This window comes from Trachypithecus francoisi, unplaced genomic scaffold, assembly GCF_009764315.1.
Source record: "Trachypithecus francoisi isolate TF-2019V2 unplaced genomic scaffold, Tfra_2.0 Lachesis_group5, whole genome shotgun sequence".
Classification (NCBI taxonomy): domain Eukaryota; kingdom Metazoa; phylum Chordata; class Mammalia; order Primates; family Cercopithecidae; genus Trachypithecus; species Trachypithecus francoisi.
Window position 1 is genome coordinate 131,371,921 of NW_022681470.1, and position 124,699 is coordinate 131,496,619.

General features: G+C 55.8%; 2 protein-coding genes across 7 annotated transcripts; one reads left to right on the forward strand and one right to left on the reverse strand.

Moving 5' to 3' along the window:
• Nucleotides 1–2,593: 2,593 nt before the first annotated feature.
• On the forward strand, nt 2,594–11,145 carry COMP (cartilage oligomeric matrix protein). Its single transcript, XM_033196844.1, has 19 exons — nt 2,594–2,765; nt 3,018–3,103; nt 3,340–3,391; nt 3,827–3,999; nt 4,667–4,804; nt 5,069–5,143; nt 5,228–5,386; nt 5,464–5,568; nt 5,659–5,766; nt 6,277–6,436; nt 7,271–7,389; nt 7,633–7,685; nt 7,781–7,962; nt 8,077–8,255; nt 8,382–8,430; nt 8,834–9,030; nt 9,564–9,736; nt 10,718–10,857; nt 10,950–11,145. The coding sequence occupies exons 1-19, from the start codon at nt 2,687–2,689 to the stop codon at nt 10,994–10,996; spliced, it is 2,274 nt and encodes a 757-aa protein (XP_033052735.1). The 5' UTR covers nt 2,594–2,686; the 3' UTR covers nt 10,997–11,145.
• A 427-nt stretch (nt 11,146–11,572) lies between these two features.
• On the reverse strand, nt 11,573–113,879 carry CRTC1 (CREB regulated transcription coactivator 1). Of its 6 annotated transcripts, none has more exons than XM_033200053.1 (15): nt 113,674–113,864; nt 52,645–52,761; nt 51,513–51,560; nt 49,694–49,831; nt 48,527–48,588; nt 44,834–44,928; nt 41,295–41,380; nt 34,108–34,148; nt 33,474–33,694; nt 28,212–28,336; nt 24,871–25,179; nt 22,312–22,416; nt 18,866–18,952; nt 18,031–18,211; nt 11,573–16,697 (listed from the first exon to the last, which is right to left on the reverse strand). In XM_033200053.1, the coding sequence occupies exons 1-15, from the start codon at nt 113,797–113,799 to the stop codon at nt 16,486–16,488; spliced, it is 1,953 nt and encodes a 650-aa protein (XP_033055944.1). In that variant the 5' UTR covers nt 113,800–113,864; the 3' UTR covers nt 11,573–16,485. The 6 variants fall into 6 exon arrangements, with proteins under 6 accessions (XP_033055944.1, XP_033055949.1, XP_033055945.1 ...); XM_033200058.1 differs by lacking the exon at nt 113,674–113,864 and adding an exon at nt 85,785–85,950; XM_033200054.1 differs by lacking the exon at nt 51,513–51,560 and having other exon boundaries at nt 113,674–113,879.
• Nucleotides 113,880–124,699: the final 10,820 nt, after the last annotated feature.

The window sequence follows — 124,699 nt, forward strand, 5'->3', positions numbered from 1 at the left end:
GTGTGTCCAAGCCCCAGCACTGTGACCGGCCTGTGGCAGGGGCCTGGCTTCCATGTGCTCCTGTCCTAGCTGCGTGCAGCATATGCCAGCCCACAGGCCCCGCTGGAGCTGCGGTTTTCCTGAGAATTCTAGCACTGCCGGGAGCGGCCCCCAGGTGAGCTGAAGGCCAAGGAAAACAGGAGGTGAGCTCATGGCCCCAATGCAGGCAGCAGGCAGGGCAGGCGCTATTGAGGGACAGGCTTCACTGGAAATGTTCTGTCTGGGACCGGCTGCTCCCAAGCCACCCTCCACTTCTAGGCCTGTCTCTCCTCACTCACCCTCTGTGGCTCCCATTACCCTCAGGAGACTGCTGGAGCCCCACACCACCAGCACTGCCCTTTCACAGCCTCATTTCCTGCTTCTCACTGAGCCCCAAGAGCTTGTCACCTTGAGGTCAGTCCGTCCAACGGGCCAGGTTTGTTCCTGCCTCAGGGCCTTTGCCTGTGCTGTTTCCTCTACCTGGAATGCCTTTCTGCTACCTCTGCCTGGCTGTGTCCTCCTCATCTTGCAGTCCTCAGCTTGGTGGTTCCTCCTCCTCCAGAAGCCCTCCCTGACCCATCCCCTTCCAAATAGATCAATCTCCTGGGGGCTTCTACCATTGTCTGTGTGTCCCCATCACAGCCATGGGCCCACTGGGCTCCCCATTTGAAGGAGAGACTGGGTATTGCTTCTTCACCCTGTGTGCCCATTGCCCAGCACAGGACATGCCACACAATAGTGCTTGATGTTTGTGGAATAATTAATATGTCTGGAAATTTCCCCACCTCCAAGCTTCACATGCTTCTCTCCACCAAAACTGCCCTCACCTTTTCCCTCTGCTGATCCCAGTCCTCCTTTTCTTTTATGTCTGTTTCCTTGCAACCACCTCCAGGAAGCCCTCAGTGACTTCTCTGGAGGCTCCCCAGAGATCAGATCTGGCTCTGAGTCTAGCTTCACCCCTGCCCTCGGGCAGTGGCCTTGGGCCAGTCGCTTCTCTCTGGGCTTCAGTTTCCCTGTCTATAGAATAGAGGCTGTGAGTACTGGAAGGTGGGAGTGGAGAGGGTTAACTGACACCAGGAGGCCAAGGGGTTTTGTAGCTGGCCAGTTAGCGGTCACTTTTATTTTTATTACAGGCTGTTCCCACAGCAGCTGGAGTACAGTTTGGAAGGTATGGCACAGCCTGGACAAACATAAGCCCCGGCCTCCACCCTTGGACCTCCCCTTGCTAGAGCCCTTTAACTTACTCCCCTCCAGATGGGAGCCTCACACCCCATTGCACAAATTGGAAAACCAAGTGGGCCTGTCCCCTTGGACAGGAGGTGGGGCAAGATCCTGAACGCTGTCCCCTCCTCCACCAGCCGAGGAACCACCAGGAGGGGAGGGAACACCGGCAATGAGTTGGGTTGGGGGGAGCCATTTGCAGCCCTCCAGTGTTGGGGCCAGAAGCCGGCCTCCTTGGACAGAAGCAGGAAAGTTGAGAGTCCCCGGCCTCACCTGCCCTCTCCTATTTTCCATTCATCATCATGACCATCATTGTTATTAATCATTAATTAATCATTATTAACTTATTACCTCCATTGTGCAAGGAGGAAACTGAGGCACAGGCATAATTAACCGAGTTTTTTTTTTTTTTTTTTGAGACAGAGTCTGGCTTTGTCACGCAGGCTGGAGTGCAGTGGCACAATCTCTGTTCACTGCAACCTCCACCTCTCAGGTTCAAGCGATTCTCTGTCTCAGCCTCCCGAGTAGCTGGGATTATAGGCACCTGCCACCACGCCCGGGTAATTTTTGTATTTTTAGTAGAGAGGGGGTTTCACCATGTTAGCCAGGCTGGTCTCAAACTCCTGACCTCAGGTGATCTCCCTGCCTTGGCCTCCCAAAGTGCTGGGATTACAGGCGTGAGCCACCGCCCCCAGCAATTTACCGTTGGGAAGCACATCAGGAGGAATGGAGGGCCAGTCAGTCTGATCCATAGTGGGTGGGCCTGTTTTTTTCAGACACTGGTGACTCTGTTTCCCCAAGTGTGAGCCTTGTTTGGCACTGGAACCTGGGTTTGGCATACAGCAAGCACTCAATCAATCAATAAATGAATGAGCTGAATGCTATGGCTAGAGCCTGTAATCCCAGTTATATGAGGAGTATCGCTTGAGGCGGGGAGTTTGAGACTATTAGCCCGCTCTAATAGCCAGACCTGGTCTCTAAAAATTAAAAAATAATAAAAACAAATTAGCTGGGCTTGGTGGTGCAGGCCTGTAGTCCCAGCTACTTGGGAGACTGAAGCAAGAGGATGCGATATGGCCACACCCCATCACACACATGCATACACACATACACACACACACACACACACACACACACACACACACACACAGAGTGAATGAAAGTGGAGGCAGTACCCCCTGACTCCCTGCCTCACCAGCTCTCTCCAAAGACCCTGGGACTCAGTTTCCCCACCATGTCGGATTCAGCTGCAGGAGACTTAGTGGGGCATTCCGGGCGGGGACTTGAAAGCAGGGGCCAGCGCCATCTGTTTACCTTGAGGCTGGACGCTGGGCAGGGCTGTGGTGGTGGGCCGTCCCTGGGGCCGGCCGTGCCTTGGGGATAAATAGGCCCCGCGGGTCTCGTGGGCGGTAGAAAGCGAGCAGACATCCAGCTCCCCGCCACCGCCATGGCCCCCGACACCGCCTGCGTTCTTTTGCTCACCCTGGCTGTCCTCGGCGTGTCCGGACAGAGCCAGATCCCGTTGGGTAAGCCGCGTTAGCACCCGTGCCATGCCCGCGGCCCCAAAACGGACTGTAGGACCCGTGAGAGGCCCGGGGTCCGGGCTGTTTGGGGCTCACGGACTGTTAGTAGGGTTCGTGCCAGGCGCAGAAAGCAGGTGGTGGGACCGAGACTAGAGGAGCGCAGTGGGGCGTCGGAGGTCCGGGTTCGCTGCGACGGTGGGAGTTGGTGGTGGGGTTCCCCGCCCCATGACCCTCACCAGGTCCCCTTCGCCGCAGGCTCAGACTTGGGCCCGCAGATGCTTCGGGAACTGCAGGAAACCAATGCGGCGCTGCAGGATGTGCGGGAGCTGCTGCGGCAGCAGGTGCGGGGCCCGGGTGCGGGGCAGTGAGCGCCAGGGAGCGGAAGGGGGTCTCCGTTCCCAGCAAGGAGAGAGGAGGTGCCCGAGAAGGTGGAGAGAAGCTGGGAAGGAAAGGGGGTCGGCGGGTAGGGAGTCTCCGGCGAAAAGAGGCTGTGGAAAGGGAGGCCGGGGTAGAGAGAGAGGAGACTGGAGGGACGAGGAGAGGTTGGGATCCCGCTGATTCCACCCCACCCCTGCAGGTCAGGGAGATCACGTTCCTGAAAAACACGGTGATGGAGTGTGACGCGTGCGGTGAGCGCGGCCGGGGCGGGAGAGAGAAGAGACGGGAGACAGAGACACAGAGATAAAGACAGAGAGCGAGGGAAACCTGGGGAGGAAAAGAGACGGAAGGAGATGGAGGCTATCGGAGAGGTGGAGAGACGAACGGGGAATGGGGGGGTAGAAACAGAGACAAAAAGAGACAGAGGCGGTGCGAGAGTTTTGGGGAAGTGAGAGACGCCACGGGGCAGAAAAGAGGGACAGAGACTCAGGGAGAGACCGGGGAGACCCTGCGGGCAGAGCGCGCAGCCTCTGGGGCGGGATCGCGCAGAGCGCAGGATTTCGGGCCGCCCTGGGCGGGGGGTCGGGGGGGAAGGGAAACCTCCAGCCCCGGGGCGTGGCCATGATAGGCTCCGCCCCCAGGCGAGCCCCCGGTCAGCCCCGCCCCGTCCCCCCCTCCACCGGCAGGGATGCAGCAGTCAGTGCGCACCGGCCTACCCAGCGTGCGGCCCCTGCTCCACTGCGCGCCCGGCTTCTGCTTCCCTGGCGTGGCCTGCATCCAGACGGAGAGCGGCGCGCGCTGCGGCCCCTGCCCCGCGGGCTTCACGGGCAACGGCTCGCACTGCACCGACGTCAACGAGGTGCGCCGGCCCCGACACTCCACCGCCCTGACGACCCCCTCTACCGACCCCCAATCTCTCGCCGCCCCAGAGACCCCTTCCTCCACTGGGGGTGCTCGCCCCGGCGAGCCTCTCACCTCCGGGGGCGCACGGCCAGACTACCTCCCTACCGCGGGGGGACGCCCACCCCGAGGACCATCCCCGTCACCACCTGGGACGCCCGCTCCCACAACCCCCTCCATAGCTAGTGACGCCCGCCCCGACGACTCCCTCACCGCCGGGGGTGGTCCGCCCCAGTTACCCTCCTCGCCGCAGGGGATCGCCAGTCCCAACGACCCTTCCACAGCCAGGGAACGCACGCCCGGACGACCCCGCCACCGCCGGGCACGCACGCCCCGACGACCCCTGCCCCCCTCTGCTGGGGATGCCCGCCCTCATCCTTCCTCCCCTCGCCCATGAGGGAACAGCCCCCTGGAGGCGCTCTCCTGTCCTCTCCCGGTTGCTCCCTTACCGTCATCAAGGCAAAGTCGTGTCTGACCCCTGCGACAATTGCTTCCATCTCACGTGGCGAACAGCTCCAAGCACTGGCTTATGGCCCTTGAACTTTCCACATCCGACACACTCCGAGGTGCGGCCCCCAGGGCCCAGCTCGAAGCCCTCTGACCCTCTGTGGCCCCTCCTCCCCCAGTGCAACGCCCACCCCTGCTTCCCTCGAGTCCGCTGTATCAACACCAGCCCGGGGTTCCGCTGTGAGGCTTGCCCGCCGGGATACAGCGGCCCCACCCACGAGGGCATGGGGCTGGCTTTCGCCAAGGCCAACAAGCAGGTGAGGAGTGTGGGGGTCCCATTCTTGCAGCAGAAGGGAAAGGGGCGTCCATTTTGTTTACCAGTAAACTCCTCTTCCAGCCTTTTGCTCTTTTTCCAGCCTCCTTCCAGCGGGAGGGGTGGGGAGAGGAGGCGTACTCTGCGCCAGGGCTGATCGGTTTGGGGCAGGATGGAGGCGAGAGGCAGGATGCGGAGGAAGCGTGGACGAGGTGGGAGGTCCGGGGGTGTCTGCGTGGGGTGGTGACCTCTGAGTTCCCCTCCCCAGGTTTGCACAGACATCAACGAGTGTGAGACCGGGCAACATAACTGCGTCCCCAACTCCGTATGCATCAACACCCGGGTAAGGCCCACCGGGAAGAAAGGATCGCGAGAGGTGGGGCGAGCGGCCAGCGGCCTGCGCTGACCTCCGGCGGCTCGGGCGCAGGGTTCCTTCCAGTGCGGCCCGTGTCAGCCGGGCTTCGTGGGCGACCAGGAGTCCGGCTGCCAGCGGCGCGCACAGCGCTTCTGCCCCGACGGCTCGCCCAGCGAGTGCCACGAGCATGCAGACTGCGTTCTGGAGCGCGATGGCTCGCGGTCGTGCGTGGTGAGTGCGGGCAGGCTGGGCGTGAGGCGGGGTTGGGAGGCGGCCACGCCGGGACACCCACTTACTCTCTCCCGCAGTGTGCCGTCGGCTGGGCCGGCAACGGGATCCTCTGTGGCCGTGACACTGACCTGGACGGCTTCCCGGACGAGAAGTTGCGTTGCCCTGAGCGCCAGTGCCGTAAGGTGGGTGGGGGCGGAGCGGGACTGGGCCGGGCAGGAGGGAGGGCGGGACTTCATGACCACGCCCCTCACACCTGCTGTGCCCGCCCCCAGGACAACTGCGTGACTGTGCCCAACTCAGGGCAGGAGGATGTGGACCGCGATGGCATCGGAGACGCCTGCGACCCGGATGCCGACGGGGACGGGGTCCCCAATGAAAAGGTAGATCAACAGTTCGGCGCGGTGGCTCACGCCTGTAATCCCAGCACTTTGGGAGGCCGAGACGGGCGGATCACGAGGTCGAGAGATCGAGACCAGCCTGGCCAACATGGTGAAACCCCGTCTCTACTAAAAATATAAAAATTAGCTGGGCGTGGTGGCGCGCGCCTATAATCCTAGCTACTCGGGAGGCTGAGGCGGGAGAATCGCTTGAACCCGGGAGGCAGAGGTTACACTGAGCCGAGATCGCACTACTGCACTCCAGCCTAGTGACGGAGCGAATCTGTCTTAAAAAAAAAAAGAAAGAAAGAAAAGAAAAGAAAAAAAAGGAAAGGCAGAGCTGTGAGCGGGGCCTAGGGAAGTGGGATGGGGAGTGGCTTGCATGAGGGGCGTGGTCTCCGTGGTCTAGGAGGGGCGAAAGGTTCCCTGCAGAGGAGACGGGACTTCGGAGATTTGGAAATCCGAGGAGTGTGACCTTTGCCCTTCCCGACCTGATTCCACCCTGTCGCACAGGACAACTGCCCGCTGGTGCGGAACCCAGACCAGCGCAACACGGACGAGGACAAGTGGGGCGATGCGTGCGACAACTGCCGGACCCAGAAGAACGACGACCAAAAGGACACAGACCAGGACGGCCGGGGCGATGCGTGCGACGACGACATCGACGGCGACCGTGAGCTCGATGGGGGCTGGGGGGCGAGGAGAGGCGGCGGGCACCGAAGGGCGGGATTCGGCTCCGGGACGGGACTTGGTCGGTTTTGGAAGCCAGATGGGGTGAGCTGGACTAGGGCGCCCTGGACCAAAGACCATGGTGGCGCGATAGAAAAATGCAAGTTGGGCTGGGAGACCGGGAAAAAGGCAGGCGTATTTGGAAGGGAAGGTGGTCCCTGCGTCAAATACCGCAGGCAGAAATTAAGAGTACAGAGATTCAAGCCTGGGGTTTAGAACCTGGGAGGTGACAACTTTACAGATGGGGACATAGGGGCTCAGGGTGACACACACAGGCACCCAACTGAGTCACCCTGGGAGTGAGAGCCAGTCCCCCTCTCTGGCCTTCCCTTGGATGGGACCATCCATTCTTAAAGTTCTCTTGGGCAGACGCAGTGGCTCAAGCCTGTAATACCAGCACTTTGGGAGGCTGAGGCGGGTGGATCACGAGGTCAGGAGTTCGAGACCAGCCTGACCAACATGGTGAAACTCCGTCTCTACTAAAAATACAAAAATTAGCTGGGCGTGGTGGTACACAACTGTAATCCCAGCTACTAGGGAGGCTGAGGCAGGAGAATCACTTGAACCCGCGAGGTGGAGGTTGCACTGATCCGAGATCGCGCCTCTGCACACTCCAACCTGGGTGACACAGTGAGACTGTCTCAAAAAAAAAAAAAAAGAAGAAGATCCCACGAAGCTGGGGCTCTGTTCCAGGCCAGCCTCAGGCCTGGCCTCATCCTAATGAAGTCATCCTGGCCTAGTCCCAATCTTGGGACTCTGGTCCCGTGGATTCCCGCAGGGATCCGCAACCAGGCCGACAACTGCCCCAGGGTACCCAACTCAGACCAGAAGGACAGTGATGACGATGGTATAGGGGATGCCTGTGACAACTGTCCCCAGAAGAGCAACCCGGATCAGGTGAGGGCAGGCCAGACTCCAGCTGGGTAAGCCCTCTGGGTGAGCTGCAAGTTGGATTACCCAGCCCACAGCCCAGCTTAGAGCATTTCACACTGTCAGAGAAATGACCTCCCGGTCGGAGCAGCCTGGGGCGGGGATTTCCTTGGGGTCAGGAGGACTTTGGCTATGTGGCTGAGTTGGGTGGGAGGCTTTCTGATTTCCTCTGTCTGATTGTGGACCCCCGTATGCTGCCCCCCCCCGCAGGGGGATGTGGACCACGACTTTGTGGGAGATGCTTGTGACAGCGATCAAGACCAGTAAGGAGGCCACCACCGGGGGTGGGTGTCCGGGTAGCCCTTAACAAAACTCTCTGGAGAGCTCATTGTCTCTGGATCCCACCTATCCACTCTAGGGACGGAGATGGACATCAGGACTCTAGGGACAACTGTCCCACCGTGCCTAACAGTGCCCAACAGGACTCAGACCACGACGGCCAGGGTGATGCCTGCGACAACGACGACGACAATGACGGAGTCCCTGACAGTCGGGACAACTGCCGCCTGGTGCCCAACCCTGGCCAGGAGGACGTGGACAGTACGACGGGGGCGGGGCCTGTGGTAGGGGCGGGGCCAGTGGGGGCTCCTGGGGCGGAATCTAGGGTGGGAGGGGCTTGACCTGAGCCCACCGAGGGAGTCTCCCACCTCTCAGGGGACGGCGTGGGCGACGTGTGCCAGGGCGACTTTGATGCAGACAAGGTGGTAGACAAGATCGATGTGTGTCCGGAGAACGCTGAAGTCACCCTCACCGACTTCCGGGCCTTCCAGACAGTCGTGCTGGACCCGGAGGGTGACGCGCAGATTGACCCCAACTGGGTGGTGCTCAACCAGGTGGGAGAGGGGGCCAAATGGGAGGTGATGGGACCCTAGAACCCCCATAGTGAGGCCTATGCTGAGGACGGGGTGCCTAGGGCTGTCACGGCCAGCCTGAGGCCCTCCTTTCTTTGACCCCATCAGGGAAGGGAGATCGTGCAGACAATGAACAGCGACCCAGGCCTGGCTGTGGGTGAGAAGCGGGGAGCAGCGCAACCCTGCACGGAGTGGGCTCAGGGAGAGGGACCAGAGAAGGGGCGGGCCCGGGCTGGGGCTGGGCGGGGTCAGAGGGGGGCGGGCCCGGACTGAGGAAGGGCGGGGCCAGGTGGGGCGGGGTCATGGGGCGGGTCTGGGCAGAGGAGGGGCGGGGCCAGAGGAGGGGCGGGCTCGGGAAGGGCGGGGCCGAGTGGAGCTGGACTCTGGTGGGGCGTGGCCAATGGTAGATGAGGGCGTGGCTGAGTCTGGGCTCCGCGAGTGGGGATGGGGCGGGTCTGCAGGGAGATAGGGACCCAGGGGGCAGGTTTGAACTCTGGGTGCCAGGTTCTGAGGGCTGGGGCTGGCTTTCGGAAAGGCCACTGCTCTCTCCCCATCCCTAGGTTACACGGCCTTCAATGGCGTAGACTTCGAGGGCACGTTCCATGTGAACACGGTCACGGATGACGACTATGCGGGTTTCATCTTTGGCTACCAAGACAGCTCCAGCTTCTACGTGGTCATGTGGAAGCAGATGGAGCAAACGTACTGGCAGGCGAACCCCTTCCGTGCTGTGGCCGAACCCGGCATCCAACTCAAGGTGCCAGGGTCGTCTGTGCCTGACCTCTGTGGTTCTCATGCCCTCCCATGCCCCTCCCTACAACCCTTTACAGCCCTTATAGCCCTCCAGCCCCCCAGCCTCATACTATGGACCTCAGAGTTGTCCCAGCCCTCCTCTGGGCTCCCACAGTCCCCAAATCCTCCCAGTTCCTTGCACAAGCCCTCCAACATTCTCAAGGTCCCCCAGTCTTCCTATGGACCCGAAACCCTCTTGCAGAGCCCTAAACTTTTCCTTAGTTTCCAAGTCCTTCTGCAGAGCCCCCCAGCCCTCCCAGACCCTGAATCTGTCCACAGACTCCCAAATCCTCTCATGAACCTGCAGGCCACTGCTGCCCCTGTGACCTAGCCACAAGCTGCCATTGGGCCCCTGAAGAAGGCTTCCTTGTGGGTCTCTTATCCAGAACCCTCCTGGCCGCCCACCACCTGCTGCTCCCCACTGTCTCTCCAGGAAGGTGTCTAGGGGGACTCCGGTGGCCCGTGAGGTCGCTAACCATCTTTCCTGGGTTCTGGCAGGCTGTGAAATCTTCCACGGGCCCTGGGGAACAGCTGCGGAATGCACTGTGGCATACAGGAGACACAGAGTCCCAGGTGCGGCTGCTGTGGAAGGACCCGCGAAACGTGGGTTGGAAGGACAAGAAGTCCTATCGTTGGTTCCTGCAGCACCGGCCCCAAGTGGGCTACATCAGGTGGGGACTCCACCCCCTGCGGTGGGCTGGGCCGGGGACACGTAGGCCCAGGTGGGAGTCCCCTGATCAGGCAGGGGCTGTGCGACCCTGGTCCCCTTATCTGTACAATAGGAAAGATACAGTGCAGTTAGAATGAAACTATGCTGGTCCAGGCGTGGTGGCTCACACCTGTAACCCCATCACTTTGGAAAGCCAAGGTGGGAGGATTGCTTGAGCCCAGGAGTTCGAGGCCAGCCTGGGTAACATAGTAAGACCCTGTCCCTACAAAAAAGAAAAAAATTAGGGCAGGTGCAGTGGCTCATGCCTGTAATCTCAGCACTTTGGGAGGCTGAGGCGGGTGGATCACCTGAGGTCAGGAGTTTGAGACCAGCCTGGCCAACATGTTGAAACCCCGTCTCTACTAAAAATACAAAAATTAGCTAGGCGTGGTGGTGGGGGCCTGTCATCCCAGCTACTCAGGAGGCTGAGGCAGGAGAATTGCTTGAACCTGGGAGGCGGAAATTGCAGTGAGCCAAGATAGTGCCATTGCATTCCAGCATGGGTGACAAGAGTGAGACTCTGTCTCAAAAAAAAAAAAAAAAAGCAGCCAGGCGTGGTTGCACGTGCCCATGGTCCCAGCTACTAGGGAGGCTGAGGTCACTTGAGTCTGGGAGTTAAGGTGGCAGTAATTGCACCACTGCACTCCAGCCTGAGTGACAGAGCAAAATCCTGGCAAGGACACAGCACACAGTGTGTATCCAGCTAGAAATGGGGCCTCACTCAGTCTCTATTCCATGCTGCTAGCAAGCCCAGGCGCTCTGTTTAGCACCAACTATGTCCATGGCCCTTGATGGTGTTTAGCACCAACTATGTCCAGGAAACTGAGGCCCAGGGCAGAGGCCTCACCTGCTCCCAGTGTAGCCCAGTCAGGGGTACCCGTCTTCCAGGGCTGGTCACTGAAGCTCTGAGAGGGAAGCTCCCCTCACCATGTCTGACCCTCAGGGTGCGATTCTATGAGGGTCCTGAGCTGGTGGCCGACAGCAACGTGGTCTTGGACACAACCATGCGGGGTGGCCGCCTGGGGGTCTTCTGCTTCTCCCAGGAGAACATCATCTGGGCTAACCTGCGTTACCGCTGCAATGGTGAGCCGAGGGCCGGCGGGGCGCAGGCAGGGAGTCTGCACACAGGCCCTGCCGGCCTTCTCAGCCCTCACCCGCTTGCTCTTTCCCTGCAGACACCATTCCAGAGGACTATGAGACCCATCAGCTGCGGCGAGCCTAGGGACCAGGGTGGGGACCCACCGTTGGATGACAGCAACCCTCACCGTGGCTGGATGGGGGCTCTGCACCCATCCATCCCCAAGGGGTGGCCGTCCTGAGGGGGAAGCGAGAAGGGCTCCGAGAGGACAAAATAAAGTGTGCGTGTGGGGAGTGGCGGCTGTGGTTTTTGCTGCGGCAAGACAGTAGGGACGGGCCTGTGAGGGAGGGTTGGGCCAGGGGACCCCAAACCAAGGCCTCAGTGCTGCAGCTGCTGCTGAGTGCCAGTGGCCTGCCAGGGACTGTCTAACTGTGATTTGGGGTTTGGGGAGGCCCCTGGGTCTGCCTCCATGATCCACCACCTCATGGTCACAGGCCTGGATGCCAGCCATGGAAGAGCTGAGACCCCTGATACGGTGTCCGCCCCAGGATTCTGGGGGGCAGGTTTGCAGTCACCCCAGCTTTGGGGACCCTTTCCCTTGCTTGGTCTGGGGTGTGTGTGTGTTCGGAAGGGCTGAGGCACCTGCCAGGTGCACCTGCCACGCCCAAGTATCATCCCTGAGGGAGGAGGGAGGGGCTCAGATAAAAGAGGAAGAGCCAGTGACGAAAACGTTGGATTTTTATTACGTTTCATTACAAAGGATGCAAAGGTACAAAGACAAAAGTGGCCATGCCGGAGGATGGGGCAGGGACGGCTGAGTGTGCCCTGAGCCACCTGCCCCCGCCCGCTGTGGCCACCCACAATCATGGCCCACGGGATGTCCGTGGCAGAGTATACATGCTGGGGTTGGGGGAGAGCCAGCCTGGGCACAGAGGGGCACAGGCGGGAACAGGGCTCGGACCGGCGGGTTTGCATATATCAGTGGGGCTGCCCAGCCCCTCGGGGGCAGTTTCCTACTCAGGGGCATGGCAGGGCCAGTGGACTTTGGCTGCCAAAGCCCTCCCTCCCCAGGCCTGCTGGCCAAGGCCATGGCTAAGTCCCCTTGTCCCTGATGGGCAGGAGGTCAGAAGTGCTTGATGGCTGGGCTGGGCAAGGGTTGTCCCCAAATTCCAGAACACTTCAAGATGGGGGCCACCCCCGGACCCCAACACATGCCACCTGTCCCTGGCTTCTGGGGATAGGGTACTGGCCAGGAGCCCAGAAGGTGGACAGAGACTCTGGAATCGTCAAAGCCAGCACCCCAAGGCCCAGCCCCTGCCCCCCATCCTGCCCAGGAGGAGCCAGGGCCCTGGGACCTGCAGGTCTGAGAAAGTGACAGGAGAGAAACTGAGGCTCGGGTCACGAGGCACTCGTTCCTGCCCCACCCATGCCCTTTGGAGCTCCCCAGCACCCAGGCCTGGGGGTACAACTTGCTCCACCTCCTGCTCCCAGGGGGAGAACGGTGTCTGTGGCCAGTGGGGGTGGGTGAACACCTGTGCCACACGGAAGGGTATGGGGTGCCTGACCCCTGCCTGGTCAGGACCCTGGAAGGCCAAGGGCCACAGGGAACAGGCCACTCAGGTGGAGCTGGCTGGGGAACGTCCCAGGGACCCCCAAATCACACGTCGCAAGACCCCCCAGGAAATGGAGGCCCCTGGTCCATGGCGAATGGGGATAGAAAGAGACCCAGGTATCCATGTAGCCCAGGCAGGCCTCCCAGGGTGAGGGGCCAAGTCTTGCCCCTGCTCTTAGGCTGTGTAGGGAAGGCTCTGGCGCCCGCACGCCCTGACCCAGAGCACCACACACAGGTGACGGGCCAGGCCCAGGGGCACATCTGTGCCATCGGCTTTGTGGCCCTTGTTCTGAGAGCCCTTGCGTCCCACCCCCACAGGGAGGGCCCCTCGGCCTCTGAGACGGCTCCATCAGGACCCAGTGAAGGCGATGGGAGCTGCTGTTTTCAGGGCGAGGCGATAGAGGACCCCTGAATACTGCTGGACCTCACTCTGCCAGTCTATCCCTGGTTGGAGGGCTCCTTGGAAATACAGAAAACTCAGGAAGCAGGTTGCAGCCTGAGTTTGGAAGGATGTTTGGTTAAAAAACAGCTCAAGGCCCACCTAACGGGGGCACCAGGGCCCCCTCTAGGGACAGGTCCTGCTGAGCCTGATCAGGCCTGGGATGCTGGGCAGAAGAGGCTCACACCTGTAGCCCCAGAACTTTGGGAGGCTGAGGAGAGAGGATCGCTTGAGCCCAGGAGTCCGAGACCAGCCTGGGCAACACAGCAAGACCCCATCTCTAAAAAAATAAAAGAGAAGCCACCCTGCCTGGCCCCCCATGGACCTCTGGCAGGCTCCTGTCCCACCTGACCAGGCTCAGGCAAGGTCCCAGCTCACAGCCCCCAAGCTTGACATCCAAGCCCCAGCAGGAGGGATGGGTGGACATGGGAAGGCCTCCTGGCTAAGGGTCCTCCTGTGAGCTCGCCCCCCCTGAAGAAATCAGGCCAAATACACCGATGCCAACACTCTCCTACCCAGAGCCAAAAACCCACAAGCAGGGCCCTGACGGGGGCAAAGAACCCTCTTCTCTGGAGGACACAGAGAGAGGCTGAGCTCAGGCTACACCCTCTGCCTGCCAGACTCACCACCCTGGGGAGTGACGTCAGCAAAACAGGCAGGTGGGGATGCCATGCTCTCAGGAGGAACAGCCCTGGCTGAACTTCACCGTAGGGGACTGGTGCGCCCAGTGGAGGGTCTGCGGAAGCCATGAGCACACGGGTGGGTGGGGAGAGCAGCCTCTAACTTAGCGTAGACCAAGCACACAGGCGGCAGGTCTATGTACATGCCGCAGCCCCCCATACGGGCCTGCCCCTCAGGAAGTGGCTCATCAAATCACAGTATTTTCACATCACAAAGCAAAAGGTTGATTTCCTTAAGCTGTCTTTTTTCAGAAAATCTTGGCAATTCAAGAATATGTAGTAGTGATATTTAAAAAAAAACACACGTACACACACACAAAAGGCCATGGGAGGCCCACCCAGGTCCAGGAGGGGCATGAACCCTTTTGGAACACGGGGATGCCTGGCTGCTGGCTCCTGGCTGGGCCCTGGGGACCTGCATGGGCCCCACTTTCCCTGGCAAGCTTGGATCTCGGTCCACCAGGTTCTCATTGGAAAAAGAACTCCGTAACAGACCGAAGTAGTCACGTTAACACAATGTCACTGTCAATCTGGCTTCAGGATGCTGGAAATGGGCCACGGGCCTGGGATGCTCCAAGATGGGCATCCCTCCTCTCCTATCTGTCTACACCGAAGACCAGGGGACAAGTAGTGGTGCCCACCGGAGGCTGGACAGACGGGGAATGAGGGCTGACGAGGTTTCCTAGCGTGGTCCTCAAGGCCTTGTTTTGAAAACCGCGTCCAGGCGGGTTGCTTGTAATTTTATTAAGGCCATTTTTTAAAAAGTCCTACATACAAGTTTAATGGTAATCAAACTCTCCTATGTACATGTAGTTTTTCTTAAAAAAAAAAAAAAGTCCCCGCTGTCTGCCCCCAGCCTCCGTCATGGTAAGAGAAAGTGACCTTGATCTGGACAGACCGACACTCTGCTCCCCCCATACCTTGGAACAAGACGGCAGCAGGAGCAACATGACCAGGGAGCCTTCTCCTATGAGTGGCCACTTGGCTGCTCAGACACATGCCAAAGGCATTGCCGGGGAAAGAGAGGGAGGGATAGTCGCTAGGATCAAACCCAGCTCTCGAGGACAGAAGCCAGGGTGCCCAGGACCCCAGTGAAAGCAGCGGCCATACCACCACAAATAAACGGACTCAGCAGAAGGCGCTGGCCTGGCAAGCAGGGGCGAGCGAGAGCTGCAATGCAGTTTTGGGGGGATCAGAACAGCGGTTCCTATTCCAAGGAGAACAGCAGAAAACAAAGCCAACCCCGATGCCTCCCTCACAGGGCCCGTGGTATGGAGGGTTCAGGACGGCTCCCAAGGACCCTGTCACCCTGGTCTTGGAGGTGCCCCTAAAACTAAAACGCACACTGCTATGTGTCTCCAAGTCCACCTGACATGACCCTGAGCTGCCAAGAAGGGGTGGCCGGCAGACCCCACTGCCCAAAAGAGGGGGCGTGGGCTGGGAGCCAGAGGGTCGGGAGGGGACGGGATGAAATGCCAGCTCCACCCAGGTTCTCAGGGAGGACCGTGCTCCTCATCTCAGGGACCCTCGCTCCCTGCCAGTCCCCCACACTCCTGGAGCAGAGAGGTCTCAGCTGCCACTGGTCATGGCGTCTTCACACACACACTCTAAGGACTAGCAGGCACCTCTGGGAGAGGCCAGCAGGGCTGGGTCTTCAAGAGACCCTCAACAAAAAGCGAGGCCCCTTCTCGGAAGTCTGTTATGTGGCCCTGGCAGAGGCACCTCTGCCTACCGTGAGCTCCTGACAAGTCCCTGCCCGCCGACCAGCCCTTTCGTTTTGAGATAACTTGGGGTGAAACCCAAAAGCTGGACACACTGCTTAGACTCAGGTGGGTGACGGGCTGCTTTGGGGCGCGTGGCCTCCATTTCCAGTTAGCTTAAAAAATAGGTAAAGTTGGATTTCTGAAATAAAAACATGCTCTCAGGCAAGTGTTGGCTTAAAAAGTTAAGCCACTCATCTACAACCAAAATGTAAATAGAAACTAAAAGGAAAACAAAACACGCAATGAAACTCCCCTGGCCACCTCTCCCTGTACCTTAAATTAACAGCATCTATGACAGGACCGGTGACCACAGTGCGGGACAGAAGGGGCCACGGGTTGTAAAGCCCCAAGAGGTAACCCATCTCCACGTGCGACCCCTCACGGGGCCTTCCGGTCACTTCCCGGCAAAGGTGGCCACCAGTGGGCCTGCCTGGGGTAAGGCAGGGCTTGGAGGGGATGGAGACAGGGCAAGGAGGGTCGTGCGGGGTCCGCTGCCCTGCATGCTCTGTCCGCTTTGCGCCTGCCCCGGCGGACACCAGGGCTCTGTGTGCTCAGAAATATAAAAGACAGCCGTCAAAATAGTGTTTATTTCACTTTGCCTCTGCCCCGCGCTCTGGCGCCTCCTCCCTGGGGCGGCGTGGGGCTCACTCTCTACCTGACCACGGGCTGGGGATGGCGGATGGGTCGGGGGACCAGGAACTGAGGAAGGCAGTGAGAGCTGGACAAACAGTCGGAAAATGCGCCACGGCCCACAGCCCTGGCGGACCATGCGCGCCCCTCCCCTGAGCCTGCCTGCCACGCTGGTTGCTGACACTTCCCGCATCTTACATGGGACGGCTCAGGCCCCGGGGCTGGGGGCGAGGGAGCCAGTGCAGGGAGGGTCTGCAGGGGTGGGGGGCTCACGGCCTCCGATCCCAGCCCAGCCCCGGGCAGGCGGGTGGGTGGATGGCCCAGCTCGCGGCCTCGCGATTGGGCTTCGCGGGAGGTGGACAACCGGGGGCGGGCTGGCAGGGGGCGCTTGGCGGCATTGCAAGCTCAGAATCACAAGCTCGGCCGTTGGCGAGGGACGGAGCGTGGCCGTCCCCGGGCTGGGGAGGCGCCGTCGGGACGGCTGAGCGGCAGGGTGCCGGCGTGCCCGCTCACAGGCGGTCCATCCGGAAGGTGTCCTCGGTGGCTGGGTCGGCCAGAACCATGTCGGGGTCGTTGAGCATGTGCAGTCCGTCGAGGGTCAGGGGGTCGATCTTGAGTTCGTCCAGGGGAAACTGGCTGTCGGAGTCAAAGCTGACGTCGCCGACCCCAGCCAGAGAGCTGGTCAGTTCTTTAGAGAGGCTGGGGGGGGACTCTCCTGTCACTGGGGGATGGGGTGGGGACAAAAGGCACTGCTTAGCCCTGGCTCCACCCCTCGCATCCATGGGTTGGACCAGGCATGCCTGCTGGGCGACTCTGTCCCCGGGGTATGCTGGCAACATCTGGGGACGTTCTGGCTGTCGTGACTGGGGAAGGGGGCGCTACTGGCACATGAGATGCTGCTCAGCACCCTACAGTGCCTGGACTCCAGACACCAGTCTGGCCCCAGATGTCAGGAGCACCAAGGAGAAGCCTCGGGCCAAGGGCTGTGTCACTGACACCCGTCAGTGTGACCTGGTGGGGACGGGGACCTCCCTGGCTCTGCCATGAGGTCTCCTCAGCACAAGTCACTGAGAAGTAGGCTGGGGTGACTGAGTGGACCCAGCTGCTGCTAGGGCTGAAGGGAATTCTCGGTTCCCCCACAAAGACCCGGGTTCAAACCTAGGCTTCCACCTGTACTCAGTTTCCAGGTCTGAGAAATGGGTCTGAAAGGCCCTGTCTTTCTGGGCTGTTGAGGCCATTGCAGGGGTGAGATTCTCAGATTCGTCTCCTGAGTCCGAGGCTGGCACGTCCACCCTTGAATTTCTTGCCAACTGCTGCCTACACCCACCGGGTGGGAAGGAGGTGCTGGATTCTGTACTCAGAGCCCAGGCCACAGTGGGTGGCACTAAATACGGACACTTCCAGCTTGGAGGAGGCCAGTGAGGACTGCTCGGGGGGTCAGGAGGTGTCACCCTCAATCCAGCAGCTCTGGCTCATAAGGGAATCACCTTCTTTAGCAGGGAGACCAGGTCTGGGTGGCCATAGGAAGGTCTGGGTTCTGTGCTAGATGGAGTCGGGTCTTCCTGACATGTGCCACGCAGGATGGGGCCGGCTCGTCCCCAGGAGCCCAGGCGCCGGCTCAGACTGCTTGGGTGCGGTTGTCACGGTGCATCACAGCCCTGACCCTGGTGCATCAGGCATGGCCCACCCCACGGCCGTCCCTGACCCTGGTGCACATTCAGGTCCGGGGCCTGGGTAGTGGACATTGTGTACCCGACTGCTTGACCTTTACCCGGGCTGCTCGGCCAGACAGGAGGCTGCCGAGAGGGGAGAGTGACCGTCTCTGCCCTATGCACGGGACGTCTGGTCCAGGGGTGTCTCCCTGGCCTGGCCCGAAGCCCAGGAGTGAGTCAAATCTGGGGGAGAGGGGGTGTGGCCTCCTCGGGCCCCCACCAAGCTTGGGTCATAGCCCTGGCCCTGTCAACCCTCATGCTGCGGGGTAGCAGTCTCTGGCTGTCTCCGCATGGGCTGAGGCCCCTTGGGACGCCGCACACCTGCCCCCGGCCTGGCCTCACCTGTGAGGATGATGTTGGGGATGCCACTGTGGCTGGCGTATCCCAGCTGCTGCGAGTCCGGCAGGCTCCCGTGGCTGCCTGTGAGGCCCATCATGGCCGCCTGCGAGTAGTTGAGTGTGGAGCCAGGGCTGTACAGGCTACTGGAGCTGATGGCGTTCTCCATCATGTTGAACTGCTCCAGCTGGGAAAGGAGGCACACCAGGCTGTGAGGGCCACCATGGGCCTGCTCGGTTGGCCACCCTAGGCCCTTGGCTGCTGTGGCTGGCCTGCCCACAGCTGGGGACGATGTCCCTGCAGGATGCCTGGCACCCAGGCTGCCAAGCACGAGCCCCGCTCCGCCCGCCACCTGGGGCCTCCCCACCACCCTGGAGGCTGGCTGGATGAATGGATGAATGGATGAGCAAGTGAGTGAGCAGCTCCAGGCTGCCACCAAGCCCCCTGGATGCCCCCGATCCTAGCCTCCACGAAAAGCCAGCACAACCTCCCGGCAAACCCGCGTGCACGGTCCATGCCTAGGCGCCGCGTCCACAGCCACGGTCCCATCCCTGTCTGGCCCGGCGTTCGCTGCCTGCCCCTCCTCACCCTCTGCCCTTGGCCTCCGCTCTGTGGGAGGGCACAGATGCCAGGGGAGGCAGCGCTAGGCCACCCCTGCCGGGGACTCAGCCTCTGTAGCCCACAGATGGGACAGGGTGGGGGCCAAGGGGCAAAGCTGTGGGGCAGGCAGGGGCCCCCCGAGCATGCGCAGCTCTGACTCGCAAGGCCCAGGTCCCAGCAAGGGTCCCAGCGAGCATCTGTCCTGGGCACCAGCCGACTGGCGGCCTGGGCGCCCGCTCACCTGGTGGGACAGAGCATTGGCCTGCCTGGCCGCCATCTGCTGCTCATAGTACGCGTCCCCAAACACGCTGCCCAGTGTGGAAGTGTGCTGCAGACAGAAGAGAGGCCTGCTGTGGTCACGGCCCGAGGCCAGGCAGGAAGTCGGCACCTCCCAAGCCCAGCTGGAAGACAAGAGGCCCTTGGAACCTCCCAGACGGCGCCTGGGATGGCAGAAGGCTGATGATGATGCTTATTTTAGGGTTCCAGAAGTGCCCCTCAATCCTGGATGACTTTTTTCCACCACCTGATCCTGGGAGGCCTCTGCACCCCAAAACCCCCTTCCCAAGGCCCCATCCCCATCTCCTCTCCTCAAGCCAGGGTAAGGGAGCCTCCATTTCCATCATAGGGAAGTTGGGGGCCACAGGGATGAGGAACTCCCACCCAACAGGGCCCAGAGGAGAACCTGTCACCAGGGCCAAGGCGGGAAGTGCCCAGACGTTACATTCAGGACCGAAAGTGCACTTGGTGACTCCTGACGGGAGACAAAGGACAGTATGCAAGCCACGTACATGGACAGGATGGGCGTGCAGAGCCAGCCACCAGCTGAGAGAGCACAGGACAGGCACAGGGAGAGCCCCCGCCCAGGGCTGCCGGCCTGCAGGACCTGGAGCCCTACTCCTGCTATCCGAGGCCAGCAGGGCTCTCAGAGGCAGGGGGACAAGGGCTGTCCCTGTGACAGGAGCAGGGGGCTAGGGGAACTTACACGTGGTGGAGATGCTAGAAAGGAGGCACCCGGAGCCCCTGCCCAAGAGATGGTGGGATGAGGCCTGGGTGGGGTGTGGAAGCGAGGAGATGGTGGCTGTGGACGAGGCCTCGGGAGCTGCAGCTGCAGTGTGACCTTGAGGCTGCAGGAGGCCTGGTAGCATCCCAGGGGCTGGGAGCTCTGGCTGGTGTCCCCAGGAAGCCACTGTCCCCCAGCCATTCTCAGAACTACAGCATAAGGCATGTGCCCTGCAAGGCATCCAGGTGAATGTCTCCACAGACCCAAGGCCCTGGCCCTCTCCCCTGGAGCTCCCCATCTGAGCTTTGCTCTAGAGAGATCCCCTTTGTTCCAGGAAGATCCCAGCGCCTTAGTTTCTGGCCTCAATCCCAGAGAGGGGCCGGCCACAAACCCACTGGCTGCTACTGGTGGTCAGTGGGCAGACAGCAGAGACAAACATGTTCACCCTGGGGCAAGAGGGCTTGTGAGGTTGGACATCCCACTCAAACGCCAGGGAAGAGGTAAAAAGGTAAGCCAAGGAAGGGAACGCCAGCCCGCGTGGCAAAAATGCTATCTTGGCCCTAAAAATCAACGGTTTCGGGTTTTGGAAACAAGGACTGCAAGCTTGTAGCTTGGTTTGCCCGAGGCGAGGGAGGCAGGCAATAGGTAATGTCCTGGCTGCTGTAGAGCTGGTCCAAAGCTGAGTCTGTTCTGGGGCTCGGGGTGTGGGGTGGGACCAGGCTTCCAGGACAGCGCCTGATCCTGTCCCTGTGGGCTTGGGCTCAAAAAGACCTGGCATATGCGGGGGAACACAGGCTGAGGCTTCCCTGTGAGGCTGCCATGAGGGCTTGCCAGAAAGGTGAGCTTGAAGTCGGGAGAAAGCCACAAACCGGACCAAATGGTAGCTGCCTGCGGCCCAGGGCTTTGCTGGGGTGCACACAGTGCCTACTCGAGGCAGGGCACAGCAGGTGTGGGGTGGTCTGGGCCTGTGGGACCGAAGGGTGAGTCCTTGGAGACACAGTGCAGAGGGAAGGCAGGTCTGGCCTCCACCTAGAACCACCTGCCCCTGAGAGCCCCATCCTGATGTCCCCACACCTCCAAGAGCTGCCTGCCTCCCGCATCAGTGCACGACGGACACCAGACACACAGACATGGGCTTGACAACACCGCCACCTGCTCGCTGCCCGACAAACTAACCCGCTTTGGCTTGGGGCCCAAAAATTCACCAAACGTTCTGGTGACTCTCTCCTGAGAGAAACTGGCTTGACCCCTAATTCCTGTCCTGTCTCACACGCAAGAGGGACCTCACTCAGGAATCAGCCCCCTCTGGGCTGCCCACCTGCGACAGGCCCCACCTGCTGCTTCTCCAGCACCCCCAGCCCCATCCCCAACAGCACCACACGACGAGACCAGACACGCTGCCAGAGCCCGAGAGCTCCGAGAGCCAGTGTGGACAGACTGAGCATGCGCAGACACCAGGCTGACCCCCATGCCTCCCCGAGATCATTGCTGCCCCCGACTTCGCTTCCAGAACACGGGGCTACAGGCAGTGATCCCAGACATCCCTTGCCTGATGGGGCAGATGTCCCTACACACGTGTGAGAGCTGGAGATGGGGGCAGAGGGGCTTCACTGTCCTTGTCTGTGGCACTCACAGTTTGCCCTGGGACAAGGGAGCCCAACCTCAGCCCTGGAGGGGCGACTCTTCTATCTAGCTGGGAAGTAGGACGAGAGCATCCCCTCTACCAGGGACAGGGATGGCTTCAGCACCTGGGGCACAGCAGTGGCTGCTAGGGGCTTCTCAGCTTGGTGAAAATGTGGGGATGAGATGGTCCCAAGATAGTGGAGTTCTGGGGAGGCTCTGCTGCCAGGGTAAAAAAAGTTGGGGGCTGGATGTTGGCTTTGTGGGTACCCCTTTTCCCAGACATATGTTCTAGATGGAATGTGGGGTCTACTGGTCACACCTGATGTCGAAGTACAACACGAGGAGGCTGAGTGGGGAACCAGGCTGGCTGCTTCCACCGGCCAGGCAGAACGGAGGAGTATTCCGAGGAACCTGAACCTGGGAGGGGCTGGGGCATCAGCGAGCCAGGGTCCTACGGTGCTGGGTGCAGCAGGAAAACCCAGGGCTGATGGGTGAGGTCTGAGGCCGGCCTCAGTCTCCTGTCTGTGGAATGGGGACAAGGGCCCTGAGACACTGCAGAGGGGCTCAGAGAAGCCTCCTGGGCCAGTGGTTCTGAAGAAACACAGCTGCCTATGGGGTGAAGGGGAAAGCAGGGCCGAAGAGTCAGCGCCTTCTCTGCGGGCCGGCCAGCCATTTCAGTTGCACCCCCAAATCGGGGGAGCCCCCAAAGCTCCAGCTCACTCTCCGGGTGGCACACTAGGTGTGGAAGGCATCGCCCCTGGGCCACTCAATGCGGACATCCAGGCAGGGCCACAGCCATCGCTAACGTCACTAATGTACATGAGGCACCCTTGTCACCCCCACCTAGTATTCAGCAGAGGCAGGCCCTGGTGGCTCCTGGGAAGGGGCCTGTGGGGTTGCTGCCCTGGTGCAGCCTGGTGGGTGCACAGCTCAGGTCCGATGGCGTGGACGGGATGAGATGCATGAGGACATGCATGAGGACAGACAGCGGGCAGGGAACACACGGGGCATGAACAAGACGAGCGTTGGCGCCCGCAGGCCAAGGGGGAGGCGACGCCCCTTACTTGCGGGGAGCTCCCCGGGGAGAAGCCTTGATTGGAGACTGGCGAGGTGGGAGACTGGTTGGCCGGGGAGCCGGCGCTAGTGCGGTACTGCTGTAGAGCCGGCGCCTGCGATGACAGACAGGTCAGCATGCCGCAGCCCAGCTGTCCCAAGCCCGGGCTCCAGTCCCTACTTCCCGGGAGCAGCCTGATCAGCCCTCCACCCCTCACACCTTGGTGATGGCCGCCACCCCACTGGTAGGCAGAGGAGCCTGGGCACCTGCAGGAAAGGTGGGTCCCTGAGACCTAGGGGGAGCTGCCCCCAAACCCAGCTTCCCAGGAAGGAACGGTGTGGAGGGTGGAGAACTGCCCTCCTTCCTAAAGCTACAGGAGGGTGATCAGAGGGTTGGCCCTGACTCAGCAGGCTCAGACCCAGATAGCAACATGTGCACTCTCATGCATGCACACCGACACAGAGACACACCCACGTGCACACATATCCACACTAGAATATATATACCCACGCATGCACACCCAGACACATGCACACACATCCACGCACATATGGACACCCCCACATGTGTACACATATCCACACACGAATGTACATACCCACGCATGCACACCCACACATGCACACATACCTACCCACACCCACAAATGCACACACATGCCTACATCCACACACAAATGTACACACCCACAAATGCACACATGCACACATCCACACAAATGTACACACCCACACATGCACACATACCCACACACAAATGTCCATACACCCACAAATGTACATACCCAGGCATGCACACGTGCACACACATCCACATGCATGCACACCCATGCAGGGGCATACCACATACACCTGCACCCACCCACTTGTGCACACCCACAACCCACACACACACAGCCCCACGGGCAGGGAAAACCCAAGGCTGGGCAGGCGGGTGCTGCCTCCTATTCCCGGCTCTCCCTCACTGTGTGCCCTGGGCAGGTCCCCTGCCTCTCTAAGCCCCCAAGTCCGCAGCCCAGCAGGTCTGGCCCGTCTCTGGGGGTGGGGACTGAGTGAAGGCCATCTTGCTAGCAGCCCAGGCTCCCAGCACGGGGCAGTCAAGTCACTATCCCTGCCCTACTGCAGGACAAACCTGCCTGGGTTATGCCGTCTGAGACCTGCAAGGGGCAGCCACTTCCTCCACCTGCTTGAGGGACCAAAGGCCCAGGCATCTCACTGCTATGACCCAGACCTTTCAGAGAGGCAGGCTGGGCCAGGCTAGGCCCTGGATTCAGACCACGCTCTAGTCCTGGCACGGCCCAGCCATGCTGTGTGCCTGCAGACAATTTGCCTGACCTGTCTGAGCTGGTCACTGAATGAGGCCCAGCCTGACCAGTCCAGGGTCTATAACTGCTGTCTCCCTCATGTCCTTGGTGGCACTTTCTGGGCAGTTTGGGGTAGGGCTTGAGTCCAGTGGGGTGGGGCGGGCAGGGCGGGGGTGGCAGTGAGCTCGCCTGTGTGGGTGACAGAAGTGCCAGCACTGTTACTTAGGGATGACTGACTTGAAGTGGGGGCAGGAAGCCATCTTTCTTGTGGGGGGTGCTGGACATGGACAACCTGACCTAAGAGCCCTAGAGGGTCGTCCCTGCACCTGGTCTGGACACCCTGTGCCTCCAACAACACCCAGCTCCAAGGCGAGGCCCCACCTTGGGAGCCTCCCCCAGGACCTGCTGTGTTTCCACCAAAGGAAAGACTTGGGCACTTTCCCACCCGGGGGCCCTGGGTGGTACCCTCCGAGAGGTCAGAGCAGCTTGGGAATGTGGGTCTCTACCTGTAGGCTCACCCGCCTGCCCCGCCCAGCTCAGGGGGCTGTTCTTTGCAGAGCACACAAATTTTTGGAGGACATTTAGCCTGGGGCTGGTAGCCGGGTCAAGTGGGAGGACTCGTGCACCAAACACAGGTCCCTGTTTCTCTGGATGTGGCCCAATGCAGCTGTTTCCCACCCAGCCCGCACCACTGGAGCAAGCAGGTGGTCTGCAGAGTCAGGAAGATTTGTGGGTATGGGGTCAAAGCCCAGCCCTTGTCTGCTTGAGCTGGCCCTGAGCAGAAAGTCCAATGGTCTGAGCTGCAGCCCCCAGCCCTGGGCCCCAGGCGCTGTGCCCAGTGGGCTGCCGCCTCTCGGACTGGCTTCGTCTTTCCTTCCCTGATGAGCTTACATCACCTCTGGCCCCCAGCCTGCGCCCCGGCCCTGAGAATGCTGTACTCTTCTTGCCTCCAAGGAAGCCTGGCTTTGGATGGGACAGGTCAGACAGGCCAAGAGGGGGTGCTCGGCAGTTAAACATGGGGTGGCCCACGTTGGGTGGAGTCTGGGGCCAGCCACCTGCTCATGACTCAGTTTCTCCATCTCTACAGGGAGTGACAGTCTCAGTTTCATTCCAAGGGGTAGACCCGTGGAGGGCTGGGCCCGGGCAGTGTTCACTGGGGTCCTGACCCCTGGCCCATGCAGCAGGTAACCCGACTGTTCTGCAGCCCCCCGGGCTGTCTTCACAAGACCCCCAGCCAGGCCCCGAGGGACCCCACCCTGGGCTTACCGAGGCGATGTCGATCCCCATCGACGGCTGGCCAGGGTTCTCTGGGGGGGACTGGGGGAGAGAGGACGGTACGGTGACCGCAAGTGGGGGCGGCTGTGGCCCACGAGTCAGGCTGGCGCTGGGCAACAGGGGGCCACCGGGGGGCAGGCGGACGGGCGCCTGTGGGGGTGGCGGGGGTGGTGGCTGCTGGGACGCGGGTGGAGGAGGCGGCGGGGGTTGGGGCTGCGGCGGTGGCTGCTGGGAGCCTGCTTGGGTGAAGAAGGCGTAGGGCAGCTGCTGCTCCAGAGACAGGGCGTCCATGGCTACGGCCTGCAGGAGAGGAGAGCGTCAGGCAGGGCAGGCCCTGGTTGTCAGTGCCTGGTCCCCTCAGGCGCCCACAGCCTGGCATGCTCAGCAGGTGGGGTGGAAGTGCCTGTGATCATGGACAGCCCCTGGGCTTGGTGCTCCTTCATGATGAGGAAGCCCAGGCTAGAGAGGGTGGGCCTCACCCGGGGCGCCAGGGGTCAGCTGGAGCTGTGCAGGACCTGACCTCCTCCAGCTTGTTGTGCCTGCACCCACACTACAGGCCGTGCAGCTCAGGCCAGTCCTGCAGGGCAAGCCCAGGATGGCCATCTCTGGTGGCTCAGTGAGCAGCCAGCTCCCAGCAGCCCCTGTGGGTGACGCAGGGAAACCTCAAGTGATCTACCTGCCTCGGCCTCCCAAAGCCTTGCCCACCCTGAGGATGCTGGAGAGGATGGGGTTGCTGGAGATACCAGCATGGCCGCTCACCAAGGGCTGGCTCAGGCCTTCACAGAGCTGGAAAGAGGAAAATCAATGAGAGGGAAGTGTGTGACGGTGGCTGTCTGGGTGGAAACTCACAGCCAGGTGCTACCAAGCTGACAGTCCTTTGGGAAGGTGGGGTCCCTGCCCTCTAAGAAAGGCTGAGTGTGCTCAGGAGCTATGGGACAAAAACCACTTAGCAGGATGCCCGGCCTCTAAGGACCAGTGGGTCATTTGTGAAGGGAAAGGAGTTTCCAGATAGAGGGAAGGGGCAGGTGTCAGATTAAGACAGCCTAGCTCATAAAGTGGCTGAAGACACAGCTGCCAGGAGCCAGCGCCCACAGCTCTGTCTGGACCTTGATCTGAATAAGACAACTTCGTAAGCAGACAGGAGACATGAGGGCCGAGGGGCGGGGAGAAATGGAGTTCGGGCCGGGCATTGCCAGGTACCAAGGAACTACCATTAACTTGGTTGTAGGTGAACAATGCCACTGTGGTTACGTTAAAAACAAACAAGCGGCAGGCATGGTGGCTCACACCTGCAATCCCAGCACTTCGGGAAGCTGAGGTGGGGTGATCACTTGAAGTCGGGAGTTTGAGACCAGCCTGGTCAACATGGTGAAACTCTGTCTCTACTGAAAATACAAAAATTAGCTGGATGTGGTAGGCACATGCCTGTAATCCCAGCTACTTGGGAGGCTGGCCCAAGAATTGCTTGAACCTGGGAGGCAGAGGCTGTAGGAGCACCAAGAGCATGCTACTGCACTCCAGTCTGGGCGACAGAGTGAGACTCTGTCTCAAAAAAATAAAATTAAATTAAAATAAAAAAATAAAAAAAAAATTTTTTAAGTCAAGGTTCTGTTAGGGTTTTTTTGTTCTGTTTTTAAAAAGACAAAATGGATAAATTTCTAGAAATGCACAAATGACCAAAACTGACTCAAGAAAAAACAGAAAACCTGAATAGCCTTGTAACAAGGAGATGAGATTGGAAACTTCCCAACAGATTTGAGCTAAGACACAGGGGGCTGCACTGGTGAATTTTACTAAACTCTTTTTTTTTTTTTCTTTTTTAAGACATGGGATCTCACTATGTTCCCCAGGCTGGACTCAAACTCCTGGGCTCAAGCAATCCCTACTTCAGCCTCCCAAGTACCTGGGACTACAGGAATTTACCATTACACCCACCCAATTTTACCAAACATTTAAAGAGGAATTAAAAATGCTTCCAAAAAATAGAAGAGAAGTGAACATTCCTAACTCATTCTATGAAGCTGCACTGATTAGGTAAAAAAGAGGGAAGACTCAGATTACTAAAATCAAAAAATGAAAGTGGGAACTTCGCTACCAATTTTACGTAAATAAAAAGGATTACAAGGCCAGGTGTGGTGGCTCACGCCTACAGTCCCAGCACTTTGGGAGGTCGAGGTGGGCAGACTACATGAGGCCAAGAGTTTGAGACCAGCCTGGCCAACATGGCAAACCCCATCTCTATTATTTATTTTTTTAAATTAGCTGGGCGTGGTGGTGGGCGCCTGTAATCCCAGCTACACAGGTGGCTGAGGCACAAGAATTGCTTGAACTTGGGAGGCGGAGGTTGCAACGAGCCAAGGTCACGCCACTGCACTCCACCCTGGGTGACAGAGCAAGACTCTGTCTCAAAACTTTTTTAAAAAAGGGATTACAGCCAGGCGCAGTGGCTTACATCTGCAATCCCAGCACTTTTGGAGGGCAAGGCAGACGGATCACTTGAGGTCAGGAGTTCGAGACCAGCCGGGCCAGCATGGTGAAACCCCATCTCTACTAAAAATTAAAAAAAAAAAAAATTAGCCAGGCGTGATGGCACATGCCTGTAGTCCCAGCTACCCGGGAGAGTGAAGCAGGTGCCCAGGAGGCAAGGTTGCAGTGAGTTGAGATCGTGCCACAGAACTCCAGCCTGGGCTACAGAGCAAGACTTTGTCTCAAAAAACAAAAACAAACAAACAAAAAAAAGGGATTGTAAAAGAGTATTATGAACAATTTTCTGCCATCAAGTTGGATAGCAAAGACGAAATGGACAAATTCCGAGACAAACTACCCAGAAAAGTACATAAGCAAATACAGCAAACTGAAAAATCAAAAGCTAAGCTCTTGAGTTTTTTTTTTTTTTTTTTTTTGAAATAGGGTCTCACTCTGTCTCCCAGGGTAGAATGCAGTGGTGTGATTATGGCTCACTGCACCCTCCACCTTCTGGGCTCAAGTGATCCTCTCATCTTAGCCTCCCTAGTAGCTGGGAACACAGGTGCACACCACCATGCCCGGCTAATTTTTTGTATTTTTGTAGAGACAGGGTTTCACCATGTTGGCCAGGCTGGTCTTGAACTCCTGACCTCAAGTGATCCACCCACCTCAGCCTCCCAAAGTGCTGGGATTACAGGCATGAGCCATGGTGCCCGGCCTGAAAATATGGTAACAATTAGAAGTGTTGGGAGCATTCTCAAGGTTTCAGGGCCTCCTGGAAGGAGCACGAGGCCTGCCGAGAGGTAGAGCCAGGGGTCCACCTTTCCCTTTCCCCCTCCCACTTGCCCCCCACCTTGCCCTTGCACCTGAGTGATGGGTGACAACGGGGACAGGGTGGGCGATGCCTGCTGACGCCTCGCCTCTGTGCTCAGGGACAGGGGGCTGACACCAGCTGGGCGGTGCTGTGGAGAGGAGCCAGGTGTGCTCATCCCTGGAAAGGAAGTGGGAGGGAGGGAGAGTGGGTGTGAGACTGATGACTGAGAAAGGGCTGCTTACACACCCACAGTCACACTGCATGGGAATAGCTTAACTGCTCAGACAGAAGCCCGTGGGCATGTCCCAACTGCCAAACCTGGGCACCCCCTGAAGGCCCTGATCCCTAACCCAGGGATCCCACAGTCCTGCACAGTCTGTTCTCCTTCCTTCCACGAATGGGATATCTCACAGCCAGTCAACCAGCACGTCCTCATCTTTGGAGCATACAATTGGCCCCCAGATGGACATGTGACCAGGCTGGCCCAATGAGAGCCTTCCCAGGAACTTTGGATGGAATTCCAGGAAGGGCTGTCTGAAGCCGTGCGTGGGGCATCTTGTGGTGAGGGGAGGAGCTAGCTGAAGGGCTGTGGGGGAGAGGCAGCATCTGAGCCTGCTTCCCACTTTTAGGAGACAATAAATGTCTTTTTTTTCTTTTGGCTGAAAATGGCTTGGGCTGTGGTTAGCTTCAAGCCAGCAGGTCCTGCCCAATGCTGTGGTTTTGTCCACCGCCTCATGGATCTTGCCCTCCTTCGGTGACTGTGTCCATTCCTGTAGCTGCTTCTCTTGGCCCCCAGACCTGAGCACCTGCTGTCCCCCATGTCCCACGTCCCTTCCTCCTCCCCCGACCTGGTGCATTCCCCGAGCTGCAGTGCCACCTGTCAGGCTGCCTGAACTAAAGAATGTCACTCCTCAACATCCTTCCCCCTCTCTGCCCTAGGGTCTAACACATTCATTCCTGCTGGAGGTCCTGCCAGGGGCTGCCTCATCACCCCTTCCCTCACCCCGGCCCCAGAGGCCCTTGCCCTGAGCAACCCAATCCTTGGATTCTGCTGCAGTGATGGAGCTGGGTGAGGACAAGTTCAACGTGGCAGTAGCTGGGGCTGGTTATCGTGGGCACCATGCCAGACAGGTAACAAGTCCCTCAGTGACAGGAGGAGCACTGGGGGCCTGGCCTGACCCCCATCCACCCTGGAGACTCGGTTTCCTGGCTGGTGAGATGGCGATGATAACAGCCGCCCTCTCTGGTTCAAAGTGAGGCCCTGGTGAGGTCAGGAGCAGGCTCTGAAGAGCGTCTGGCCTGCAGTCAAGGCGGGGGTGAAGCCGCCTGACTCACCCCAGCAGATCTGGGCACCAGATTAACCTTGTTCCGGCAGATGAGACGGCGGGTGAGTGGGCCCACGGAACACACCCGACAAGCGCCGAGGGGAGATGACAGACGGCCTTGTCCGTGCCTAGGGCAGCTGCTCACCGGGGCGAGCTTGGTCACGCCTGCACTTCCCCTCGGACGCCCTGGCAGCTCTGCTTGGCTGCGCGTGTGGGAGGAAGCCTGGTGCTGTCGACTGCTCCCCAGGCAGCAAGCGCCCTTTGCAGACCCTGGCGTCCAGGGAGGCATCAACAGACGCCTGGGCGGGAGGATCTGGGGGAAGCCTGCTCAGAGTACACTCAGAGTCATGACCTGGGGCCACTCCCTCATCTTCTCCTGAGTATCCACCATTTCGTGCATCCAGCAGGCCAAGAGATGCTCGGTGCCCAGGTCAGAAGCAGAGGTCAGGCTCGGTACAAAAGTAGGGGCAAATGTCAGGAGTGTGTGAGGGTATGGATGTGGGATGACAGGGGCGGGTGGGGCCTGAGGCAAACTGGAGCACTGTAGCCCATCTTGAGGTGCAGGACATTGTCCATGGCCACTGGGCTGTCTGATTCTTCAAGAGCAGCCAGAAATTTGGTATTCTACTGGCACTCCCCTGGTTTTTTAATGTTGATTCTAAGTACAGTCACGCATCATTTAACAATGGGGGTGACTTCTGAGAAATACGTTGTCCGGCGATTTCATGGCTGTGCATGAGGATCACAGAGCAACTTACACAAACCTGGATGGCAGAGCCTCTGCATACCTCAGCCAGATGGTAGGGCCCTTGTTCCCAGGCTACAAATCTGTACAGGGTGAGTGTCCTGAATACCGTTGGCCAGGCGCAGTGGCTCACGCCTATAATCCCAGCACTTTGGGAGGCCGGGGCAGGCTGAGGGCAGGAGTTTGAGATCGGCCTGGCCAATGTGGTGAAACCCCATCTCTACTAAAAATACAAAAATTAGCCAGGCGTTGTGGCAGGCACCTGTACTCCCAGCTACTCGGGAGGCTGAGGCAGAACTGCTTGGACCCGGGAAGCGAAGGCTGAAGTGAGCTGAGATCACATCGCTGCAATCCAGCCTGGTGACAGAGTGAGATTTTGTTTAAAAAAAAAAAAAAAAAAAACAGTAGGTAACTGTAGCACAATGGTAAGGACTTGTGTGTCTAAGCCTACAAAAGGAGCAGTAAGACACGGCATTATACTCTGATGGGGCCACTGCCGAATATGTGGTTTGTTGTTGTCTGAAACGTCAAAATGTGGCCTGTGGCTATATCACAGATGCACAACTGTGGGCCTACACGAAACATATCATGGGATGGATTTGGCCCTTGGGTTGCCAGTCTCTAACGTCTGCCCTGAATACAAGGGGGTTTTTAATACTCCACTGGCTACAAAGTGAGCTCTCGGCCACCCCTAGAGAGGCCAGTTGGCCCAGGAGGGCGGACGGGCGCCTTGCTGTTGAATTCCTGTTGGCAACCTGGCTCACCTTCGGGAACAGGCGCAGAGCCAGCTGGAGGGGAAGTCTGGGGCGGGCAGGGAGAGCTGCCAGGGGAGGGCGGGCCAGGTGGCAGGGCCCGCCCGGACTCAAAGCTGGGCCAGGAAGGAGAAGCCAGGGCCTGCCCTCCTCCTGCACTCTGGGAAGCAGCCAGGGATACGGGAAATGTAGATGGAGCCAAGGAGGGTACTGTCTCCCCAGCCACGAAGGCCTCTTTCTTCCTCTCCGAAGAGCTCATGTTCTGACTGGTGGGTGGGCTTTGGGGAAGGGAGGGGGCCACCTTCGTGTGTGCCAGGGGCCGGCAGCTCGGCTTGATTTAAAAGGCGCCCAGAAAGCAAAGCCCCTGCCAGGCGAGCTGCTTGGGCGGCAGGTTCACAAACAACCCAACACATGTCAGGCATTACCGGGCCGCTCCGGCCAGCACCGGCTCCGGCTTCCACATGTGTTGTGTGTTTCCTTGCGCTTGTCTAGACTGGGCGCCGGCTGGAGATGCGCAGCTCCTGGGCGGGCGCTGGGGACTTGCCAAGGACCCTCCAGCGGGAAGGGAGCTATGTGCTCTAGTGGCCGTGAGGAGATGTGAGGAGAAAAGCAGGGGTTGGGAGATGGCGCCTTCTATGCGGGGCAGAGGAACCTGCAGCCCCAGCGCTGGCCTTTGGCTTTCTGGTTCTGCGCAAGTGCGTTTGGATGCTGCCTGCCTGGCCCTGTCTATCTGGAGACAATGAAAAAGGCTCCTCCGAATCGGCTGTGTTTTCTGGGCCTTCTCTGGTGCCCTCTGTCCAGTGGCAGAGCCCCTCGGGCCCAGGGCCCAGGTGTGGGAGTCAGAACACAGCCTTGATGCGCTCGGGCTGGGGCCCTGTCCCCTCTTCACTGTTCTGGTCCCCATGCCCTCCTCCAAAATACCCATGAACATTCACGGCACCCTCCACACCCCTTGCCTGCCCCGGCCCTGCTGGCACCAAAGCCAAGAGTGCCTCCAGGCTCCTCACTCTCCTTCACTCCCTGCATCAACCCGGCCCCCAGGTTGGCCAATTTCACCCTGGAGTCTCCCAGCAGAGCCCCTGATTGGGGTGCTGTCCTGCTCCAGCGGCCACCCCTCCCAACAGCTCCTTCTTCCAGGGCAGCCAGGGGGACTCTGCCAGTTACAAATGTAAGCATGTGACTGTCTCATGGAAAGCCCTGCCTGGTACTGCCTTCCCAGCCTGGGGCAGAGGCAGGATGGGCTGTGGACTGGGCCGGGGCCGGTTCATTCTGCAGCTCTGGGGCAGGACAGAGCACAGAGAGGTGGCATGTGTTACCCCCACCCCCAGTGCATCCCCCAGCCTGTCCCACCCCCTGGGGCTAGTTTGGACCATGCCATTTCTCTTCCTTAGAGGCCAGGTGCCTGCCACCTCCGGGATGCAGGTCACACACTGCACAGCCAATGGGGGACACAGGCAACAGCTAAGGAGGGAGCAGCAATGTGGGCCACGGCAGGGGTGCAGGAAAGCCATGTGGCAGGAGAGGCCAGGGCTGGAATGGCCTTGCCAAAGGGACTAGCTCTGAGCGGGGCAGGGCAGGGGAGGGAGGGAGGCCTGCGGCTGCCTGGAGGGGAAGAACTACATGTGCAGAGAGGCCCTGAGGTGGGGCTGGGGCTAAGGTCAGAGGGTGGAGGGTGGGCCAGGGTGGACATCCCAGGCCCTGGAGGCCTCAGGCTTTCACTGAAAGGGAGCTAGGGGCCGTGCAAGGTCCCAAGCAGAGGAAGCCATGGTGGTGGCTGTTCTGGATGGAGAGGCGGTTGGGGGCCTGGGGAGAGGGGTCCAGGTTAGGCCAGGTCCTGAGGGCGGAACCGACAGGGTACGCTGACAATGGGCCAGGTCCAGGTCTGGGAAAGGACAGAGGAGTTGGGGGGACACCTCTACAATCAGTGCAGCCACAGAAGGGGGATCCCGGGGGAAGCAGGGCAGCAGCAGTGCCAGGAGCTACTGGGACAGGCGAGGGGCCTGTGCGACGCCCCTGTGGATGTGGCTGAGGAAGAAAGGAGTGTGGAGCTGGAGACAGGGGTGGGAGCGGGGAGACTGCGGTGTGACAAGCAGGTCGCTGTCAGATGTCAGGTGGAGGAAGCAGGTCGGGCCTGATCCCGCCCCCCAGTGAGGGGCTGGGGGCAAGGAGGGGCGGAGGGAAGGCCTAGCCCACCCCACCTGGGTTAAAACCCCCAGGACTCCCCTCCTGGACTCCCCAAAGCACCACCACACACCCTCAAACCCACTGTCTGGTGTCTGGGGGCACCACACGCTCCTTTCTACCAGGCCTGAACTCAGGCCCCACCCCTACCTGGGATGCCTGTGCCCACTGGGTCAGCCTGTTGGCCACCCCCCAGCCCTCTCCCCTATGCCCTGGTGTTTGGGACAGGACCCTGCCAAGTCATCCTGCAGATGCCCGTGTTGTCTCCACGAGCTGGTGCTCTGTCCGATGGCGGAGTGTCCCTGCCTTACCCTGGCCGGTGCCGCCGATGCCCAGGTGCGTCAGGTTGGCTGCGAGGTTGCCGGTGCTGCTGGAGCTGCTCAGTGCGGGGAAGGTGGGCTCCTCGGGGTCCAGCGGGGTCGGGAGCGGGGAAGGGAAGTGGATGTTGGTCAGGTCGGGCAGGGAGCCCCCTGTGTTGTGGGTGGCGGGGATCAGGGCTGTAGTGTTTTCCTGGTCGGCGGATGGGAAGATGCTGGGGAAAGGCCAGAGGGAGGCAGGAGTGAGCTTATGCAGCGGGGCTGGTCGGGGGGCAGGGGGCTGGCGGGAGAAAACCAGCGGTGCAAAAGGGCACCCCCCATCAGGTGCTGTGTGCTTGGGAAACCACTGTCGGCTGGCACCTGGCTGGGACCTTGGAAAGCAGCCTTTCACCCGGTGGGGACAGTGGGAGCCCGGGGGCAACGACTTCCCTGAACCCAGGAAAGGGTATCATCCCTGGAAATGAGGTGCCTGAGGGGTGGGCATGCGGGGGCTCTGTCACTGGCCTCCGGTCACATGGTGTCCCTCTTGCAGGGACTTGCAACCTCAAGAGAGTGGACAGAATGCCCCAGGGTGGATGGAGCAGCACAGCAGCTGCGGTGTGCAGTGGGGGGCCCTGTGGAGACTTACTTGATTCCAGGGACCTCACAGGACTTGGGCCTGGACCCCGTCTGAAAGAGAAGACAGCAGAGCCTGAGCCCTGGGGCACGCCCTGTGGGGCCCTCCTCCTGGGCACTGGGCCTCCTTGAAACGGCTGATATTCCCACAAAGCCCAGAGATGCACCATGGGAACCAAGCTTGTTGGGGCCACAGAGCCGCGCAGATGGAGGACAGGGGCACCCCCCAGGGTGGAGGGGCGGGCCCCAGACATGCCCAGGGTGAAGCCAAGCATTGCACAGAGAGGGTTTCCCTATGGGTTCCCTCCCCCTGCCCCTGCCCTCAGTGGGCAGTCTCTTTTCAGAGAAGGAGCCTGGAGAGAATATGGTATGTGGATCTTTTTTAATTTGTATTTTATTTCATAGAGACAGGATCTCACTCTCACTTTGTTTTTTTGTTTTTTTTTTTTTGAGACGGAGTCTCGCTCTGCCGCCCAGGCTGGAGTGCAGTGGCCGGGTCTCAGCTCACTGCAAGCTCCGCCTCCTGGGTTTACGCCATTCTCCTGCCTCAGCCTCCCAAGCAGCTGGGACTACAGGCGCCCGCCATGTCGCCCGGCTAGTTTTTTGTATTTTTTAGTAGAGACGGGGTTTCACCATGTTAGCCAGGATGGTCTCGATCTCCTGACCTCGTGATCCGCCCGTCTCGGCCTCCCAAAGTGCTGGGATTACAGGCTTGAGCCACCGCGCCCGGCCAAGATCTCACTTTGTCACCCAGGCTAGAGTGCAGTGGTGTGATCACAGCTCACCGCAGCCTCAACCTCCTGAGCTCAAGTGATCCCGAGTGGCTGGGACCATAGGCACACATCACTGCACTGTGCCGGCTGCTTTTTAAATTTTGTGTAAAGTGCCTCTTGACACTCCCAAGGCTGTACCACAGCAGTCAGCGGCCAGCTCAGCAGAGGGGCCTCTGCTGAGCTGGCCGCCATAAGCCCTGGTACCCGAGGCTAAGTGTCCCTAGAGCCGTCCCAAATCATCCATGCCATTCCCAGATCATGGTGGCAGGGATGTTGGGGGCAGGAGTTCCCTCTGTCCAGTGCCCACCGGGCAAGTTTATGAGCAGCCACCAGTCTCCAGGGAGTGAATCAAGCCCAAGGGCCAAAGGAGGGAAGAACTGAGTCAGGGAGCCCCAAGAGGCTTGGACCTGATGCCCTAAACTCAGTGCAGAGGTCACTGCCCCTGTCTTGGGGCTGACCAGCTTTGCAGCAAGACCTAGACATATGATTTCCCCGGGGACCCTCAGGGTCTGCTACTTCCTGAGTGTCCCGAGATGTCCCTCTGCTCTGCGGGCAGCCACACTCATCCCCAGTGACTAGGGCTTGGGTAGTCCTCAGCACGACACTGGTTTTTCTGCTTGGCTGCGGAGCACTGTCAGGACACTTTCGGGATGTGGTATACGGAAAGGACCCACAATGGGCTCTTCTTGGACTGTGGCCCACAGAGCCTTTGAAGTTCAGAGTCTTGGGAAGGGCTCCTCCCCATTTTTTTTTTTTTTTTTTCAGAGATGGAGTCTGACTCTGTCGCCCAGGCTGGAGTGCAGTGGTGGGATCTCGGCTCACTGCAAGCTCTGCCTCCCGGGTTCACGCCATTCTCCTGCCTCAGCCTCCCGTGTAGCTGGGACTACAGGTGCCCGCCACCAAGCCCGGCTAAGTTTTGTATTTTTAGTAGAGATGGGGTTTCACCATGTTAGCCAGGATGGTCTTGATCTCCTGACCTCGTGATCTGCCCGCCTCGGCCTCCCAGAATGCTGGGATTACCGGCATAAGCCACCGTGCCCAGCCTCCTCTGCCTTTTTAAAAAACATTTAATTTTAATTTTAATTTTTAATTTTTTTTTGAGACGGGGTCTTGCTCTGTCGTCCAGGCTGGAGTGCAGTGGCACAATCTCAGCTCACTGCAAGCTCCACCTCCCAGGTTCACACCATTCTCCTGCTTCAGCCTCCCGAGTAGCTGGGATTACAGATGCACACCACCACACCTGGCTAATTTTTTTGCATTTTTAGTAGAGACGGGTTTCACTGTTAGCCAGGATGGTCTCGATTTCCTGACCTCATGATCTGCCTGCCTTGGCCTCCCAAAGTGCTGGAATTACAGGTGTGAGCCACCGTGCCCAGACTAATTTTTATTTTTAAATTTTTTTTAGAGATGAGGCCTCACCGTGTTGCCCAGGCTGGCCTCAAACTCCTGGGCTCCAGCGATCCTCCTGCCTCGGCCTCCCAAAGTGCTGGGATTACAGGCTTGAGCCACAGCACCCGGCCTGAGGTGTGGACTTCCACAGCAATGGGAAAGAAAATCATAATCCCAGCAGAAAGATCTGCCAGGTACCTCCGAGGGCTTCAGAGGCAGGGTAGGGTCCGGATCTGGCTGTGAGGACACAGTAGGGTAGCAGGGCAGCCTCCGAACCCCCACCGCTCACCCACAGAGTCCGGTGAGTGGGTCCTGTGGAGGGGATGCCCAGGAAAACCTTTCCGGAGAACCAGTGCTTCCTTCCCTGTGAGTTGGGGGTACTAACACCAGCCAAGACAATGGGATCACTGCAGGCCCTGGGGAACTACAGGCTCCAGGTAGGGGCCCCCGAGACTCCTGTTCAAGGACAAAGGCAGGACCGTCTTCTGCTCTCGGCAGGCATGACTAGACAGAACCCTGGCCATGGATGAGGCCTCCCAGTGTGACACGTTTCCGCCCCTGGGGCCCTGGGGCAAACACTTCTGGCTGAGTTCTTTCAGGATTATCAGATGAAAAAGGCAAACGCGCTGGCAGAGGGTGGAGCTGGCCTCAAAGTGCACACACCGTGAGGGGGCAATGCCCAACCCGCAGCCACTGGGGCGCCCGAGGGGTGGCGTGCGACCGGCGGGCGTTAAGCCTCTGCGGGGAACGCCGGCTGAACGGGTTTCTACTTGGCCAGAGCCTCCTTCATTCTGAGAGTAAACATTCGCCTCATTACCGGATTTCTGCAAAGCACACTGGCGATCACGTTCTCAAGAATACTTTGAAAAGCATTCCACCCACATTATGGAGACATTAATGGATTTCTGAGCAGTATCAAAAATTCACCCACCACCCCACTCTACCATCAGGGGTGTGTCTCCCCTCTGCAAGGTGACTGTCGCCATCTTCCTTTTCCTGAGTAACGGCAGAACATCCAGCTGTGTGGATGGACTGTGGCCTACTTACCCACCTCTCTGCTGCTGGACATTTGTTTTCTAGTTTTGTTTGCTGTTAGAATTTTTTTTTTTTTTTTTTTTTTTTTTTAGAAATAGGGTCTTGCTCTGTTGCCCAGGCTGGACTCGAACTCTGGGCTCCTGGGCTCAAGTGATCCTCCTGCCTTCCAAGTAGCAGGCACACACACATATCACACTAGCTAACTGTTTTAAAATGTTTTGTAGTCTCAGTATGTTGCCCCGGCTGGTCTCAAACCCTTGGGCTCAAGCAATTCTCCCACCTCAGCCTCCCGAAGTGCTGGGATTACAGGCATGAGCCACTGTGTCTAGCCCAAAGTTTTTTTTGAGATGGAGTTTTTGCTCTTGGTACCCAGGCTGGAGTGCAGTGGCGCAGTCTTGGCTCACTGCAACCTCTACCTCCCGGGTGCAAGTGATTCTCCTGCCCTAACCTCCCAAGTAGCTGGGATTACAGGCATGTAGCCACCACGCCCGGGTAATTTTTTGTATTTAACAGAGACGGGACTTCACCATATTGTCCAGGCTGGTGTCAAACTCCTGACCTCAGGTGATCCACCAGCCTCGGCCTCCCAAAGTGCTGGGATTACAGGTGTAAGCCACTGCACCTGGCCTAGAGTTCTTTTTTTTTTTGAGACCAAGTCTTGTTCTGTGGCCTAGGCTGGAGTGTAGTGGCGCGATCTCGGCTCAATGCAAGCTCCGCCTCCGGGGTTCATGCCATTCTCCTGCCTTAGCCTCCCAAGTAGCTGGGACTACAGGCACCCGCCACCACGCCCAGCTAATTTTTTTTGTATTTTTAGTAGAGACGGAGTTTCACCGTGTTAGCCAGGATGGTCTCAATCTCCTGACCTTGTGATCCACCCGTCTTGGCCTCCCAAAGTGCTGGGATTACAGGCGTGACCACCACACCCGGCCAAGAGTTCTTTAAAGTTTTTTTCCCACAAGTGTGGAAATCCCAGTGACTCCTTGTGCCAAACTGAAACACAGAGACAGACCCCAGGAGTTTGAGACTAGCCTGGGCAACACAGTGAGACCCCACTCTTTAACAAAAATTAAAAATAGGCCAGGCGAGGTGGCTCATGCCTGTAACCCCAGCACTTTGAGAGGCTGAGGCGGAGGACTGCTTGAGCCCAGGAGTTCGAGACCAGCCTGTGCAATGAAGTGAGCCCCTGTCTCTATAAACGATTTAAAAATTGGCCGGGCGTGGTAGCTCACGCCTGTAACCCCAGCTACTCGGGAGGCTGAGGCAGAAGAATCACTTGAGCCTGGGGGGCGGAGGTTGCAGTGAGCCCAGATCGTGCCATTGCACTCCAGCCTGGGTGAAAGAGTGAAACTCCCTCTTAAAAAAAAAAAAAAAAAAAAAGCTAGGTTTGGTGGCACACTCCAGTAGTCCCAGCATCACAGGAGGCTGAGGCAGGAGGACCGTTGGAGCCCAGGAGGTTGAGGCTGCAGTGAGCTGTGTTCCTGCCACTGCACTCCAGCCTGGGCAACAGAGTAAGATCCTGCCTCAAAAAAACAAAAAATACAAAAATTTGTCAGGCATGGTAGCATGCGCCTGCAGTCCCAGCTACTCTGGAAGCTGAGGCAGAGGACTGTTTGAACCCAGGACTCCAAGGCTGCAGTGAGCTAGGGTGGCACCACTGCACTCTTGCCTAGGTATAAGAGAGACCCTATTTCTAAAAAAAGAAAAAGAGTCTGTCATCCCAGCACTTTGGGAGGCTGAGGCAGGCGGATCACTTGAGGAGTTTGAGACCAGTCTGGCCAACATGGTGAAACCCTGTCTCTACCAAAAATACAAAAATTAGCCAGGTGTGGTGGCGCACGCCTGTGAGCCCAGCTACTTAGGAGGGTGAGGCAGGAGAATCGCTTGAACCCGGGAGGCGGAGGTTGCAGTGAGCTGAGATCACACCATTGCACTCCAGCCTGGGTGACAGAGCAAGACTCTTTCTCAAGAAATAAATTTAAAAAACAATTAATTAAAATAAATATAACAAAATTTAAAAAGAAAAAGAAAAGAAAAAGAAATACACAGATGGATATAAAGGGCTGACAGCACCACCCACACTCACCAGGACAGAGGATGCACAACCTTTGTGAGACGCCCCTCAGTCAGGTCTGCCTGCTGGTATCTGCGCACCTACATCTCTGCGTGTTTTATGCCTTTTCCAATATTCTTATTCTATTCTGTCCACATGACAATAGTATCAGGAGTGTCTCTCATGATTTTAAAATTTCTTCAAAATCCCATCTCCTCGAGGGACTGAAGACAATTTCCTCAATAAATCCCTCACTCCTGAAATGTGCAGGCTGTTTCTAGTTTATTGCAAAAGCTCTGGAAAATACCTTTAAACACATCGCTCCCTACTTGTTCCTCAGCTCTCAATTATCGAATTCCTGAAGAAGAAATTGTTGGAGCAAATACTTTTTTTTTTCCCCGGACAGAAGGGGTCTTGCTCTATTGTTCAGGGTGGAGTACAATGGCACAGTCATAGCTTACTGCAGCCTTGATCTCCTGAGCTCAATCGATACTCCCGCCTCAGCCTCCCAAATAGCTCAGAGTACAGGTGCACATCACCACACCTGGCTCATTTTTTGTAGAGGCAGGGTCTCACTTTGTTGACCAGGTTGCTCCCAAACTCCCGAGCTCAAGTAATCCTCCCACCTCGGCCTCCCAAAGTGCTGGGATGATAGGTGTGAGCCATGTCCAGCCTGGAGCAAACCCTTTTGAAAGGATTTTGGCATAGGCTGGTCCATCACTTTCCCATAGCGGAGGAGTAATTGCATTGCTGTCCCTTTCGCTGCAACTTGACCAGCAATGGGTTTTCTTTTTTTTTTTTTTTTTTTTGAGACGGAGTCTCGCTCTGTTGCCCAGGCTGGAGTGCAATGGCACAGTCTCAGCTCAGTGCAACCTCTGCCTCCTGGGTTCAAGCGATTCTCCTACCTCAGTCTTCCAAGTAGCTGGAATTACAAGTGTGCACTACCACACCCGGCTAAGTTTTCCTTTTTTTTTTTTTTTTTTTTTTTTTGAGACGGAGTCTCGCTCTGCCGCCCAGGCTGGAGTGCAGTGGCCGGGTCTCAGCTCACTGCAAGCTCCGCCTCCTGGGTTTACGCCATTCTCCTGCCTGGGTTTACGCCAGTCTCCTCCCAAGCAGCTGGGACTACAGGCGCCCGCCATGTCGCCCGGCTAGTTTTTTTTTTTTGTATTTTTTAGTAGAGACGGGGTTTCACCATGTTAGCCAGGATGGTCTCGATCTCCTGACCTCGTGATCCGCCCGTCTCGGCCTCCCAAAGTGCTGGGATTACAGGCTTGAGCCACCGCGCCCGGCCCCTTTTTTTTTTTTTGAGACGGAATCTCGCTCTGTTGCCCAGGCTGGAGTCCAGTGGCACCATCTTGGCTCACTGCAAGCTCCACCTCCTGGGTTCAAGCCATTCTCTTGCCTCAGCCTCCCGAGTAGCTGGGACTACAGGCGCCTGCCACCACGCCTGGCTAATTTTTTTTTTTTATTTTTAGTAGAGATGGGGTTTCACGATGTTAGCTAGGATGGTCTCGATCTCCTGACCTCATGATCCGCCCGCCTCAGCCTCCTAAAGTGCTGGGATTACAGGCGTGAACCACCACGTCTGGCCATAATTTTTTGTATTTTTAGTAGAGACAGGGTTTCACCATGTTGGCCAGGCTGGTCTCAAACTCCTGACCTCAGGCAATCCGCCTGTCTTGGCCTCCCAAAGTACTGGGATTACAGGTGTGAGCCACCACGCCCGGCCTGGGCTGTAATTCTTCATGCAGTTCCGGCCTGTAGGATAAGGCCTGCTGTTAGTGATCAACAGATCTAACAGATTCTCTGAATTTGAAGATGGAAAAATCAGAGTGAGGTTCCCTATCTCGGGAAGGTGAAGCCACCCCAACCTGCCATTTTGTCACCTTTGCCCGGGTGATGCTTGAGAAGAGAAAGAAGAAAAAAAGTTTTTGAAAGCTCACAGGCTCTTACCTTCTTGCTGTCCCATGCTTGCTTGGAAAGGTTTTTGTCTGCCTCTGATGTGGTCTCTTCCATTCCTGGGACTGTTAACAGTAAGACTGGGGAGGTGGGAGGGGGAGAAGAAGAATCAGAGAAGAAATTTCTTTGCAGCCGCATGGTGGCACCAGGAGGACACGTCCCTGACACACAGAGTCACCGCCACGGTAAGACTGCAACTGTCCTAACAGGAACTTCTGTGGACTGTACTAAAACCACAAAAAAGGGCTTCATGACAAACATCAACAACTTTATTTATTTATTTATTTATTTATTTTATTTATTTATTTTTTGAGACGGAGTCTCGCTCTGTCGCCCAGGCTGGAGTGCAGTGGCGCAATCTCAGCTCACTGGACGCTCCATCTCCCGGGTTCACGCCATTCTCCTGCCTCAGCCTCCCAAGTAGCTGGGACTACAGGCGCCTGCCACCATGCCCGGCTATTTTTTTTTTTTTTTTGTATTTTTTGTAGAGATGGGGTTTCACCGTGTTAGCCAGGATGGTCTCGATCTCCTGACCTCGTGATGCGCCCGCCTTGGCCTCCCAAAGTGCTGCAATTATAGGCGTGAGCCACCGTGCCCGGCCAATCAATTTTAAATAAGTCAGAGAATCTGTGACTTAAGAAAAAATAGATCAGGCGCAGCGGCTCACACTTGTAATCCCAGCACTTTGGGAGGCTGAGGTGGGCAGATCGCCTGGTGTCAGGAGTTCAAGACCAGCCCGGCAAACCTGGCGAAATCCCATCTCTACTAAAAATACAAAAATTAGCTGAGCATGGTGGTGGGGACTCGTAATCCCAGCTACTCAGGAGGCTGAGGCAGGAGAATCGTTTGAACCAGGGAGACAGAGGTTGCAGTGAGCTGAGATCATGACACTGTACTCTAGCCTGGGTGACAGAGTGAAACTCTATTTCAAAATAAAAAAAAAAAGAGCCGGGCGCGGTGGCTCAAGCCTGTAATCCCAGCACTTTGGGAGGCCGAGACGGGCGGATCACGAAGTCAGGAGATCGAGACCATCCTGGCTAACACGGTGAAACCCCGTCTCTACTAAAAATACAAAAAAACTAGCCGGGCGAGGTGGCGGGCGCCTGTAGTCCCAGCTACTCCGGAGGCTGAGGCAGGAGAATGGCGTAAACCCGGGAGGCGGAGCTTGCAGTGAGCTGAGATCCGGCCACTGCACTCCAGCCCGGGCGAAAGAGCAAGACTCCGTCTCAAAAAAAAAAAAAAAAAAAAGAAAGACAAAGAGAAACAAGGCTGGGCACACAGGGGCTCACACCTGTAATTACAGTACTTCGGGAAGCCAAGGCAGGCAGATTACTTGAACTCAGGAGTTTGAGGCCACCCTGGGCAACATGGTAAGACCCCATCTCAACAAAAAATAAGAAAGTTGGCTGGGTGTGGTGGTGCGCGCCTGTAGTCCCAGCTACAAAAGAGGCTGAGGTGGAGAGAGATTGCTTGAGCCCGACAGGTGGAGGCTGCAGTGAGTTGTGATCATGCCACGGCGCTCCAGCCTGTGTGACAGAGCAAGACCCTGTCTCTAAAATAAAATAATATAAAACAGCAGCTCTGGAGCCTGAGGATGTGTGGATTCTGCTTCCCACAGAGGACGCTGAACCAGCATGGGCCTCAGAGGCCTCAGGCTGCAGAGAACAGCCAAGAATCTCTCCCAAGAGCAGCTGCCTAGCTTGTGTGTATATTTTTCTTTCTTTTTTTTTGTTTTTTTCAGACAGTCTTGCTCTCCCACCCAGGCTGGAGTGCAGTGGCACCTTGGCTCACTGCAACCTGCCCCTACTGGGTTCAAGAGATTCTCTTGCCCCAGCCTCAGATTAAAGGCGTGTGCCACCACGCCTAGCTAATTTTGTTTGTTTTGTTTTGAGATGGAGTCTCGCTCTGTTGCCCAGGTTAGAGTGCGGTGGCGCAATCTCAGCTCACTGCAAGCTCCACCTTCCGGGTTCACATCATTTTTCTGCCTCAACCTCCAGAGTAGCTGGGACTATAGGCACCCGCCACCACGCCTGGTTAATTTTTTGCATTTTTAGTAGAGACGGGTTTCACCGTGTTAGCCAGGATGGTCTCGATCTCCTGACCTCGTGATCCGCCCACCTCAGCCTCCCAAAGTGCTGGAATTACAGGCGCAAGCCACCACACCCAGCCCATTTCCCCATTTTCTTTATGCCTGTTGCACATTTCTTTTTTTTTACTTGTAACTGGGAGACCAATGATGAGCACAGCCAGATAGGCCAACCCTTCCTTGTTCAAAGCCAGGCTGCGAGGAGGCAGCCAGGCCAACCCCAGCCCTGTTACCACCTCAGGCCCTCCTGGGAGAGTGGGGATAGACGATGTGTCCCCACCAAGCCCCCACTCTAAGGCCACCAGGGGTCCCACGTCACAGCTCCTTTCCCGGGTTACAGTGTCCCAGGGGATGGTGACATCCTGGTGCCCACCCCTCGGATGTCCTGTGTTTGTGGGGACCTAGTAGGATAAGGAAGCAGCAGCCTCAGAACAGCCCACTCATTAGGAACAGCAGGGAAGCCCCAGGCACTATGCTGTCCTCAGTACCCCTGGGTGTTCCAGAAGCCTCATTTTCATTATGGAGACATTCTCTTCTCCCTCCCGTCTCTGCTGCACGCTGAGCCGGAACCCCAGAGTGAGGTTTTGGCCAACAGTCCTCCTCCTCCTCCTCCTATCAGCAGAATCTCCCTTGCGTGTTAACCACCCACTCAGTGAATCACAGCGATACAAGCATAGGTATGTGAGCCCTAAGCATGTGCAACTCTCTGGCTTCAGCGCCTTGGGCCAAAGCAGGTTCCCTGGGGCTGGCCTCACAGCCTCCACGCTCCCCCGTCTGATGGCACCGCCCCAGTTTTTAAGACAGCATATGCCCTCCTTGAACGTTCCCAGGGTGCCGCCTCCACGCCCAGCTTCAAATCGGAGCCAAGGACCTGGGTACAGATCCGCCCCCGCCACAGGGGTGTGCATGGCTCAGCTGGAGGCGACACTCTGGCCAAGAGTTGGGAAGAGATGGCCTCTTTCTCACTCGCTATAGCTAGGACGGGCCCAGGGGCTGCAGGTGAGGAGAGTTCTCAGCAGCAGAGCCAGGGAACAGTCCAGCTGGAAGCCATGGAAGGAGCTGAACCTGCGGCTGAAGGTCGACCCCTGGCCTGCTCTATCGTGAGCAGACAAATGCTCCTTTTGCATGCGCTTGCTGCCGCTACATTTGAAAGAAGCACTTGTGCAGCACCCAGACTTCATGGCCATACCCTCAATCCAGGAATGGGAGCCAACGTTCGCCTGCAGGGTTGTTTTCTCTGCCTAGAAAACTCCTATGCACTCTTCAAAACCCAACTTAGATAGCACCACCTCTTAAAGTTTCCGATCCCCTCCCCCGATCCCTCAGCATGGTCTGAGTCTTCCTTTGAAGGGCCATCTGCCCACAAGCTTGTGACCTCCTGGAGAAAAGGGGTTACCTGCTGGACTTGCCTCACCCCAGCAGAGACACCCAAGTCCCCTGTTCATACCTCTTTTCTGGTGCACGTCCTGGGACCCACTGGTAAAGGATTCTGGCTGCGTGGGCGTCATTGTGCTCTGGTGCAGGGCGGAGTCAGAATTGGTCCTGGTAGGGAGGGAGGAAGAGACAATGAGCCTGAGCTCAAGGCAGACAATGCGACAGTCCTGATCCCAGCCGGGACATGCTGGATGAACAGGGTGGCAGCTGTGGGCCATTTTTGTGAGCTGCTGCACCTGAGCAAAGCTCTCAGGACCTCATTCTAAAAAGAGGCACCAGAGTGACTGTGGTGTTTATATGCAAAGCCCATGAAAAACAAAAAGGAGTCGGACGAGGTGGCGCACGCCTGTGGTCCCAGGGACTCAGGAGGCGGAGGTGAGAGGATCACTTGAGCCCAGGAGTTCAAGACCAGCCTGGACGATAAAGCAAGGCTTCTTGGCTTTGGGGAAAGAATGGTGCCCTCCTGCCGAAACCTCCCAAAGAAGGAGCCCCACAGGTGCCCAGCCTTGGGGTATGAGGCTGGGCTGGAGACCTGTTACCAGGTCCCCTCTTGGTGACAAACACAATCGGGTGACTGCCCTCTGGGATGCTCAGTGTCACACACAGTGTGACAGGTGTAAGAGGCTTGGAGAAGGCCCCAGAAGGAATGAAGTCACTTAGAGGCCCCCATGATTGGGAAGCCAACCTGAGGCAGGAGGTCTTGCTTCAACCAGCCCAGGAGATGCTTTTCCCTCTGCTTCCAGGGACCCCATTTCCCTCTGGGAACTGATGGGGAGAAGGCACAAGGCAACCCAACCTGCTCCTGGCTGCAGGTGTCTCAAGAGTGGGTCCCCAGAAAGCCTCTCTGGCTGCCCAGCAAAATATGGGTACAGCCACTACCAGCTGTGTGTCTCTGAGCAACTGTTCTGACCTCTCTGTGTTCAATTTCCTCATGTCTAAAATGGAGATGAACACAGTGCCCATTCCATAAAGCTCCATTCTTTTTTTTTTTTTTTTTTTTTTGAGACGGAGTCTTGCTCTGTCACCCAGGCTGGAGTGCAGTGGCTGGATCTCAGCTCACTGCAAGCTCCACCTCCTGGGTTCACGCCATTCTCCTGCTTCAGCCTCCTGAGTAGCTGGGACTACAGGCACCCGCCACCTCACCTGGCTAGTTTTTTGTATTTTTTAGTAGAGACGGGGTTTCACCATGTTAGCCAGGATAGTCTCGATCTCCTGACCTTGTGATCCGCCCGTCTCGGCCTCCCAAAGTGCTGGGATTACAGGCTTGAGCCACCGCGCCCGGCCAGCTCCATTCATTTTATAGAAGTTAATGAATGTCATGGTGGGAACAGGGCCTGACTTACGATACGGGCTTGGTGAGAATTTAATATTGTAGGCCGGGCGCGGTGGCTCACGCCTGTAATCCCAGCACTTTGGGAGGCCGAGACGGGTGGATCACGAGGTCAGGAGATCGAGACCATCCTGGCTAACACGGTGAAACCCCGTCTCTACTAAAAATACAAAAAAAAAATTAGCCGGGCGTGGTGGCGGGCGCCTGTGGTCCCAGCTACACGGGAGGCTGAGGCAGGAGAATGGTGTGAACCCGGGAGGCAGAGCTTGCAGTGAGCTGAGATCCGGCCACTGCACTCCAGCCTGGGCGACACAGCGAGACTCTGTCTCAAAAAAAATATATATATATATATAGTATATTATATATTGTATATATATACATATATATTTTGAACAGCTTACTTTTCTTCTGTTACTTAACCTGCATATGTGTGTGTGTATGTGTGGCATGTGCGCGTGTGTATGTATGTATGTATATGGTTTTTTTTTTTTTTTTTTTTGAGACAGGGTCTCACTCTGCCCCCCAGGCTGGAGTACAGTGGCACCATCATGGCTCACTGCAGCCTCAACCTCCCAAGCTCTAGTGATCCATCCGCCTCGGCCTCCCAAAGTGCTGGGATTACTGGCATGAGCCACTGTGCCTGGCTATATATTTTTTCTATTGTAGTAAAATATATATAACAGCCAGGCACAGTGGTTCATGTCCTGTAATCCCAGCACTTTGGGAGGCCGAGGCGGGTGGATCACTTGGGCCCACGAGTTTGAGACCAACCTGGGTAGCGTGGCGCGACCTTGTCTCTGCAAAAAAAAAAAAAAAAAAAAAAAAAATTAGCTAGAAGCAGCGGTGGGACGATTGAGTCTGGGGAAGTCAAAGCTGCACTCAGCTGTGATCATGTCATTTGCACTCCAGCCTCAGTAATAAGAGTGTGACCATGTCTCAAAAAAAAATTATATATATACACACATACACACGTTTGTGTATATATGTATATATGTGTATATATATGTATAGTTTTAACTGTTTTTGAGTGTACAGTTCTGTGACATTAAGTAAATTCATGTTGTGCAACCATAATCTATATTATTGTATGTTTTTATATTAACTATATTATTGTTATTTTAGGCCTTTGAGACAGGGTCTCACTCTGTGGCCCAGGCTGGACTGTAGTGGCATGATCACAGCTCACTGCAGCCTTGACCTCCTGAGCTCAAGCGATTCTCCCACCTCAGCCTCCCAAGTAGCTGGGAATACAGGCACACATACATCTGGCTAATTCTCTCATTTTTCATAGAGATGGGATCAGGCTGGTCTTGAACTTGTGGGCACAAGTGATTGCCTGCGTTGGTCTCCAAAAGTGCTGGGATTACAGGCACACGTGAGCCACTGTGCCTGGCCTGTATTTTCCTCATCTTCCATCCTAAATGTATTAATATAATTTTATCGGCCCAGTGCAGTGGCTTACGCCTGTAATCCCAGCACTTTGGGAGGCCGAGGCGGGCGGATAACAAGGTCAGGAGATCAAGACCATCCTGGCTAACACGGTGAAACCTTGTCTCTACTGAAAATACAAAAACAAAATTAGCCGGGCGTGGTGGTGGGCGCCTGTAGTCTCAGCTACTCAGGAGGCTGAGGTGGGAGAATGGCATGAATCTGGAAGGCGGAGCTTGCAGTGAGCCGAGATCCCGCCACTGCACTCCAGCCTGGGCGACAGAGCGAGACTATCTCAAAAAAAAAAAAAAATTTATCATCACATTTTCAGTGGCTGTTGAGTAACATGGCTACCTTCTCCGAATACAGCATTAAGTAGGAAAGAGCAAGCTACAGTGCTGAATATGTGGTATCGTCCCACTTTTTTTTTTCTTGCAATGGAGTCTCACTCTGTCGCCCAGGCTGGAGTGCAGTGGCTCAGTCTTGGCTCAGTACAACCTCCACCTCCCGGGTTCAAGCGATTATCCTGCCTCAGCCTCCTGAGTGGCTGAGATTATAGGCACGTGCCACCACGCTGGCGAATTTTTGTATTTTTATTAGAGATGGGGTTTCACCATGTTGGCCAGGCTGGGCTTGAACTCCTGACCTCAAGTGATCCGCCTGCCTCGGCCTCCCAAACTGCTGGGATTACAGGCCTGAGCCACTACGCCCGGTCCTACTTTTGTTATTTTTTAAAGTCTAAATGGGGGGAAGGGAAATGTTAGAAGACCCCCCGCAAAGCTGAAACTTCTGTCTTTCAGGGTGAGGGCTAATTTCTAGAAACTTCCGGATGCATCTTAGTTTGGTCATTTTTTTAAGCGACTGTCCTGCTTTTCCACGTGTAACCATGATGACAGTTTGGTTTTGTTTCCAATGAGAAGGGGGCGGGGGGGGGCTCCAGCCACTGACCTTCTCCAGCTGGTGTCCGCGGGTGGCGAGAGGTACACAGTGCCATAGGGGCAGCTGTCGGCGTGAGCGTGAGTTAAGGGGGCAGTGCCGCTGGCTGAGACCCCGCCTCCATCAACACACTCTCAGCCAGGGCTTCCTGCCCCTGGCTGGCTGGTTGGGCTCAGCCTGGGGCCTGCAAACAGCTGGGACCAGTAGGGTGGGGAGGGGGGCGGGGGGCGTTTCCTGCAGCCTTTCCTGCCTGGCTACAAGCAGCCCCCGTTCCAGGGGCTCCCCAGGGGTATGGCCCTGTCCACCTAGCACTCAGCACTCTGCTCCGTGAGCACATGTGCGGGCTGCACTCCTTCCAAGGGAGGGGGTTCTGGGCCGTGAAAGTGGGGCCCGTGGGGGCGCTGGGGAGACTGAGTTCAGCTGACCCCGGTCTGGACTCTCCATCCTGGGCTGACGGGGTGGCTCCCGAGGCCCAAGGGCTCGGTCTGAGGCCCAGCTGGTCGAGCTCCCCCAGCCCACGGAAATGAGAACCGGAGAAAAAGTTTCTCTGTTCTGGAGAGCCGGGGGATCCCGGGAGCAACCTGAGGCCGCTCAGACTCTGGTGTTGCGGGGCCCGGCTGGCTGAGCACCAAGGGGCGGCTGAGTTGTAGGGGGGAGGGGGACTCTGGCTGATCTCTGCTTGACCGAGTTGCAGAGGCAAATTTTACTCCTGTCTTATAGAGATGGAGCCTCCCTTGGATGCGTCCAGATCTCACATAGACCCCCTCAGCCCCACTGCCTTGGCTGGGCTGCCCTCCATGCAGCGCGCGGGAGAGGCCTCATCAGCTCACAGCTCTGACTGTGGGCTCCCTGCTCACGGCCTTCCTGGCCCCACTGCGCCGCCAGGTGTCTAAGCCCTCTGTGGTCAGGTATCACCTTCCTCAACTCCCGCCTTGGGAGCTGTTCTCTGTGGCCCCTGAGCCCCCAAGTCTGGCCAAAGGCTCTAGGGCTTGCAGCACAGCCTCCTCCAGGAAGTCCCCCGGGCTGCCCTGAGATCAAGCCTCCCAGTTGGTGCTGCTCTGATTCTGTCCCCAGAGCTGGAAGCAGGCAGCCCTGTCAGAACCTGCTGGGTAAACTTGGGGTCCTGTGGGAACCGACAGAGCCTGGCCCCCCACCCTCATCCTCTGGGGAAAAGGATATCTGCCGTCCATGTTTGTCCACTGACAGGGGCCGGCGGTGCGGGGAGCCGAGCCGGCCGCGCTCCCGGTATACCCTGTCCACCAGCCCGTGGTGCCGGGTGGTCCGGCTGGTGTCCAGGCCCGAGGATTGGAAGGGGGTCTGGGGGAGGAGATGGAAACAGAGAGAGAGAAACCCAAACAATGGTTACCAGCTGTGGCCCCAGCGCTGGCCCCAGAGTCTGATTGCAGGGCCCCCCACTCCGGAGCACCCTCGGCCAGTGCTCCACAGCCTGGGGTGGGCTTCTTCCTTCAGCCCCAGCTCCTCGGCTCTCCAAGCACTGGGGGGCAGGGAGGGGGTGTGAGCCAGGGTCCCGGGAGCCAGGGTGGCAGGGGCGTGCAGTGCAGCTGGCATGCACAGGCCAGGCAGAGCGGCACAAGCTCGGGGCCAGCGCCCGCCGGGTGCCAGGGGTGTAGCCGGCCTGGGCAGCCCTCCTCCCCAGCCTCACCAGGTGCAGACAGGCCTCCACCCTCTCTCTCCGGGCCTGACCGGCCTCCTACCCCCACCTACGTCATCCCTGGAGGGGCCTGCCAAGAGACGGCCCAGGGGCTTCCAGCCCAGGACTGTTTCGGGGCCCACCTGGCCAAGCACGAGTTCCCGGGAGGCTTCCTTGTGGAACCCAGGGCTGCTCTTGATTGAGACGCGGCCCCCACACGCCCTCCCCTGCAGCCTTCTCCAGGCACTCCAGGCACCACCGGAGCCAAGTACAGGCACTTTCCGGAGCCATGGCCCACTGCTTGACTGGACGGGGCTTTCTCCCAGCACCTGGGGCTGGCACCAGGCCGGCCCTCCCCAGGCCCTGCTACATGCCCGGCCTCATGCCCCCAGGGCTGCCAGGAGCCCGCCCTGACCCTGTGTTCCCCACTTGCCATCTGACTGGGGTGAGATCAGCAGGCCCTGCCAGCTCTGGATGCAGCCAATCCCCCGGTCCGGCCATCTGGCCCCTGAGCCCTTATGCCTTCTCTGGGCAGCCAGGCAAAATGAGACTCTGATACTAAAGTGAGTCTCCCCTCCAGAAGCCTGTCCATGGCTGGGATCACTGCTTTGTCCTAGCCTCGGCCAGAGTTCAGGGCTGACTGCTGTCCCCAGCCCTGGGGACCCCCAAGTTTGTCTTTGATCCAGCATGAACTTTGCTGGTTTGGGTCTTTCTGTGGCTCTTGCCCCCAAAAGGCTATGGGCATGGGAGACGTGGGCCTGTGACGATGAGGGTGGGAACTATGCTGTCCAGCACACAGGCTCCCGAGGACAGGGGCCATTCATCTCCTTCCAGAGATGCCTTGAAGCCCAGAGGGGAAACTGAGGCAGCCGAAGCAGAGTCAGAGGCATAATGAAGCGGGGGCTGGCCACGCCCTGGCTCACCACGTCCCGCCTGCTGGCCTGGTTTGGGAAATGCGTGCACATGTGTGTGTGTGTGTGTGTGTGTGTGTGTGTGTGTGTGTGTGTGTTTGTGTTTGTGTATGTATACAGGGACAGACCATGCAGCTTTGGGGCACATGCTTGGATTCTGCTCTGCTGGACCCCAGATGGGGATGCACGGCTGTGGCATCTGCCCCAGATGGACCCCAAGAGTCCCCAGGGCCTCTCGACGCGACCATACGCACTTCCCGAGATGGGGGTGCGGAGTGGATCCATTTCCATTTGGCGGACGGGACACCTCCACCTCCCTGGGAGCCGCAGGGGCGGCCGCTTGGGGAGCTCAGGGATCCCCAGCGCCCGCACACGGGTCGGGGTCTTGCAGGCTGGCGCCGGGGACGCCGCGGCCTCAGCCTGGGGGCTCATTTACCAGAGAGACAGGAGCCGCTGCCAGGGCCTCCCCCAGAAATCCGCTGGGCTGAAAATGCAAAGAACCGAGACTTTGAGACGCTGCTGCCTTGCCTGGCCCCGAAGGCGGGATGCGTGGGACCCCCCCAGGCTGTGGGCCTCGGGCGACAGACACCCAACAGGGTCCTGTGCCCCTCAGCCCTGCTCAGGCTGAGCTTGGGAGGTGCCCAGAGAGAGACTGTCTTCCAGGGAAGAGGGGACAGGAGAAACAGGAAGGGGAGAGACAGGCAACAGGGGAGAAAACCCAGCCAGGAAGGGCTGTGACAACGAACAGGCCCAGCATCAGTGATGGCCCGCACTCAGTGTGCCAGGGGAAGTGCACCGTGGGGCCAGCCCAAGGATCCCTGCCCTGTCCAGCAGCGGTGCAGGTGGGGGTGGAGCTGGTGGGTGACTCGGGAGGGGCTCCGGCTCCATCTGGCCTGTCAGTGGCCATGGCTGTCTCCAAGGTGGTTTTCTCAGCCACAGAGTAGGTGTGACCCCCAGGGGGGCCTGTCCATGCAGAGCCCATACACCATCCTGGGGGTGGCCCTGATTCACAGGCCAGCTCCCTCGGCCCCACCCCGTCCCCATTTCCACCCGCAGACCAGGGACAGGGAAGAGGGCCGCTGTGGGCCTTATCTCCTGTTTACGATAAGGCTGTGCACGGTGGCTGTGCGGCCTGCGGGAGCCGCACTGTGTGGGCCTCTGCCAAGAAACGTTTGCAGACAAGTGGGGTCAGGCCGCCGGGCCTCCTTCTGAGAATTGCTGGGCTTGTGGATTAGTGAGGCAGGACAGAGCCAAGCCCCAGCGGCCCCGAGCGGTTCCCGCTGCCGCACAGCCGGCCAACAGGTGTAGCGGCTGCTGAAATGCTGGAAGCCAGATGGAGGGCTCGCCTCGGGGTCTGCTGATGGGGAATGGGTTGGGGGGGATCCTGGTGCACCCTGGCGGGGCCACTCTGCTTCCTCCGGTTCCCAGGGCAGACAAGGAGAAGGCAAGGGTTGGGTGGGCTCCGGCAACTGCCTGGTGACCCCAGCTGTCTTCAATGTCTGGCCCCTGGTGGGAGGCTGGGGGAAGCTCCCCACCATGGGGGCAGGGCCAGCGGGTGGGGCACTCACCTGGAAGGGCAGGTCCATGGTACCACTCCCAATCTGGTTCACGTTGGGCAGGGACCCGCCATAGTACTGGCCGCGGCTGGGGCCCAGTTGCAGGTACTGGGATTTCTGGAGCTGGAGCTGCGAGAGAGAGGCCAGCAGCTGCAGGAGGCATCACCTCCCAGACTCACCCCGGAGTGCCAGCCCCAAAGGCACAAAAAGACCCAAGTGGTGGGATTGACAGCATAAGTGCAGAAGTTTGCAGGACCTCATGACCCAGATGCTTAAGGAAACCAGGTGTCCCTCCACCAAAAATGGCAGAAATCAGAAACCCGAGGTGCCGGGACGGCTCCCCAGGCAGGGCAATGCACCGTGCGGAAACCCATGGCTGCAAACCTGGGGAGCTGGCTGCCTTGCTGCTGACTCGGCCAGTCAATGAATGAGCAAGAGAGGCACTGGCGGGCCTGCAGCCTGCCAAGAAGGCCCCTCACCAGCCCAGGGGACCCATTTCTTATCACGGCCAGAGGCTGTGACTTGGCAGGCCAGGCGGCTTTCCACTGGCCTCAATCAGAGGGAGCTGTCTCAGAAGTGTGGTGATGGCCTTCAAAGGGTGGGACTTGTGATCCTGATGGCAGCCCGCACAGGGCCAGGACAGCCAAGTCAGTCCCCCAGACCCAGCTTGAGTTCTAGGGGGTCCTGAGCTCCATGTTCCTTCCTCATGGTACCTCCCAGCCTCTTGGGGACTGAGCCCAGCTGAGTGCCTTCATCTCGGCTACATCCCTGCTTCCCATTCCCTGATGGCATCGGGGCACAGAACCAGGGGCCAGGAACTCCCTGACTGGTCACGCTGACTCTGAGCAGGGCTGGAATCTGGCCTCCTCCCCTTCATGTGGCTGACGCTGATTTGCCAGTAACAGAGGCCCCTGACCCAGGTGGCACGACCCGAGGCCCTTGGGGATGCTGGTCCATGATGCCTGCCATACAACCAGGGGAGGCAGCTACGGTGAGGAGAGGCGGGGGCTGGGTAGGCAGGAGGGAGGGGCGGTTGCTAGGGTGGATACTGTGTACACAACAAGGCCAACTCGTTCCTTACAAACAGCTCCTGGTAGTGTGTGGAGAGCTGGCCGCCCCACCGCCCCAACTTCCTGGGGGGGCCCTGGACACCGGAGGTGGAAGTAAAGCCCGGGAACTGGCCGCCTGCCCGGCTGAGCACCTCGCCCAGGTAAACAGCTGTTTCCCGTGAGCGGCAGTGGAGCCAATGGTAAGATTAACCTTGTGTGTTACTGGGTGGCTCTCGAGGGTCTGCGGGTCCGGCCCAGGGTCTGTGCTGGGAACCCTTGGTGGCCGCTGGCCGGACACATACATGACGAACACCCAAAGTGTCCTTCCCAGCAGTCACACCAGATGAAACAGGCCAGCTCTGCGCTGCAGCAAGGGGACGGGGTGCAGAGTAGGGGTCCCTCAGCTCCCACCCCACGCCTACCTAGGCATAGGTCACCTGTGGCCTCCCGTGACCTTCTCCACCCTCTTCTGTGTCCAAGTAGCATGACAGAAACCTGTGCTACGTTCACCTCTCACTGACTGCATGGCCCCAGAGGCGTGACCCCTCCTGTACCTGTGTCCCCCACCTAGAGTGAGTGCTACAGGCGGGTGTGAGAGGGACACACGATGTGTGACACAGCAGGTACTCATGCCACATGCGTTTTCCACACGGGCTGAGCCGCTAGCTCCCAGGAGGCCAGACATCAGGGGCAAGAACTCCCTGAAGCAGCTTTGTTTGCACTATGCCCCTGGGCCACAGGAAACATGGGATGCAGGGACAATCTACAGGACTGGGGACGCACAGAACTCTCATGGTTCCCAAGCCCCATCTCTGTCCAAACCTTGCCCACAATACCCAGCTCCCGCCCACTTTGCTGTAGGGACTCAGGCTTCGGAGCATAGCCCCGGGCCAGGAGTGGACACTGAGCAGGGATTCTGCTCTTCTTTTTTTGTTGATGTTGTTTTTGTTTTTTGAGATGTAGTTTTCACTCTGTTGCCCAGGCTGGAGTGCAGTGGTGCCATCTTGGCTCACTACAATCTCCACCTCCCAGGCTCAAGTGATTCTCCTGCCTCAGCCTCCCAAGTAGCTGGGATTACAGGCACAAGTCACCATGCCTGGTTATTTTTTTTTTTTTTTTTCTAATAGAGACGGGGTTTTTCACGATGTTGCTCAGGCTGGTCTTGAACTCCTGACCTCAAGTGATCCACCCGCCTCGGCCTCCCAAAGTATTGGGATTACAGGAGTGAGCCATCACGCCTGGCCGCTGCTCTTCTTTTGGGGAAGCTCATGCTCATTCTTGGTTTTGCATGAGTTGTACAGTAAAGGGTTAACCTGGCCCAAAGAGAGGTCTGGCCTTTGTCCCCAGCTCCTGGTAGGTGACCTGCAGGAGAATATCATGCCTGATAAGAGTGTCATTGTGTGCCTGAGGCCTTGGGCTATGGCAGAGTCTGTTCACACTGTGGTTTTAGGGTGGGGGTTTGGGCACATCAGCTTGACATCTGGAGGGACTAGAGACAGGTTGGCCATGAGGGTGCCCAGCTACGTCTGTAGGACCAGCCCCCAGTACAAGACCCTGGACATGCAGGCCAGGGGAGCTTCTGCAGCTGGCAGTGCTCCATGCTGGGAGAATTGTGCACTATTCACATCTGCCTCTTCCCTTGGATGATTTTTTTTTTTTTTAGATGGAGTCTAGCTCTGTCATCCAGGCTGGAGTACAGTGGCCCTATCTCGGCTCACTGCAACCTCCGCTTCCAGGGTTCAAGCGATTCTCTCACCTCAGCTTCCTGAGTAGCTGGGATTACAGATGTGCAACACCACACCCAGCTAATTTTTGTATTTTTAGTAGAGAGGGAGTTTCACCACATTGGCCAGGCTGGTCTCGAACCCCTGACCCCAAGAGATTCGCCCACCTCAGCCTCCCAAAATGCTGGGATTACAGGTGTTAGCCACCACACCCAGCCTCCCTTGGGTAATTTTAATGTGTCCTTTCGCTGCAATAAACCATAAGCATGAACAAAACCGCTTCTGGGGAGTCCTTCCAGTGAATTTTCTAGCCAGAGGGTGGGCATGGGGACTCCTGAGACTGCAGGAGCTGACTGTCCTCCCCGGCCTAGCTGGAACCCCTGGGAGCAGGGTCCTCCTTTCTCTGGGGTCCCAGGGTGGTGGGACGCCAGCCTGGGCTCTGCCCCCACGGACCTCTGGCCTCAGATGGAAGAACTGCTAGATGTCACGGCACTGCAGGCAACATCACAGCTTTTCTCACTGCCACGTCACAGTCTCCTGCCCCCGCCCCACGCTGTGTTCCCCAAACCACTGAGACCCTGAGGATGAGCTCCATGAACCCAGCAGCCAGCCCAGGGCCCGCTGCTCAGCAGCGCTTGCCAGCGGAATCCACAAGTGAACAAAGATGTGATGGGGTGAATGAACGAATGAACGCTGCTGCGCCCCCTCCACAGCTGACTTCACAAGCCAGGTGACAGGACCGTCTGGAGGCTGTACGAGCACTTAAGATTAGAACCCAGGAGGCCTCAGGCGGCAGCTTGGCCACCCCTTTCCACAGCTGGCCCAGGCAACACAAGCCACCTCAAGGTGTAACCCTCACTTGGAGCCAGCAGCTAGGATGCCAAGCAGCTCCAGCCTGCCCTACAGAGAGGCTCGGGGCTGACCTGGGACTCAGGTGTCCCGTCTCCACACCATCCCCATGGCTGTCAACAAGCGAGGCCGCCCACAGGTGAAACAGCTGAGGCCTGGAGAAGGCATCTCATAGGAGTCGGGAAAGCTGCAGCTCCCAGGGCACCCCCATTCATGGCCTGTGGGCCAGATAGATGGGTACCTGGTGCCAGCTCCCCAGCTGTGGTAGTAGACCCCACTGGCGATTTGGAGGGCCCTGCTGAGGGCGGGTGGGTGGGTGCCCCGCTAACCACGCTTTGCCTCCGGCCTCCCCAGCCTCACTCCCTCCAGCCGCCCAAGCCCCAAAGTGCCTCTAGCTTGTCCCTTCCCCGCTGACCCCCATGCAGGGCGATTCTCCTGCCTCAGGCTCCTGAGTAGCTGGAATTGCAGGCACACCACCACACCCAGCCAATTTTTGTAATTTTAGTAGAGATGGGGTTTTGCCATGTGAGCCAGGCTAGTCTCAAACCCCTGACCTCAGGTGATCCGCCTGCCTTAGCCTCCCAAAGTGCTGGGATTACAGGAGTGAGCCACTGGGCCTGGCTCAGCTCTCCTTTCTCTTACAATTAAAGAGAAAGGCCCACCCTAATCCAGGACGGTCTCATCTGGAGACCCTAATTTCCAACTACAGTTGACCCTGAGACAACACGGGGATTGGGGAGCCCACCCTCATGCAGTCAAAAATCCAAGTATAATTTTTTTTCTTTTTATATTTTTTACTTCTATTTATTTCTTCATTTATTTCTTTTGAGACAGGCTCTCACTCTGTCGCCCAGGCTGGAGGGTAGTGGCACAATCACACCTCACTGCGGCCTTGGCCTCCCAGGATCAGGTGATCCTCCCGCTTTGGCCTCCTGAGTATCTGGAGCCACAAGCACGAATCACTATGCCAGGCTAATTTTTAACTTTTTGTAGAGATGGAGTCTCACTATGTTGACCAGCTGGTCTCCAACTCCTGGCTTCAAGCAGTCCTCCCATCTCAGCTTCCCAAAGTGCTGAGATTAGAGGCATGAGCCACCGTGCCCCACCCCAGTATAACTTCTGACTCCTCCAACACTTAACTAATAGCTTACTGTTGACTGGAAGCCTCACTGATAATATGGTCAATTAACACACATTTGGTATGTTCTATGTATTACTTACTGTATTCTTACAATAAAGCTAAAGAAAATGATACTAAGAAAATCATTAAGGAAGAGAAAATGTTTGCTATTTGTGAAGTGGAAGGGGATTATTCCAAAGGTCTTTGTCCTCACTCCTCACTGTCCTTCATGAAGAGCTGGTTGAGGAGGAGGAGGAAGAGGAGGAAAAGGAGGAGGAGGAACAGCAGCAGCAGGAGGAGGGCGGCAGCTTGGTCTTGCTGTCTCACGCATGGCAGAGGCAGGAGAGAAACCATGTATGAGTAGATATGTGTGGCTCAAAACCACTGATCCAAGAGTCAACTGTAAGGTCACCTTCCTAGGTTCCAGGAGTGAGGGTGTGGACTACCTTTTTGTGGGACATGATTCACCCCTCTACAGGGCTTTTGAGGGGGTACCAGTACATGCCACTCTCCAGATGGGAAAACTGAGGCCCCACACACCTGGAACTTAACCCCTGCATGACCAGCATGACTGAAGTCACATGGCCCCTCCTGGGACAAGTGTTACTGAAGCCACCCGATCTCAGATGAGAACTCGTCAGCATCAATGGAGGCACGTGGGGGGCAAATGTGGACCCAGCTCTGATGCTACAAGCTGACCGCAGGGACCCCTGCTCCTGCTACAGCCTGCACCGGGACTCCCTCACACAAAGTCCTACCTCCCCACCTGACCCCTCTACAGAGCCCTGTGTAAAGGTGGCTTCTCAGGCCTCCGCTGACCCTCACCCCTTGCTGACAGGACCCTCGCCCTGGAGAACGCCCACCTCTGCCTCTGGCTGTGCCCACGTCCACGTCCTGCTGAGTCTACGTCCCCTGCCCCGTCCAGGTGGCATCCACAGGGCTGGATGGAGCAGGGGCCGTGAGGCGGGGGAATGGGGGGCGGGTGGCCCTGGGGTGGCTCCGGTGCAATACGGCTGTGGCTACTTCTCCAGGACGTGGAGAGATGTTCGGGCAGCACCCAGTCTCCCGGGAACCCTGCACAGGGCACAGAGACACCCCAACCTGCTGGCCCTCCCTGGGGCTCGCTCTGCAGACGGGGCCAGCCTTGGTCAGGCCCAGAAGCAATTGCCATGGCAACTGGCCAACCTTCTAATGAGATTGAGGGAAGCAGACGGTGCTGATGGCTGAGCTCGGACCTGCAAAGCCGTGGCAGGCCCAGGGCCTCCCTGTGGGGGACCAGGGAGGGAGGCGCTGTCTGTGCCAAGCAGTCCTCAGTTTCCCCCCCTCCCCACCTCTAGGCTTCAAGGTCTAGTCTCTACTCTCCCTGACCACTAGGCTCCAGCTCACACGCTTCCTCCCAGAGCCACCAGTCACTACCTCCGGGCCTTTGTACCGGCGTTGCCTGTACCAGAAGGCTCTTCCCCTTGGGCCCACTGCTCCCCAGCACTGAGCTTCCCCCAAGGGGCCACCCTCTGCATGGCCCCTCCCCTGACAGTCCAGATGGGGAAACTGAGGCTCAAGAAAGCACAGGGACTGCCTGAGTGCTGAGGCAGCATGCACCTCAGCCTGGGGCGTGGCCCTACAAGAGGAAGGGGAGGAGCGAACACTTTCTTCAGCCCAGTGAATGCACAGGACACACCTGGATCCTGGATCCTGGATCCTGGGAGCTGACCGGGACCCCGGGGATTCGCACCCCTTGACCCTGCAGCCCCATAACTCAGGGCTTCCCAAAATGGAGTTCTGGCAAGGCTGATGAGGGCAGAGGGACCCTGGAATGGGGAAGGAGGCCTGGGCCTTGGAGGGCTCTCCAAGCGTGCCAGCAGCCACAGGCAGGAATGTGTGGTGACTTGAAGGACACCCCCACAGGGCAGGAGCCTTCATCCTCCCATGTCCACGCTGGCTGGAACCTCTAATGCTGGCGCGAAGCCCAGCTGGGCCAATAGCTGAGAACCAGCTGAGGCTCGGGCACCCACCCGCTCAGCCAGTCCGGCTCCCGCCCCACCATAGCAGCATCCCCACCTCCCCTCCCAGACTCAAGGCGAGAGTCTGCCCAGCACTGGGCATGGTTCTAGGTTCAGTGGACGTGGCTGCCAGCCAGCCAGACGGGCACTGCTCACACAAGCCCGTAGCCCAGAGCGAGCAGCAAGCATTAGATCTCCAGGCAAGTGGTGAATGCTGGAGCTTCAGCCTGAGCCACCGTGCAGCGGTGGACTGGCAGAGACATAGCATGGGGGAGTCTTGCAGGGGAGGAGGAACAGCAGATGCAGAGGCCCAGGACTGCGAGCTCAAAGGGTCTGAGACGGGCCACCAGGGGTGAAATATGGTCACCGACGGAACAGAAGCTTCTGGAGCCACTCAGCATCAACAGCCAGAGCAGGACTCTTCTCTTAAACGCTCCAGGCCTCCACCGTGAGGCCTCACCTGCCCACGCTGCCCAGGCCCATGGTGAAGGAGCCGGCCCCACAGCCCTGTCACCGCCCCCGCCCCAGCACTCCCGGGGGACATGCCATCTGCTCCCTGCAGTTGAGACCTCGGCTTCAAAATGAGGCCTGCAGGAGCTGGCGTGCGCCTTGATCCAGCACCACGCTCAGGATCCCCCACTCCCCAGGGGTTCCCCTTGTCACTGCCCTGAATCAAGCAGAACCAAGGAGGTGAACAGCCTCCGGGCCGGCTTTTAACCAGACGCACTAGCAGGGACGGCATCCCCGGTGCCAGGAGGGGCCAATGCCAACGTGAGAAGGGAGACAGGGACGAAAGCCCTCGGGCCTCTGCCCTGCCCTGGGGCGTCCAAGTCTCTGACAGGCACCCTCAAAGCTCCGAGTGATGTCGGAGGCTGCAGCAAAGCCTTCTGCCTCTGACTTGTGCACACAGAACTTCCCATGTCTGACCCTCAAGCATCCTCCTGTGCTCCTCCAAGGGCCCAGCAAAGAGCCCCAGATCGCACGCATTTTGCTCAGATGCCCATCGGCAATCTCCTGTCCATGTTGTGGGGGAGGATTTTCTGCCCGGACACCTCGCTGTAGGGGTAAGGGATGCATGCCCGGCATCCCCTGATCAATTCATTCTCCCAGAGGCCCGGGCTGGGTAATGGCTGCAGGGTACACAGGGAATGTGGAAGCTGCTGCCCACCTCCAGGTGCTGGGTCCCAGGCGAACAGGCTGGTGACTGAGGGGATCCTCGGCTGTGTAGCAGGAGCTGCCAGCCCTGACAGATGCTCCCCAGGGTGCTGGCCACTGCCCACCTCGGGAGACGGTGTGTGTGGGAACACAGCTCGCAGCGGCAAAGCCACAGCCTGTGATGTCCCGTGTCTGTTTTCTTTCTCTCTCTTTTTATTTGCGACAGAGTCTTGGTCTATGGCCCAGGCTGGAGTGCAGCAGCATGATCAGGGCTCACTGCAGCCTCAACCTCCCAGACTCAAACAATCCTCCCACCTCAGCCTCCTAAGTAGCTGGGAGTAGTGGTGTACACCACCATGGCCATTTTTTTTTTTTTTTTGTCTGTTGAGACAAAACCCTAGGTTGTCCAGGCTGGCCTCAAGCAATCCTCCCACCTTGGACCCCAAAGTGCTGGGATGATGACAGGTGTAAGTCACTGCGCCCAGCCCACCATTGGTTTCTCTTTGTGGCCTGTTCCTTTTTATTTTTTGAAAATCTTTTACGTGAAAAATATGCTTTCAAAAAAGCTGCAATAAAATCCACATAAAAAATTTACCACGATCTTGTTTGAAAGTGAATGATTCAGAGGCGTTTAGTACACTGTCAACCATCACCTCTGTCTGGTTCTAGAACATTTCAATCACTCCCTAAAGAAACCCCGTACGCATCAGCAGTCACTCCCCATTCCCCATCCCCCAGCCCCTAGCAGCCACTAATCCGCTTCCTGTCTCTGTGGATTTATCTGTTCCCGACTTTTTTTTTGAGATGGAGTCTCACTTTTGTCGCCCAGGCTGGAGTGCAGTGGCGTAATCTTGACTCACTGAACCTCAAGAGATTCTCCTGCCTCAGCCACCCAAGTAGCTGGGACTACAGGTGGGCGCCACCAAGCCTGGTGGATTTTTGTATTTTTAGTAGAGACGGGTTTCACCATGTTGGCCAGGTTGGTCTTGAACTCCTGACCCCAAGCGATCTGCTCACCTTGGCCTCCCAAAATGCTGGGATTATAGGCAGGAGCCACCATGCTTGGCCAGCCCCTCTGTTTTCTTACAGGAGTTTTACACTTGGTTTCTTGCATTTAGGTCTTTGGTCCATTCTGAGTTCATTCTGGCTGTCAACTTTGTTTTTGCCTCAGTCCCTCCAAGCTGTGGATCCCCACGTTCACTGAGGGCCCGGTGAGAAGAGCCGAGCTGACCCCTCGCTGCATGCCTGGTCCACCAGAGTTCCTCAGTAAACATCTGCCAAGCTTGGGAAGCGATAAGGAATGATGATGAGAGCATCACGGGCACGTGGATTCCAGGCCGAGTCTCCTGGGCCCTGGAGACACTTCCCTGCTGCCTCCTCCCTCCCTCCAATCGTGTAAATACAGAACCACATATACAAACACCAGGCCTGCCTCGGAATGCCTTTTATCAGGCATGGTTGCCGCTGCCAAATTTCCAGACCCAGCTGAACAGAGGGTCCGCCGTGAGCACGTTTTGTTTCTCTTGTAGGTGGTGGCTGGGACGTGTGAAGGTTCCCTTGGGGGCTGAGTACACACAGCTGGCTCACAGGGGCCTCCCTCCCCACAAAGGAGACTCCAGCCCTGCCAGCTGGCCAAGTGCCCACCCTGGGTGGGTCTTGCAGCAGTCCTAAGAGGGGGGAGACACAGCTGTACCCTTATTTTGCAAGCTGGTAAACTGAGGCACTAAGGGACGACAGGAGGGGCCTCAGTTACAATCCAGGCTCTTTCCCCAGCTGGGAGGGCTGTGTCTTGTCATCATTTTTTTTTTTTTTTTTTTTTTTTTGAGGCGGAGTCTTGCTCTGTCGCCCGGACTGGAGTGCAGTGGCCGGATCTCAGCTCACTGCAAGCTCCGCCTCCCGGGTTTACGCCATTCTCCTGCCTCAGCCTCCCGAGTAGCTGGGACTACAGACGCCCGCCACCTCGCCCGGCTAGTTTTTGTATTTTTTAGTAGAGACGGGTTTCACTGTGTTAGCCAGGATGGTCTCGATCTCCTGACCTTGTGATCCGCCCGTCTTGGCCTCCCAAAGTGCTGGGATTACAGGCTTGAGCCACCGCGCCCGGCCTTTTTTTTTTTTTTTTAAGAGACAGGTCTTGCCCTATTGCCCAGGCTGGAGTGCAGTAGAGTGAACATGGCTCACTGTAGCCTCAACCTTCTGGGTTCAAATGATCCTCCTGCCTCAGCCTCCCAAGTAGTTGGGACTACAGGTGCACGCCACCACACTCAGCTAAGTTTTTTATTTTCAGACATGGGGTTTTCCTATGTTGCCCAGGCTGGTCTTGAACTCCTGGCCTCAAGTGATCCTCCCACCTGGTCACCCAAAGTGCTGGAATTACAGGCGTGAGCCACACACCGGGCCTCCTGTTGTTATTCCGAAGGGCCTCTGGAGTATCCCCAGGCTTAAAGCTCTCTTTTCCTTTCCCCAGAGGCAAACCCCAACTCCCCACTGGCGGCACTCAGGGCCTTCCCCCGCCTTTTGCCTCTGGGCCCTGTACCCACCAAGCCCTTGTCTGGAACCTTCCACAACGGTTCCCATTCACCATCTGGGACTCAGTTCAAGCACTACCTCCCCAGGAAGCCCTGCCAGACCCCCAGCCCCTGCATCCAAAATAACCCTCTGTCTTAGCAGCCCAGGCTGCCACAAGAAAATACCAAAGACAGGCCGGGTGCGGTGGCTCAAGCCTGTAATCCCAGCACTTTAGGAGGCCGAGACGGGCGGATCACGAGGTCAGGAGATCGAGACCATCCTGGCTAACACAGTGAAACCCCATCTCTACTAAAAATGCAAAAAAATTAGCTGGGCGTGGCGGCGAGCGCTTGTAGTCCCAACTACTTGGGAGGCTGAGGCAGGAGAATGGCGTGAACCCGGGAGGCGGAGCTTGCAGTGAGCCAAGATCACACCACTGCACTCCAGCCTAGGCGACTGAGTGAGACTCCGTCTCAAAAAAAAAGAAAAGAAAATACCAAAGACCAAGCAGCTTAAATGACAGAAACGTCTTTCTCTGGACAGAATGCCTTCCTTCTGGAGGCTGGAAGTACAAGATCAGGGCCCAGCAGTACCCAGACCAGGTTCCAGGTATAGCGCCTTTCCTGGCCCAGGAGGGGGCCGCCTTCTGAGTCCTCGCATGGCCTCTCCCAGCTGTGTGTGCTTAGAGATCTCCCTTCCTCTTCTTATGAGGCCTCCAATCCTAGAGATCAGGACTCCCCGCCTTATGGCCTGATTTAACTTTAGCTACCTCCTAACAGCCCACCTCCAAAGACAGCCCCGCTGGGGGTGAAGGCTTCAACGTGTGAGTTTGGGGGAGACAGAGTTCAGTCTGCGGCACCTGCTCACAAATAAGCCGCCTGTGTCTTTCCGCAGGACAACATGCCCTGCCCCCGGGGGCCCAGCACCACCCCCAGGAACTGTCCATAAACAGGTGTATCTGCAACTGGGCAGCCCAGAACCGCCCCACATCCCAAGTCATCAGGGGGCAACCACAGGCAGCCAAACCCAGGCAAAGCCCACAGAGCCCAGGATTCTCTCTGCAGGAGCCCGTGGGGCGCAGGGTGGGTGAGGAGAGGAGGTTTCTGGTCCGGGTTCCAGTGTGCCCTAGCCCTGAAGGGCCAAGTATCTGCGATACAAGGGTGACCAGCAGTGCCTGCCCCCACCCCCCAGGGCAGCCAGGCAGCCAAGATGTGACAAGCAGGAAGTTGTGGGCGGTGTTTCGGGAACAAGTCTCCCAAAGATAAGCAATGTGCCTACTCAGTGGGGTTCACGGGCTAGGGACGCATGGGGGCTGGCGGGGGGCCTACTGACCACCCGGAGGCAGCACAAGGTAGCAGGAGCGGCCCAGAGTTCAAGGCCAGGCAGCCCGGGATGAATAGGGTCCTGTGCTAGATGGACTCACAGCCCCCCGCGAAACTCATGTCCACCAGAACCTCGGAATGTGACCTTATTTGAAAATAGAGAGTTTCTGCAGATGTAATTAGTGTGGGATCTTGAAATGAGATCATCCTGGAATTAAGGAGGTCCCTGCATCCAATGACTGGTGCCCCCATGAGAGGGGAGGACAGAGACACTGAGGAAAGTGGGCCAGGCAGCAACAGAGGCAGAGATCGGGGTGCTGCGTCTACAAGCCAAGGGCCTGCCGAGGATTGCTGGGGCCACCAGGAGCTGGAAAGAGGCCTGAGACTGGCTCTCCCTCATGGCCTCAGGAGGAACCAACCGTGCTGACTCCTCGATCTTAGACTTCTGGCCTCCGGAGATGAGAGACAATACATTTCTATTGTCTTAAGCCACCTGATTCATGGTGCTTCGCTATGGCAGCCTAATAAAACTAGCCCAGGCTGAGCACATTGGCACACACCCCTGTAGTCCCAGCAACACGGGAGGCAGAGGCAGGACTGCTTGAGTCCAGGAGGTGGAGGCTGCCGTGAGCCAAGATTGTGCCACTGCACTCCAACCTGGGCAACAGAGCGAGACACTGTCTCTTAAAAATAAAAGGAAGAAAGGAAGGAGAGAGAGAGGGAAGGAAGGAGGAAAGAAGGAAACAAACGCAGCCCCTGAACTGTGGAGGGCCTGGGACAAACCCTTTCCTCTCCAAGCTCCCTCTGGACACGGGACTCAACTAAGGCCACAACTGGGGGCACACTAGGAGGAGACGGCCACGGGGACCACTGGAGGCCTCTGGGCTGGTCCCCAGGAGTAGGGGGACCAAGGGGGGCACCATTGGCTGCAGAGTAGGGTCAATAAGGGCCCAGAGGGGGGCAGGAATCCTGAGACTAGGGAGTTGGGAGGGGTGGTTACAGGAACCATCCAGGGTGAAGGATGAGGTATGCAGCGGGTCGGGCGGCAGGAACTGCAGGGGTGGGAGTGGAGGCTGGACACAGGGAGCAGAGACCAGGCCAGGCCAGGCCAGCACTCATGGTGGTCACTGCAGAGGGACGGGGAGGGTGTAGATGAAGTTCAAACCAGGACAGCACAAGGGGTGGCGAATGCCCAGCCAGTGACTCTATGGCAGGCCTGTGGGGAGTAGGGGGGCCCCAGTACACCGGGAGAAGCACCCCTCCGGAATACACGACTCCCCGGAAGGCCCTGTGGGTGTGACCCCGACTCCACCCCAAAGTCCAGGGGCTGTACCTGGTAGAGCGTGAAGCAGGGGGGCTCAGTGTTCACTAGGCACCCCCTGACTGGGACATGCCCCAGCAGATCCAGGGGAGGCAGGAGGGACCCCGAGTAAGGAGCTGGCGATGTGCTTCGTTGGGTCCACACACGGCAAAAAGCCCTTACATTGTTTAAGGGCTGCTGAAGCCCTCGGGAGAGCCCATCCCCACCGCCACCAGCAGGGCCAGCTGGAGACGCAGGCCACCTTCCCAGAGTGAGCCAGCAAAGGCTGTGGCCAGCCCTGGACAGGATATAGGCACAGGATGGTGCACCATCCCACCTCAATCTGTGTGGGGAGCTGCATGGTTAAGCACACTTGCTGCTGGGCAGTGGCCCCTGGGCGGAGCGTGGCAGAACCTGGCACCCAGTATGTGACCCCATCATAATCACTGAGGGCCAGGTAGGAGTCACAGCTCCTGGCTTCACCTGCAGCCACAGGAATCTGCCACAGGCTCCAGCGGGGCCAAGCAGAAGGATAAGGAGAGTGGATACCACCTCTGGGGAAGGCCACAGGGCTGCAGGGCTGGGAACGGAAGAGGCTTCCAAGCAAATGAAACTGAACCAACAGATTCTTCTTCTTATTATTATTCTTCTTTTAAAGATGGGGTCTTGCTCTGTCACCCAGGCTGGAGTGCAGTGGTGCAATCATGGCTCACTGCAGCCTCAACCTTCCGGGCTCAAGCAATCTTCCTACCTCAACCTCCCCAGTAGCTGGGACTACAGCCGCAGGCCAACACGCTTAGCTAGTTTATTTTTAGTAGAGACGTGGTCTCCCTATGTTGCCCAGGCTTGTCTCGAACTCCTGAGCTCCAACAATCCTCCTGCCTCAGCCTCCCACAGTGCTAGGATTACAGGCGTGAGCTACCACACCCAGCCTGAACCAACTTCTAAAGAAAATTAGGCAGGCAGGTGCGGTGGCTCACACCTGTAATCCCAGCACTTTGGGAGGCCAAGGGAGGTGGATCATCTGATGTCAGGAGTTCGAGACCAGCTGGTCAACATGGTAGAACCCCATCTCTACTAAAAATACAAAACTTAGCCAGGCATGATAGCAGGCACCTGTAATGCCAGGTACTTGGGAGGCTGAGGCAGGAGAATCGCTTGAACTCAGGAGGCGGAGGTTGCAGTAAGCTGAGATCGTGCTACTGCACTCCAGCCTGGGTGACAGAGCAAGACTCTGTCTCAAAAAAAAAAAAAAAAGAAAAAAAAAGGCCAGGCAAGGTGGCTCACACTTGTAATCCCAGAACTTTGGGAAGTCTTTGAGAGGTCAAGGTGGGCAGATCACTTGAGGTCAGGATTTGAGACCAGTCTGGCCAACACAGTGAAACTCCATCTCCACTAAAAATATAAAATTAATCAGGTGTGGTGGCACATGCCTGTAATCCCAGCTACTCAGGAGGCTGAAGTGGGAGAATCACTTGAAACCAGGAGGCGGAGGTTGCAGTGAGCCAACATCGCACTATTGCACTCCAGCCTGGGCCACAAGAGAGAAACTCCGTATCGGAAAAAAAAAAAAAAAAGGAAGAAGAAGATAAGGCACAGAGAAGTTTCCTGGAGCTGCTCTGTGATGTTACAACTGCTTTTTCAAGTGACTTGGTGTCAGGAATGAATGAAATCGGGATCTCTGATACTTTTAAGCCCAAGCCCGTTGTCCTGGTTTTGCTTACCCGCAATGCATCCCAGGCAGCGATGGAAGCTGAAGAGGCCTGAGAATAAAGTTTCAAATGAGGCTAATGAACAGTTCTTCACCTAGTAACAAAAGGAGGTGGAGAGGCAGAGATGGGCCAGGACGGGACACTCCCCCAACCTCTGGGCAACCTCACCGGGAGGGCCAGGTCACCAGGGGAGGGGGCACTTGTCCTGACCCCAGAGTCCTCCTTGGTCCATCCCCAACTCTTGGGCATGATAGTCTCCTGGGGCTGCAGTAAGAAATGAGCACAGGCCAGGCACGGTGGCTCAAGCCTGTAATCCCAGCACTTTGGGAGGCCGAGATGGGTGGATCACGAGGTCAGGAGATCGAGACCATCCTGGCTAACATGGTGAAACCCCGTCTCTACTAAAAAAAAAAAAAAAAAATACAAAAAACTAGCCGGGCGCGGTGGCGGGCGCCTGTAGTCCCAGCTACCCAGAGGCTGAGGCAGGAGAATGGCGTAAACCCGGGAGGCGGAGCTTGCAGTGAGCTGAGATCCGGCCATTGCACTCCAGCCTGGGCGACAGTGCGAGACTCCGTCTCAAAAAAAAAAAAAAAAAAAGAAATGAGCACAAACCAGGTGGCTGACACAACAGAGACGTGTTCCCACACAGCTCTGCAGGCTCTCAAAGTAAGGTGGAGGCCAGGCACCGTGGCTCACGCCTGTAATCCCAACACTTTGGAAGCCTGAGGTGGGTGGATCACCTGAGGTCATGAGTTTGAGCTCAGCCTCACCAACATGGTGAAACCCCATCTCTACTAAAAATACAAAAGAAAATTATCCAGGCATGGTGACAGGCGCCTGTAATCCCAGCTACTTGGGAGGCTGAGGCAGGAGAATTGCTTGAATCCAGGAGGCGGCGGTTGCAGCGAGCCGAGATCATGCCACTGTACTTCAGCCTGGGCAACAGAGTGAGACTCTGTCTCAAAATAAAATAAAATAAAATAAAAGCAAGGTGGCCTCTCTCCCAGCTGTGGCGGCTGCTGGCTGTCCTCAGCGCCTCTTGGCTTGTAGATGGATCGCCTCACTCTTTGCTTCTGTCTTGTTGTGTCCTTTCCCCGTCTTCTTTTTTAGGCTGGAGTACAGTAGCGTGATCTCGGCTCACTGCAACCTCTGCCTCCATGTTCAAGCGATTCTCCTGCCTCAGTCTCCCACATAGCTGGGACTACGGATGCGTGCCACCATACTCGACTAATTTTTTTTATTTTTAGTACAGACAGAATTTCACCGTGTTAGCCAGGATGGTCTCGATATTCTGACCTCGTGACCCGCCTGCCTCAGCCTACCAAAGTGCTGGGGATTACCGCATGAGCCACTGTGCCTGGCCTTGTCCTTTTCCCTTTCTGTCCCTGTGCCTCTGTTTTGCCTTGTTTGTTTTTTTGAGACAGGGTCCCACTCTGTCACCCAGACCGGAGTGCAGTGGCAGAATCATAGCTCAGAATCATAGCTCACAGCCTAGAACTCCTGAGCTCAAGCGATTCTCTTGCCTCAGCCTCCTGAGTAGTTGGGACTACAGGCGCACGTCACCATGCCTGGCCAATTATTTTTTAATTTTTTGCAGAGATAGGGTCTGGCTATGTTGCCCAGGCTAGACTTGGACTCCTCCCACCTTGGCCTCCTAAAGTGCTGGGATTACAGGCCTCGGCCACTGTGCCTGGCCTGTTTTGCCTTCTTTTCTCTTTTTTCTTTTTCCAAGACGGAATCTTGCTCTGTCACCTAGGCTGGAATGCAGTGGCACGATCTCGGCTCGCTGCAACTGCTGCCTCCTGGATTCAAGCAATTCTCCTGCCTCAGCCTCCCAAGTAGCTGGGATTAGAGGCACCCACCACTGCAACCAGATAATTTTTGTATTTTTAGTAAAGACGGGGTTTCACCATGTTGGCCAGGCTGGTCTCAAACTCTGACCTCATGATCCGCCCGCCTCGATCTCCCAAAGTACAGGGATTACAGGAGCGAGCCACCGCGCCCGGCCTCTGCCTTCTTTATAAGGATACCAGTCACTGGATTTAGGGCCCACCCTATTCCATAATGACCTCATCATGACTTAATTCCATCTGTAAAATCCCTATTTCCAAATGAGCTCACTCACAGGTTCTGGATGAAAGTGAACTTTTGAGGGGACACTGTTCAACCCTCTATATTCACCAAACCCCATGCCACCTCCAGCCCACACTAAGAACGATCCCAGGGAAGCAGATGACATGGCTCTCACCTCATCCCTGTAGCCGGCCACCTGAGGGCTCCTCTGGGGCAGCCAGCTCCCCTCCTGGGCCTGGGCCTCCTCTGCTGTCCCCCGGGGACCGAGGGGTGAAGCGAGGCCGGCACACGTCAGCAGTGCTGGAAATGCGTGGGGCTCTGAGAGGCAGGTGGCTGGGAGTGCCGGCCGAGCCATTTGGCAGCGTCCACCAAGTGCCTGAGCAACGTTCCTGCCCTCTGACCCGGTAATCCCACTTCTGGGAAGCTCTCCTGAGGGAAATCGTCCAGAACGCAGATTTATGCGCGAAGATGTTCCTGCGTCACCAGCTGGGAGAGCAAGGAGCTGGAGCCTGTTCCAGGGCCCAGCCTCAACTCCAGAGAAGATAGAGGGCGTGGTACATGAGTCGGGAGGAAGTACTTTCTAGAACATCTTTATTGCAGATCTGCATGGGCACAGGCAGACCTGGGCTGAGGCTAGGTGGCCCCCGTCCCTGGGATGTCCCCAAGGGGGTCTGGGCAGCAGGAGCGGCCAGGGTGACCGGCAGCCCTGGAAGTTCCACACACGGGGAGAGAGGAATTCTCCAGAACACGGGAGGGCCAAGGCAGATCCCGTAAGCCAGACTGTGTTGGGGGAAGGTGGCGGAACACCTGAGCCACGTGAGAGAGAGAAAGAATTAGACCCAGGAGAGCAGGGAGAAGCCCCTGACCCAGGCCAGAGATGTGGGAGGCTCAGGAAGAGGGAGGAGGGGCTGGTGCCAAGGATGGCCAGGCCTCCCCAGGGATGCAAGTGGCCAAGCTAGGTCCAGCCGGCAGCCTGGTGCCCCTGTGAGCACGCATAGCCACAGGTCTGGCACTGATGTCTTCTCCAACGCTGACCCAGGGGCCCGTGTGTGGGGACGGCTGGCCAGGCTGCCCTGACCTCTGCTCCAGGAGGGTGCCCGAGGCCTCCTAGGCTCTGGGTGGGGACGAAAGACTCCCACTCCTCCTCTCCAGGATAGAGACAGGCAGGAACCCAGAAACCAAGTGATGACGGAGAGCAAGGATTCTGGGAGCTGGACAGGGGCTCCCTGGAAGCCACAGGGAGGGACAACCAAGATGGATCAAGCCGCCTAAGGGGTGCTGGCCTCAGGCCCGAGCTGGGGGAGAGAAGAGGCGAGAGGTGCAAAGGCCTGCAGAGGTCAGAAGTCACAGGAGGCCTCCCCCTCAGCACTGCCACGAGGGGCCAGGCGGGGGCACTAGGTAGCGAGGGGGGTCTCACACAGGGATGCTGGCCTAGAGCACTAGGAAGAAAAGACACTGAGCTCCCCAAGGTGAAGCATACAGGGTTCTCCTGGGTGTACTCAGGACACAGGGGACACTCCCCAGCTCCAGGCGGGTCCAAGGGACGGACCAGCGGGAGTGCTCCCAGGTGGGGCCAGTGTGCTGAGGGAAGGTGGAAAGGGGGTGACAGGGTCAGAGGCCTTAGGGAACCGCCAAGGCAACTAAGTAGGTGAGAGGCAGATCCCAACCGCTTGATGCGGGTCAGCTCAGGTACTGGGGAGTGAGTTCATGGTGTCCCCAAAAGGTCATATCCACCTCCTCATTCCTGGAACCTGAGAGTATGACCTTATTTGAAAAAAGAGTCTTTTCAGACATAATTAAGGGAAGGTTCTTGGGATGAAGAAATCATCCTGGATTAGCCGGGATGACCCTACATCAGGTGGCAGCTCTGTCCTTTTAAGGGACAAAAGATGAGACACAGATGCAGAGCGGGACAGCCAGGATTGGGGCGATGCGGCCACAAGCCAAGGGACGGCTGGAGCCACTGAAAGCTGGAAGAGGCAGGAAAGACTCCTCCCCAGAGTCTCCAAAGGAAGCTCATCCCTGCCGACACCTGGATTTTAGACTTCCGGGCTCTAGAACCACAAGAGAAGACATTCTTGTTCTAAGCAGTCCAGGTATAGTACTTTAATATGTTACAGTAGCCACCAGAAACACACATGGCCCCCCAGTTCCAACAGGTGCTGCTGTCTCCCCTTCCAGGGCAGGGCTGAGAACCTGAAAACCCCAGGTCCCTCGATCCTAGAGCCGGCTCATCACGGAATCCCCCCACGCACAGCAACAACCCGTTACCTCTCTCTTTCTTTTAAGATGAAAATGAAATTGACTCCTAGCGAGTGCAGAGAACAACACCCCACGCACCCACACATCCCACCCCACAGACTGATCAGCTGTCACTGCTCCCTCCTGGGACCTCGCCATCTACAGAGGGGACGAGGGAGCCGTGTCGATGCTGCCAAGGAGCCCATCCGCCCCACCGGTTCCCGCCTGGAGGCCAGGGGACACCCTCGGCTCACGGTGTCGCTCTCTCGACTCCCATGATCACATATGTGGGATGCTCTGTTCTGTGCGGGGAGGTTTCACACATCTCATAAGTGCAGCACACGGTATCTGCTTCTGTCTGGGGTGATGGTGGAATGCCATCGCCATTAACACACCAACATGCATCCTCCCTCCTGGGGACTCCTGGAGCACGGGGACAACTGAGAGGACGGTGATGTGTGCAATGTGCCCTACACTGATGAGGCTGCTGTGGGCCTGGCACAGGCAAGGTGGGTCAACGCAGGAGCTGTCTCACTCCATCTAGGACCAGTATCCCTGCAGGGCCACTGCCCTGTTGTCCACAGGCCATCTGACTACATCAAAACATGCAGCTAAGGCTCCCTCTCCAGCCCCCAAACAAATGGCAATTAGGCTGAAATACCAACCAGATGCCCTCTCACCCTCCAGAGTTCTCTCTGAGGTCCTTTATCTAATGTGACGCAAGCCTACCGTTAGGAAACCCGTTCTGGACCTGGGGTCCCCGGTGAACCAGCCTTGGCCACAAACTTCCAATGCTTTAAGCCACAGCATGGAGATGCCACGTGGTGACACAGACACCCACCCTTCATCCCTTCCTCATGCCCTGCTACTTCCTGAGAGCTGTCTTCAGAAGCAAGGATGCTAAGGCAGACGGGAAGAGACAGGTCTCCATCTCTCCCCATGGGGAGACTGGAGATGACTTGTCAACAGACTTACAAACTGCAGGTAGACAGTTAACAACACCCAAAAGACAAAACCCAACAAATAAATGGATAAACAAAATGTGGCCCACCCATACACAAAATATGAGTGTAGGCCGGGTAATTACAGTGGCTCAGGCCTGTCATCCCGGCACTTTGGGAGGCTGTGGCAGGTGGATCACCTGAGGTCAGGAGTTCGAGACCAGCCTGGCCAACATGGTGAAACCCCATCTCTACCAAAAATACAAAAATTAGCCAGGAGTGGTGCCCCATGCCTGTAATCCCAGCTACTTGGGAGGCTGAGGCAGGAGAATCGCTTGAACCCGGGAGGCAGAGGATGCAGTGAGCTGAGATCGTGCCTCTGCATTCCAGCCTGGGCAACAGAGCAAGACCCTGTCTTAAAAAAAAAAAAAAAAAATGATTGTAGCATTGATTCATCCTACAGCATGGACAAACCTCGAAGACATGATGCTGAGTGACAGAGGCCAGACACAAAAGTCCACATGGTGTGAGATTTCCATTGATATGAAATGTCGAGAACATGCAAAGTCACAGAGACAGATTAGTGGTTGCCAGGGGCTGGGGGTGGAAATGGGGAGTGACTGCCTGCAGGACGAGGTCTCCCTCTGGGGAGATGGAAATGTTCTGGGCGCAGACAGAAGTGAAAGCTGCACAGCACTGGGACTGTGCTACATGCCACCACAGCATACTCTAAAATGCTTAATTTTATGTTACGTGAACGTCACATCCATTCAAACACTGGTGGCTGTCCTTGGCCTCCCTGGCTTGTGGCCGCATCACTCTGGCCTCTGCCTCCTTCATCACGTGGCCTTCTGGCTGTATGCCTGTGTCTTCTCCTCTTTAAATAAGGACACCGGTCATGGGATTCGGGGCCGATCCTAAATCCAAGATGATCTCATCTCAAGGTCTTTCACTTCATCACACCCCCAAAGATATTTTTTCCACAGAAGGCCACAGTCACAGGTTCCAGGACTTAGGACATGGGCGCATATGTCTGGGGGACACTCTCCAATCCACTCCACCAGCATCTCTGAAGCTGGCTGGGAGGCACCTGGCATTCCTGTGGCCTGTGTCCACACCCCAGGTGTCCTCTCCCCAGCCAAGGGGCCCCGGACACCTTGGTAACTGCTTGGCGTGTTTTCTCGTCTCATGCTCAGGGTTGCAAGCTCTCCCTGGTAGGATGGCAGCGGGGCTGGGACTTAGTCAGCGGATGCATAGGTGTGGGGGTCTCCGGTGCATGTCCCCAAAACCCACAGCCCCTGGCGAATCACGGCAGACTCTGGCCTCTGCTGAGACCCCGGCTGCACAGTGACCCAGGTACTCCCATGTGCTGGATCATGGGGTGGAGTATGTCACGGCACCTCCTGGGCAGACCAGAAGAGGCTGGGGGACCTCAGTAAGGGCCAGTGACTATGGACATGGCAGAATGTCTGCTGTGGTTGCTGGGTACCCTGGAAACACACAACCATGTCCTAACCCCTCGATCTGTGAATGTGACCATATTTGGAGAGAGGGTCTTTGCAGATGTCATCAGTTAAGATGAGGTCAAGGCCAGGTACAGTGGCTCACGCCTGTAATCCCAGCACTTTGGGAGTCCAAGGCAGGTGGACTGCAGGAGGCAGAGGTTGCAGTGAGCTGATTGTGCCACTGCACTCCAGCCTGGGCAACAGAGTGAGACCTTGTCTTAAAAAGAAAAAAAAAGGCCGGGTGCAGTGGCCTCACACCTGTAATCCCAGCACTTTGGGAGGCCGAGGTGGGCAGATCACAAGGTCAGGAGATCGAGACCATCCTGACTAACACAGTGAAACCCCATCTCTACTAAAAGCACAAAAAATTAGCCGGGCATGGTGGCGGGCACCTGTAGTCCCAGATACTCAGGAGGTTGAGGCAGGAGAATGGCGTGAACCCAGGAGACGGAGCTTGCAGTGAGCCGAGATCACGCCACTGCACTCCAGCCTGGGCAACAGTGCAAGACTCCATCTCAAAAAAAAAAAAAAATGAGGTTGAACTGAGGTAGGATACACCCTAAATCCAATGACTAGTATCCTCAGAAAAGAGACAAAGACAGGCACAGGGAGAGGAAGGAGTTGTCCACATGACAATGAAGGCAGAGACTGAAGTGATGTAAAGAGGGCCTGGAGCCACTGAAGCTGGAGGAGGCAGGAAGGATCCTCCTGCAGGCACCAACCCTGCTGACACCTGCACTGAATACATTTCTATTGTTTTAAGACACCCAGTTTGTGGTCATTTGTCACAGCAGCCAACAAGAAAGGAAGGACTGAGGCCCCATCCATGTGTGTACGCAGCGTACATGGGCAGAGAGAAAGGGCCCCATGCATGCGTGCACGTAGTATATATAATTAGAGAGAGACCGCCCCATGCATGCGTGCACATAGTGTACATGAGCAGAGAGAGAAAGGGAATTCCAAAACTTGGCCGGGCGCGGTGGCTCACACCTGCAATCCCAGCACTTTGGGAGGCCAAGGTAGGTGGATCTCTTGAGGTCAGGAGTTCAAGACCAGCCTGGCCAACATGGTGAAACCCTGTCTCTACTGAAAATACAAAAGTTAGCCGGGGGTGGTGGCACACATCTGTAATCCCAGCTACTCGGGAGGCTGAGGCAGGATAATCGCTTGAACCCGGGAGGCAGAGGCTGCAGTGAGCCGAGGTCGCGGCACTACACATCAGCCTGGGAGACAGAGTGAGACTCTATCTCAAAAACAAAACAAAACAAAAAAAACCAACTCACTTTTTCTCCACCTTGACTCAAAACACACGTCTCGGTGCACACTTGGCTTCTGGAATGTGCAAGCACACATCTCTATTTGTAGCTGGGGGAACAGATCCTTTGCAGTTTAATTTAAAATCTTATCACCAACTGAATAACACAAACCACTGGCGGGGGATTCTGGCTGCTCGAAACAGGGTCTCCCTCCCGGAGAGCGGCCCCTCTGTCTCGGGCAAGAAGCCCGATGCTGACGCCGCCCACATGGATGTGCCTAGGGCCTCCCCGGAGGCGGCCTGTGCCCATCTTGAAAATGTCAGGCCTGGTTTCTGACAGGTGCCGGACCTAACCTCAGGGAAGTCAGATCCCAGATGCGGCGGAGGAGGCCCGGCCCTGCTCGCCCAGGGTCAGCCGCCCGCAGGCCTCTGGGATTCTGAGCACTGCAGGGCGATCTGCCAGGAGCCACCTCCGGTCGAGGCGGAACAAATGATTTTTGAAAACGGCGTCTGCCTGCTGACACAGGGCTTGCTTGGGGTCTGGGCTGAACCCGCCTCTCTGAGCAGCTCTTTCGACGCTGCCTCCCCCCAGGACGGCTAAGACAAAGGCGACATGCCCTCATTACCATGGGCCCAAAATAGCTTTTATGCTCCATTTTTTAGACATAACTTGACTATGGAGTTACATAACACCAAAAGTCATTTTGTGATTTGGGAGGCCAGATCCTGGGCCTGCCAGGGCCCACCTGGTACCCCCTCGAGTGCCCTCACAGCCCCGTCCCAAAGGCTTCACCCAGGCCCCCGAACTCCTAGTCGGGTCCCAAGTGGCACCTGCTGTAGGCCGTAGGGACCCAGTGGGGTCGGCCCTTGCCTGTCTCACCATCTTCAGGCCACATTCTGGGCCAGGTACCACACTCGGACTGCCCCGAGGGCGCACACGATGTAGGGAAGGACCAGGCCCAGAGGAAGGGTTACTAGTTGGGGGCTGCACCCACCAGGGTAGAGGAAGCAGGGACAGAGGATGGAGGTGTCCCTTTCCTCTGCCTGCCTCGTCACTCCCACGATCACTTCCCAGCAGCTCGACCTCCAGGGCCTGTCGTCAGCCCCCTCCCTAGAAATAGCCATGTCATCTCGCACCCAGACACCTGTGTGACTTCCTCCCCGGCCTCCCTGCTCCCTCTGCAAGTGGCCGCCGAGACTCCTTCATTTTTTTCTCTTTATTAATTCAGTTCAAATCGTGTCATGCTCCTGTTTTAAATACACCAGTAGGCTTCCATCCTATTTAAAATAAACCCCCAATCCGTGTAGCGGTTCCTCAACAACTGACATGCTGAGCTGCTATATGACCAAGCAATCCCGCTCCTGGGCAGACGCCCCCGAAACGAAGACAATCATATGTGAGTGCGTGCACCAGCACAATGGACAATAGCCAAAAGGTGGGAAAATCCAAGTGTGCGCCAAGGGATGAATGAATAAGACTGTGGTCTGTCCATACAGTGCAATAGGATTCAGCCATGAAAAGGAATGAAGGCTGGGCACAGTGGCTCATGCTTGTAATCCCAGCGCTTTGGGAGGTGGAGAAGGGAAGATCACTTGAGGCCAGGAGTTTGAGAGCAGACTGGCCAACATGGCAAAAGCCTATTTCTTAAAAAAAAAAAAAAAAAATTAGCCAGACATACATGGTGGTGCACACCTATAATCTCAGCTATTCGGGAGGCTGAGGTGTGAGGTTGGATAGAGCCCAGGAGGTGGAGGCTGCAATGAGCTGTGATCGCACCACTGCACTCCAGCCTGGGTGACAGAGTGAGACCCTGTCTCAAGAGGAACAACAAAAAAGGAAAGAAGCACTGACCCATGCTACAACGTGGATAAACCTGAACATGCAACGCTGAATGAGAGAAGCCAAGTACAGACCGCCACAGAGTGTGAGATTCCATTGATGTGAAATGCTCAGAACAGGCAAATCCACAGAGACAGGAAGCAGATTAGTAACTGCCAGGGACTGGGGAGGAGAGGAGGGGAGGGACTGCTAATGGGGACAAGGTCTCCTTTTGATGATGAGAATGTTCTGGAACTAGATAGCTGTGATGCCTGCACAATACTGTGAATGCACTGAACGTCACGGAACTGTTCACTTTCAGATGGTGGATCTTACGTGGCGTTCACCTCAACAATAGATAGGTAAGATTCTTTTTTTTTTTTTTTTTTTTTTTTTTTGAGACGGAGTCTCGCTCTGTCGCCCAGGCTGGAGTGCAGTGGCCGGATCTCAGCTCACTGCAAGCTCCGCCTCCCGGTTTACACCATTCTCCTGCCTCAGCCTCCCGAGTAGCTGGGACTACAGGCGCCCGCCACCTCGCCCGGCTAGTTTTTTGTATTTTTTTAGTAGAGACGGGGTTTCACCCTGTTAGCCAGGATGGTCTCGATCTCCTGACCTCGTGATCCGCCCGTCTCGGCCTCCCAAAGTGCTGGGATTACAGGCTTGAGCCACCGCGCCCTGCCGATAGGTAAGATTCAAAGCCGGCCCATGACAGGGCTGCCCAGGCCCTGCTGTCTTTTTCTTCTCCCTCACTCCTGTCCCCACTGCCAGGTCTTCTTCCTGCTGTCCAAGGCCCTCTCCCCAGGGGGCCTCTGCCTGTGCTGTTCCTGCCTCACACACACAGCCCCGTGTCTGGAAACCACTGCTGCCTTGACCAGGGCTGGCAAGCGAAACCGTCCTGCGAGAGGCCCTGCTCTGCTCCCGCCCGGCATTCGGCCCACCCCGGAACCCTGCACCCTCCTCTCTGAGCTGCATCCTCCAGTCCTGCCCCCACTTACTGTAGGCTGAGGCTGGAGAGCAGTGTTTGAGCCCAGGGGTCCTGCATCCAAGCTGGTGGCCACCTCTCTGGGCCTCAGTGCCCCACACACAGGCAGAAACACAGGCTCCTGTGAGTGAGCACTACGACCCTTCTGCGGGCACAGTGTTTGAGGCAATTGGCTCCGGAGGGGAGGGACTGGCCCCTGAACAGTATGCCGTGGCAGCCCCGCTCCAGCTCAGCATCTATGGCAAGGGCTCCAGGGCTGCCCTTGACCCCAAGGGCCATCACCCAGTGGTCTTTACTGCACCAGGGACAGAGGCCACAAGAAGACAGACCCAGTCCTGGCTCCCACACAGCCTGAAGACCCTGGGAGAGGGTGCTGGGGGAAAGCCTTCCCCTGGGCCCTCCACTCCCAAGCCCAGCAACCCCCTCTCAGCCCCACGCTGGGAGTGTCACCATCACCCCTCACTCAAGGCTCCCCGAACTCATGTCTCCAGCCCAGCACCAGTCACCCTCCCAGGGAGGCTGTACAGACATCACAGGTATTCACACACATGTACCCAGTCACATGTGTGCACACTCACAGCCATGCACATAGTCACACTGTATCTATCAACAAATTCATGCACGTGCATGCACACATGCTCACATGCAAACACACAGGCTCACAATCCTGTCCTGCCTGCATGCCTGTTTATATGTGTGCATGCACACCACACCATACACACGTCCATGTACGCTCACACATGATGTGTGTGCCAGCTCCCACTCACTTGCATGCACACGAGCACATTCACACCTGCCCAAACCTGGCCCTTCCTTAGGAACCCCCATGCCCCACCTGGCTCCCCCGTGCCCCAGCGCCTCTTCTGCCCTGTCGCCTCTTCTGTCCTCACTCTGGCCCAAGCCACATTGTCTCTTGCCTGGACAAATACAGAAGCCTCCTACTGGGGTCTCAAGTTAACCCTGTGGCCCCCAAACCACTCAGCTGGAGTCTCTCCAAACTTCCCATCTGAGCAGGTCACTCCAGCTCTAAAGGAAAGACCCCACAGCATGCTCTACTCACCGGCCCCTATCCTGGCCACGCCCTCTCCACACACTAATGCCTGCTGGGCTACGCCTGGGCTAAGAGTCATGCAGGAGCCGGCCAGGCGCAGTTGCTCACACCTGTAATCCTAGCACTTTGGGAGGCCAAGGTGGGTGGATCATGAGGTCAGGAGTTTGAGAGCAGCCTGGCCAACATGGTGAAACCCCGTATCTACTAAAATTCCAAAAATTAGCCAGGCGTGGTGGCAGATGTCTGTAATCCCAGCTACTCGGGAGGCTGAGGCAGAGAACTGCTTGAACCTGGGAGGCAGAGATTGCAGTGAGCCGAGATCGTGCCACTGCACTCCAGCCTGGGCGACAGAGCAAGACTCCGTCTCAAAAAAAAAAAGAGTCATGCAGGAGCCACATTCTTGCCCCACTTCCAACAGTGACCCTCAGGCTCATGTCCCCACCCAAAGACCACACCCCCCACCATGGATGGGCTGTGGCTGCTGCACTCACTACAGGGTCCCCACAGCGGGGCACTGGGCAGGGCAGCAGGGAGCACATGCCACCAGTGACTCTGGGAGTCCTGAAGGCATCCCTCCCCACCTGCAGCCCCGCATGGGGCCCATTCTCAGCATCCCCGCTCTTTGGCAACACCCCTCCACCCCCCAGCTGCCAGCACATAAACGTACACCTGTCCCAGGCTTTGGGTGCAGGAATGCTGGAGGCAGCTCCAAACAGCAGCCAACCGCAAACAGCGGCAGGAACAAGCATGGACCGCAGCAAAGTCAACAGGGAAACGGAATGCGGCCCTGAGAAGGGTGGGTTCAGCCAGATGGGCCCCTTGGCTGGGACAAACCTCTAAACAGGCCAACTCAGAGAGACCCCGGGCCTGGGAGCCCACCTGCACGTGCAAATAGCACTTGGTTCCAAGACATGATCACACAAATGATGAAAGCAAAAGCATCATGATGTCCACACACTGAGAAGCAGGGGAAAAGGGGAGGACAGGCCCGTCCCTGGGGCCACAGGTGGCTGAGGGGTGGCTGCAGCTCCCTGCTGAGCATGGGGCCAGCACCACAGTACTTACTCTCTGTTGTGGGACGTACTCCTAGAAAGGTATGTCCAAGTCCTGACCCCCGGCACCTGGAATGGGAACTTACTTGGAAATAAGGTGTTCACAGCTATAGGCCGGGCGCGGTGGCTCAAGCCTGTAATCCCAGCACTTTGGGAGGCCGAGACGGGCGGATCACGAGGTCAGGAGATTGAGACCATCCTGGCTAACACGGTGAAACCCCGTCTCTACTAAAAAAAAATACAAAAAACTAGCCGGGCGAGGTGGCGGGCGCCTGTAATCCCAGCTACTCGGGAGGCTGAGGCAGGAGAATGGCGGGAACACGGGAGGTGGAGCTTGCAGTGAGCTGAGATCCGGCCACTGCACTCCAGCCTGGGCGACAGAGCCAGACTCCGTCTCAAAAAAAAAAAAAAAAAAAAGGTGTTCACAGCTATAATTAAGTTAAGGTCATGTTGGAGTAGGGTGGGCCCTAATCCAATGGCAAGGGTCTTTACAAGAGAAGAGAAGGGGTATTAGCTGGGCGTGGTGGCGTGCACCTGTAATCCCAGCTACTCGGGAGACTATGGCAGCAGAACTGCCTGAACCCGGAAGTTGGAGGTTGCAGTCAGCCAAGATGGCACCATTGCACCCCCACCTGGGTGGCAGAGAGAGTCTCTGCCTCAAAAAAAAAAAAAAAAAAAAAAAGAGAGAGGAGAAGGGGAAAGAGACACAGACACACAGGCCAGGTGAAGACAGAGTCAGAGACTGGAGTGATGCGGCCACAAGCCAAGGAGCGCCTGGAGCCCCCAGAGGCAGGAGGGATCCGCCCCTAGAGCCTTCTACAGATAGAGTCAACCTTGCCCACACCTTGATCTTGGACTTCTGGCCTCCAGAACTGGGGGAGTGTACATTTCTGTTTCTTAAGCCACCAGATTTTGTGGTCATTTGTAGCGGCAGCCCCAGGACACCAACAAAAACTGTGCTTGAAAGGCCCCTGAACAAGCACAGAAACCCTTCCCAAAGCCCAGGCTGGGAGCTGCAGGCCCCAGAGCCCAGTGCGGGCAGGAGAGGCCCCTCAAAGGGCAGAGGGAGGGCAAGGGAGTATACAGGCCCCAATATTCAGGGTGCAGACAGCGGGATGTGGCCAGGAGGCTGGAGGTTCCCTGGGGGTCATCAACATTTGGGGGTGAGAATGACACCTCAGTTCCTAACCTGCCATGCTGAAATGAGAACGCTCTGGAGAGACCGTTCTGGCGATCAGAGCACAAGCTGGCCAGTAGCCACATCTGACTGGTGGACGGGAAGTTGCTCTTGTCTGTTTAATGAGCATTAGTTTTAGGCCGAGTGTGGTGGCTCACACCTGTAATCCCAGCACTTGGGAGGCCAAGGCGGGCAGATCACGAGGTCAGGAGTTCGAAACCAGTCTGGCCAACATGGTGAAACCCCCTCTCTCCTAAAAATACAAAAACTAGCCGGGTGTTGTGGCGCATGCCTATAATCCCAGCTACTCAAGAGGCTGAGGCAGGAAAATTGCTTAAACCCAGAAGGCGGAGGTTGCAGTGAGCCAAGATCATGCCACTGTACTCCAGCCTAGGTGACAGAGCAGGACTCCGTCTTAAAAAAAAAAAGAGCGTTAGTTTTGTTGCAAAGCAAATAGCAGGTGGATGGAGTGCGCCTTCCCGGACCCACTGGGGATACCGTGTCACGGCTGCATGTGCACTATCATGTCTTCCTGCAAATGGAGCTGTTCTGATTCCTGCTGATTTCTGGGGCACCCCAAACCCTAGCTTGGGATACAGTGCTGTGGAGGGTGGCCTTGGGTGTGCATGGCTCACCCAGCCTCATGCATATGTGAAAGGACAGTATGGGCTTGCGTGGCGCCCAGCGTACCCTCCCACCCTGCTGCTTCCAGGCAAACTAGGGTGCCAGGAGAGGTGAGCGTGGGCCGCCCACAGGAGGCATGTGGCTGCTATTTTTAGCATAGGTTTCCACACTCGCAGGCCCTCCCAACACAGCTCTACCCACCAGGCTAGGAAGAGGGCTGCCGGTGGTGCAGGGCTCACCCCAGCAGACATTACAGGGCTGTGTCCTCAAGCTCCCACCTCTGTGCGGCCTTTCAGGATGTCAGCTCCTCCCCTCGTGTGCAGCTGGGTGTACAGAAAGGGGCTCTGTGCCTGGGCACGCCACTTAATATCCTTGGGCCTTTGTTTCACGCACAAGTGGAATATTCCAAATGGACCTGGGCAGGAATCCCAGCCAACACGAACCTGTACCCTGAGCTAAGGCCAGCCGGCGGTGAGCCTGGCCTCTGCAGAGCTGTACAGAAACACCACAAACCCCAACAACAGGCCCAGAAACATTGGAGGGAGGAGGGGCATAAGGAGGACGCCTAAGAGTGCAGGGCCTCAGCTCCCACAGAAGGGTCACAGCAGAGAACATGGAAGAGGAGCCTACAAAACCGGTCTACTCCGGGAAGACAGCCCGGCCACTACTCAAACAGTTAAACCCAGAGTCTCTGCATGATCCCGCAATTCCAGTCCTCAGTATAGACCCAAGAGAACTGAAGATAGCGTCCACACAAACCCTGCAACACACATGTCCATGCAGCTCTGTTCGTAATAGCCAAAATGTGGAAACAGGCCAAATGCCCATCAACAGACAAGTGGATGAATAGAATGTGTTCCATCCATACAGCAGAATGCGCTTCAGCCAGATGTGCTCCATCCATACAGCAGAATGCTATTCTGCCATGGAAAGGAATGAAGCACTCATCTTATCCACGCTACGATGTGGAAGAAGCCTGAAGATACGATGCTGACAGAGAGGCCAGACACAAAATTCCACATAGTGTCAGATTCCATTGATCTGAAATGTCCAGAACAGGCAAATCCATAGAGACAGGAAGCAGACTGCTGGCTGCCAGGGGCGGGGGAGGGTAAGGGGAGTAACTGCTGATGGGGATAGGGGGTGGGGTTTTTTTTTTTTTTTTTTTGAGACAGAGTCTTGCTCCATCACGCAGCCTGGAATGCAGTGGCACGATCTCGGCTCACTGCAGCCTCCACCTCCCAGGTACAAGCCATTCTCCTGCCTCAGCCTCCCAGGTAGCTAGGATTACAGGTGTATGCCACCACGTCTAGCTAATTTTTGTATTTTTAGTAGAGACAGAGTTTTGCCATGTTGGCCAGGCTGGTCTCAAACTCCTGACCTCAAGCGATCTGCCCACCTTGGCCTCCCAAAGTGCTGGGATTACAGGAATGAGCAACTGCGCCCAGCTAAGAGGGGTCTCTTTTAGGGGGGATGAAATGTTCTGGAGCCGGGTAGAGGTGATCACTGCACAATATTGAGAAGGTACTAAATGCCACTAAATTGCATACTTTAACGTGGCTAATTAGGGCTGGGTATGGTGGCTTATGCCTATAATCCCAGCACTTTGGGAGGCCAAGGCAGGCAGATCACCTGAGGTCAGGAGTTCTAGACCAGCCTACCCAACATGGTGAAACCCTATCTCTACTAAAAATACAAAAAAATTAGCTGGGTGTGGTGGTGGGTGCCTGTAATCTCGCTACCAGGAAGGCTGAGGTGGGAGAATCACTTAAACCTGGGAGGCAGAGGCTGCAGTGAACCAACATCACGCCACTGAACTCCAGCCTGGACGACAGAGTGAGCTCCTGTCTCAAAAACAAACAACCAAACAGATGTCTAATTGGGCCAGGCACAGTGGCTCATGCTTGTAATCCCAGCACTTTGGGAGGCTGAGGCAGGAGGATGGCTTGAGCCCAGGAAGGGGTTTCAGACCAGCCTGGGTAATATGGTGAGACCCATCTCCACAAAAAATTTTAAAAATTAGCTGGCCATGGTGGTACACACCTGTAATCCCAGCTACTTGGGAGGCTGAGGTGACAGGATCACTTCAGTCTGGATATCGAGGCTGCTGGGACAGAAGTACTGTACTCCAGCCTGGGCAACAGAGCAAAACCCTGTCTCAAAAAATTAAATAAAGGCTAATTTTTATGTTATATGTATTTTATCTCGGTGAAAAAAGTATAAAGGAGAAATAAAAAGTATACCCAAGGTTCTGGCAGTGTGGGGGTGGGTGGAGGGGCCTAAAGTAGACCACCCTAGTGCCTTCTAACCAGGAAGCCACCACAGCCCCACATGTGTATAAGGAAGAGGACGTCAGCTGCTGATCCAAGACCCTTGGCCATAAGCTTCTCAGCCATCACACACCCCCTCCCAAGACAGCCGGGAATGGGCGGAACTGCCCGGCACCCACCCCAGGACCTGCGCGGCTGCCCCACCCACTACAGCCCAGAGGCTCTCGGGCCCACGTCAGAGCCTGTAACCTGGCAGGCAGGAGCAGGAGCGTGGCCGGCTGCAGCTGTGGCCTTCCTGAGGTCTGAGAAGCATTTTTATAAAAATGCAAACTGGTGGCCAACTGTTACTCTTTTTTTTAAGTTAACTTAAACATCAGAATTGCTTGGCTTCTCCTGAAATGCTGGAAGTGCCGACAACTCAGGGCCTGGATTCCTGGCAGGCGATGGATGCATCCCCAGCTCCCGCCCAGCCCAGGCACGGAGGCGCAGGATCGGTGCCCTCATGCTCCCCTCCAAGGCGGCCCTGGGGCCGCCAAGGCCAACACGTCCCACTGCCCCTCACTCTGGATCGGCAGCTGCATGGGCTGACCCAAGGCCTGGAGGGAAGGACGCCCCCGCCAGCCCCAGACCAAGAAGTCCTCCCAGGCCCCTCCCTGGGAAGTGGGCCACCTGGGACGGGAAGGTTCAGCGCTAGGATGCCGCATGTGACCAAGCAAAGCTGGGAATGCGGGTCTCACCCTGAGCCAAAACCCCAAGGAAATTCACTGCAGCTCATCCAGCAGTTAACTGTTAGCAGCCCTGGCCACAGTGGACTCCCCATCAGCTGGAGGCCTACAAAGCCCTGAGGAGGGGGCACTATGGGGTGGGACAGGGAGAAGAAAGAGGGGTGACTGGCCAAGCCTGGGCATGGGCTTTCTAAACAGTCAAGGGTGAGGCCAGGTACAGTGGCTCACACCTGCAATCCCAGCACTTTGGGAGGCCAAGGCAGTGGATCGCTTGAGGTCAGGAGTTCGAGATCAGCCTGGGCAACATGGCGAAACCCAAATCCCATCTCTAGTAAAATACAAAAATTAGCTGGGCACAGTAGTGGGTGCCTGTAATCCCAGCTACTGGGGTAGCTGAGGTAGGAGAATCACTTGAACCCCAAAGGCGGAGGTTGCAGTGAGCCGAGATCGAGCCACTACACTCCAGCTTGGGCGACAGAGTGAGACTGTCTCAAAAAAGTAAAAATAAAAAATAAAAATAAATGTAAAAAATAAACAGTCTAGGGTGCTTGAGGGTGTGACCCTCGCTACCCTCTGACCCAAAGCCCCCATGGGAGCGAACAGCTAAACACGGCCAGGAGCCCAGCCGGCCGCCCACTCACACTGGCTCCTGGCTCCCACCCCATCCAGCAGCCCCAGAAAACCCTGCATGTCCAGCTCACCCGGAGGGATGGTCCCTTTCAAGACGGATCTGCTGGCCAGGCACTGCCCCCAGGCAGTAGGATGGGAGGCCAGGGAGGGACGTCGAGGCACAGGGAGTCCATAGGAAGGGAAGCCACAAGTCCTTGATGGCCCAGGATAAGCTGTGCTAACTCAGACGGGCATGGGCCGGGCAGCTGGGTGGGTAGATGGAGGAAGGAAGTGGGGGATTTCCGAGTGAGTGGGGCTATGCAGAAAGCAAGCCGGAAATGGAGTGGGAGGAAGGTGGCCAAGGAGGTGACGCTGGACCTGGGAAGAGCACTCCAGGCAGGAGGCCCCGTGAGCACAAAGGCCCTGGGGTCACACAGTGACCATGACAGGGGCCCGCCAAGGAAGCCAGGGTGGGCAAAGAAGTTGATGGGGGGCCTGGCGGGCTCAGAGCCTCAAGAGAGCTGAGCCTTGTGGGACCCCACCCTGGGTGGGACAAGAAGCCACCGGAAGGATTTAACCAGGAGTGACCTGAGCTGCCCTCCCTGCGGCCGAGTCATTGCTGCTGGAGGAGGCAGGACCAAGGGGCCAGGGCAGGGCAGGCAACATGGGAGCAGCAGCCCATCCATGGCGGGGGACGTCCCAGGCCTGTCCCAGGCCTCGGCCCTCGGAGCCCTCAGGTCCTAACTTCAGGGCTCCTGATCCTGGCTGCATTCCAGGCTGGGGGTCCCAGCATGAGGAAGCCCGTCCAGGGCAGACGGGACCCATCTCCCCCAGGTGGAGTCCTAGGTGCACTGCCAGCTTCCCAGAGGACCTCAGGAGGGGTGTCCGCAGGTACAGAGGCTCATCCCAACTCCCATCCAAGGCCTTGCTCAGACACAGCCCCCAGCCACCCTCAGACGCCCTCTCTGCTCCCTCTCAGCCCCAGGCAGATACTGCCCTTCTTACCCTGCCGTCTCCCTCCTTTCTGTTCAGGCCCCAAGTTGGGCCTGGAGGCTTCTCCCACTGAAGCTGTCCTGGCTCCTGCTACCTGGCCTGTTCCTTGCGCCAGGAGCCACACCCCACTGCTGCAGCCCTTCTCCCGCTGCCTGAGGGTTAGGTGTGGGGGTAAGGTGTGCATAAAAAGGCACATGAGGGGACATCAGGACAGAGGATGAGGGGCCAGGTGAGGGGAAAGGTGGTCCCTGTGTGAGGGAGGCCATGAGCACCAGACTGGGAGGCCCTGTCCCCTTGGCTACTACCTCCTCATGTGCACCCTGCCAACACCAAGCCTCTGCAGTTGCTGTGCCCACTGCCAGGTGCACCTGTGTCTCTGGGCTCCACGAGGCTCCTCCCATGCCATGCCTGGCACCTGCTGCTCCAGGAACAGCCCCGGGACCCTGCACCTCCGGGCGCCACGCGGGCTCAGAGGAGGTACTGGGCGGACATTTACCCACTGCACCCATGACGCCTTCCCCTCGGCCTTCCTCCCGGGTCTAGAGACAGCACCCCATGGAGGACAGGGCAGCAGGGAGCAGAAGGGAGGAGCTGCCAGGGTGGCCACATGGCTGCCTGAACTGAGCACAGCTCTGGGCTTGCCACGGTGTGGGACGCTGGTATGAGGGCAGGGTGGCCAAGTAGGGGTGGGAAACCAGGGTCCTCCTGCTTCTGGGCACCGCTCAGCTGGGGGCAGGGCCAGCATCCACGGAAGATACCACAGGGTCCCGAACAGCGGTGGGACAGGAAGGGCCGGTGCCGCAGGAGCCCTGACTTCGGTCCCCACGCTCCGTCTGCCCCTCAAACTTGGCTCTCAGAGGATTCGGCCTCTGTGTTTCTCACGTCACTCCTTATTGCCAACTAACTCCCAAGTGCCACCCCAGCCCTGCTTCCAAAATATTCCCTGAGATGCCCCAGGAGACTCCTCCAGCCCAGTAGCCCCTTGCCAGGCTCGTCGTGGCCCCAATTCCCCCATCTCACGTGCCCAATGCACCTGGCCCTGGCAGACAGAGCCACGATCTTCCTGACACTGAAGTTGAAGCCAGAAACCCGGGGTGGCCCCGTTCCTCTCTCGGGCACCCTGATAAGGGCAGTCTGGGGTCACCTCTCCTCTGCAGTTCCTGAGCCCCTCCAGGACCCACACCTCCCTCCTCTGTTCTCCTCACCAACCCCACCATCTTTTCTCTAGCCTTTCCTAAAGCTCAAAGCTGATCCTGGCCCACCCCTCCCCACCCTGTAGCTGGCTGTGAGATCACGTTCAAGCTCCCCAGCTTGGCTCTCAGGCCCTTCCAGATCTGGGTCTCCTCTCTCCTTCCTCCCTCCCGGCCTCCTCTAGGCCTCTGGGCCTCCATATATGCTGTTCCTCCCCCACCCAAAGACCCTTTCCTTCCCTACCCACCTCTTACACCAGCAACTCGGACCTCACCCCTAACGCCCCACTACAGAGCTCTCCTCCTCCAGGCAGCCCTCTCAGCAAACATGGCTCCCTTCATGGAGCACTACCTGTGCGAGCTACAGTCCTGAAGACTGTTCATGCATTGACAGAGTTAACCCCCTTCACGGCACATCTTACAGACAGGGAAACTGAGGCATGGGCCAATTATGGGCTTGCCCAGGGTCACATAGCTGGGAGGAGGAGAGCGTGACTTCTTTTTGTTGCTGTTGTTTGAAATAGAGACAGATCTGACTATGTTGCCCTGGCTGGTCTTGAACTCCTGGGCTCAAGTGATCCTCCTGCCTTGGCCTCCCAAAGTGGTGGGATTACAGGCGTGAACCACTGCGCCTGGCCACAACTTAATATTTTAGAGGTGGCAGTACTACCCAAAGCAGTCTAGATTCAATGGAATCCCTACTAAAATACCATTTTTTGAAGAAATAGAAAAAAATCCACCCTAAAATCCACATGGAATCTCAAGGAATCTGAAAAAGACAAGACAATCTTGAAAAAGAACCAAATTGGAGGACTCACACTTCATGACTTCAAAACTTAACTACAAAGCTACAGTATTCAAAACAGTGTGGTACTGACATAAAGACAGATATCAAGACCAATGGAATAGAATAGAAAGCCCAGAAATAAACATATATGGTCAAGTGATTTTCAACAAGGGTGCCAAACCATTCAACGGGCAAGGGACGGTCTTTTCAACAAAACAGCTCTGGGAAAACAAGATCTCCACATGCGAAAGAATGAAGCTGTGCCCTGACCTAACACCATATACAAAAATTAACTCAAGACGGATCAAAGATCTAAAGCTAAAACTATAAAAGTAAAAAACTAAAACTGTAATTCTATAACTAAAACCATAAAAGCTAAAACTATATATACTAAAACTATAAAACTCTTGGAAGAAAACAGAGGAAAAGCTTCATAACACTGGATTTGGCAATAATTTCTTGGATCTGACACCAAAAGCACAAGCAACAAAAGAAAAAATACATAAATTGGATGCTGCCAAAATTAAAAACACTTGTGCATCAAAGGACGTAATCAACAGAATGAAAGGCCCCATTCCCACGGAACGAGAGAAAATATTTGCGAATCATATAGATGATAAGGGATCAATATCTAGACTATATAAAGAACTCTTACAACCCACCAACAAAAAGAAAAACGACCCAATTTAAAAAGTCAAAATGTGAATATACTAAAAGGCCCTACAAAACAAGGGCAAAGGACTTGAATAAACATTTCTCCAAAGACACACAAATGGCCAATAAGCACATGAAAAGATGCTCAACAGCACTAGTCATTAGGGAAATGCAAACCAAAACCACAATCCCTATCAAAATATCCTTTTTTGCAGAAATAGAAAAAAATCCACCCTAAAATTGATACGGAATCTCAAAAAACCTCAAATAGCCAAGACAATATAGAAAAAGAATGAAATTGGAAGACTCACACTTCTTTTTTTTTTTTTGAGACGGAGTCTCGCTCTGTCACCCAGGCTGGAGTGCAGTGGCGCGATCTCGGCTCACTGCAAGCTCCGCCTCCCGGGTTCCCGCCATTCTCCTGCCTCGGCCTCCCGATTAGCTGGGACTACAGGCGCCTGCCACCACGCCCAGCTAACTTTTTGTATTCTTTAGTAGAGACGGAGTTTCACTGTGTCAGCTAGGATGGTCTTGATCTCCTGACCTCGTGATCCGCCCACCTCGGCCTCCCAGAGTGCTGGGATTACAGGCGTGAGCCACCGCACCCAGCCTGACTCACACTTCTTGATTTCAAAACTTAACTACAAAACTACAGTAATCAAAAGAGTATGATACTGGCATAAAGAGAAACATAAAGACCAATGGGGCCAGACACCTATAATCCCAGCACTTTGGGAGGCCAAGGCGTGGGGATCCTCTGAGGTCAGGAATTCGAGACCAGCCTGGTCAACATGGTGAAACCCCGTCTCTACTAAAAATACAAAAATTAGCTGGGTGTGGTGATAGGCACCTGTAATCCCAGCTACTCAGGAGGCTAAGGCAGGAGAATTGCTTCAACCTGGGAGGAGGAGGTTGCAGTGAGCCAAGATTGCGCCACTGTACCCCAGCCTGGGAGACAGAACAAGACTCTGTCTCAAAAAAACAAACAAAAAAAACCAATGGAATAGAATAGAAAGCCCAGAAATAAACTGTCACATATATGGTCAAGTGATTTTCAAGAAGGGTGCCAAACTATTCAATGGGGAAAGGATGGTCTTTTCAACAGATAGCTCTGGGAAAACAGGATCTCCACGTGCAAAAAGAAAAACAACCCAATTTAAAAATAGATAAAGTATGAATATACTAAAAAGCACCAAAAAAAAAAAAAAAAAAAAGGGAGAGAGAGAGGAGCAGGAAAAGGGCACAGGATTTGAATACACATTTCTCCAAAGACAGACAAATGGCCAAGAAGCACATGAAAAGATGCTCAACATCATTAATCATTAGGGAAATGCAAACCAAAACCACAATCTCTATCAAAATACCATTTTTTGCAGAAAAAAAATGATATTAGGATTAGTAGTACACATTAGGATGGCTACTATCGAAAAGTCAGAAAATAACAAGTGTTATTGAGGATACGGAGAAATTAAAATCCTTATGCACCGTTGGAAGGAACCTAAAATGGTATAGCCACTACAGAGAAGAGTGTGGCAGTTCCACAAAAAATTAAACATGCTGGCTGGGCGTGGTGGCTCACGCCTGTAATCCCAGCACTTTGGGAGGCCAAGGCAGGCAGATCACCTGAGGTCAGGAGTTCGAGACCACCCTGCCGAACATGGTGAAACCCCATCTCCATTAAAAACACAAAAGATTAGCCAAGTGTGGTGGCACGCGCCTGTAATCCCAGCCACTCAGAAGGCTGAGGCAGAATTGATTGAACCCGGGAGGCGGAGGATGCAGTGAGATGAGATTGCACCACTGCACTCCAGCATGGGCGGCAGAGCAAAACTCCATCTCAAAAAAAATTAAACATACAGGCCGCGCGCGGTGGCTCAAGCCTGTAATCCCAGCACTTTGGAAGGCCGAGACGGGCGGATCACGAAGTCAGGAGATCGAGACCATCCTGGCTAACACGGTGAAACCCCGTCTCTACTAAAAATACAAAAACTAGCCGGGCGAGGTGGTGGGCGCCTGTAGTCCCAGCTACTCGGGAGGCTGAGGCAGGAGAATGGCGTAAACCCGGGAGGCGGAGCTTGCAGTGAGCTGAGATCTGGCCACTGCACTCCAGTCCGGGCGACAGAGTGAGACTCCGCCTCAAAAAAAAAAAAAAAAATTAAACATACAATTACACATATCGGCCGGGCACGGTGGCTCAAGCCTGTAATCCCAGCACTTTGGGAGGCCAAGACGGGCGGATCACGAGGTCAGGAGATCGAGACCATCCTGGCTAACATGGTGAAACCCCGTCTCGACTAAAAAATACAAAAAACTAGCCGGGCGACGTGGCGGGCGCCTGTAGTCCCAGCTACTCGGGAGGCTGAGGCAGGAGAATGGCATAAACTCGGGAGGCAGAGCTTGCAGTGAGTGAGCTGGTATCTGGCCACTGCACTCCAGCCTGGGTGACAGAGCGAGACTCCGTCTCAAAAAAAAAAAAAAAAACAATTACACATATCCAGCAATGCCACGTCTGGGAATATACCCAAACAAATTCTGAGTAGGTACTCAAAGAGATGTACACCAATGTTCACAGCAGCACTATGCACAACAGCCAAATGGTGGAAACCAGCCAAATGTCCATCAACAGATGAATGGATAAACAAAATGTGTCCCATCCATACAGTGGAATAACAGCCTTAGAGGAGAAGGACGTTCTGACACATGTTACAATGTGGATGAACCTTCAGGATATTATGCTCAGTGAAATAAGCCAGACACAAAAGGACAGATCCTGGATGATTCCACTTACATGAGGTCCCTAGAGTCGTCAAACTCATAGAGGTGGAAAATAGGATGGTGGTTGCCAGGAGCTGGGAGGGGATGGAGGGTGGGTGGTGAGTGGTGGTGGGTGGTGAGGGGTGTGGTGGGTGTTTAATGGGGACAGAGTTTCAGTGTGGGAAGATGCAAAAGCTCTGAACACAAATGGTGGTGATGATTGCAAAACAATGTAAGGGTACGTACTAAATGCCACTAAACTGCACACTTAACAAGGTTAAGATAGTAACTTACACGTTATGTGTATTTGTTTTGTTTTTGGTTTGTTTTTGAGACAGGGTCTTGTTCTGCTGCCCAGGCTGCAGTGCAGTGGCGTGATCTCGGCTCACTACAACCTCTGCCTCCAGGGTTCAAGCAATTCTCCTGCCTCAGCATCCCGAGTAGCTGGGATTACAGGCGCCCACCACCACACCCGGCTAATTTTTGTACTTTTAGTAGAGATGGGGTTTCAATATGTTGACCAGGCTGGTCTCAAACTCCTCACCTCAGGTGATCCACCTGCTTCGGCCTCCCAAAGTGCTGGGCTTACAGGCATGAGCTACCACATCAGGCCACGTGTTATGTGTATTTTACTAAATTTCAAAAAAAGAAAACGGCTGGGCGTGGTGACTCACGCCTATAATCCTAGTACTTTGGGAGACCAAGGAGGGTGGATCACTGGAGCCTGGGCAACATCGCAAGACCCCCGTCTCCACAAAAAAATTTTAAAACTTAGCCAGGCGTGATGGTGTGTGCCTGTAGTCCCAGCTACTTGGGAGGCTGAGGCAGAAGGACTGCTTGAGCCCAGGAATTCCTGGCTGCAGTGAGCACTGCACTCCAACCTGCGCAACAGAGGGAGAACCCTATCTTAAATATAAAAAAAGAAAAAATACAAAAAGAAAACGAGAACTTCACTTCTGCGGGATCCCCACCAAAATCCCACAACCTCAGTCCAATTGCCAGAAAATCTCCACAAGACCACAATAAGGACATTCCACAAAACACCTGACCAGCTCTCCTCAAGAGGGTGAAGGTCATGGATGATGAGGAGACACTTAGGAACCGTCACAGATTGGAGGGGTCAAAGGAGACGCTTTGACTAAACGCAACAGATCACCAGGTGCGGTGGCTCACGCCTGCAATCCCAGCATTTTGGGAGGCTGAGGTAGGCAGATTACCTGGGGTCAGGAGTTCGAGACCACCCTGGCCAACATAATAAAACCCCATCTCTACTAAAAATGCAAAAATTAGCCAGGCACTGTAGCTCAAGCCTGTAATCCCAGCACTTTGGGAGGCCAAGGCAAGCGAATCACCTGAGGTCAGGAGTTCAAGACCAGCCTGGTCAACATGGAGAAACCCCATCTCTACTAAAAATACAAAATTAGCTGAGTGTGGTAGCGCATGCCTGTAATCTCAGCTACTCGGGAGGCTGAGGCAGGAGAATCGCTTGAACCCAGGAGGCGGAGGTTGTGGTGAGGCGAGATTGCACCATTGCACTCCAGCCTGAGCAGCAACAGCGAAAATCCATCTAAAAATATATATATATATATATCTCCTAAGAGGCTGGGTATGGTGGCTCAAGCCAGCACTTTGGAAGGCCCAGGCAGGAGGAGGATCACTTGAGCCCAGGAGTTTGAGACCAGCGTGGCCAACACAGGCAGACTCCTGTCTCTACAAAAAAAAAAATACTAAAAATTAGCCAGGTGTTGTGGTACATGCCTGTGGTCTCAGCTACTCAGGAGGCTGAGGCAAGAGGACTGCCTGAGCCCAGGAAGTTGAGGCTACAGTGAGCCGAGATCGCATCACTGCAGTCCAGCCTGGGTGACAGAGCCAGACCTTGTCTCAAAAAAAAAAGGCTGGGCATGGTGGCTCAAACCTGTAATCCCAGCACCTTGGGAGGCTGAGGCGGGCAGATCACCTGAGGTCGGGAGTTCAAGACCAGTCTGACCAACATGCAGAAACTCCATTTCTACTAACAATACAAAATTAGCTGGGCGTGGTGGCGCATGCCTGTAATCCCAGCTACTCGGGAGGCTGAGGCAGGAGAATTCCTTGAATCCTGGAGGAGGAGGTTGTAGTGAGGCAAGATCATGCCACTGTACTCCAGCCTGGGTAACAAGAGTGAAACTCCATCTCAAAAAAAAAAAAAAATACCGCCGGGCATGGTGGCTTACGCCTATAATCCCAGCACTTTGGGAGGCCAAGGCGGGTGGATCATTTGAGATCAGGAGTTGGAGACCTGCCTGACCAAAATGGTGAAACCCCATCTCTACTAAAAATACAAAACAAACAAAAAAAAAATTAGCCGGGCGTGGTGATGCACACCTGTAATCCCAGCTACTCAGGAGGCTGAGGCAGGAGAATCGCTTGAACCCAGGAGGTCGAGGTTGCAGTGAGCCAAGATGGCGCCACTGCACTCCAGCCTGGGTGACAGAGTGAGACTCTGTCTCAAAAACAAAAACCAAAAAATCCTATCTCATAAGAAACAGTTAACAGCAATGAATACTCCCCCAGGTGAAACTAAACAGATGACCCGTAAGCCACACAGTGGCAGCTGTCACACTCTGGGCCAAGGCACGGAGGTAAACGAGGTGCAATCCTGCTCTCACTGTTGCCCCGAGTAGCAGCTCAACGGCTGGTCTCGGCCAAGCAGGCATCTTTCAAGGTGTGCACCCACCACTGCCGGGCACAGGGCCAGGCACTTCGCGTGGATGCATCATCTAAAATCCATGTGACGACTCCTCAAGGGGGCTCTATGAGCACCCCCTTTTTACAGGCAGGAAACTCAGGCACAGAAGGGAGGGACTGCTTGGCAGGAGCCAACAGAGGTGCACAGAGCAGCGTGATGAGCTCCAGGACTCAATGCCAGGGAGCCCCCCAGCAGGCAGCCTCTACCCCACGGTGGACCTTCAGGCTCCTCCCTCTGCCCTGGCTGAGCCGGCAGTGAAGGGATTAGCAGGCTCCTTGCCGAACAGAGGCCAAGGCCGCCTGGGCGCAAAGATAGGCTGTTGGGACCATAAATCATCCCCGGGGTCTATGCATTTACTCCGTGATGATTTAATGAGCCACTCCTGTCCTAACTACAGCCACCAATCCCACCTGCCTGGAAGGACAGAAGGGATCCCCGCAGCGATGGAAGTGGGATGCGCACAGATGCGAAAGGACTCAATGGTGTAACGCAGCAGGGAGCCTCTGCCTTCAGTCACTTGAGTAAGAGACGCTGAAGCAGACACAGAGCCCCTCCGAGGTTCCAAGAGGTTCCGAGATTCCGCAGGTCCCTGCAGCCCAGGAAGGCGGACAGCTGGTGTGTCTTTGTGGACACGCTCGGCCTCCCCGAGTCCCCAGCCAGAGGGACGGCCAGCCCCACAGAGCCAGTCCCAGGCGCCCTGCCTGGCTGTGCTGATACTTCCTCCCAGAGATTTCCGGGCGAATGACCAGCTGGCATGCACCCACCCACCCTCTGCACCCAGGTGAGTGGTGCCAGATGCAGAGGAAACGGGAAGTGCTGTAGTGTTTCTGTTTTCAATTTTAATCAAAGTTTTGAAACATAAATTTCTTTATTTTCATTTTTTTTATTAAAAAAAAAAAGTGTGGCAGACAGCCTTTCAGCAGCAAGAACCCTGGCAGGAAAGGGAAGAGAAGGGAAGCCTGCAGAGGTTCTCAGAGAGGCTTCGCCCCCTTGCCAGGACCCCCCGAGCATTGTGGTGGTCTCTGGGCTGTTCAAATACCAGAGTGGGGTGTATGGATAAGGGATGGGGTGGCTAGGATATGGACACAGGGTATTAGCACACTCAGTGGGAGAAGGCCCACCCTTCCAAGTAGACTCAGCCCCTCTGGGCCTCACCCCATCCTTCAACCCCACCCCACGGGGTGAAACTCCTGGGACCAGCAGAGGTATCAGGACCCAAGTACAGAGAAGGGAGACTTTTATGTAGTAAATGAGGACCCGAAGCCTCTCAGCTGCTATAGTGGTGACTTTCTCCGGTATGGGGCTCCCTGAGATGGAAGACACAGCCACTTAACATAACCCTTCTGTCGCCAACCCTCCTGGGGAATCAGGCTCAGGATCTGTAGGTGTGAGAGCTGCAGAGGTGAGGCTCAAGTCGGCCACAAGCCCGCCTTTGCCAAGCCCCAGGTCATCATGGAGCCCCAGCACCCACTATCTCCAGGGACACCTGCCCTGGCCCCTCCTAGGCCTCCTGCTGCTCCCCCCTCGTTCCTCCCAGTCCTGTCCCCACATGGCAACCAATGGGATCCTTGCTCAAAACCCTCCCCACCTGAGGACCAGACCTCAACCCCTCATCCCGGCCCAAGAGGCATTACCCCCAGAGCCAGGCCAGGCCAGGCTCTTCGCCTTGGCTCAGAGCCGCAACCTCAGGGCCAGGGCCAGCTGGCACAGGTGTGACTTCCTGTCACTCCCTAGGGCAGGGTCTCCAGCTGACCTGCTCTCCAAGGCGTCCCCAGGGCCAGCTCACAGGAGATGCTCAGGAAATACAAACTGACTCGAGGAATGGACTTTCCTGTCCAAACCCGCACTCTGTGGGGAGAACTCGCCGGGCCACCCTGGTGCCTCTTGTTCGGGCACTCAGAGGGTTGGGTGGGCATCACCATGCAGCCCCAGGGCCATCGCACCCCAAGGATTTGACCCTGGAACACACTGTGTTCCATACAAGTATACAGGCTTGGGATTTGCTTAGAAAAATCTGAGCTCCAGGAAGATCACAAACTACTCACCCACTTCAGGGCCCCTCAACAGCTGGTACGTGTTCCCAGATGGAGGGATTGAGAAGAAGACCCCACACACCCCTCCCAGGACTGAAGTGGTGACGTTGGACCATGTGGCGTGGTACTGGCCCTCTTAGAGAGCACCTGCTTCTAGGAGATTCCAGAATGAACTGGAGACAGGCCTGCCCACAGGGAGGTCAGATTCCAGAGCCTGCTGATACCTGCTGAGCACTTGCTGAGTTCACACTGCACCTGCTGAGCGCCTGCTAAACACACACTGTGTGCCAGCTGAGTGCCTGCTAAATACACACTGTGCACCTGCTGAGCGCCTGCAGAGCACACATGGTACGCCTGCTGAGTACCTGCTAAATACACACTGTGCACCTGCTGAGCACCTGCTAAATACACACTGTGCACCCGCGGAGTGCCAAGAGAGCACACACTGCGCCTGCTGAGTACACAGTGTGCACCTGCTGAGCACCTGAATACACACTGTGCACACCTGCTGAATACTGTGTGCCTGCTGAGCACCTGTATACACATTGTGCACCTGCAAAATACACACTGTGTGCCTGCCAAGTGCCTGCTAAGTACACACTGCACCTGCTGAGCACCTGCTTAGCACACACTGTGCATGTGCTGAGCACCTGATGAGTACACACTGCGCATCTGCTGAGCACCTGATGAGTACACACTGCACCTGATGAGCGCTTGCTGAGTACACACTGTGCCTGCTGAGTACCTGCTGAGTACACACTGTGCCTGCTGAGCGCCTGCTGAGTACACACTGTGCACCTGCTAAGCACTTGCTGAGTATATACTGTGTGCCTGCTGAGTGCCTGCTGAGTACACACTGCGCCTGCTGAGCTCCTGCAGAACACAAACTGTGCACCTGCTGAGTACACGCCATGGGCCTGCTGAGCGCCTGCAGAACACACACTGTGCACCTGCTGAGCACCAGCTGAATACATACCATTAGCCTGTTGAACACCAGCTGAGTATACACCGTGTGCCTGCTGAGCATCTAGTAAGCACCTACTGAACATCTGCTAAACGTTTCCTTGTGTGGGCACCAAGTGCCTCTTGCAGGCCTGCTGTGTCCCCGTCAAGCACCTGCTGGATGCCTGCCAAATGCCTGCCCAGTGCCAACTGGGTACACCATGTGTCCACAGTGGCCACACCTCCAGCATCTCAGCAGTAGTGAGCACCCAGTGAGTATCTATGCCAGGCCCCATTCCAGATACACCACATAGGCATTCACGTCTCACCATGATCCAATGAGGCAGAGACCACTGTGACCCCTACTTCACCAAAGACAGCAGGGCCTCCCGGGTTGGGCTAAGCGCATTGGCTCATGCCTGTAATCCCAGCATTTTGGGAGGCCAAGGAGGGAAAATTACTTGAGGTCTGGAAAATTACTTGAGGTCTGTTCACCAGCCTGGCCAACATGGTGAAACCCCATCTCTATCAAAAATGCAAAAATTGGCCGGGCGCGGTGGCTCAAGCCTGTAATCCCAGCACTTTGGGAGGCCGAGACGGGCGGATCACGAGGTCAGGAGATCGAGACCATCCTGGCTAACACAGTGAAACCCCGTCTCTACTAAAAATACAAAAACTAGCCGGGCGAGGTGGCGGGCGCCTGTAGTCCCAGCTACTTGGGAGGCTGAGGCAGGAGAATGGTGTAAACCCGGGAGGCGGAGCTTGCAGTGAGCTGAGATCTGGCCACTGCACTCCAGTCCGGGCGACAGAGCGAGACTCCGCCTCAAAAAAAAAAAAAAAAAAAAAAATGCAAAAATTAGCCAGGTGTGGTGGTGCACGCTTGCAATCCTAGCTATTCAGGAGGCTGAGGCAGGAGAATTGCTTGAACACGAGAGGCAGAGGGTGCAGTGAGCATCACAGCACTCCAAAAAAAAAAAAAAAAAAAAAGGCCTCCCAGGTCTAAACTCGCCCAGAAGGAAGTGAGGTGGGGGCTGAGGCTGACTGTGTGGCCCTGGCTGGGCACCAATGGGGCTGCTTCCCCTGGTGCCAAGTGCTTCTGAATCCCTCCGTGCAAGAACCCCAAGGAGGAGGCCCCGGCCACGCTTCGTTTCTAGTTGGCAAATAATAAACATTGGCTCTCGGGCATCTCTGGCCCTCAACGCATGTGGCACTTCCTTATTTACACACCTGGACCCCCATCCAGTTGCTGGCACCACAGCCACACCCGGAAGAACAAGGCACCACCTCCACCCAGGGGCCACATAGGACCTGTTGAAGGTCAGAGACGAGACATACCCCAACCAGAAATAAAGTGGGGGTTTGTTCCATCCCATGAGCTCAAAGGCGAAGCAGGACTCTTCTACCCCCCACCCCTCCTCTGTGATTCTGGTTCCCACACTGCAGCCTGGGAGTCCCCCACCCACTCTCCCAATAATCCCTGTCACCATCACCTCCCAAATGCCAAGTCTTCCTCCATGAGTGGCACACCTCCAGCTGCTCGCCCTTCTCCCTACTGCAGGGGGCTCAGGGACACACAGGTGGGGCCATTCCCAGGCAGGCACCTTGGAGAGGCCCCCACTCCCCCAGTACCTGCACTGGGACAAACACAAGGAATGTTTAGGTTGAAAAAAACCAGGGACGACCTCTATGCTTCTCAACAGATGAATATGAACTGAGGCTCAGCGTACAACAAGGTCCTCCACATGGGCCTTGGAGTCAATCTTAGCTCCTCCTCCCACCATCAGCCACGTGACCTCCTGTGCCTCAATTTCTCATCTGTGCCACGGGGGCAGGCAACAGGCCCTTTCTCATGAGTTACTGCAACAATCCACTGTGCACAAATACATGGATTCTAGCAAGGCCAGTTCCTGCCACTGTCACCACATTGCTATCCCACTAGAACCTTCCATGGCTCCACGTGGCAGGGCCTGGCTCCGGGCCCTCCACCCACTGTCATACTTCCTCTGAGGGCCACTTCCTCGGGACACAGAATTCCAGCAGCCTGAACTGCCCTGCCCCACCCTGACCAGCCGGCTAACACCCAGAACTCCGTGACACGGCAGAAACACACAGGCTGCGGGGTTAGTCTGACCTGGGTCAGATGGCAGCCTCTCCACTCCAGCGCTCTGTGACATTCGCTCTCCAGGCCTGCCTCTCCCTCTGTAAACCCAGGAGGATGCCACCGGCTGCCTGGGGCAGTCACGTACTGCAGGATCCAGGTTTGCATCTCATGTAGCTCTGCCCATCCCTCTGCACCTGCACGCTCCCGGCACACACAGGGCCTGACACCAGGGCTTCTGGATTGTGACACTGCTGACACTTAGGGCTGGATAACTCCCCATGGTGGGGCTGTCCTATGTACTGTAGTGTTGAGCAGTATCCTCAGTCTCTGCCCACTGGATGCCAGTAGCACCCCCACCCCCGGTCGTGACAACCACAAATGTCTCCAAAAGTTGCCAAATGCCCCCAGGGGCAGAATCAGACCCCGGTGAGCCCTCCACTCTGCACGGAATAACCTGTGGATTTTGATGTTTCTCTGACCCTGGGTTCAGGCCAGTCTCTCTGCTCTCCCCAGGGCAGACCCCACTCGTGCTGTCCATATGGCATTTTACAGAGTCCCATTTAAAAAAAGAAATCCCCAGGCCGGGCACAGTGGCTCACATCTGTAATCCCAGCACTTTGGGAGGCAGAGGTGGCGGATCTCAAGACCAGGAGTTCGAGACCAGTCTGGCAAACATGGCGAAACCCCCGTCTCCACCAAAAATACAAAAATTAGCTGGGCGCGGTGGCTCATACCTGTGATCCCAGCACTTTAGGAGGCCGAGGCGGGCGGATCACTTGATGTCGGGAGTTGGAGAGCAGCCTGGCCAACAAGGAAAAACCCCGTCTCTACTAAAAATACAAAAATTAGCAGGGTGTGGTGGCAGGTACCTATAATCCCAGCTACTTGGGAGGCTGAGGCAGGAGAATCGCTTGAACCCAGGAGGCGGAAGTTGTAGTGAGCCAAGATCTCGCCACTGCACTCCAGCCTGGGCGACAGAGCAATACTCCCTCTCTCAAAAAAAAAAAAGAAAGAAAGAAAGAAAGAAAAGAAAAGAAGTCCCTGAAAGTGGGAGAACTGCCGCCAACCTCACTCTCCTTGCTAACCACCCCTAGCCCCTGCAGCTGATGTTCCTTAACACTTGAGGTCAGTGGGCCTTCAACTGTGTGGGAGTCCCAGAGGCCGGCCAGTCCCTTCTGTGAAGGGCCAGATGCGACTCACGCCTGTAATCCTGGCACTCTGGGAGGCCAAGATGGGAGAATTGCTTGAGCACAGGAGTTTGAGACCAGCCTGGACAACACAGTGAGAAGACCATGTCTCTACCAAAAATAAAAAAATTAGCCGGGCATGAGGGCTCACACGTGTGGTACCAGCTACTCAGGGGGCTGAGGTGGGAGGATCACTAGTGCCCATAGCGCCCAGGAGGTCAAACCCACAGTGGACCGCATGATCTCTGTTGCGTGGGACTATGCTGTTGTTCCACAAAAGCAGCCACAGAAAACGAATAAATGGTTGTGCCCCGCTCTAATAAAATAAAGAGACATAGTTTACAGAGCTCTGGATTAGTAAATTCTCAGTTCAGTGGGTCCCAACTTTTTATTTTTTTCTTCTTTGTTTCTTCTACTTTTTTTTTTTTTTGAGATGGAGTCTCTCTGTCGGCCAGGCTGGAGTGCAGTGGTGCGATCATAGTTCACTGCAGCCGCAAGCTCCTAGGCTCAAGAGAACCTCTCGCCTCAGCCTCCCGAGCAGCTGGGACCACAGACATGAGCCACCATGCCAGGCTAATTTTTTTTTTTTTTTTTTTCTGAGACGGAGTCTTGCTCTGTCGCCCAGGCTGGGAAGTGCAGTGGTGCAATCTCAGCTCACTGCAAACTCCACTTTTCAGGTTCAAGCGATTCTCCTACCTCAGCCTCCAGAATAGCTGGGGTTACAGGTGACCGCCATCATGCCCAGCTAATTTTTGTATTTTAGTAGAGATGGGGTTTTACCATGTTGGCCAGGCTGGTCTTGAACTCCTGACCTCGGGTGGTCTGCCTGCCTTGGCCTCCCGAAGCACTGGGATGACAGGTGTGAGCCACTGTGCCCACCCGGCCCAGGCGAATTCTCTTATTAGAACAAAACAGAGTACATCAGTGTGCCTGCAAACAGTAAGAGTTAAGCTCCTTGGTAAAACCTGTCTTGATTGCACATTTGGTGGTAGGTGCTGGCAAGCCATGAAAATGAATTTCTTTTTTTTATTTTTATTTTTTCTGAGACAGAGTCTCACTCTGTCACCCAGGCTGGAGTGCAGTGACGCGATCTCGGCTCACTACAACCTCCACCACCCTGGTTCAAGCGATTCTCCTGCCTCAGCCTCCCAAGTAGCTGGGACTACAGGCGCACACCACTACACCTGGCTAATTTCTGTATTTTTAATAAAGACGGGGTTTCACTATGTTGCCCAAGGTGGTCTCAATCTCTTGACCTCGTGATCCACCCACCTCAGCCTCCCAAAGTAGTTGGATTTCAGGCGTGAGCCACCGTGCCCGGCCGAAAAATGAAGTTTTTTTTTTTTTTTTTTGAGACAGAGTCTCGCTCATTCGCCCAGGCTGGAGTGCAGTGGCACGATCTTGGCTCACTGCAACCTCCACCTCCCAGGTTCAAGGGATTCTCCTGTCTCAGCCTCCCGAGTAGCTGGGACTACAGGCATGTGCCACCATGCCCGGCTAATTTTTTGTATTTTTAGTAGAGACAGGATTTCACCATGTCAGCCAGGATGGTCTTGATCTCCTGACTTTGTGATCCGCCCGAGTCAGCCTCCCAAAGTGCTGGGATTACAGGCGTGAGCCACTGTGCACAGCCCAGAAAAATGAATTTCTAACTGCAGAGCCACAAGTGCTATGCCTGTCCTGAGCCAGAGACAACTGCCCCTCACCCAGCCCTGCAGCCCCTGGCTTCACACACCCTGAGGGTCGAGGAAGCCCTCCCAGATTCCCCAGAGCAGGTGGGCCTGGTTGCTGCACACCCTAACCACTTCTTTTTTTTTTTTTTTTAGACAGAGTTTCACCCTGGTTGCCCAGGCTGGAATGCAATGGCACGATCTCGGTTCACGGCAACTTCCACCTCCCGAGTTCAAGTGATTCTCCTGCCTCAGCCTCCCAAGTAGCTGGGGTTACAGGCGCCTGCCACCATGCCCAGCTAATTTTTGTATTTTTAGTAGAGATGGGGTTTCATCATATTGGTCAGGCTGGTCTCGAACTCCTGACCTCAGGTGATCCACCTGCCTTGGCCTCCCAAAGTGCTGGGATTACAGGTGGGAGCCACCATGCCTGGCCTTCCCCGCCCCTACTCTTAGGACACAATCCAAACCCAAACACTGAGCTCCTCCACTCCAACCCCGACCCTCTGGTCCTGATCCTCCACCCCAGGCACTGCTCCTGCTGTCTCCCTTTGTCTCATCCAGTGTAGAGCAAGGGCCCCTGCTCCTAAAAAGGGCTGAATGTAGGGTTCACCCTGGGCCTCGGTGGAAACCCCACACAGAACTTGTGGAGCCTGCTGGAGCCGGCTGGACTTAACGCATCTGCAATCGGCCGCAGCCCTGTCCTGATGCAAAGTCCACAAGGTTACCTGGTGCTGCAGGCTCTGTCAGGCCTGGGGGTCCTTGCCACTGGCTGAAGTCACAAATGACCACAAAGTGGGGGGCATGAAAAACAGAAATTAGGCCGGGCGCGGTGGCTCAAGCCTGTAATCCCAGCACTTTGGGAGGCCGAGACGGGCGGATCACGAGGTCAGGAGATCGAGACCATCCTGGCTAACACGGTGAAACCCCGTCTCTGCTAAAAAAATACAAAAAACTAGCCGGGCGCGGTGGCGGGCGCCTGTAGTCCCAGCTACTCTGGAGGCTGAGGCAGGAGAATGGCGTGAACCCGGGAGGCGGAGCTTGCAGTGAGCTGAGATCCGGCCACTGCACTCCAGCCTGGGCGACAGAGCGAGACTCCGTCTAAAAAAAAAAAAAAAAAAAAGAAAAACAGAAATTAATTCCCTCACCATTCAGCAGGCCAGAAGTCAAGGGAATGGGCTGGGCACTGTGGCTCACGCCTGTAATCCCAGCACATTGGGAGGCAGAGGCAGGTGGATCATTTGAGGCCAGAAGTTCGAGACCAGCCTGGCCAACAGGGTGAAACCCATCTTGACTGAAAATAGAAAAATTAGGCTGGGCGTGGTGGCTCAAGCCTGTAATCCCAGCACTTTGGGAGGCTGAGGCTGGTGGATCACGAGGTCAGGAGATCGAGACCATCCTGGCTAACATGGTGAAACCCCGTCTCTACTAAAAAAGAAAAAAATACAAAAAACTAGCCGGGCAAGGTGGCGGGTGCCTGTAGTTGCAGCTACTCAGGAGGCTGAGGCAGGAGAATGGCATAAACCCAGGAGGCGGAGCTTGCAGTGAGCTGAGATCTGGCCACTGCACTCCAGCCTGGGCAACAGAGCAAGACTCCGTCTCAAAAAAAAAAAAAGAAAGAAAGAAAGAAAATAGAAAAATTACCCAGGTGTGGTGGCAGGAGCCTATAATCCCAGTAGTTACTAGGGAGGCTGAGGCAGGATCACATGAACACGGGAGGAGGAGGATGCAGAGAGCCGAGATCACGCCACTGCACTCCAACCTGGGCAACAGAGTGAGACTCTATCTCAAAAACAAACAAAAAAAGGCACTGGCAGGACTATGCTTCCTCCAGAGACTCTAGGGGAAGACCCTTCCTATCCCTTCCAGCTTCTGGGGGCTCTGGGCATTTCTTGGCTGGTGACCACATTGTTCCAATCTCTGCCTCCGTTGTCACATGGTCCTCTCCCCTGTGTCTCTGTGTCCTTTTTTGTCTCTCTTTTTTTTTTTTTTTGTTTGGAGAAAAGGGTCTCACTCTTTCGCTCCAGCTGGAGTGCAGTGGTACAACCGTGGCTCACCACAGCCTTAACTCTTGGGCTCAAGCGATCCTCCCGCTTCACCCTCCCAAGTGACTGGGACTACAGGTGCATGCCACCACACCTGGTTAATTTAAAAAAATTTTTTTTCATAGAGATAAGTTCTTACTTTGTGGCCCAGGCTGGTCTCAAACTCCTGGCTTCAAGTTATCATCCCATCTCAGCCTCTCAAAATGTTGGGATTATAGGCGTGAGCCGCTGTGCCTGGTCCCCCTCCAACTCTTTCTTTTCTTTTTTTTGAGACAGGATCTCACTTTGTCACCCAGGCTGGAGTGCAGTGATGTGATCATAATTTACTGTAACCTCAAATTCCTGGGATCAAACAATCCTCCTGCCTCAGCCTCCAAAAACTCTGGGATTAGAGGCATGTACCACCACTCCCAGTCCACTCTTCAATTTTTCTTTTTTTTTTGAGATGGAGTCTCACTCTGTCGCCCAGTGCAGTGGCGTGATATCGGCTCACTGCAAGCTCTGCCTCCCGGGTTCATGCCATTCTCCTTCCTCAGCCTCGGGTTCACGCCATTCTCCTTCCTCAGCCTCCGGAGTAGCTGGGACTACAGGCGCTTGCCACCACGCCCGGCTAATTTTTTCGTATTTTCAGTAGAGACGGGGTTTCACCATGTTAGCCAGGATGGTCTTGATCTCCTGACCTTGTGATCCGCCCGCCTTGGCCTCCCAAAGTGCTGGGATTATAGGCGTGAGCCACCGCACCCGGCCATGGTCCACTCTTCATAAGGACACGAGTCACTGGATTCAGGGCCACCCCCCAGGATGATCTCATCTCTAGATCCTTACCTTAATGACATGTACAGAGACTTTTTTTCCAATTAAGGTCCAATTCACAGGTTACAGGGCCAGGAGGTGAGCAGATGTTTTTTAGGGGCCACCATTCAGCCTACTGCAGGGCATGCAGCTCACAACCTGGGGAGTACTGAGACAGCTGGGCTTTTTGGAGGGGCCAGGGGAGTGATGAAGATGAGGGCGGCTCGCCCCACCTTCTGCTCAGGGAGTCCTGCCTGTATACGGAGGCTGTGGATGAGGGCGGCTCGCCCCACCTTCTGCTCAGGGAGCCCTGCCTGTATACGGAGGCTGTGGATGAGGGCGGCTCGCCCCACCTTCTGCTCAGGGAGTCCTGCCTGTATACGGAGGCTGTGGATGAGGGCGGCTCGCCCCACCTTCTGCTCAGGGAGTCCTGCCTGTATACGGAGGCTGTGGATGGCAGCAGACAGCTGAAGCATCCGGCACAGACACAAATGGCGCCAAAGCCAGGACCGGAGGGCAGGCTCCACACTCAGCTAACCTAAGCCACCGCTGCGCTGTGCTTGGGGCCCATTTTACTCCAGCCTCTGCAAAGCCACCAGCTTCACAGGGTAGGTAAGAGCAGGAGAGTGCCCTCCTTCAGCCCTGTCCGTGCCACCATGACTGTTTTGCCTGGGTACTTTTTCTGGCCCAGGTGCTGCTGCCTGAGGTCCTCAGTGATCAGTCATAGGAGGAATCCCCAATGTCCTGAGCCCCTGACAAGCAGATGACATGCCCTTCCTCCCTTCCCCTCATCCCCAACAACCAATACTCCAGCACATCTGGGTGGCTCTGCTGCAGAAATGCCACCAAATCCACCCACTCTCGGTCACCCCCTGGCTCCAGCCATCACTCCCCCTGATCTGGACATCTGCAGCAGCTGCTCACACCACACCCAGCCCACTCACAGCCACAGCCATCCTCCTAAACCACACGGTGTTCTCAAATGGATAAATGGAGAGTTACCAAAAGACCTGGCAACTCCACTCCCCAGCACATGCTCTGAGAAATGAAGACATACATCCACCCAAAAACATGGACACAGATGCCCACAAGCAGCATGATTCACAACAGCCAAAGGTGGAAACCCATGTTCATGGCCGGATGAAAGGACAAAACGGGGTAGACCCGCACCATAGTGGATGACATGAACTATTACTGAGCCATGCCGGTGACGGTGCACAACACTAGGAATAAACTCAACGACACTGAATTTTATGCTTAAAAAAGGTCCAAATAGTCAATGTTACGTTACATACATATATTGCCATCAATTTTTTTTTTGTCGTCCAGGCTGGAGTGCAGTGGCATAATCTTGGCTCGCTGCAACCTCTGCCTCCTGGGATCAAGCATTTCTCCTGCCTCAGCCTCCCAAGTAGCTGGGATTACAGGTGTGAGCCACCATGCCCAGCTAATTTTTGTATTTTTAGTAGAGACGGGGTTTCACCATGTTGGCCAGGATGATCTCGAACTCCCATCCTCAGGTGATTCGCCCACCTCCTTGGCCTCCCAAAGTGCTGGGGTTATAGGCATGAGCCACTGCGTCTGTCCATGCCACCAATTTTAAGAAATAAATGAAGGCCAGGTTCAGTGGTTCACGCCTGTAATCTCAGCATTTTGGTAGGCCGAGGCAGGCAGATCACCTGAGGTCAGGAGTTCAAGATCAGCCTGGCCAACATGCAGAAACCACGTCTCTACTAAAAATACAAAAATTAGCAGGGTGTGGTGGCGGGTGTCTTTGATCCCACTCAGGAGCCTGAGGCAGAAGATCACTTGAATTCGGGAGGCAGAGGTTGCAGTGAGCCATCATTGTGCTACTATGCCCCAGCCTGGGAGACACAGCAAGACTCTGTCTCAAAAAAAAAGAAAAGAAAAGAAAGAAAGAAATGAAGCACTGATCCAAGTTACAGGCTTGAAGATATTATGCTAAGTAAAAGAAGGCAGACACGGCCGGGCGCGGTGGCTCAAGCCTGTAATCCCAGCACTTTGGGAGGCCGAGACGGGCGGATCACGAGGTCAGGAGATCGAGACCATCCTGGCTAACACGGTGAAACCCCGTCTCTACTAAAAATACAAAAACTAGCCGGGCGAGGTGGCGGGCGCCTGTAGTCCCAGCTACTCGGGAGGCTGAGGCAGGAGAATGGCGGAAACCCGGGAGGCGGAGCTTGCAGTGAGCTGAAATCTGGCCACTGCACTCCAGTCCGGGCGACAGAGCGAGACTCCGCCTCAAAAAAAAAAAAAAAAAAAAAAAGAAGGCAGACACAAAAGGCTTCGTGGTGTAGGATTCACCTCACAGTGTAGGATTCTGTTGATATGAAATGTCCAGAACAAGCAAATCCATAGAGACAGAAAGCAGATTAGTAGACCAGGTGCGGTGGCTCGTGCCTGCAATCGCAGCACTTTGGGAGGCTGAGGCAGGTGAATCACTTGAGGTCAGGAGTTCGAGACCAGCATGCCCAACATGGCAAAACCCTGTCTCTACTAAAAAATACAAAAATTAGTTGGGTGTGGTGGCACCTGTCTATAATCCCAGCTACTCAGGAGGCTGAGGCAGGAGAATCTCTTGAACCCGGGAAGCAGAGGCTGCAGTGAGCTGAGATCGCACCACTGCACTCCAAACTGGATGACAGAGTTGAGACTCTGTCTCCAAAAAAAAAGAAAAAGAAAGAAAGAAAGCAAAGCAGATTCGTGGCTGCCAGGGGCTGGGCAAGGGGGAGTCGGAAGTAACTGCTGACGGGGGCAGGGTCTCCTTCTGGGGGTACAAAATGTTCTCAAGTTGACTGGTGTTGGCTGTGCAAATGTGAATATACTAAAAGCCACTGAGTGGTGGAATGCCATGGAAATGACATCTCAATAAAGCTGTTACAAAAACAAGCAGGGCTAGGCATGGTGGTTCATGCCTATAATCCCAGCATTCTGGTAAGCTGAGGCTGGAGGATCACCTGAGGTTGGGAGTTCGAGACCAACCTGACCAACATGGAGAAACCCCGTCTCTACTAAAAATACAAATTTACTCAGGTGTGGTGGTGCATGTCTGTAATTCTAGCTACTTGGGAGGCTGAGGCAGGAGAATCACTTGAACCCAGGAGGCAGAGGTTGCAGTGAGCCAAGATCACGCCACTGAACTCCAGCCTGGGCGACAGGGAGAGACTCCTTCTCAAAAAACAAACAAACAAGCAAGCAGGGAAGCTTCCCAGGCCCCTCCCTCAAGGGAGATGCAAGCTCTTGCAGCCTCACCTGCCCTCCTCCCTGCTTTGCGCCCATTCTCAAACTCACCAAGTCCTTCCCACTAAAGCGCTCTGACTGTGCCTGTCCCTGATCTGAAATGCTCTTCCCTGCTCTCTGGGGATGCCACGTCACCCCTGTCCTAGCCACTCCTAGCACGTGGCTGTGCCACTTCTCTCCCAGCATGAGCCACCTTCTGAGGGCGTCTGCTTCATTTGGGTGCAGTGATGCTCTCCTGTCCCCCCTAAAACCATGCTGGCTCCCCAAGAACACAGCCCCAGTATGTCCTGTACACTGCAGGATCCCCAGCACCCCACAGTCTCCTAAGACCTGCCAGACAATGAAAATTGTCGTTTGATGGAATGAACGCGCTGCCCCAACTTTACGAGTTAGGATTCTACGGCCTAGAGGGGTTGAGAAACCCGCCCAATGTCACACAGCAGAGCGCCATAGTTTTCCCTGCCTGTCACACTGACCCAAGCCTAAGAATGGGAGGGGGCCTGGCGCGGTGGCTCAAGCCTGTAATCCCAGCACTTTGGGAGGCCGAGACGGGCGGATCACGAGGTCAGGAGATTGAGACCATCCTGGCTAATACTGTGAAACCCCATCTCTACTAAAAAATACAAAAAACTAGCCGGGCGTGGTGGTGGGCGCCTGTAGTCCCAGCTACTCGGGAGGCTGAGGCAGGAGAATGGCGTGAACCCGGGGAGGCGGAGCTTGCAGTGAGCTGAGATCCGGCCACTGCACTCCAGCCCGGGCGACAGAGTGAGACTCCGTCTCAAAAAAAAAAAAAAAAAAAAAGAATGGGAGGGAACGCCCGCACACCCACCCCTCCGCCCTAAGACCTGCAAACAGTCTCCCAACTTACTTTATGCCCTGTCCCCCGACCTGACGCAGCCCTTCGGTGCTTGTGCCTTGGTGAGGTCCCTATCTTCTTCTAGCCAAACATCTGCTGACTGGCCTTCCACGGCAGCAAGACACCTCAGGTGCCATCACCACCAGCAACTGTGAACAGACATGCATGAGAGACTGCTGTCCTCCATTCACAGGAGAGGAGCAGGTGATAACCAGACCATGCCTCACCTGGCTGCAGGTATGGCCAAACCCCTGCTGTCTACAGTATGGGAGGCAGCACACCATGGCTGCAGGAGGGAAGCCCGCATCATATAGGTTCAGTCACCTGCTCCGGGCACTGTGGACATGCCACTTGGACTGTGCAGTGGCCAGTCAATCTGGGAATAAGCTTGCCCACCCTGGTCGCAGCCTGCCAGAGATGGCACAACCATACAGGTGGGTGCAAAGGATGGAATTCTACCTGACCAGGTGCAAAGCTCACACCCTGGCTCACCTCACTGTTACACCTCTAATCAAAAGTTTCTCAGTCTTGGCTGGGCGCAGTGGATCACACCTGTAATCTCAGCAATTTGGGAGGCCGAAGTGGCCGAATCACCTAAGATCAGGAGTTCGAGACCAGCCTAGCCAACATGGTCTCTCCTACAAATACAAAAATTAGCCGGGCATAGTGGCAGGTGCCTGTAATCCCAGCTACTCAGGAGGCTGAGGCAGAAGAATCACTTGAACCCGGGAGGCGGGGGTTGCAGTGAGCCAAGATTGCGCCACCGCACTCCAGCCTGGGCAACAGAGCAAGAGTCTGTCTCAAAAAAAAAAAAAAGTTTCTCAGCCTTGGCACTGCTAACATCTGGGGCCTGATTATACCACATGATGGTGCCATCCTGTGTACTGTACGGGGTTGGGCAGCATCCCCAGCCTCCACCCACCCCAGATGCTAGGAGCACCCCCTAATCATGATGACCCAAAATGTCTCCAGACATTACCAAGTGTCCCCTGGAGGGCAGAATCATCCCCTGCCCCAGAAAGAGAACAATGCTTTGTGTTTAAACACCTAGTACAAGCTCACCGCTGCCCAGAGCCCACACTCCTCTGACCCCAGGTGGTGAAGAAGATGGGAAATGGTTTCCAGAGCTGAAAGAACTGCTACCTGCATATGTTCACAATCTTTTCTTTCTTTTTTTTTTGAGACAGAGTCTCACTCTGTTGCCCAAGCTGGAGTACAGTGGCACAATCTCAGCTCACGGCAACCTCCACCTCCCAGGTTCAAGGGATTCCTCTGCCTTAGCCTCCTGAGTAGCTGTGATTACAGGCACGTGCCACCATGTCCAACTAATTTTTGTATTTTTAGTAGAGATGGGTTTCACCATGTTGGTCAGGCTGGTCTCAAACTCCTGACCTCAGGTCATCCACTCACCACAGCCTCTCAAAGTGCTGCGATTACAGGTGTGAGCCACTGCACCCGGCCTCAGAATTTTTCCAAGTTCATTGATCAATGAATGGATAAACAAATATAACATATCCATACAATGGAATATTACTTGACCGTAAAAAGGAACAAAGCACTGATCCATGATACTACAGAGATGGACCTCGAAAACATGATGCCGAGTGAAAGATGTCAGTCACAAAAGGCCACGTGTTGTGTGATTCTGTTTATATAAAATGCCCAGAATAAGCAAACCCACAGAGACAGAAGACAGCTTAGTGCTTGCCAGGGGCTGGGGGAGGGGGAATGGGGAGTGCCTGTTAATGGGGATGGGGTTTCTTTCTGGGTGGATAAAAAATGTTCTGGAATTACAAAATAGCGGTGGTTGCACAACTCTGTGAATATACTAAAAACCACCAAACTGTACACTTTAAACAAGTAAATTGTATGATGCGTGAATCACATCTCAATAAAGCTATTATTTTAAAGAGATGTTTTCAACAACAATGATCTATTTCCAATCCCACGCAGAAACTGGACTTCTAATCAGAATGACACCCATGAACCTACTGTGACCCCTTTCTTCTGGTCACACTGCAAACATTTGACACCAACTGCATACCAGCACACACCATGTGCTAGAGATAAGAAGTGGCCACTCCTACCTCAGAAGCCCCGATAAGTGGGGGACACTCATGTGGAAGGATGCTCAACTCGCACACTTTCTTCTTTTTTTTTTTTTGACATGGAGTTTCACTCTTGTCACCCAGGCTGGAGTGCAGTGGCGTGATCTCAGCTCACAGAAACCTCCGCCTCCCAGGTTCAAGTGATTCTCCTGCCTCAACCTCCTGAGTAGCTGGGATTACAAGTGCCCACCACCACACCCGGCTAAATTTTATATTTTTAGTAGAGATGGGGTTTCACTACGTTGGCCAGGCTGGTCCCGAACTCCTGACCTCAGGTGATCTGCCGCCTCAGCCTTCCAAAGTGCTGGGATTACAGGCGTGAACCACCGCGCCTGGCCATCTTTTTTTTTTCATTCATTCATTCATTTACCAGCCATCTTTTTCTCTACATCCTGAGCAAGAATGTAGCTGCTTGGAGCTAGAGGGACAGATGTGGCATGCTCACCTAGCATGCCTAAAGCAGTACCTGGCTGACAGCGAGCTCCCAATCATTACCAACACAGAAATGAAGACATAAATCCTAGTCTATAAGGTCACAATCTCTCAGAGAAACAACTAGTTACAAAGTAACACAACCTGAAAGTGCCATCTAAGGAATCGCAGACTGAGGTTAAGTCCACCTGAGCCAGTCACAACAGTGGCCGAAACCAGAAACTAGGGATATGAGCATCTGCAAAGCCCACCCAAACCCTCCCCAAGGCCCCAGGATGCAGGAGAGAGGTCTCACCACACTGCAAGAACAAAGTGGAGATTCAGCATCACCTTTGCAAAGTGTGCTCACCGCCCTGGCCCAGGAGGAAGGTCTTCCTAGAATGCCTGACAAGGGAAGAAACTGAGACCTGAGGAACTCAGGTGCCTTGCCGTGCTCAGACACTAGCCCCAATCAAGCCCCTACTCCTGGCCCACAACAACTTCCCAGGTGAGATTTGCAGGGTATCTGCTCTGCCAGCCTGGCAGAACCTGGCCTTTTCCTGCACACCAAATGCACCCAGCCACCTGAGGCAGACCTGGCCCTCCGCCCTGGTCCTGAGAGGGCAGGGGCCATCCGTGGTCAGCGTCCCCTGTTCCACTAGGAGGAACATCACCTGGTGCCCACCATATGGGCTACATGGACAAGGGGCAGCTGTCTCCACTCCAAGTTCCAGGACCGAGCACAATCTGCCTTCTTGGCCCCCCTCTGGATCCCCTGGGGGACAGGATCTGACCATTCCCTCAGCTGTCCAAGAGGGAGAGATCCCTGTCCCACTTCAGCTCTGGAAGTGGGGACATCTGTTCCTCCTCCAACACCCAGGGAGTAAAGGCACAGGTAACAATGACGTAGAGACACTGGTCCCCCTCAGGTAGCAAGGATGGAAGGGCATCTGTCCCTCCCAGGTAGCAAGGATGCGGGGGCACTTGCACCCTCACCCCCAGCTACCAATGGTGCTTGCAAGCAGCACCCAGCTCATATACCTGTGTCATCTTGCCCCCCAGGTAGCAATGATGCGGGGGCACCTGTCCCTTCCAGGTAGTAATAATGTGGGGCACCTGCCCCCTCGGGTAACAATGATGTAGGGACACCTGTCCCCTGTCAGATAACGACAAGGTACTGGCACCTGTTCCCTCCTAGTAGTAATGATGTAGACGCCCCTATCTCCTCCGGGGAGCAGTGATGTGGGGGCACCTGTACCCCATCAGGTATGGATGATGTGGGGTCATCTGTCCCGCCCACGACGCCCGGGGCGTGGGGACACCTGTCCCCCTCGGGCCGTGCCAAGCCCCGCCCCCGTCGCGCGCGCCCCGCCCCCGCCGCGCCCCCCCCCGCTCCGTGCACGCGCCGGACACGCGCCCCCTCCCTCCTTTCGCCGGCCCTGAAGGGTCGGCGCGGGCAGCCCCCTTACCCGCGCGGCCCGCGTCAGGCTCAGGTCCTTCATGACCTCCTCGAAGGCCGCCGTCTCCTCCGCCTGCTTCTGATTGTGCAGCGCGATCTTTTCGCTGAATTTCCGCGGATTGTTCGAAGTCGCCATCTTCTCGCCGCCGCCTCCTCCTCCTCCTCCTCCTCCACCTCCTCGCCCCCCCACTCGCCCGTGCCACCGCGCAAGCGCCGGTTGGGCCCACGGGCGGCGAGCTGTGCGCAGGCGCGCCGGCGGTCGTGAGCGCGGCGCAGGCGCACGGGAGCGGCGCGCGGCGCGGGGGCGAAGGCGCATGCGCGCGCCCCGGCGGCGCGCTCGGGGCCTGCGGGAAGGGCAGAGGGGCGCGACTGGAAATTTCAGCGCTGGCGCAGTGATCCGCCGCCTAGCCCCCTGGACAGCGGCCGCCTGGCTGTTGGGCAAGGACCGCGAACCGGCTGGGGCACTGGAGCCCCCAAAAGGGAGACGGCCTGACCCAGATCCTCCCAATTCACAAGGGTGGGGCCAGGCACCCCCCCAAGGATTGGTAGCACCCCAAGGTTGAACCTGGGTTTGGACTAAGAGCTCTGAAAACAGACTAGGGCGTTGGTCACTCATGCATTCATTCATTCAAGGAATATTTACTGAGCACCTACTATGTGCCAGGCAAACTGGGGTACAGGCGTGAACAAGCAGAGGTGATCCCTGCCCTTATGGTGTGTACAGTCAGAGAGGGGGCAGACATAGCACACAAATAACCAAGAACTTTTCAGATGGAGATAAATGTGATGCGGTAAATAACACCAGTGGCCAGCCACAGAACATTCGGGAGGGAGGCTCCTGCAGCCACCACAGACAGGGAGGCAGGAAGTTATCTTAGCTAAGACCTGAACCCTGCAATCGGCCCCCTCAGTCCATAAATCTAGCGGTTGCCCTTAACGACTTTCTTTTTTTTTTTTTTTCCTCGAGACCGAGTTTTGCCCTTGTCGCCCAGACTGGAGTGCAGGGGCTTGATCTCGGCTCACTGCAACCTCCTCCTCCCGGGTTCAATTCATTCTCCTGCCTCAGCCTCTCCAGTAGCTAGGATTATGGGCATGCGCCACCACGCCCAGCGAATTTTTGTATTTTTAGTAGAGACTAATGACCATGTTGGCCAGGCTAGTCTTGAACTCCTGATCTTAGGTGATCCACCCGCCTCGCCCTCCCTGAGTGCTGGGATTACAGGAGTGAGCCACCACACCCAGCCAACAACGGTCTTTTCCCATTCCCTTGCAATGGGCATGTTGCTGTTCTCCAGATACCTGAGCCCAAAGAACGGGAGTTACAGAGCTTCAGCCTTCCCTCTGCGTACTTCTCCAGTCCAGTCTTGTTCAAGAATCTCTATTTTGCAAAAAGGTGCTAACAGAAGGGTCCAGAAATCCCGTCAAGACTCAGCAGTGAAGGAATGAGCAGAGACTCCCTGATGGCAGGGTGGTGAGCCAGGGGAGCAGGAGGGACTCTGACCCTCCCTCCCTCAAGAGAGGGACCCCCAGCCACCAATATTGAAAGTTTATATTTAGGAGGCTGCAGGGATTTCAGAGCTACAGGCTGGGTGGAAGCTAGGAAGGTCAGCTGGGGGAATTCACGGTAGCTGTAACTGCACAACAAGCACACATTTTATTGGACTGAGGATGGCTGGAGGAGATGCTGACATTTTCCAAACATGATTTGATTCACGCTTTACAACAGGTAATAAAATGCCCATGTTAAATATATAGATATAGATAGATATATAGATATATACATCGATTTTCATTTGGAATGCCTTGGACATTGCCACTGCCCTACTTTATCTTTATTTTGAGACAGAGTCTCACTCTGTCACCCAGGCAGGAGTGTAGTGGCGCGACCTTGGCTCACTGCAATCTCCACCTCTCAGGTTCAAGCGATTCTCCTACCTTAGTCTCCTGAGTAGCTGGGATTACAGGCATGCACCATGATGCCCAGCTAATTTTTATGGGAGTTTTTTTTGTTGTTGTTGTTTTTGTTTTCTTGAGACAGAGTCTCTGTGACCCAGGCTGGAGTACAGTGGCACGGACTCAGCTCACTGCAACCTCTGCCTCCGGGGTTCAAGTGATTCTCCTGCCTCAGCCTCCCAAGTGGCTGGAATTACAGACACCTGCCACCACACCCGGCTAATTTTTGTATTTTTAGTAGAGACAGAGTTTCACCATGTTGGCCAGGCTGGTCTTGAACTTCTGACCTCAGGTGATCTGCCTGCCTCAGACTCCCAAAGTGCTGGGATTACAGACGTGAGCCACCGCGCCCAGCCATCTTGCTTCTTGATATGATTTTGTGCACTTTGGTAACCTCCTATACTTTTTGCATATTCCTTCCACCACCCCAGTCCCTCAACTTTTTAGTGTCAACAACCTGCATTTGGGGAACACTGGTTCTGACTTTCAGTCTGTGAGATGTGAATGGCCTGGTCTCACCACTCTCCCACCACACAAACACTCCTCCCTAAGGTGGAAGTCTTGGTCAATCAGCATAGCCCATTGCGCTGGCCATCAAGATTGGTTCAGACCAGGCTGGATGTTGTGGCTCATGCCTGTAATTCCAGCACTTGGGAGGCCAAGGCAGGAGGATCATTTGAGTCTAGGAGCTTGAGAGACCAGCCTGGGCAACATAGTGAGATTTAATCTCTACTAAAAATTAAAAAATTGGCCGGGCACGGTGGCTCAAGTCTGTAATCCCAGCACTTTGGGAGGCCGAGACGGGCAGATCACAAGGTCAGGAGATCGAGACCATCCAGACTAACACGGTGAAACCCCGTCTCTACTAAAAAACATACAAAAAATTAGCCGGGCGTGGTGGCGGGCGCCAGTAGTCCCAGCTACTCGGGAGGCTGAGGCAGGAGAACGGCGTAAACCCGGGAGGCGGAGCTTGCAGTGAGCTGGGATCCAGTCACTGCACTCCAGCCTGGGCAACAGAGCGAGACTCCATCTCAAAAAAAAAAAAAAAATTAAAAAATTACCTGGACGTGGTGGTGCCTGCTTATAATCCCACCTACTCAGGAGGCTGAGGCAGGGGGATTGCTTGAGCCTGATAGATGGAGGCTGCAGTGAGCTATGATAATGCCACTGCACTCCAGCCTGGGTGACAGAGCAAGACCCTGTCTCAAAAAAAAAAAATGCTGGGTGCTGGCTCATGACTGTAATCCCTACAGTTTCAGAAGCAGAGGCGGGCAGATCACCTGAGGTCAGGAGTTTGAGACCAGCCTGGCCAACATGGTGAAACCCCATCTCGACTAAAAATACAAAAAAAGTTAGCCAGGTATGGTGGCACACACCTGTAATCCCAGCTACTCGGGAGGCTGAGGCAGGAAAATCACTTGAACCCGGGAAATGGAGGTTGCAGTGAGCCAAGATAGCGCCACTTCACTCTAGCCTGGGCAACAGAGAGAGACTTTGTCTCAAAAAAAAACACAAAAGATTAGTTCAGCTGGGCCAAAAGAGTGGACCCACACAGAGGAAAACAGAGTCAGGCTGTGGGCACGGTGGCTCACAACTGTCATCCCAGCACTTTGGGAGGCCAAGGTGGGTGGATCACTTGAGCTCAGGAGCTTGAGACCAGCCTGACCAACATAGTGAAACCCCATCTCTAATACAAAATTAGCCAGGCATGGTGGCACATGCCTCTAATCCAAGCTACTTGGGAGGCTGAGGCAGGAGAACGGCTGGAACACAGGAGGCAGAGGTTGCAGTGAGCCGAGATCGCACTACTGTACTCCAGCCTGAGCTTCTGGATCTAGCCATTCCTGAAGCTAGACTCACCTGCCTTTTCAGTTATGTGAGCCCTCTCCTGCCTTTTCAGTTATGTGAGCCAAAAATTTATTCCCTTTTGTGCTTGTCCATTTGTTTTCTTGTTTGTTTGCTTGTTTTTTTCAGACAGGGTCTCACTTTGTCGCCCAGGCTGAAGTGCAGTGGCATGATCATGCTCACTGAAGCCCCAACCCTTAGGCTTAGATGATCCCCCCACCTCAGCCTTCCAGGTAGCTGGGACAGGTGTGCACCATCATCCGTGGCTAATGTCTTGTGGTTTTTGTAGAGACAGGGATTCACCCTGTTGCCCAGGCTGGTCTCAAACTCCTGGGCTCAAGTGATCCACTCCCCTCAGCCTCCCAAAGTGCTGAGATTACAGGTGTGCACCACCATGCCTGGCCTGCCTAAATCTATTTCAAGTCCTTTTTCTGTTCCTGGTTCTGACTGAGACTGCAGCTTCTTTGAGTCCGACACGAGACTGGGCCTGCTACATGTGTGGCTTCAAGGTTTTTTTTTTTTTTTGAAACAGAGTCTTACTAGGTCTCCCAGGCTGGAGTGCAGTGGTACGATCTCAGCTCACTGCAACCTCTGCCTCCCAGGTTCAAGCAATTTTTCTGCATCAGCCTCCAGAGTAGCTGGGACTACAAGCGTGAGTCACCAAGCCCAGCTAATTTTTGTATTTTTAGTAGAGATGGGGTTTCACCTTGTTGGCCAGGCTGGTCTCGAACTCCTGACCTCAGATGATCCTCCTGCCTTGGCATCCCAGAGTGCTGAGATTATAGGCGTAAGCCACCATACCTGACCGGCTTCTAGTTCTTGACAGCATCTTGTGAGCTCAGAGAAGAAATAAAAAGAGCAGGGACAGCAGCTGCCCTAGCAACTTATGCACCAAAATTCATGCCTCACAGCCGACCTCAGCTGCTTCCACACACTGAGTTTTGTAGGCTTTAAATGAAGTTAATAAGTGTCAACTGCCTTACTCCTAAGAAGTGCTCCGTAATTGATGCCACTTACCCTGATCAATTTTATATATATATATATTTATTTATTTATGTATTTATTATTATTATTTTTTTTTCTTTTTTGAGACACAGTTTCGCTCTGTTACCCAAGCTGGAGTGCAGTGTTGCGATCTCGGCTCACTGCAACCTCCGCCTCCCAGGTTCAAGCTATTCTCCTCCTACTTCAGCCTCCCGAGTAGCTGAGATTATAGGTGTGTACCACGACACCTAGCTAATTTTTTCTTTTTTTTTTTTTTTGAGATGGAGCTTCACTCTGTCGCCCAGGCTGGAGTGCAGTGGTGAGATCTCGGCTCACTGCAGCCTCCACCTTCTAGGCTCAAGCGATTTTCCTGCCTCAGCCTCCTAAGTAGCTGTGACTACAGGTGTAGGCCACCACACCCGGCTAATTTTTGTATTTTTAGTAGAGACGGGATTTTGCCATGTTGGCCAGGTTGATTTCGAACTCCTGACCTCAAGTGATCCTCCTGGCTCAGCTTCGCGAAGTGCTGGGATTACAGGCGTGAGCCACCGCTCCTGGCCCTGTAGGCTTTAAATGAAATTAGTATGTGTCAACATATGTTAATATGTTAGTATGTTTTTTTTTGTTTTGTTTTGTTTTTTTTTTTTTGAGACGGAGTCTCGCTCTGCCGCCCAGGCTGGAGTGCAGTGGCCGGATCTCAGCTCACTGCAAGCTCTGCCTCCCGGGTTCACGCCATTCTCCTGCCTCAGCCTCCCGAGTAGCTGGGACTACAGGCGCCCGCCACGTCGCCCGGCTAGTTTTTTGTATTTTTTAGTAGAGACGGGGTTTCACCATGTTAGCCAGGATGGTCTCGATCTCCTGACCTTGTGATCCGCCCGTCTCGGCCTCCCAAAGTGCTGGGATTACAGGCTTGAGCCACCGCGCCCGGCCAATATGTTAGTATGTTAACATGTTAATATGTGTCTCGCTCCTAAGAGCTGCTCCATAAATGCCACTTACCCTGATCACTTACATATATCTGCACTAAGCCAGTTTTCAGACACAGGAAGATGGAAGAGAAAAGAATTCGGGGGCTAACAGGGGTTACAGCAAGGAGCCATCCTGGGCATGTGCAGAAGTAAGTCTGCTGTTCTTCCTACTCACCCCCATTCACCCCGCGCCTGCCTGGCGTGAAACTTGATCCATCCTAAACCCCGGTGATGAGTCAGAGGAAGCAGCCAGCCCGCTCATTGTGCAATGGCCAGACAGCAGCCCAAGCCCCCCTTCTTGCTCCATTGACCCCCAGCCCTGAGAAGGGCGAGGCTTCAGTGTCCAGTGACCTGGGCAGAATCCAACCCTGAGGTTTTCACTTTCTTCCTTCATCAAAGGAACTTGCTGCCACCCAGTGTGGTCCAACACTGCTCCTCACAGCAGCCCTGCGGGCTTTGCAAAGCAGGGCAGATACCACACTCCCATGGCTTGGCACAGTGGCTCACACCTGTAATCCCAGCACTTTGGGAGGCAGAGGTGGTGGATCACATGAGGTCAGGAGTTCGAGACCAGTCTGACCAACATGGTGAAACCCCGTCTCTAAAAAAAAAAAAAAAAAATTAGCTGGGCATGATGGTGGGTGCCTCTAATCCCAGCTACTCGAGAGGCTGAGGCAGGAGAATCGCTTGAACCCAGGAGGTGGAGGTTGTAGTGAGCTGAGATCGCACCATTGCACTCCAGCCTGGGCGACAGAGTGAGACTCCATCTCAAAAAAAAAAAACAAAAAACCCTCCTCCTGGCAGCTCCCCGTGCTTATGCCCGGCTCGGTTCTCACTCCAGCCACATGGGCCTCTTCGCTGTTCCCTCTGCCTGGATTGCGCGCCTCCAAGATGCTTTCGTGGCTGGCTCCTTCTCAACTTGCAGGCCTCTGCTTTGAGAGTCCCTCCTGAAGGGTCTAGCTGAAGTGGCCCTCCAGTGTCTCTTTCCATGACCCAGAAACATCCCACTCTCTGAAGGCAGCTGTTTCTAGGGTCTCATCCCTTGTAGATTGAGCTGAGATTATGTTCACCTTTCTCAAAGAGGCCAGGGCCAGGCCAGAGTTCCCTGTGTGCCTGTGGAATGTGGAAACGGCACAGACACACATGATTTCTTATGTGTTTTTGTTCATTCGTTTGTGTGGTTTTGTTTTGTTTTGAGATGGAGTCTTGCTCTGTCGCCCAGGCTGGAGTGCAGTGGTGCAATCTCGGCTCACTGCAAGCTCTGCCTCCCAGGTTCACACCATTCTCCTGCCTCAGCCCCCCGAGTAGCTGGGACCACAGGCACCCGCCACCACGCCCGGCTAAGTTTTTGTATTTTTAGTAGAGATAGGGTTTCGCTGTGTTAGCCAGGACGGTCTCGATCTCCCAACCTCATGATCTGCCCACCTCGGTTGCATGTTTGTTTTTAAGACAGAGTCTTGCTCTATCACCCAGGCTAGAGTGCAGTGGCGCGAACTCAGCTCACTGAAACCTCCACCTCCAGACCTGTAATGTCAGCACTTTGGGGGACTGAGGGGGGCGGATCACCTGAGGTCAGGAGTTTGAGACCAGCCTGGCCAACATGGTGAAACCCCGTCTCTACTAAAAATACAAAATAACATTAACTGGGCGTGGTGGCGCAGGCCTGCAAACCCAGCTACTTGGGAGGCTGAGGAAGGAGAATCGCTTGACCAGGGGAGGTCAAGAAACTCTTGAGCATTTCTGTGGGGTCCACCACTTATCAGTGCTCAAGCTGTGTGACAATGGAAAACTGTCTTCACCTCTCTGAGCCTCACTGCTCTCCTCTGCTAAATGTGGACGTGGTGCTCCTCATAGCAGGCTCTTGGAAAGATTAAACAGATAACACATGGAAAGCACTTAGCTCAGTGCCTGCTTCATCCAAGCACTTAGCAACTGTTAGGAAAGCAAAATGCTACTTCGCAATGTTAGTTTTCATGCTTTGCTTCTCAGCTCTTCCTTATATGGGATCTTAGTCGATTTGGGGTACCCACGTTGTGTGGAGGTGAATTAGGGCCATTGGAGCTGAGAGGCAAAGAGGAAAACAATCCCTGGTCTGTCTTTGACTTCCAAAAGAGGCTCTCATCGTACAGAGTTTTTAAAGGGCAAAGCAAAAGCCAGGTCTGACCGTGGAGAGGGAAAGGACCCAAGAGAAGCCGGCAACGCCCCTCCTTACGTAAGGTTACAGGAGGACCCAGGCCCCTCATCCTCCCGCCCAGGCTGGAGTGGTGGGTGGAGGGTGGGACAGGGTGGGCTGCCAAGGAGGGTAGTGAGAGGCTGGAACTGGGCAGGCGGGGGACCCAGGGCTCAAGTCTAGGGACCCAGCCACTTGCACTGAGGGGTAGATAGCTGAAGTGTGTGTTGGAAAACTGGTTGGTTGGCTGGGTGCAGTGGCTTGCGCCTATATTCTCAGCACTTTGTGAGGCAGAGGCAGGAGGACTGCTTGAGCTCAGGAGTTCGAAACCAGCCTGGGCAACATAGGGAGACTGGGACAGGCTCCCAGGGACACCTACAGTGTCCATGCCCTGAAACTTAGCCAAGGCCCCACTGACCTCCCAACATCCAGACCCCCGTCCTACTGTCCAAGAGCCTGGGGCACTCACAGCCCCCACTCACCTGAAACAAAAAAAAAAGAGAGAGGGATCCCTCAACCTCCAGGGGGCAGTGGCTGCTAAGGAGATGCCGAACAGGCTTTTCGTTTTGGTTGCCAGCATCTGGGTCCCCATCCAAGTTTGGGGAGTCCCCCCACAGAGGGAAGTTGGTCACCCTGCTAACAAGAGAGGGCCTCAAGCCAAGGGTGACCCATCGAACTATTGGCCCCGGTTCCCACCTGTTCCTGTGTCCCTGCCCTCTACAGTTCTTCCTTCCAGGTGGAAGGCACTTCCCCATTCCTGATGTGGGGCTCAGCCATGTCATTTGCTTGGCCAAAGACTTATGGGCAGGTCAGGCATAGTGGCTCACGCCTGTAATCCCAGCACTTTGGGAGGCCAAGGCAGGTGGATCACTTGAGGCCAGGAGTTCAAGACCAGCCTGGCCAGCAAAGCAAAACCCCATCTCTACTAAAAATACAAAAATTAGCCAGGCGTGGTGGCACACACCTGTAATCCCAGCTACTTGGGAGGCTGAGGCAAGAGAATCGCTTGATCCCGGGAGGTGGGGGTTGCAGTGAGCTGAGATTGCGCCACTGCACTCCAGCCTGGGTGACAGAGGGAGACTCAGTCTCAAACAAATGAATGAATGAATAAGTTGCTCTTGGTGGCATGCGCCTATAGTTCTAGCTAGTCGGGAGGCTAAGGTGGGAGTATCACTTGAGCCCAGGGGGTTGAGGCTGCAATGAACCATGATTGTACCCCTGCACGCCAGCCTGGGTGACAGAGCAAGATTCCACCTCAAAAAAAAAAAAAAAAGACTTATGGGCAGATATGATAGTGTGTGAGTCCCGAATTGAGAGCCTACGAGGCCTCACGTGATTCCACTTGTCCTCAGACACCTGCAGGAGGAAAACGTGCCCTGGCTAGCTGCTGTTCCAGCAGGAGGCAAGAACCCATGGAGCAGGGCCTCTGGGCCACTCTGCATCCTTGCACCTGGAAGCAGAGCTGCCCAGCCGAGGCCAGCCTAGAGCAGACACCACCTCTGCTGACTCACAGACATGTGAAAAACAACCGTTTATTGTTGCATGCCATTGAGACTTGGGGGTGTTTGTTGCACAGCAGTGGCTGACTAATACACATGAATGTACTCACTTTCATCATTCCTGGGACAGCTGGGGAATGGTGTGGGATACTGGCTGGGCCACCGGGATGTTTCCATGCAGGCACAAGTGCTACAGAGAAACAGCATCAGGGCAGGGCCATCTGTTTTCCAGGGGCAGCTGTGGCTGAGTGCCCAGGGCAGATGGCAGTGCCAACGGAGGCGTCTGGATTCTGCAGTGGTGGCAGGATCGTCCTCTGGCACAATTTCAGCTGAAGGCCTAGCTGCCTCACTCCTTTGATACCATTGTTTTCTTTTTTTTTGTTTTGAGACAGGGTCTCACTGTGTTACCCAGGCTGGAGTGCAGTGGCACAATCACAGCTCACTGCAGCCTTGATCTCCGGGGCTCAAGCGATCCTCACCTCACCTCCTGTGTAGCTGGGACTACAGGTGTACACCACTATGCCAGGCTAATTTCTCTATTTTTTTTGTAGAGATGGGGTTTTGCTGTGTTGCTGGTCTCCAACTCCTGGGCTCAAGAGATCTGCCTGCCTCAGCCTCCCAAAGTGCTGGGAATACAGTCTCTAAACCAAAAAAAGAAAAAAGAAAGAAAGAAAAAAAGAGAGAGGCATAGTCGTGCCCCCCTCCCAGAAATCATGGGCCACCAGTCATAACATCCCAGCACCTCTGACCTCCAGTCTCCTCGTTATGAGAAATAATGTCTGCACTGCAGAAAACACTAATGGCCAGATACGCTTGTCACCAAACAGTTCCAAAATTATAATGTAAATGTGGCAGATGCTGGAGTTTTCCCATCTCATGTCAGGGTTTTTACTGCAAGCAACAGAAACTGACTCTAGACTATTTATTTATTTTATATTATTTATTTATTTATTTTGGAGTCTTGCTCTGTTGCCCGGGCTAGAGTGTAGTGGTTCAATCTTGGCTCACTGCAACTTCCACCTCACAGGTTCAAGCAATTCTCCTGCCTCAGCCTCCCAAGTAGCTGGGATTACAGGCGTGAATCACCACACCTGGCTAATGTTTGTACTTTTAGTAGAGGCAGGGTTTCACCATGTTGACCAGGCTGGTCTCAAACTCCTGACCTCAAGTGATCTGCCCGCCTCAGCCTCCCAAAGCGCTGAGATTATAGGTGTGAGCCACTGCATTCAGACTGGACAATTTAAATAGCCAACGTGTGTATTGCAAAACTGGTTGGTTGGCTAGGCATGGTGGCTCATGTCTGTAATCCCAGCACTTTGGGAGGCCAAGGCAGGAGTGCTGCTTGAGCCCAAGAGTTCAAAACCAGCCTGGACAACATAGTGAGACTGTCTCTATTTAAAAAAAAAAAAAAAAAAAAAAGGCCAGGCGTGGTGGCTCACTCCTGTAATCCCAGCACTTTGAGAGACCAAGGCAGACAGATCACTGAGGACAGGAGTTCCAGACCAGCCTAGCCAACATGGCAAAACCTCATCTGTACCAAAAATACAAAAATTAGCTGGGAGTGGTGGCGTGCACCTGTAATCCTAGCTACTCAGGAGGAGGCTGAGGCAGGAGAAT

Excerpts from the sequence above, each read along its gene's own strand:
- CRTC1 (XM_033200053.1), bottom strand. The coding sequence starts at position 113,799 with ATGGCGACTTCGAACAATCCGCGGAAATTCAGCGAAAAGATCGCGCTG. Across the intron at positions 49,832-51,512 it reads CAGCGGCTCCTGTCTCTCTG|ACCCCCTTCCAATCCTCGGG; the intron begins GTAAATGAGCCC and ends CTCCTCCCCCAG. Across the intron at positions 22,417-24,870 it reads TGGGGATCGACATCGCCTCG|GCGCCGGCTCTACAGCAGTA; the intron begins GTAAGCCCAGGG and ends CTGTCATCGCAG.
- COMP (XM_033196844.1), top strand. The coding sequence starts at position 2,687 with ATGGCCCCCGACACCGCCTGCGTTCTTTTGCTCACCCTGGCTGTCCTC. Across the intron at positions 5,387-5,463 it reads ATGGCTCGCGGTCGTGCGTG|TGTGCCGTCGGCTGGGCCGG; the intron begins GTGAGTGCGGGC and ends TCTCTCCCGCAG. Across the intron at positions 8,256-8,381 it reads ACTGGGTGGTGCTCAACCAG|GGAAGGGAGATCGTGCAGAC; the intron begins GTGGGAGAGGGG and ends TGACCCCATCAG.